Source organism: Mustela erminea, chromosome 3 (genome assembly GCF_009829155.1).
Source record: "Mustela erminea isolate mMusErm1 chromosome 3, mMusErm1.Pri, whole genome shotgun sequence".
NCBI lineage: Eukaryota > Metazoa > Chordata > Mammalia > Carnivora > Mustelidae > Mustela > Mustela erminea.
Window position 1 is genome coordinate 160,972,272 of NC_045616.1, and position 144,179 is coordinate 161,116,450.

Genomic DNA, 144,179 nt, shown 5'->3' on the forward strand with positions numbered 1-144,179 from the left:
AGCAACTTTTAAGTAAAAACAAATAATCAGAGTTATATTATAAAGAGGAAATGGTATCACTGATAGAGGGAAACAGGCAGTGGCTAGTGGTGATGAGAAATGGCAGTGGGACACAGTCCTCTGTTCTGGACCTCTAGTTCAGTCAACTACTGACTAGTCATGGCTGCTGAGCTGCTGCGGGAGGATTGTAAAGTAGACATGAACTCACATGTGTTGTGTCTCCCTTTAGGGGCTTACCTTCCTCACCTTCCAACAAAGCAAGTGTGGTCGAGCCAGTCATCATGCCACTTGCCCATGGTCCCTGTTGGTGGAGAAGACCTGGACTGCAATGTTGCATGCTGAGCCCTTGGATGATTGCAATGGACACTGACCCGAGGACGACCTCCACGGGCTGGCCCATGTCCAGTGAGGGGTCTGGAAAAGAAAGCAAGATGCACCGATCACTATATATTTTGAGAAATTGGCCAAGAAAATATTTAGACAAGGCAGAGGATAAAAATACACATCCAATGCAACCCGAGAGGGCGTTGGGTCAAGAAGAGTCATTACAAACTCAGGTTGTCACGATGCTTAGCAGGTAGAAGGTACAAATCTGTAAAATGGCATGGAACAATACCAGTCTGAAAACATGGTCACATGGAGAAATGGTTACATGTAAAGTGCCCACGACAGTGCCTCGCACATGGCAGTCTCTGCGCACACATCAACTGGTCTCTGCACACCGCCATCAGCATCTTCATTCTGGGCATTTCCTTCTTAGTCCACCTCTGAAGAAGGTGCCGTCTTCTGAATCAACTCCATGAGGCTCGTGTTGGACGGACACAAGTACTGCTCAACTGCAGCTGACCAAGGAGGATATCAGAGGTTCCCTGTGGCTGCTGCTTCCCAGAATCCCAGTGAGGATCTTCTGCTCTAAGATCTCCAGAACTATCTGGGCTTTCCCACCACCCAGCACCTCTCAAGTTTTCTGTGCTGGCTGTGGGCAAGTCAGGAATCTCTCCAGCTCTCATTCCTAAATCGCTCTCTTTCTTCTCTCTGATGTTTCTGTTTCCTGAAGAGGAACTGGTGTGAACTCAGGTCTGTTGAAATGGGACTTGCTCTGTCTTCATGTTCCCTTCTCTTTCCAACACCGTGGTTTGACTGAGAATTCCTGCACACTAACCCTCCAGGCCTGGCTCTAGTTAGATCAAGTTGATGGATAACTGCAAAATATTGCATGATAGGCAATGCATCTCTCAATTTTTCAAAATCAGACTATATATCAACCTATACATATTCATGTTTTAGGAAATATTTATATGTTCACTTAAGAGTATTTTTATTTAATTAAAAATTAATGTTAAATAACTATGCCATAAGCATCGACCACTATCATTGATTTATATTTCTTAATGTAGGGTTGATTTGTTGAGAAATATCATATTATTGAATTTTCCATAGATCTCTGAACCTTATTGATTATGTTTAATATTGTTTAAAGCTTGGCTTAATTTTCTTTGTTATATTTTATTTAGGATTTTTATATTCATTATTTGAAGTGAGTTTGTTTGTTTGGTTGGTTGGTTGTTATTGTTCTGTGTGTATGTATGTCCCTGACAAGTTTTGGTACTTATTATGTTGGTTTCAGAACCAAACAAGCAAACATCATCTTGCTTTTTCTCTGGAATAGGGTCCAGTTTAACTGGAATTTCAATTACATGATTTGTGATTCTCACACATCCCCCCAGCTCCTTTTCCTGCCACTCCTGTGACTATTATCTTACACCTTTTAGAGCTTCTAATAATTCCTTGTATAAAATGTAAATCATAGTGCAGAGACACCACATGTTGATTTTTTTATAGCTACGTAGAGGAGGCTGAATCTCCTTTGACTTTATTAGAATGTAATTTTTACTCTACACCTGGTTTTTAATGCTTCATTTCCCCCTTGTTTTTCCAAATATTGGTGAGTTTGTGCATTGTGTGTCTCCTCAAACATTGGCCAAAATCATAAATATTCCCTTTGGCTCTTCTTTTCCTGTTTCTACTGTGACTTCCTATCCAGAAATGGCTTTCTGTTTCCCTTCTAATTCTTTTCAGCTATGCTTACTCAATTTTCACTTTTTAAAAATAACTTTGCAAGAACATCTACATATTTTATAAGAATATTTTCTCCGGGGCACCTGGGTGGCTCAGTGGGTTAAAGCCTCTGCCTTCGGCTCAGGTCATGATCCCAGGGTCCTGGGATCCAGCTCCACATCGGGCTCTCTGCTCAGTGGGGAGCCTACTTCCCCTTCTCTCTGCCTGCCTCTCTGCCTACTTGTGATCTGTCTGTCAAATAAATAAATAAAAATCTTAAAAAAAAGAAAGAATATTTTCTCCAAGGGAAAGACAGTCAGACCTGACCTGGGCCAGTGTAAGTTTAATTCAGCTGTGTTGACTCAGAATGATTTGCAGGTACTTGCTGCCTTCCCTGGTCTGGGATCTCCACTTACTGCTCCATGTCACAAACCACTCGGTGAATCAGAGATAGACTTGTAACTTACAAAGAGCTGACTTTCTGTAGGGTCACTTGGCATCTATCTCTCTTTTATTGCTTTTGGTCAAGACATTGACCATGTTTACTTCTTTGGCTATCATTCATTCTATTGGCCTAAAAAATATATAGCATATACGGGGTGCCTGCGTGGTTCAGTTGGTTGAACATCTGGTCGAAGGTCTCAGTGTCCTGGAATCAAGCCCCCTGTCAGGCTCTCCACTCCATGGAGAGTCTGCTTCTCCCACTCCCTCTTCCTCTTCCCCTCCCCCATGCTCATGCTCTGTCTCTCCTTCTCTCTCTCTCTCTCATGTTCTCTCTCTCTCTCAAATCAGTAAACAAATAATCTTTAAAATAAAATAAAATAATATATGTGTTTGTTTGCTTCTTCCTTACGCAGTTTCATCTGCCAGTCAGAAGTGTGATATGGCATTAGTGTTATTCCTGAAGCCCATATTTGCTGTCCCAAGCAAATAGGATAAAACTTTCTGGGTCCAGCTACTTGGATGACTCCTCATTCTGCTTGACACTGTTAGAGAACTGTGTCTATGGTTAGAGGTCTGTGTCTTTGTATTTTATTTTATTTTATTCAATTTGATTTGATTTGATTTGATTTTCATTTGTCATTCAGGTATGTAGAGATACTTAACCTTTCCATCTTCATTCTGAAGCTCTGAAATTTCTATTCTCTGTGTGAGAAGATATTACTCTCTTAGACTAATGGGGGAAGATAACCAGGTGCAGAGTTGTTTTTTTTTTTTTTTAAAGAAGTTTTGCATTAGCCATTGGGAATAGGATTTGTCTAGGGAAATAAACAAATGTCAACAGGTAGTTTGAAGTGCTCTATTTAAATTAGAATTCAAGAGTTTTAGATTGACCAATCTGACAGTTATGTGATTCTTTTAGAAGTCTTGGTGCTGGCACAAAGAAAACAAGAACACAGAATAATCACAAGTTGGTATTTGATGGATAGGTACAATGGGACGGCAGCACGGCAAAAGAGTTGCCTTTCTTCTCAGCTGACCGATTAACAAGAAACAGTGTTGTTTGCTGGAGGAGGGCTGACAGGGGGCAGTGACATGAAAATAGACTTTTATGTGAGAGGTGACACAGCCTCAGTGAGGTCCAACAAGTGTCACAGAAGAGAGAAGATCTGAGGATGACCAGACAGGAGGCTGCGGTGAATGAGTGGATAGTTCAGAGGGGGGTGGAAGTGGTCGCAGAATTCTAAGTGTTGAGAGGAAACTGCTAGATGTGGCTTGACTCCCTGTGGTTGGCTAGGAACGTGCCGAGTGGGGACAGTCCAGGTGAACTCTGACACTTCCTGGGGCAAGAGAAAACAACGATGTGAACAGGGAGGCCAGGAGCAGAAACACCCCATGAGGGGACTGGGACCAGGTGTATGGGTCATGCATCATCAACTCCACCCAGGCAGTCCATGGTGGCGGGGTGTGGACTGGGACACGCAGGGTGCACTGCTGGGGTCACACCAGCCTGAATTCACTTCACTTGTGAGGGACTCGTGTTCTAGCTGAACAGACTCTGATAGAGTTCACTGGTTTCCAGAACTGTGTCCACAGATTGAAAAATTGGCAGCCTGGGGTGGGATGTCGGCATTTCTTCTGTTTCTTCCTCCTACCAGTGTGTCTGACTTCTGACACTTCTGTATCATTGGGTTTTTAAGCCAGAGACAGAAGAACTAAAATGGATTTTTCATAGAAAAAAATTTCATAGATCACAGGATTTAAACCTATAATTTCAAATTTTCCACCTTTCAAGTCTGCTCATCAGACCTTCAGTGGGTGGTTATCCCTCGTGGAGGAACATATCATATTTGGAATGTATCACTTAAAAAGTCTTTATGAGTAAGTATTGGCCATCATTTTAATTAGTAGTTTCATCCTACCCTTCTACCATATGGAGTCCTGATTGTGTTCCTTTATTAGGGAGATTTAACTTAAAAATATATTCCCACTGGAAAAATGCTCTTTTATTATTATAATTATTTATCTATATTGATTTAAATTTCCAAAAGAGAAAAACACCAAGATGCAGGATATTCATTCCACGTGTCGGTAATCAGATTTCACAGTCTAAGTATTAGCACGGACATGGCTGTGTTCTCCATATAGAATTGCCCTGTAAGCACTAATCTGGGTGTAACTTCCCTTGATGCAGAGGGCCCTGGTTTCCCAGCATGTGTGGGGAGGTTTCCTGCCTTCTTATTCTTCTATCAATGAGAATCCCCAAATCTAGTTTGAGCTGAGAACTAGGGAAGGAGGACTTGCTTTTACCCTCGGCTTCTATAGGAAATGGACTGTTTTGTTTAAGTGGTTTTTTTCCCCCTCCTGGCTCATACCTAACACACACAACTCTCACACAATCAGATAGAATGTGAGCTGCAGGTAGGCTTTCCAAACAGCAAAGAGATCAAAGCGTTCAGCTATTTATGAAATCATGCAAATTACTCTACCTACCCTCGTTCAGGTGGCTTGTGTGGCCAATCTGCCTACCACCCAAACCTGTTTTTGAAGTTGATGAATCATGTGGTCATAGAACCCGTCAAATCAGTTTATGAAGTCACCCAAAGTAATGAGATGTGACCCACTGGAGTTCATCAATTATTAGAAAGGTTTATTGTGGCAGACATTGGTCGACGGTGTGGTTTTCCCATTAGACATCTCTAATTAGTACTGAGGGGGTAAGGCTCCATGTCTACACAGACAGATTCAAGCTGGAGTAATGACAAAAAAAGGAAAAAAGAATGAAAATAAAACCCATACCAGATAAAAATGAAATATAATAATACATTTAATATCAAACACACTCTTTTCCATCTCTCTCTATATGGTTAGGATGTAGACAGCCACTGTGATAAGCCATCTTTGTACCCCAGCAGGGTAGATGACCCCACACGGGGGAAAGAATCCTATCTTCCTTATGCCACACGCATCCTGCAAAAGCACTGTGCCTCATTCTGAGATAACCCAAACCCTTCCAGGAGATGAATTTCCAGCAGATAAACTGCAGACAGAAGTAGAGATGCAAATGTTCACACTGACTGCATGTAGGCACCTAGAAAACCCCAAGGGTCAGGAGATCATTGATCTTTTCTGGCTTGGGTGTTCCTGAATCCAAAAAGAATATTTCATGAGACAGGAGGCTGATGCTCTGGTCCTCTAGTCTACCTTTATCTTTTGTAAGCTCAGAGCCTCTTTAGTCAACAACAGAAACTCTCAGCATAGCCTGGGTGTTTCTAGAAAATCTGTGGTTCATAACTGATGCTGAGGTGGAAGAGGTTATAAAAATTGGGGGGAAATCAACCTTTTGTCTGTACTGTCATTTTCAAATATCTTCTCCCATTCTGTGGGTTGCCTCTTTGTTTTGTTGACTGTTTCCTTTGCTGTGCAGAAGCTTTTGATTTTGATGAAGTCCCAAAAGTTTATTTTCGCTTTTGTTTCCTTTGCCTTTGGAGACATATCTTGAAAGAAGTTGCTGTGGCTGATATGGAAGAGATTACTGCCTATGTTCTCCTCTAGGATTCTGATGGATTCCTGTCTCATGTTGAGGTCTTTTATCCATTTTGAGTTGATCTTTGTGTACAGTGTAAGAGAATGGTCGAGTTTCATTCTTCTACATATAGTTGTCCAGTTTTCCCAGCACCATTTATTGAAGAGACTGTCTTTATTCCACTGTACATTTTTTCCTGTTTTGTCAAAGATTAATTGGCCATAGAGTTGAGGGTCCATATCTGGGCTCTTTACTCTGTTCCACTGGTCTATGTGTCTGTTTTTATGCCAGTACCATGCTGTCTTGGTGATCACAGCTTTGTAATAAAGCTTGAAATCAGGTAACGTGATGCCCCCAGCTTTATTTTTGTTTTTCAACATTTCCTTAGCGATTCGGGGTCTCTTCTGATTCCATACAAATTTTTGGATTATTTCCTCCAGCTCTTTCATATCCAGGATCTATAATGAACTCCTCAAATTCAACACACACGAAACAGGCAAACATATCAAAAGATGGGAAGAAGATATGAACAGACACTTCTGCAATCAAGACATACAAATGGCTATCAGACACATGAAAAAATGTTCATCATCACTAGCCATCAGGGAGATTCAAATTAAAACCACATTGAGATATCACCTTACACCAGTTAGAATGGCCAAAATTAACAAAACAGGAAACAACATGTGTTGGAGAGGATGTGGAGAAAGGGGAACCCTCTTCCACTGTTGGTGGGAATGCAAGTTGGTGCAGCCACTTTGGAGAACAGTGTGGAGATTCCTCAAGAAATTAAAAATAGAACTTCCCTATGACCCTGCCATTGCACTCATGGGTGTTTACCCCAAAGATACAGATGCAGTGAAAAGAAGGGCCATCTGTACCCCAATGTTTATAGCAGCAATAGCCACGGTCGCCAAACTATGGAAAGAACTAAGATGCCCTTCAACGGATGAATGGATAAGGAAGATGTGGTCCATATACACTATGGAATATGATGCCTCCATCAGAAAGGATGAATACCCAACTTTTGTAGCAACATGGACGGGACTGGAAGAGATGATGCTGAGTGAAATAAGTCAAGCAGAGAGAGTCAATTATCATATGGTTTCACTTATTTGTGGAGCATAACAAATATCATGGAGGACAAGGGGTGTTAGGAGAAGGGAGTTGGGGTAAATTGGAAGGGGAGGTGAATCATGAGAGACTATAGACTCTGAAAAACAATCTGAGGGGTTTGAAGTGGCGGGGGTTGGGAGGTTGGGGGAACCAGGTGGTGGGTATTATAGAAGGCATGGATTGCATGGAGCACAAAATAATGAATACTGTTTTTCTGAAAATAAATTAATTAATTTTAAAAAATTGGGGGGAAAAAGACTGAAGCTGTTTTTGAGGGTGACCCAGAGAAAACCTCCTCAAAGCCTACAACATTCCCGTATCCTGCTTCCTAACCCAAAGTAGCCTCCCCACCCCGCCACTACTCCACTGCCTCCATGTCTGGAATACCCTCCACGTGGGCAGAGTGAGAATGGCAGATTTTTGTGTCCAAAAAGTAGAGCTTGCATATGGGTTTCAACTCCTTTTGGTTGAGTGACTTGGGTCAAGGTATTTATCTGTCTCATTCTCTTCCTTTGCAAAATGAACATTATGAAAAATAAACAAAATAATACACTTAGGAATGAACCTAAACATGTGTAAGGTGTCAGATGCTAAAAATTAGGAAACACTTATGAGTAAAGCTAAAACCCCAAAATAATGCAGAGACATACTGTTCTCATGAGTTGGAAGAGTTGGCTTCTCCCAGATGTCAGTTTCCCTGAATTTCTCTGTGGGTTCAATGTAATTCTTATCACGCCAAGCAAGGATTTTTTTTTTTTAAACAGATCAATAAGCTTATTCTAAAAATTTATATGGAAAACAAAATATCTAAAATAGCTAGGAAAATTCTGATAAAAACTTTTCAAAGTTTTGAAACGTGAGAAGTCTCGCCAGTGTTGGGTGTTCTGTGGCTATGCTAAGAAAGACGGAGTGTGCACAGAGCAATGGATCAAAATAGAAAACCCAGAAACATGGGTTTCCGTTTGGAGCTGTTACGGGCAGGAACCATGCCCAGCTGATTTTTACAGGGGTGCAAAAGCAAGTGCTTAGAGGAAGGAGCATTTCCTCAACAAATGTTACTGAAGGAATTGGGTGTAAATTAAAAAAATTAATAATAATTGAAAAAATGAAATAGTGAAGTAAAAAAGAACTTTGACGTAAACTTCACACCCTGTACAACATAATTCAAAATGGATCATGGATTGACATGTAAAGTATAAAACTATACAACTTTTAGAAGGAAATAGAAGAGAATCTTTGGACCCAAGATTAGGGAAGAATTCTTAGCCACATTACTAACAGTATGATCCATAAAGAAATGTGTGATGAACTGAACTTCATCAAAACTTAAAACAAAACAACTTTGCTATTCAAATGACCCTGATAATGAAGGGGTGAAGTGAGAAGTTATGGGCTTGAAGAAAACGCTTGCAAACCACACATCTGACCAATAACTTGTATTCCGAATTTGTTAAGAAATTGCAAAACTCAGCAGTAAAAAACAGTAATGATAAACAAGTTAGAAAGTTGGCAGCAGATATGAACAGCCATTCCACTAATGAGGAGCCATGGATGGCAAATCTGTGCATGAAGAGATGTTCAACGTCATTAACTCTTAAGGAAATGCACATTCAAATCCCAGTGAGCCTCCGCACACCAACCTGAGGGCTGACACGTCCAGTGCTGGTGAGGAAACAGAGACTATGGGTCACTCACAAATGGAAAATGGTAGAGCCATGCTGGAAAACAGCCTGGAGAACTTTTGTAAACCTAAATATAGCTCGTGGGTGGTTCACACAGAAATCTGTTCATGAGGCTTCACAGCAGCTTTATTCATGACAGCCCCAAACTGGAAAACACCCAGGTGTCTCTCAGTTAATGAATGGTTGGTTCAACAAAATGTGTATAGCAGCACCTTGGGATTCCACTCAGAAATAAAAAGGCACAAACCACTGATAAACGTAACAACCTGGATGGATATCCAGGGGGTTATGCTGAGGGACAAAGTCAACTCAACAGTTTACGTCTTGTGTGGTCCTGATTTTAGAACCTTGTTGAGATGACAAAAAACTGCAGGTTAGGAACACATCAGTCTTTGCTACGGAACAGGGATGGAACCATCAAAGGGTAGCCTTGAAGGGATGAAACAGTTCTGGGTAATGACAGTGTTGGTTCTTACACACTGAGACACTGAGTCAAGTTGCATAAAACCGCACGCACACACACACACACACACACACACACACACACACACACACACGAGTGCATACAAAAACTGGCCGTAGTCCAGATCACTACATTGTACTAATGTTGAGGTCTTGGTTCTGATACTGTATTACATCTATATAAGACGCCATCATTAGTGAAAAGAGAGTGAAGGGCTCCATGGTCTCCACAGAGAATTTCTGAGCCTTCCTGTGAGCTTATGATTTATTTTGAAATAAGATAAAGAAACAAAGACAGCAAAGAGCATTAAGGAGAAATTTAAGAATTTCCTATTATCATACATTACACTAAAAATATCTATTTCAGCTTCTTTTTTTTTTCCCCACAAAAGCACTGGATGCATAATGGGGAAAGTAAGAAGCTCGTGTGAGAATTCAGTCTTCTAAAGAAGGAGATATCTGGAGTCCTCTAATGCACGTGCACGAGGTCTGCCAATGGCATTGAAATTGGGTGAGCATTAGAGGGGCCCTGGAAAAGTGCACTATTGTAGTGGCCTCATCACATCTGTGCACAAGGTGGTGCCTAAAGTAGGAGGCCTGTTCTGAGGAGCAAATCCAGGGTCTGTTAGTTTGGAATGACTCAGGGCAGAGCAGGGCCTGAGTGTGGGCAGCAGCCATGCTCTGGTTAATCTTTATCACTTGAAGAGAGGGAGAAGCCAACCACTGGGAGTCACACCAGGTGATGCTCAGAACATCTCATGGCATAAGGGATGCCTTCTCGCATCTGCAGACCTGCTCTTACATGAACATTCACCTTGTCAACAGATGGCCTATCAAGAGTTCACTTCATTCTAAGATTTAAAAAAAATAAAAATAAGAAAACAGTTTTTCTAAATACTGTAAAAAGAAAACAGACACACACACACACACACACACAAAGGATGGAGAAGATAATTTTTTTTTTGCCAAAAGATGTAAAAAATTTATTCATGATTTCCCCAAGAAACAAAATGTCTTAAAAATATCTGGTTTCTGTGAAATAAAAATTAAAACCATGATGCAAGAGCTCAAGAAAGAAATTATGAGGGAAGGTATAGACTGAGGACTTGAAGTCAAGGAACAAAATGCAAGCAATAAATGAGAGAACTCCAAAAAGTAAGCATGCCTTGGAGATATCTCAGAGGAAGATGGAAGCTGGTAGATTTAAGTCATGGAAACAGGGTTTGAGAAATACATACAAAAAACTGAATGAAGATTTTAAAAAGGCTAGAGAGAAAATGATGCATAGGAAAGACAAAGAAAAATCAACATGAGTGTAACTGATATTCTCAATGAAGAGAATCATAAGGGAAACAGAAAGAAGCTTCCAAGGTACAACTAAGGAACACTGTCTTAAGATTAAATGTGTGCTCATGGATTGGAAGAATGGTATGATCTTGACTCTTCAGAGCTCAGAGCTCCTAGGGAAGATGGTAGGCTAGATAATCAAAAGAACCAAATTACCTATGCCACCTCTAGGGGGAGGTCAATCTGATTTCATGCTTCATCACCATAGTTTTCAGTTGAAGAAGACAGTGTAATGGTACTAAGTAATTCCACAGGAAAACGTAAATTGTTTTGAGAATAACACATGGCTAAATGGTTACTCAAATACATGGAGAACAGATGCATAGTGTAACATTTGAGAACTCAGGGGTATAGTTTTCAAGGACCCTTTTAAATCAAGGACATAATGGAAAGCCAATTTCCACCAGCCAATAAATAAATGGAAAATTTGAAGCAAAAATGTAATTTTATTTAAACATAGAACATAGAAAGAATACAATAGAAATTATAAATACAGCACACAAAGAGTTTTTATTAGATATGACAATGGAGAAATATGAGTAGACATAATAAAGGTGGAGAAATGTAGTGTGCAGAGAGAGTTCTGTTAATGTTAATTAAAAAGGTTCTGGTTATTTAATATTTGAATCAAATAAATTACGGATTAATTATAAATAAATTTAATATCAATCTTTCCAAAGAGTGCTTCTAAACTTAGCAAAAAATGTATATATGATTTAATAATATATGCATTTTCATCTTTTAAAGTAAACGTTCCCTAAAAAGATTGTGCATATTTTTTCTCCCAGACACTAAGTGTATGAAAGAATTTGATACTAGCTGATGTGATTGTCACTGAAGGATTATGTGAGAACCTTTAAAAAGACTTGGACCTTAGGATACGTTCTACTTCACATTTTACTACCCTTCCCTACCACCATGCTGAGAAGTCTTGGCTTTGCTGTTATCTTTATGACTAATTCACATCTACTGGGGGCATATATCTTGTTGTCTGGAATGGAATTTGGGCTTAGCAGTAAGTGCTGGCACGAATCTCCCACAGGTATGAGGGAGGAGCAAATGTGGCCTCTATGCTATCTATTTGCCCACATAGGGCAAGCCAGATTCTCAGGTAATTATAAGGAGGATTCCAGACTCATTTGGCTAAGTGATGGAGAGTGTATGCTAGAGCTCAAACCCTTGACTCCAAGAGTAATGCTACTCCCACGTTTTGATATTTGCAGAATACCTTGTTTTTCTATTGGTTTATTTCAGTGTCATCATATGTTGACTTTGCAAGACTCATTACCATCATCACTTTAATCATCACTATCGTCATCTCCTCTATGATCACCATCATCACCATTACATGACAACCACCATCACCATTGTCACCACCACCATCAACTCCACCAAAACCACCACCATCACAATGATCACCTCCACCATCACCACTACTTGCAATGGTGCCATCACCACCGTCACAACTACCATCACCCGCACCCCCACTATCACCACCACCATCATCATCATCAACTTCATCATCACCACCACCACCATCACCACCACCATTGTCACAGTAGTGTCATCACCACCATTGCCAGCACCACCATGTCACTACCACTGCCATAGTCATCACTGACATCATCTGTCAGCACGTCTCAAAATCATGTCATCCGATGTCTTGTCTCCACTAAAAAAATCCCACTTCAACATCTCCAACTACTCTCACCAAAAATGTATAATTCCCTCCAAATCTGCCTGTAAAAATATTCCTTCAGGAAGATAAGAAATGGAATGGCAAGGAGGAAAATCAGTCATGTGTGGATCATGTTGCCATGGTCATGTCAACTAGGAAGACACTCTGGCAAATAGAGTCAAGCCTAAAAATGGAGAAAGTGAGACACACAGAATATTACTTCATTATTTGTCTATTGACACAAAAATTAGGGAGTAAAAGAATCCCCATATTTGAAACTGAGCTACTATCTCTTAAAATCTGGTGCTTCTAGTGATTTCTCCCATTTAAAAAATCATGTTTTATTTTGTTGATCATTTTTGCCCATAAGCACTAGTGATGGTCTTATTTAAAAAGTCACCTTTCATCACTTTTCTTTGCTTTGTTCATCACTGACATGATTGTGTCTGCATAATGTATCCTTGCCTGTCTTTCTAGTAAAGCAAGGCCTGACAAAAGGGGCTTATGTTACTCATGTTGGTCTTACAAAGATGCATGTTAGACACCAGATCCAGTCTTCACTTCTGCTTTTGTGTTCTGTCTTCCAACGTTTGCCGTTAAACAACAGCAACAACTTTTACCTCAAAAACTATTCTCACCTCAAAGCTTCCCCTTGGGGTACAGCCCAAGGAAAAAGACGCAGACCCCCAGTCCAAGACACAAAATGATGAACAGCTGAGGGTCTGGAAAGGTGTCTGAAGCATCTCTATCAACCAATGATGCTTTCTGAAGTCACTTCTAGTTCCACAGTGAAGCCATATGAAATAGCTCCAGAACAAAATAACAAGCTAACATGGAATTATATCTGAAATAATTCACCGGAGAACATTTTTATTCAGCGCTTGGACACATTATCCATTGTTCCACAAGACCCACTGGTAGGACATAAAACGTGACTTTCTTGGTCCTCAGCGTGACCTTTCTCAGTACTCTGTTCTTTCCTAGTTAGTGAAAAAATTCTCCAGAGAGACTGGAAATCTCCCATTCATAATTTTCACAGAAATGTTGAAAATGAAAACATCCAGAACAGATTATTTGGGGAAAAGTGATAAACCAAACTGTTCATTCTGTCATTACATCTTTGCCAAACATTAATTGAGCAAACTTTAGGGCAACTTATCATAAATGTGACCTAAAACAGAAACTGACTCAAACCCAAAATTTTGTCACAGAATATCTCTAGAGGTAGCATGCATTTCAGTAAGAGGGAAAGCTTTGCAAGAGACATAGTGAGAGTTGGTGGTGAATGTCCAGATGAAGATTGATTTTACTCTTTAATAGGATATAAAGATTTCAAGTGTAACATTCAAAAGAAACAGTTCCACCAGACGATGGATATCTAATGTGGTCAATTCTCTATTTAATTTTCTTAAAAATGTTTCATTTTCAAAGATGTTAAAAAGTGTTCCTCAAGCAACTCAAGCAACCGATAATGATGGGTGGGGAACTAGAGGCAGGTAACATAGCTTTGTGAGTTTTGATGCATAGCCTATGGGATAATTTTACATTCCTTTTAATAAATCTATAAGATTTAGTATTTATATTTTATCTTGAGGTTTTATGCTTTAATCTGCCTCAAGACCCAGATGAGGTGCTTTAAATATTATCCCATGGATAAAAATCAAATAAGTAGTGACACTTTTTGTTCAGAAGGAGGCTGGCTTAGAATGATGGGCTGGATCCCGCCACTGAAAGAGAGTTGGGCTTGCACACAGGTGTGCAGTTTTGGGAAGGATGGCCCTCTACCATGTTCAGTAACAGGTTTACATGGTTTTAAGATGAGGAACAAATCATGGTGAAGGAGAACATGAAGACGAGGCTCAGGTCACAATGGTGATTTCATGGAGAGGGTGATAAACTCAAAGGCATGTCAGAAGTCCCTCATTTATCAGGTGTTATGTCATTTAAATTAAAGTCATAGCTAATTCATTGGGTGTCCTCCGAGTCTCCTGGTAGACTGTCCTGGTAAACCCACACAAGACTTCTGCCACAAGGTCATTAAAAAGATGCATGGGCCCCTGAGTTCTCTGCTAACTTTCCACGTCGAAGCCCAGTGACTTACAATTTTCATTCTGGTGGGTGGCGGAGATGTTTGTCAGCGATTATGAGTGGGCTTCCGGAGGTACTCAATTTACAGTATCTAGAGTGGGGTGGAAATGAATGAACATCTGTACGTTTGCTCAGATACTATGTCAGGCGATACGAAATTAGCTGTCATAACAAGTCCATAAAGCCTTAACACACTATTTGTCTTGCTCAGTTTATAAAGTACATAAACTATGGAAAGCTGATCGAAGCTGGCTCTCTCTGGAGGACAGCTTGATCCAGCGGTAATGAGAATCTCCTACAGATTTGACCCTGCTGAGAATTTTCCTTCTCTTACGTGCTCTTCTTCTATTTGCATGTTTAACTGTAGATACCAACCCGTCAGGGCAGTTTTTCTCTTGGTTCTTTTATCTTTTACTAAAATTTCATTAAAAAGTCAAAGGTTTAGAAGCATCCCTCTTTTTCTTTACACCTCAAACCTGGTAATAATAACTTGTAGTTCAGTTTCAGGAATGTTTTAGTGGGAGAATGTGAGAATAAGTAGAACCTGGTTTTCCAAAGTAGTTTATAAAGAAAGAAAGGCTGACAGATCAATAATTTAAAAGGTCACTTCTTTGATGGGACGTTAGAATTCACAAAACACTTGAAAACTACCCCAATCTTCTTCAAGTCGTATGCCTCCCATGCTTGGGTTACTTAATATTAGATACTTAATATTAGAATAAGCTCCTGCTGATTTCTGTTGATTCCAGAATTTCCAGACAGACCTCATGGATATAGGTTTTTAATGATGAGAATTAAAAACCTAAGACTTTGGGTTTGATATGGAAAGCTTTATATCAGCATTTTCAAAGTAAGATATGAACATCCCTGGGACCAAATAATCCACCAGGATGCTAGAAGAAACTACTAGAACTTCTATCCACATTTATTTTCATCAGGAAGATGGATACAATTTAAGCCTTACTGATATTTATTACATGGACTGATACTTGAGTCCATCCTTCATTAAGGTTAGATGATGAGTGTGATCAGCTACTTTAGTTCTCAGTTTCTGGTGTGGGACAGAAGGCAACTCAGGTATGCCCACTTAGGAGAAAAATGATTTTCAGTAGTTCTGCAAAAATTGAAATTAAAGATACTTCTTATAGAGTATTTATGGGAAAACCACACACACATAAATGTCCTTTGTCTACCACATTACTACAAAATGATGACCTAATTGTACTGTCAGGAAAATGACCCAAAAAGGACGAGATTATCAAGTAGATTATTTGAAATATGGTTATTAAGGCCAGTACTTTTGTCAAGACTTTATTTATTCATTTGAGTCAGAGAGATACAGAGAGCCAGAGAGCAAGAGCAAGGTGAGGTGTGGAGGGAGGAGCGGACTCCCTGCTGAGCCGGGTGCTCCACAGAAAGACAATTGTTAAACTTTGCTAATAGTTTCTGAATGTGAGGACCCTGCTGATGTGGATGCTAGCCAGATATTTTTAAGTACGCTCAATGCCTCCTTTTAAAACAAAATTTTAGTGAGCAAGTCTGTGGCTAATTTTAAGAAGTTTTTCCAGTGAAGATATAAAAATGCTGAAACCAGAGATATCATGTTAGTCTTCATTATTGTATAATTTTGTTACAATAAACAACATAAATGAATCACCTTCTAAAACTTAAACAACCAAACAATTCACTTCGATTCAATGATCATATGGTTTCACTTATTTGTGGAGCATAACAAATAGCATGGCGGACAAGGGGAGATGGAGAGGAGAAGGGAGTTGAGGGAAATTGGAAGGGGAGGTGAACCATGAGAGACTATGGACTCTGAAAAACAATCTGAGGGTTTTGAAGGGGTGGGGGGTGGGAGGTTGGGGGTACCAGGTGGTGGGTATTATAGAGGGCACGGATTGCATGGAGCACTGGGTGTGGGGAAAAAATAATGAATACTGTTATGCTGAAAATAAATAAAAAAATAAATTAAAAAATATATCAAATCTGTTTGAAAATGACTTGGGATAATTGGGGACCTTTTGGTAATATTTAATTTTATAAGGATTTCTATTTCTTGGCACTAATAACAATGAGGCAGGGAAATAAGAAAAATTACTCACCAAATTCAGCAAAACCCAGAATAATTAGTAAGTGGGATTGAACAAATTTGTTTTTGTTTTCTTTTAGCAAACATAGCCATAAGTAGGCCTTTTTTCATGTAAACATACTCAGCTCTAAAAGCAACGTTTACCAACAACAAGGAGACCTTGCAGTCAAAGAAGATGTGGTATATATACACAATGGAATACTATGCAGCCATCAAAAGAAATGAAATCTTGCCATTTGCGACAACATGGATGGAACTAGAGCGTATCATGCTTAGTGAAATAAGTCAAGCAGAGAAAGACAACTATCATATGATCTCCCTGATATGAGGAAGTGGTGATGCAACATGGGGGCTTAAGTGGGTAGGAGAAAAATAAATGAAACAAGATGGGATTGGGAGGGAGACAAACCATAAGTGACTCTTAATCTCACAAAACAAACTGAGGGTTGCTGGGGGGAGGGGGGTTGGGAGAAGGGGGGTGGGGTTATGGACATTGGGGAGGGTATGTGCTTTGGTGAGTGCTGTGAAGTGTGTAAACCTGGCGATTCACAGACCAGAACCCCGGGGATAAAAATATATTATATGTTTATAAAAATTAAAAATTAAAAAAAAAAGATTGTATGCTAACATAAAAAAAAAAAATCCAAACAAAGTGATCCTAGAAACCAACTTCCAAGTTACTTCAGAGCAAGATGCCATGTCGAGTTAAAACCAGAAACAAACAAACAAGCAAACAAAAAAACTAAGTGCCATTGCTCATCTGAAAATGAGCCCAGCATATAGTATATGTTGTAGTGAGAACAGAATTATTTCTGCTGCTGACAAAACAAACAAACAAACAAACAAAAACAAAAAACAAAAACAAATAAACAAAAAAAACAAGCAAATATGTCACTTGTTTCATTTTTATGAAATGAATGTAGTGCAAATGTTTTTACAATACTGCATGTTTATGTCAGAGACCTGTTTTTATGTATAAGGAAGATCTAGATCATCAGTGTGAATTTTATTAATTCCTCTAGGTAAGAACCTAGTTAAATCCTATCTTCTTACAAGTTCAATGTACAAAGATGGGTCTGTACAGTCAAAGTGCATTTGTACAGATGCTCAAATGTCATATTTTTCTTCTCAGCCAAAATAGTCATTAGATGGAGATGACTGGTTTAAGTGATTCGGTGTTTGAACTTTCATTTTGTGATTCTAAATATACACACCATCAAATAATGGTTTTCCTTCTTCCAGAACGTGGGACGTTTACTCATGTCCTCTGCGTGGCTGAGGGGTCTCTCTCCTTCCCCTGACTTTCCTCATTATTACTCCACAGTGTGTTCCTAGGAAATACCATTTTATCGAAAACCAATTATAAAAACAATGATTTTAAAGTAAAGAAGGTAGTTCTAGGAAAAAGAGTTTGAAAGAGTTGAGTTTCAGTGTAACTAACAGATCGCTATCTTTATGGGATGTGGGTGCTAGTACGTCGTCCTCCTCTTAGGACCTTGGTTTCCTCTGCTGGAAACTGAACCTGGTCGAACGTAAGGGAAATAATACATGTAAAGCGTCTAGCACAGTGCCTGATGCCTAGCGCAGGTGCAATGCACACCAACTTGTATTACATTTATCATTCCAAATGACATGGGAGATAGTCTTCTGTGTAATGTGTCATTAAACTCGCTAATTAATTAAGGAGAAGAGTGTGTGTGTGTGTGTGTATGTGCAACAAACATGCATACACATATGATCGTTCTCTGTGTGTGCCTACATGCACACATGGGCATTGCGGAAAGTGTCTTTCTTGAATTTTCGCAGCAAACAACTGAGAGTGGGTTAATATGTCCATTTTATGTTTGGGTCAAGTGAGGTGCAGAGAGGAGTAACTCAGGCAACGCAGGCAAGGCCACTGTCTCGGGAGGAGGAGCCCTGCGATGTAAACCCAGCTCTGTGGCCTGGAGGGGCTCTAAGCACTGACTCATCAGCTTGTAGCATCCAGACAAGGTGGGGCAAAGGGGCCGATCTGGAGCCAGTGAGCCTGCTCTCACGCTCCTGGACATACCTTAAAAGCTGAGGAGGAAAGTGTCTGTCTTCATTGTTTTTTGAAATACTGCTCCCTCCTTGGAAACCGACAGACATGCTGGAGATGGCCGGGTCTGCGCCTAGACGCTTCAGTTTGTCCTTCCAAGCTTGATTTATTCGTGCTATGCAGATTCTCATAGGGAAGGAGCAGTAAATCGACAAGTAAACGCCCAGCAATCACCAAGTAATCAATGCCTCTCTGAGGGACAGGTGACTGTTTTCCCTCGGATTCCTCCTTGGCGTTGGTGTTGTCTTAGTGGGGCTGAGTTTCTAAATCGCCTTCTCATGCAAATGTAGAAAAAGTCAAAATACAGCCTGAAGATGCAGTTAGAGCAACCTGAAGCTGACTGCATGGTTCATCTCTTTGACGTTTTGAGAGATTTCTTCTAGGTCTTTTTTCTACCCATATTTTTATATATCTTTTTAATTTTTTTTAAAGATTTTATTTGTTTATTTGACAGAGATCACAAGTAGGCAGAGAGGCAGGTGGATGGGGGGGGCGGGGAAGCAGGCTCTCTGCTGAGCAGAGAGCCTGACTCGGGGCTCAATCCAGGACCCTGAGATCATGACCTGAGCTGAAGGCAGAGGCTTTAACCCACTGAGCCACCCAGGTGCCTCTATATTTTTATATATCTTGAGATCATATTACATGTGATTTTCTTCCATTATTTTTAAGAATTATTAAAGAAAGATTTTATTTATTTGTTTGAGAGAGAGAGAGCCTGCGTGCGCATGAGTTGGGGGAGGGGCAGAGGGAGAAGCCCACTCCTGCTGAGCAGAAAGCCCTATATGATGCCGGGAGTGAGCAGGACGCCAAGATCATGATTTGAGCCAAAGGCAAATGCTTAATCAATGGACCCACCCAGATGTCCCTTCCATTAATTTTACTTAAAATTGTAACATGATGCTCTTTCATTTTATTGCTGGTTTTAGTCACGGGGGTCCAACCTAAGAGCCTGTCTCTAAATGCCCACCCTGAGAGCATACGCTCTGCCTGACTAAAATAAGGCTTCAATAAACATTATTGTGCCTACCACTGTGCTTAGTTGGTATATTTCTGACTATTTCTGATTACTTATATATTTTTTAAAGATTTTCTTTATTTATTGGAGAAAGTGAGAGAGAGCATGAGAGGGGAGAAGGTCAGAGAGAGAAGCAGACTCCCCATGGCGCTGAGAGCCCGATGTGGGACTCGATCCAGGGACTCTGGGATCACGACCTGAGCTGAAGGCAGTCGCTTAACCAACTGAGCTACCCAGGCGCCCTCTGATCACTCCTGAGAGCAATAAACAGAAGAAAAGAAGGCTGACAACAGCCTCAAAAGACCTGAGCCAGCTAGAATGCGTTTAATGCACCTCAGTGAATTACTTTTTACAGGAATGCTGTCTCCTTCCCCTGATCCTGCTCTCCTTTTAAATCTTTCTTAACTTTGATAGGAATTCAGATACTTCGTCACTGATTTGGTTTCACTTGATTTGCGATCAGAGGCTAACACATCTAGGGCTGGCCAGCATTGAGAGGCTTTGGTCTTAAAGCAAACATTTGAGTAAACCATGAAAAACAGACCCAGGTCTCATCTTCCACCGCCCACATGTGCTGCACGTGCGAATTCCGGGGCCTCTCACCCTGGCCTGTTTACAGATGTACAAGATGTACCGATGGTACAAAATGGACCACAGCCAACCACCTTCCACCTGACCTCCAGAAGGGAGCTTTCGCCAAGTCAGGTCCTGCTCAGCTGAAATTTCTGTCCCCCAGGAAGGAGTTCTAATTTTACTAATTTTCTCCCTTGTTTTCTGTTATCAATTTAGTTGACTCTTACATTTATCATTATTTTCTCATTATTTGAGCTTGTTTGGGATTTAACTTGTTCTTCTTTTTTCTACTTTCTAAAATAAAGGTGTACATAATTGATTGGGAATACTTACTGTTTTTGAAGAAAGAATTTGAACACTATAAATTTTCCTCTTAATACTGCTTTAGCTGTGTGCCACACATTTTGATATGTGAGTACTTTTTTTTTTTTAACGCTGTCATTCAATCAAAAATATTTCCTAATTTTGCTTGTGTTTGATCCTTTGATCAGTGAGATGGAAAGAAGTGTGGCTTATTTAATTTCCAAGTTTTGGGAGATTTTACACGCATTATTCTGCAACTTACTCCAAATTTAATTCCATTATGATCTAAGTTACTTTGATTTCAAGTCTTTTCAGCTTTTTGGGATTTACCTTATCACCTGGGACACAGTCTAAAATTTCACAGCTTTTTGAGCAGACTGTGTTTTTTGCTATTGTGTTGGAACATCCTTAGTTTCCTGTAAATACCAGCTGGACTAAGTTGTTGTGTTTAATGTGTCTTCTGTATCCTAATAACTTCCTGTCTACTTGAGGTCTGCATTAGTAAGGCAGAATACTGACGTCTGCAACTATAATTATAGAGTTTTCTACTTCTTTCAGGTCTATCCATTTTTCTTTTATCATTTTGAAGCTCTGATACTCCTACATGTTTAGGATTGTTCTGCTATCTTTATCAATATACTCTCCTATAATTATAAAATGCCTTCTTTTATCCTTAACAATAATCCTTATTTCGAAATATACTTTGTTTGATACAAGAGGCACTCTGGCTGTCTTTTCTTAGTGTTTGTGGATTGTAGATTATCTCATCTCCCTTTAGCTATCTTTTTTTTTTTCCTTTTATTTAAAGTGGGTTCCTTTTTACACCTACCTCTGACTTCTATTTGTCATTTAGATCATTTACATTTAATGTGCTTATAATTAATTCTATTTAACTGGGTGATGGACATTGAGGAGGGTGCGTAATGTAATGAACCCTGGAGATTGTGTAAGACTGATGAATCACTGAACTTTACCTCTAAAACCAATAATATTATATGTTAATTAATTTAATTTAAATAAAAATTTAAAAAAGAAAAAACACTATAGTTTTATTTAAATACAAAATTTTGCAAATTTGTTTTTTATCGGTCCTTTTCTTTTCTTTTCCTTTCTTTCTACCCTTTTGTTGGAATAATTGAGTGGTCTTGCTTTAGTCTCTACTCTCCACTTATTAGTTACACCTCCAATGGGCTGCTGTCCCTAATTTCCTTACTTCGGGGTCATTCTACTTGCACCATTCCCCTATCCACCCAGCCTATCCCCAGCCATAGCTTTTTTCATCCTTATATTCCCAGGGGCCCTGTTTGTAATCTCTCAAAGAAGAGGGTTCATGCTCACCCCTAAGAGGAGGAGGTGGGCTTCCTCAGGTGTGCTCTCAGCCTCTCTGGGTAAGTAGACTCTGTCAGGTTCTAATAACACTATCCAACACATGATTTAGTTAGAAAAAGGGACCTGGAATGAAAAAAGGATTAAGCCTAAGGAGAGATCATTTCTGTGAATTAAATTTTCATTGATAATTTACTTTGTATTTTGAAAAATTGGGGCCAAACCTGGAAATCATTCTGAGGTAAGGATCTTCAATTTCAGTTCAATATAAATGACAGCTACACTTGTGGAGAGCATAACTGGGCATGTAAAGTTGTCCAGTCACTGTGTTGTGCTATAACTCATGTAGCATTTTGTGTCAATTATACTTCAATTAAAAATATAAATATATTAACAAAATTTCAATTCAACTTAATTTTCTTTGGTCTTGATAATTCTACATTTAGTAGATGTAACCTCAAATTCATATTGGTTTAATGATATTAAGTTTGTGATTATTGTTTGTTGGTTGGCTGTTTTTTGTTTTGCTTTTTAAATGAAAACATCTGTTTTGGCCACCAGAATCACGTTTTGTTCCTTTTGCAAAGATGGGCTGGACTTTTGTCCAGCTGTGGGTCAGGATGACATTCTGCCAATCTCTCAAGTATTAACACAATCTCTCTTGTGTTTGAGATACGCGGGAGTCTGGCCAACACGGACAAACACAGAAGTATTTAATGTTCTTTAAAAATGAGAATTTCTCTTTAAGGGTATTCTGATGAAGGTTGAATTTTTATTCCTTCAATTTACTGGTATGTATAATACTTTAATTTTCCTCGACAATGTTTCTGGCCATAAAGATATATTAGAAGCCCATGTTTCTGGATCCTGGCTCCAGAATGATAAGGTGAAGGACATCCAAATGTTATTTATGTTTCACATGGAAATGATTCTTTCTTACCCTTCCAACCCAAAAAGGAAACCAATCAAATAAGTAAATAACAAAATAAGTGTATCTCGAACTTCACATTGTTCCTAATGACCTCAGTTGATATGGACAAATTGTCAAAAATGCAATTTGCATCATTTTTAAAAAGATTTTTATTTAAAAGATTTTTCTAAAGATTTTATCTTTAGATATCTTTAGACTTAGATTTTATCTAAAAGATTTAAAAGATTCTTTATTTTAGAGAAAGAGAGAGAGAGAAAGAGAGTATCTGAGCAAGAGGGGGTCTAGGAGCAGAGGAAGAGGGAGAGACAGAGAAGCTGGAGCAGATTCCCCACTGAGTGCTGAGTCCCACGTGGGTTTGCTCTCCAACTCTGAGATCACGACCTGAGTCCAAATCAAGAGTGGAATGCTTAACTGACTTGAGCCACCTAGGTGCCCCTGCATCATGTTTTAAAACAATAAATATTGTACATGTCTTGGCTTGGCCTGCTCTAGAAAAATACCCTAAACCAAATGTCTTGAGTAGAAGTTTGTTTTCTCACAGGACTGGAGCCTGGAAAGAGAAGACCAAGGGGCTGAGTGACTTGGGCTTGGTGAAGACTCTCTTCCTGGCTTGTAGACGGGTGCCATCTTGCTGTGTCCTTATCTTGGGATCTCTTGTTTGTGCTTATGTGGAGAGAGATAATTTGATGTCCTCTTTTTATAAGGACTCTAATCCAATTACAGAGCCCCAAGCCTCATTACCTCATGTAGGCCTAATTACTTCCCAAAGGGCCATTTCCCAGTATGATTGCTTTGGGGATTGGGAGTTTAATATCCTTCCCATAATAATATGTAAGCATCATTCATTCTTTGAAACTTGCAAGGGTGGGTTTCAAATTAAAATAAGGTGTGAAAAGTTATTCCTTATGCAAAATTACTTAATTTCATTTTCATTGGTATGTTATTGTTTCAGAAACAGAAAATGATTGCATCTAGAACCAAAACTGAACTAAAAAAATCTCCAAGAAATGTAACTGAAATTCCATGAGGGAAAACTTGCAGTTTAAAAAACACTGTTTCTCTCTCTCTCTCTCAAATAAATAGATAAAATCTTCTAAAAACATTTAAAAAGACACTGCTACTATTACAAATAAAAACAGAAAAATCTCCAGCATCAGCATGGAGGGCAGGCAGGAGGCTATTAAGTCAACCCGGTTAAAAGTCATAAAATCCTGTTAGCTGGGTGATTGGCCAATGGTGCTTCCTCATGAGACCTGGAGAAGCAGAGTGATTCCTGGGGTGGGGGGGGGGGGTCGGAGAACCTCAGAGAACCCACCGTCTACCTGCTCTCTCTCACTGTCTCTTTCCTTGGGCCAGTTTGTGCCCGATTCTGAGCATCATGAAAAGGAAGCTGTTGAGTCTTCTGAGTGCACCTAGCTCTATTCATGGGGAGAATGGCTTCTCCCATTATCCAGGCTCTGCTCAGAGCCTGAGGGCTGGGTTCCTTAGAGGGAGGCTGTTTTTTTAACTAAACGGACCAGCAATCAAGGAGGAGGGACAGGTCTGTGCAGAGGAGCGTCTGCTGTACTGACCTCACTGCCTGGCACAACAAGAACCCCACTTTCTCCAGCATGGGCTTTGCGCCATTGTTCCCATGCTCCAGCATCCCCTCTGCGGCGGTGATACCCCAAGAATAAATGGGAGCTCCATCCTGTTTGAGACCCTGGAAATGAACCATGTGGCGAAAAGCGGTTGACAAGCAGAAACTTTCAGACCTTTTTCTGTCTGGTACTATCACTGGAAACATTTCTTACCTCTCACTAATTCATCAAAGCTTCCCACGAGGCATCTTAGGGCTCACAGGTCTGGGCCAGAGCTGTTTCCTTTCTTTGCACTGGGAGAGATTAACTTTTCTCATATCTCTGCTCTCCGAGGGCCGTGGGATCTTGATCATTTTGTTAGGACACCGAGATCCCCCTAAAAGCCCTTTCTCCCATGGGACTGAGATCCAGGGCAAGGGGCTACCATGGTCAGAGTGATTTTGGTTGCAAGTCAGAAAATCAACTCAAACCGGTGGAAGCATAAAAGTCACAGTATTGCGTCGTGATGCCCATCCAGGACCCGGACACCATGGGGACTCTTCTCTCTCTGCCTCTGGGCTGCTGACTCCCAAGCAGCATCTTCACCCTCAGAGGCAAACGGTGGATCCCATGTCCCGGTCTTACCTTTCATCCTGCGGGCCACCCCACGTACAAGAGTACACCCCTTTCCTGAAGGAACTTCCACCGATCCAGTGCTCCTAAGCACCCCATCTGGCAGTCACGTGGCCAGATGAGGGAGGGACGCCGTTGCCTAAGACTCAGGCCTGGGCCTGGCCTGGAGACGCCGGCTGGCTTCGCCATTCCCAAATCAGAGCCTGAGAGGAGGGCAGTGTGGTGTCGAGGAGACTGGACCCGAGCATGAAACAAAGACACATGAATCCACTAGACGGTCCTCTCTCATCTAGCCCCCACTGACCTTCTTTGGCTGGGGGGCCTTTCCCTCATGGGCAAGTCCTCTTTGTTGGCCACGTGGTGGCGTCGTAGTGGCCGGGGCTGGCATTCCGGTAAAAGAATGAGGAAAACTGTAAAACAGTTACTTCACCAACCTCGGGCACACTGTAGTTCCACAACGTGGCCAACAACACGGAAAGCACTGCTGTCCCAACACTGAGCTAGGTTTTCTGAATCCCATGCTAAGCACTGTGCCGCCAGAACAGAGCACCCCTGGAGTTTTAAAGGACTCTTAATCACTAACCCAGCAAATATACGCGTGCAGGTCTGGATAGCGTTTCATGTCTTCAGAAAATGATTCATGCAAAATATCTCAAATGACAAGAAATCACTGAAGGCCGACGCCCTAATTTTAGATGTACTGATGGGAGATATCATTTAAAGTAAAACACTAAGTTTCTGATGTCATGGGCACCGATCATTGTGTTATTTACAGTTAAATAAGGGGGACTAAGCACAGATGATAACATGCCAAGCGGCAATTTCGTCTGATGAAACCGTGATTATAAATTGGCCATCAGTACCCTTCCTCTCACTTCACGTTCATTTACGGTGACAGATCAGTGCCTTTCCCCCAATGCAAAGTGGCCAGTAATGTTATGTGAGACAATCGCTAGCAGGGAAAGGAGGGGAGGGAAAAAAAAAAAAGAAAGAAAAAACCTGATAAGTCGGGGCATTAAAGTTACGGGCCGAGCAGATCTACACCAACCACTTAAGCACACTCATTATTATGGCTACTGCTCCCCCAGGCCACTGGAGACTTGATAATTTAGTCAGCATTATGCAGTTTGAAGTGTTTCATGTTCTGCATGGGAGCCGGCTGCAATTCAAGTATCAGTAGCCATGAAAAATATGCACATACGTTTAGTAGGAAAATCTCCAAGGGGACAACAGAGGAGATGGGCATATGTCGTCGCTGTGTGATGGCGAGTTTCCGTGAATTAATCATCTGGACATAGTTTATCACCATTTTTCATTTTGCCAGAAACATCCCCCCTTCATTTGTTGGAGAAGCTTTATTATACATGCGCATCCTGGAAAGATAATAGGACCAAGACCTCTGATGCTTCAGTGCAACAGGGTTTTGTGGATTCTGTCTGGCACCCACGGCTTCCCCACCGACGGAGCTCTCTGATAGAAAGCGTGATTGCTTACTTCATCTAGTTTAGGGCCCTGGCTCTCTTTCGAGCTGCTACTTTGTTACATCAATTACCGCAAACCATCGCCTTGTATAATTTATGGGGAAGAATCCAATTGCATTCAAGTCGTCTTTTAAATGTAAGACATCCTTTGTTCACTTGCTTCCAAATATTAAAATTTTTATCACATGTCCTAGGAACCAGCAGTGTTTCATTTTCCGTGTGGATTTAAACATCTGGCTAGACATGTCACCTGTGCAATTTGTTTGTTTAATTCGAGGGTTGGAATGGGGGTTGTTTTGCCTCCCAGATAAGATATTTCTGAGTGAAATACCTAATCTTTAAAGTGCAGTTAACATAAATGGCAATTTTTAGAAATGAATCCCTAATGCCTTTAAAGCTGGGGGTGAACGTGCCTGTCAGAATTCTGGCCCGCAGTTACGCCATTTGGTTGTTGTTTTGCTTTAGAAGTCCCGAAATGTGCTGCTATGGTTAGCAGTGTAAGTGTAAACCACAGCAATTGCTTTTGACACTTAAAAAGGATTTTATTGACAGTTGGAAACACGTTGGGGATTTGAAAAGAGTACTTTTCCATCTGTAATACTTGGTGTGATCAAAGATCACTCAGCAGCCCCAGATTAGTAGAAATGAGGCTGCCGTGAGTGTTTGCCACTCCACACGGGATGAGGGCTTGGGTTTTGATTCACACTAATCCCCATCACGATCTAAGTGGAATTTACGGTAACGTGGATATACTACTCAGGGCTCCTGCCAACGTAATTTTAAAGAGCCCTAAAGTAGATAATAATATAGCCAGATTTAAATTCCCTTTTAAAGTTAAATCTTACTTTCCCACTCTCCATTCATACACTGGTTTAATGTTTCTGACATATTATATTTAACTCTCTGCATTTTCTATATGCATTTACCAGATAGGCGGTGGTACTTTAGCTCATAGGGACCAGTCGGCCTTGATTCTCAGGGAGCAGTGGCTAGCAAGGTGAAGTAGGGGGTCATTTGGCTGCAGAACAACTGAACAACGGTAGATATATATATGTACACACACACACACACACACACACACACACACACACACACATTTATTTATAAAATGGCGACGGAGTTCCCTCTACCTGCTCTAAGACCCTGGCTTATCGAAGCTGCGGTTTTTACTTCTATTAAGGGAGGAAAATAATCACAACTCGCTCACAGCATTTAAGCAAGAATCAAATAGTGCACTATAGGCCAAATCACAAGCCAATGCCCTTGCTACCGGGGGTCAGGCAGAGACCACAGAGACATGGAACAAGACGGACCCTCCTATGAGCACGAGATGCGGTGACCACCCGGAAGTCGGGGGAAAGGGACTTTTTTTTTTTTTTTTAATAGCAGAAAAAGAGACACATGAGCCATGAGACAGAACCAACTGCCTGGTCTGAGGAGTCCCTGGCCCTGTCTAGGGAATTCGCAAGAGAGGGGCATTTTGAGGAAGTTGGGAAGGAAGCAGTATAACACCACCCTCCAAACCCTAACTCCAGATTGAAACCTTCGTACCAACTTTACCTACAAACTCTGGTCCCAACAACATCCTGTGTCCTACCACAAAGATAACACCATCAATATCAGCATTATTCAAGACCATATATGTGTCTTTTTTATCTTCAAGAAATATATCCATGTATATATACATGGATTTGTTTCATATATATATATATATATATATATATACATACATTTATTTTGGTTTATATATATTTATTATATACATATATATGAAGATTATCTATTTGTATTTATGTTGTTAGCTTTGTTAGAAAGAATAATTCCTTAAAATGTTTCTGAAAACCTACGAGGAAAAAGAGTAGAAAAAAAAAGTGATTTGAAAACAAACAAAACCAGAAATGGAGTCATGATCGTACATGGTTTCCTACTGTACTTCTTCCAAGCAGACTTGCTCAGGAGAGCTGAGGTATCCAGGGGAATGTAGCAAGGCCCTCCCACTTCCTCAGTCTAACATGTGGTCCCCTTGTTCAATGAGGCAGGTGCCCACAAGACTACCAGCTATAGCAGAGATTTTGGAAATCCCAACAGAGTTCATGAGTCACTAGATCCTTGAGAATTTGAAGAACAGTGAGCAGTTGCCAGGTATGGATTTCAGAACTAGGGCCCCTGGGCACAGCTTGGCCTCCTAGGGATTTTTTGTTTTGTTTTGTTTTGTCTTGTTTTTGTTTGTTTGTTTTTGGTTTTGGTTTTGGTTTTTTTTTTTTTTGTTTGTTTGTTTGTTTTTTGTTTGTTTTTTCCCCGAGATGACATTCTGCAAAAGACATAGAAAGGTGTAAGACTCTTGGTTGTAACCATCAATTCACATAAGATAAGATCCCTTGGCTGACCCTGGGACCCTAGCAACAGGCTTAGATGGTTGTATTATGTGTATAGTGATAGAGAGCCTGGTGATCTGGCCCCATGGCACACCACTTTGGGCACATTCCAGGTCACAATTTGGGGCTATTATAGGTGGAATCACTTATTTTGAAGGTAAGTTCAGGCTAACAGAGGGGGGCAAATGGCATAAAAGGCTGTGTAAGCACTTGGCAGACTCTAATTCCTATGTGGCCAGTGGCCCTAGCTGCAGATCTCAGATGTCTCCAAGAACACATGGACAGTTACTGGGCCAAGGCATGATTTCCAGCTGGTCAGGGGACCCAGAGAATTTTTCACAGAAGAAGCCATTCTTTTTTTTTTTTTTTTTTTAAGATTTTATTTATTTATTTGACAGAGATCACAAGCAGGCAGAGAGGCAGGCAGAGAGAGAGAAGGGGAAGCAGGCTCTCCACTGAGCAGACAGCTCGATGAGGGGCTTGATCCCAGGACCCTGAGACCATGACCTGAGCTGAAGGCAGAGGCTTAACCCACTGAGCCACCCAGGCACCCCCGAGAAGCCACTCTTATTTCAAAGCAACATCACGGTTTCTGAGGTGATAGAAGATTGCTAGGAAGATGATGTCCCATTGTTAGGGAAGTAGGGAATGGTTAATTTCTGGGGGTGCTGGTGCTCCACTTTAATACTACGATATGACCGGCATTGTCACGGTGTCAAAAATATTTTAGCATTTCCCACGGCTAATGTTATATGTGACTATTGCTTTGAGATATAAAGAGGAATTCCTCAGTATATTTTACTGTATTTGCCAAGTATATTTTGTGACAGTTTTCTATCATAAAGGAAATAGCTCAGGTTTCATAATCGTTTTACTACACCAATGCTAGACTTACACAAATCTGTTCTTGTGTGAGTTTTTAAAATTCAGTTTCTCCTTTCAAAAAAATACACAAGATGAGGGATCTCTGGAATGGCAATGAGAGAAACTCAGTGGAGCCTCTTATTAGGTGAAATACCCATACAACCAGTGACAATTATGAAAACGAAAATTAAAGAAGGGAGGGGAGTGGAGAGATGGGTGACCCCAGTGATGGTTATTAAGGAGGGCAGGGATTACATGGAGCACTGGACGTTACACACAAACGATGAATCATGGAACACTACATCCAAAACTAATGAGGTACTCAATGGTGACTAACATAATATAACTAAAAAAAATAAAAATATAAAGTATCTGGAAATTGTCCTGAGGATATACAGCAAATGGGGAAACATTTATTTAAGAAAATCTACTATGAGGGCGCCTGGCTGGCTCAGTGGGTTAAGAAAATCTACTATGGCCCAGTAAGAGCAATGAGAGTCTGTGGCATGCAAGTCACGGCCCCCTTCCAATATCCTTTCCCAGTTTGGTGTCATGAGAGATGTACACCAGCTGCTTGTGACCAAGAAACCAGGTCTGATTTCTCCCCTACATCTCTGGCTGGAGCTATAGTTTCATTCTGAAAGGGGAAGACCACTGTCCTGTCTCATTCTGTGCAGCATCATGATGCAGAAGCTGTATTTCAGGAAAGTGCTGGCAGCTGAATTGGAGAGCTTTCCCTCCAACCAGCCTCAACTTGTGGGACAGAAGCTCTAACTTGGATGTGGTATAATAAGCGTTCAGGAACTTGATAACCACAAGCCTGGGGTTACCATTCATGTTCAGCGCTCAAGTTGTAGAGCAGGGTGCCTGCTTCAGAAGATACCCCATCCCCAAGGCCGTGATGCAGAGATTCTGTGCAGGGGGTGATGAAGCCATGAGAAAAGAGTAGTGTTTATGGTCTCCTCAAGTCAAATGACCATCTGGAACAGGTTGTGGGGAGTTTCATGCCTAAAGGTTTTGTTGAAAACAATGGAGATTTTGGTGCTGTGGTATTGAGACACCAGTAGCAACAATAGAAACAGTGGACTGGCTAGAAGTTTGACAGAGAGATCAAGAAAAGCAATGGCAAAAAAAAAAAAAAAAAAAAAAAAAAAAGCCCTCTGAGGGGCTAAGAAACTATCAAGAGGTCCTGCATTTTAGCAGTCTCAGATTTAATTGGTCTGATTTGTGGAGAAATTTATGTTGTGGAACATTGTTGAAAACAGCTAGCAGGTGGGCAGCAATTAGTGGAAGTTAGTGGTTTAGTGTGGTACCCATAAAGGCAGATGAGCCTGATGCTTAATGAGAAAATTACAGAAAGAGACACTCCAAAGACTTTGGCTAAAAAGTTACCCACAGTTATTCTTGGTGGTAAGAAAGACCCCACATTTGCTCAGGATGCACCCTCTGAGGAGCAATTTCAGAGGCTGAAGACTGTGGGAGAAAGATAGTACTGAATTAGGTGGTGTTTTGTTGTTGTTGTTGCCTTGCTTTTGTTTTTTGTTCGTTTGTTTGGTTGGTTTTCTTTTTCTACCAGAGAAGTAAATAAGAAAGCAAACAACAGCAAGAGCAAAAAGTCACAGGGAAGAATCCTTTCCAGAGTTGCTATAAGAGATTATATCAGATGTCCAAAAGAAATAATAGGATATGCAAAGATAGGTGAACATGTGATCTATAAACGAGGATAAGAAGAGAAGAGCAAACAGACACTGCCTTTGAGAGGGCTCTGATGTTGGACTTTGCAGACAAAGACTTCAATGAAGCCGTCATAAATATGTACAAAAAATTAAAGAAAAAAAATTTAAATAACGTAAGACAGTCCTGTTGACATGTCTCATTAAATAGAGCCATACTAAACAAAACCACACTGAAATACCATTCATACTCACTCTCATGGATGTAGTGAGAAAGCAAGTACCATATGTTGGTGAAGGCATGAGGAAACATTAGTCCTCGTAAACTGATTGTAGCAACACAAAATAGTGAAGCCATTTATCAAAACATCAATCTGAGAGTTAACACATGACCCAGGAATTCTGCTTCTAAGTGTTTATTTCTGAGGGATGAGAACCTATGTATAAAACAAAACAAAACAAAACAAAACAAAGCACCTGTACTCAAATATCCATAGAAGCATTAATTATAGTGTTCAAAAAGTAGAAACAACCTGAGTGTCTATCAACAGGTGAATGGATAAAAACGAGGGTATAGGGGTGCCTGGGTGGCTCAGTGGGTTAAAGCCTCTGCCTTCAACTCAGGTCATGATCCCAGAGTCCTGGAATCGAGCCCCACATCGGGCTCTCTGCTCAGCAGGGAGCCTGCTTCCTCCTCTCTCTCTGCCTGTCTCTGCCTCCTTGTGATCTCTGTCAAATAAATAAATAAAATCTTTAAAAAAAAAAAAACAAGGGACGGGGGGTGGGAGGTTGGGGGAACCAGGTGGTGGGTATTAAAGAGGGCACGGATGGCATGGAGCACTGGGTGTGGTGCAAAAACAAGGAATACTGTTATGCTGAAAATAAATTAAAAAAAAACGAGGGTATGAACATTTCATCTAATTTTGGTATGCATGCTACAAAATGAAGTATGTGAACGTATAATCAGGTGGATGAAGTCATATTCTGGTGATGGTTACACAACTCTGTGAACACACTAAAAAACACTGGACTGTACACTTTATGGGAATGATTTGTATGGTATAGGACTTGTATCTCAATGCAGTTATTTTTAAAAAAGTCCTGGGGTTTTGTGAGATGTGGAGAGAATCAGGCCAGGGCACAACTGGGGTGCCAAATTCCTGCCTGTGCCCCGTGACTGAGTGTTTTACTGATGTGGGTTCTTGTCCACCCTGCATGGTTCAGTCCCTTCAACTTCTCATGGGTATTTTGCTCCTTATATATTCTATGGCTCTGGAGTCAATCTCCACTTAAACCTTTTGGTTATGAAATGTGTCAACATTGTTCCAGGCCACTTCCATTTCCCTGGCCATGGTGCTGAAGTGTGGCCTATTAACAAACTCGACAAAAGTTGATGCACCTGCTCCTGATTTTTCCCTTTGGGCTGTGAGTCATCTCAACATAGACATGGTGTCTGTCGACCAGCTGGTACTCTGTCCATTTATGTATAAGCTCCATGAGTCCAAGATGCTTCCTGTCCAGAGATAAGTTTGTCTCATTGACTGCCATACCTGGGGATTTTCTAGTGGCCATCTCTGTTGTTTTATGGTAGTGCTATTTGTCAACAGGTTTGATTGACACCTCCCTGTGCTGCAGGCTCCAGCCAACCGTTGCTCTTCATATTGACCAAGCGTAATGCTCAATTCACTTGTGCATCTCATCTTTCGTAGTTTCTGACTAGACACCTTGATGATGTAATCTGTGAATCAGTGTGTCTTGGTCCAGAGATGCATTTCAGGGCAAGGGATCTGGGGTACAAAGTATTGAATTTCCAATACCCCATTTCTCTAGAAATCCAGAACCAATATCACTGGATATAGTAGGCAAAGTGTTGGGCAAACTGGGTGCCAAGATGTTGCCAAGCCCTGCAATGTAAAAGTGTTGTCTCTGTTATTCTCCTCAGTCTGGGAACATTGAGTATCAAATACTTCATCTGATTTAAAAAATTTTTCAGGTCAGTCCCATGATTTTTTTCTAGAGTTATGTTATTATCAGTGGTTATTTTTCTATTTTTTAATTTAAATCCTAACACTGACTTAAACATATTTTTCTTGATTCTCTCAGGTGAAAAATTCCACTGCTCATTTTCTTATCAAAGTGACATCACTCACAGCCCCTAACGACCACCTGGTGTTTGTATCCGTCACTCTTGTTATTATTATAATTTATATAAAAATTACACTACTATTACATAAGTAATTTATATAATTTTATAATTATTCATTTTATTTTATGAATAACTCCTTCAGCATATATCCCTGTAATCCTTCACTAAATCAGGTTTCCACCACACACATTCTTCAGAACTTTTATGAACTCACCATGGTGGCAGAGGCTTAAACAGATTTCCATGTCGCTGACAGAGTGGTAATAACCACTGATAAAATCCTGAAGAATGTTGATGTATTGAAATGTGTTTTGAGAACCACATTTTAGATTTTGAATATTATTAAAGATCTTTTCAGACTCTGGATTAACTATAAAATTGGTGACAGTATGACGAATGGGATGCCCTTATACGAGTTTCTTTATGGAGTTGTCAGACACCTCCTCCTCTCCATCCCTCTTGAATGAGTGTAGCTCCCACTCTTATGCAAAGATTTGAGAGTGCGGGTAACTTCATGACCACGTTAGGACCAAGTAGGAACTTCATATCAATCAATAGCTGTGAAAGTACAAATTTGTTTCTTGCTCCTTTAAGTACTAGCTCAGGTGCTGTACAACTGCCTGCCTTTGTGATATCACTTTTGGCAGGTTTTGGGGAACATGAGCTATTTTTGAGGGGAGCCATCAATGTTTTCCACACTGAATGTTGAGCTCTAGTTTCTGCTCACTCTACCTTTCCCCCTTAAGCTTGAATAGGGAAGTGAGGCCCTGTGACAACTGTCATATGTCCTTATAGAATTATAAATCTCCTCCAAGGAGTTCTGAATGTCTCTTAACTGTGGAAGCTTAGCAAGGCATAGAGAAGGAAAAAATAACAAGAAAAAGTGTTAGAAGCTACACATTTCCCACCATGCTGGCCTCCAACATGTGGTTGGAGGTTCCTCCAACATGACCAACATGGGCCTGTCTTGCTGCCTTTGCATTTAGTCTTGTTTGTAGTTAGAATATTCTTTTTCATATAACTTTTCATGCACATTTCTGCTGAAATGCCACCTTCTTGGGTAAATTAATGTAATGACTTATTTGACTTAAACCATATGTTAAACCTACTATCCAATGTCTCTATTGCTCTTTGCTGAGGTTATGCAGAGAAAGGGGACCACCTGAGCTATAGTTATGTGTACTTAGATGGGTTGAGGGATTAACCTGACTTTTCTCTAGCAAGGATGTGTGGATGTTTTGCAGAGAAGGCCCCTGCTTGCTGGAGTATGATGCACCCAGTCCTTCCTGAACATACTTGCGGGATTGCTCTGCTCGTCAGGCTGAAAGTAATGTCCAACTAGCTTTCCATATCCTGTGCTGTGAGGGTGACAGTATCAGAATGGCAGGCTGGCCATCTAGAGATGCAAATTTCTCCAATAACAAAAACACCTGGGAACTTTCCCTGAAGGAAGAGTTAGGAGCATTCAGACCTCCCTGTGCTAAAGTCCTCTCCCCTGTCCTCCCCACCCAGGCCAAGCATCAGCACTAAATGCCTTGGACATCAGAGAACTTTATCATGGTTCTGGTCAACAGCCAAAGAAGCTGTGCATTAGGGGAGAAGTTCAAGGCTTGCTTCAGTTCCTAGACAAATACAAGAATTCCATAGTGTTGATCATTTGCCCAAGTTGGATATTGTGATTCATGCATTCATTCAGCAAACATTTATGTTGAGGCAGTTTGTGTAGGGCAAGAGACACAATGCCAGATGCACACATTACTCCTGGTTCCAAGGAGCCTGCCATCAACTGGGGAGATAGTCCACAAAAAATCACAAAATAATGTTGTGATAGCAGTTATGGTAAGTGCTACAGAGGAATATACACTCTATTGTGAAGTTTAACAATGTCTCTGAGAGATTATGGAGGCTCAAGATGGCCTGTTTGAAGAAATGCCCTTGTGAGGAGATCTGAGAGCTATGCTAAGCCTGCCTTACTTTTTGATTATAACAAAGTGGACTGACACTTTATTATTATTATTTTTATTATTACTACTATCATTATTTTACATCTGTCACCTGCCATTAACACTGACTCCTATATCGGGTGCCATATGTGGATACTATCCTTGTCCCAATATCAGCCCAAACTGCTTTTTAAATCTGTGAGGCAGACACACAATTTTTTAGAAATAACCAAATTAAGATTTTGTGGTAGTAAACAGAAAATATTTATCAGTGGAAAAAAAGCAAACATGAAAAAGAATTAGAATCACTAATATAAAGTTGAAATATTGGTGGGGAAACTGATGAAAATTTAAAATATACTTGGAGTTCTAGAGTAAGAAAGAGAAAAAACAAAAGGAGAAAAAATAATAATATAAAATGCTTGATTTGACAAAAATGTTTTGTTCTTTGGTCAAGAACTCATTCTGATTACAGTGAAATACGAATGAAGAAATACAATAATTATAATACTCTAGAGATATTCCTACACTCCAGTGAGGAGGATAAAATATCAAAGTTTTCTTATTGTTATTTTTAAATAAATATTTTCAAAACATAGGTAATCCATATATTGTAGACATTTCATGTGCTATGATGGAAGCCTGAGATGTTTGGATTGTATTCATTTATTGTGAGGAAATTAATGTTTTTCACCAATATTTTAATAAATGATGGCATCATTCAGTCTTCTGATCAGAAGCAAAATAATTTTTGACATTTTAGCATGTGAAAATATTCAGAAAGTAGTAAGCTCATGTCCTCTGTATGAACGATTCTTGTCTAGAAAGTATCCAAAAGGGTTGAACCAGGAGAAAAATGAAAACAGGGCAAGATTGGATTGGAAAGATACAATAATGAGAAAACCTATGCACTGTAAAAATAGAAATCTTCAAGATCAAAAGTTTCTGCACAGCAAAAGAGTCAACAAAACAAAGAGGCAACTCACACAATGGGAGAAGATATTGGCAAATGACATTACAGACAAAGGGCTGATATCCAAGATCTATAAAGAGCTCCTCAAACTCAACACTCAAAAAACAGACAGTCACATTAGAAAATGGGCAGAAGACATGAACAGACACTTCTCCAATGAAGACATACAAATGGCTAACAGACACATGAAAAATGTTCATCAGGGAGATTCAAACCAAAACCACATTGTCATTACACCAGTTAGAATGGCCAAAATTAACAAGACAGTAAATGACATGTGTTGGAGAGGGTTTGGAGAAAGGGGAAGCCTCTTACACTGTTGGTGGGAATGCAAGTTGGTACAGCCACTTTGGAAAACAGTGTGGAGATTCCTTAAGAAATTAAAAATAAAGCTACCCTATGATCCTGCAATTGCACTACTGGGTATTTACCCCAAAGGTTCAGATGTAGTGAAAAGAAGGGCCATCTGTACCCTAATGTTCATAGCAGCAATGGTCACCATAGCTAAACTATGGAAAGAGCCAAGATGCCCTTCAACGGATGAATGGATAAAGAAGATATGGTCTATATATACAATGGAATATTATGCCTCCATAATAGATGGAGAATGGATGAATACCCATCTTTTATACCAACATGGATGGGACTGGAGGAGATTATACTGAATGAAATAAGTCAAGCAGAGAGAGTCAATTATCACATGGAATCACTTATTTGTGGAGCATAAGGAATAACACGGAGGACATTAGGAGGAGAAAAGGAAAAGTGAATTGGGGGAAATCAGAGGGAGAGATGAATCATGAGAGTCGGTGGACTCTGAGAAACAAACTGAGGGTTTTGGAAGAGGGAGTGGAGGGTTGGGTGAGGCTGCTGGGGGGTATGAAGGAGGGCATGGATTGCATGGAGCACTGGGTATAGGGCATAAACAATGAATCTTGGAACACAACAAATAAAATTAAATTAAAAAAATAGAAATCTTAATTAATTATGAGGATACAACTGGGAATGGTAATTTCAGTAATCAGTAAATTTTCCTAAAAACAAAGGATACAGAACTCTGATTCTGAAACCATCAGAAAACCAGAGGTGGTGGATCCATGACTCGAGAAGGAGAGTCATTGTGGATACTCTCAAGGTTCCACCTCAGGAAAAAGAGTACAGGTGAGAGAAACATCTCAGTGCAAGGGCACAATTATGATTGTGTATACTTTATGAAGGAAATATCACTTGAATGATTTATCTTAGAGAAGCATAAAGGAGAAAACCATGGCTGGATTTCCCAATTAATGTAGGGGAAGGAGAAGTGTGGAATGGAGGAGAACCTAAAATATACTAGAATAAAAGGGAAAGGGAAGATGGGGAACATTTTTTTAAAAGATTTTATTTTTATTTATTTGACAGAGATCACAAGTAGGCAGAGAGGCAGACAGAGAGAGAGGAAGGGAAGCAGGCTCCCTGCTGAAAGCCTGATGTGGGGCTCGATCCCAGGACCTCGAGATCATGACCTGAGCTGAAGGCAGAGACTTAACCCACTGAGCCACCCAGGCGCCCCGATGGGGAACATTTTAAGGAGACAGAAGTAGTATTTATAAAAGAGGTGTTAGAAATTAAACTAAATAAACCATAAATGTGCAGATGATACATCCTTATACAATTATATAGAATGTCATCTTGGACCTTAAAAATCGAGGCAAATTAGCAGAAATAAGCAGAACCATTGCTCCTAAAAAGGAAGGAGAGGAAGATTAAAATAAACAAAGCTTGAAATAAGTTGACCCCCAAAATGTGAAACAGAAGGAAGTATAGTATTAATAACAATTAAATCACATTGAGGGAAATTGGAAGGGGAGGTGAACCATGAGAGGCTATGGACTCTGAAAAACAATCTGAGGGTTTTGAAGGGGCGGGGGGTGGGAGGTTGGGGGATCCTGGTGGTGGGTATTAGAGAGGGCACAGATTCCATGAGCACTGGGTGTTGTGCAAAAACAATGAATACTGTTACGCTGAAAAGAAATTAAAAAAAATTTTTTAAAAAGCCCAAATTTTTAAATGAGAAAAAAATGGTTATGTAATTAAAAATATATAATAAAAACTCAATATAAAATCCTGTACACACTATCCTTATCACATACAAAAAGACAATTGCAAGAAATGCAAATATGAATTAATGAAAATGAAATTCTTTGAAGAATTTAATGACATATCCAGTAATCAAAAATAAAAACATATATATTTATTTAGTTTAATAATAATTATATTAATTATATACATATGTGTATAATTAGATACAATTTAACAATAGATATAATTTAGCAATAATAAGAATGTATAAAAATTTAACAAACATTGTTATAGTGCAAGATAATATTAATAATTCATTGAAGAATGGAAAGTTCACTGAACTCAGTAAAACAGATTAGTATACTTTGAGACAGTTCAATAGAAAAGATTCAAATCAAATCATAGAGATTAAATTGAATTTAAAAAGTAGAGAACGTAAGAGAAATGTGGGGTATCAACATCAGACCTGGCAAATGTGTAGTCATGTTCCCAGAATGAGAGAAGAAAGAGAATGGAAAAAGAAACATTTGAAAACAAAGGCAACTAAAGTATAAGCTTGTAAAGTCACTAATCCATACAGTCAAAACTAACTCTCCTCAAAAAAAAAAAAAAAAAGAAAAGAAAAAGAAAAAAAAAGAACGGATGAAAACAAAACAAGGAAAGCTAAAACAGTTTTGAGCTGTCTTACAGATGTCAACCCACAGGGTCCAGCTGCTCTGGGAACACCACGCTGAGTGAATAGGAAGGAAGTGCCATGTAGAACTCATCGCTACAGATGGGCACCTGGGGGTCTCCGTTGGTCAAGCGACTACCTTCGGCTCATGTCATAAACCTGGAGCCCAGGATTTAGTCCTGCCTCAGGCTCCCTGGTCAGTGAGGAGTCTGCTTCTCCCTCTGACATTAGCCCCTCTGGTGCATTCTCTGTCCCTCTCTCAAATAAATAAAATCTAAAACAACAACAACAACAACAAACCCCCCACAAAAAACTTGTAACTAAAGAGACAGCTTGAAAGCAGGTAGAAAAGGATTAAACAGTGATTCTACACCCACCGGATTTCCTTCATGATGGAGTGTGAGGCAAGTGTCTCAGACAGACCTGCCTGCACTCCTGCTTTATTTGATTTTGGGATCATTTAAATGATCCCAGATTGAAGGGCAGAGGCGGCAGGGGTGTCACCAGATAGGACATGGATCATTGGCCCAAAGGATCCTGACTGGGAAGGCGGATGGCAGGGCAGGAGAGCATGGCATGGTTTCCTGTGGTTTATACAGTGTTTCCACCTGTAGCCCAACTCCTTGGTCTCTCATTAAAACCAATGACATTTTGGGGCTCCTGGGTGGCTCAGTTGGTTAAGCATCTGCCTTCGGCTCAGGTCATGAGTTCAAGATCCTGGGATTGAGTCCCACATAATGTTCCCTGCTTAGTGGGAAGCCTGCTTCTCTTTCTGCCGGCTGCTCTTCCTGCTTGTGCTCTCTCTCGCTGACAAATAAATAAATAAAATCTTTGAGAAAAATAAAATAAAAAATACAACCAATGATTTTTATTTTATTTTACTTTACTTTTTCAGTATTCCAAGATTCATTGTTTAGGCACCACACCCAGTGCTCCAGGCGGTACGTGTCCTGCTTAATACCCACCGCCCACAACCAATGGTATTTTAAAAGTGAAGGGTTCTTTAAAAATGTCCAGTGAAAAAATATGAAAATAATGACAGAATTTAAAAATATTTTAGAAGTACTAATTTAGCTACTGATTGGAGACAATTGTTATGAATTGTTAATTCTTCATAATTGTTAATAAAATGTTTAAGTGAATGGATGATGGTAACTTGGTGTTATGGACTAAATTCTGTCTCCCCCCCACCACACACACAAAAATCCATGTGTTGGAACCCTAAGCTCCAGTGTAGATCTACCAAGAGATCTTCCTTCAAGGAAGTCACTGATGTCAAATGAGGTCATAAGGATGAGGCCCTGACCTGATAAGCTTTCTGTCCTGGTAAGAAGAGACATCGGTCAGAAGTTTGATCCTGGACTCCCAATCTCCAGAACTATCAGAAAGTAAATTTATGCCATGTAGGCTGCCCAGTCTGTAGTATTTGCTATGGCTGCCCGAGTGGACTAAGACACTGGGCATTTGTGCGGTGCCCCCCCACCCCCCACCCCGTGAAGGAAGAACAAATGTTGTCCCCGCCCCAACGCGGTGGCTCACATGAGTAGTGTGCGTCTCCTCAGGCGATCTGACATCAGCAATGCAACACCACCTATGTTTTTTCCTACAAAAACAGTATCTAATGTGAAACCTTTAAACTGCATTTTCAGTTCAGGAAAATATGGGAATGAAGAACAAATTAAATGATCCCAGGAGGAAGCAGAAATAAATTAAAATAGTGGCTCTTTCTACAGAACATTGGCTAAGTTTCTTTAATAATCAGAATATTTATGTTATACACACACACACACACACACACACACGTATACACACACATATATGTATATACGTATATATACATGTATATGCATGTATACATGTATATATGTGTGTGTATATATACACACATATACATGAAATAACAATGCAAAGTGTGTACTAGATTCTGACAGATTGAAAGAGTATTTTAAAACACAATTAGGAAAAATTACATATAAAACACTAGCTTTGAAAAAATATACCAAAAGTTTAACAAGAGTATGCACCGTTAGCTGTAAGATCCCATTTTGATCCAGACACCTGTGTGTGTGTGGGTGGGTGTGTGCACACACACCTGTGTGTTGGAAAGGCCAAGATGGAAGAAAGTGTCAAAGGTTACTGGTGACCTCTGGATGGTCTGGGAATAACTTTTTTTTTTAGGATTTTATTTATTTGAGAGAGAGAGAGAGTGTGCATGAGTGGGGGTAGGGGAGGAGGGAGAAGCAGGCTCTCCACTGAGCAGAAAGCCCTCCATCCCAAGACCCTTCAGATCACAACCAGAGCCAAAGACAACTGCTTAACCAACTGAGTCACCCAGGCACCTGGGAACTGTTTTTTAATGTGTTTAACTCATTTATTTTTGGTCTGTACTTTTTTAGTTTTCTGAGGACATGCATATACAACTGCTATAATAATAAGTGTTTTTAGAAAATCCACTCCTATAAGGAACATGTCCTTTCATGGGCTGCCAATAATGGACCTTCCTTCATTTTGTTAATGAGTGCAATTCCTACATCGTGAAGCTGTTTCTCTTGACCCTTGCATCTGACCTACTCCTCCAGGAACTCACATGAATGCCCACAGAAAATGGGCCTCCACACTGGGTCATGTCTTCTTTCCAAACATCTCACCTTAACCATGCCTCTCAGGGCTGCATTCATGTCTTTGCCATCCTGGCAACAATGCCACTCTGAAATGTTGATTCAAATCTTCCACGTTGATCTAGACATCTTCCCATGCAAGTTGCCACCCTAAATTCTTGTCTGTGACGGATGCCCTTTCTTTGAGTAAACTGCTGCTCACCTCTCCCCCAGCACATCCTCAACTCTCTTCATTTGTTTACATACCTTATGATTTCATTATCACATCCTCTTAAAAATACATTTGCTACCTCGTGATTTCAGTCACCTGTAGAGTACTTAAGCCTGGAAAACCCATTTGGTAGCCCACTGTTCATGTTCTCTATGTTCCGAGAAAAACATTTAACCCTGCTTACAGGGAGTACTTTCCACACTTCTCACATTGACCCTCAAAGCTCTTCCAGTCTTGAGTATGCATTAGCATGTTTCTCCCCAACTGTCCTGAGCAACCACCTTCCATTCCTCAGCATGGTCAAACATCCCACTCTGGGGTTGATGACCTTTCCTCATCTGTATTTAAGAACACTGTTTCAAGTAGAGTGACTTGTCTTGGTATTCTGCCATCAAATATGTAAGCCAACCTGCATCTGGTCACTGAACTTCCTACACTTTCTACAATGGAGGAAGTGTCTCTGTGCCCATTCAAGTCCAGTCTCTTCACTGGCTTCTCCTTGCCTTTAGAATGAAGTCCAAATCCCTCGCTGTGGCTTCCATATCCTCCTGGCACCTGCATGCCTTTCATATCATTCTGCATAAGTCTTTCCCAAGAAGGTCCCATCACATTCCACTTTTCTCACTCCTGCCACAGGGCCCTTGTGCTTGCTGTTACTCCAGCTGGAAAGCTCTAGCGCAGGTCCTTGCAAGGTTGTTTCCTTTTACAATCATGTAAGACATAGCTCCTGTCACCACTTCAGACAGTGCTTCTCTAATAGCCCAATGTAAGTACCTGACCCTGGGTTTTCTCTCATGCTAGGTGTTCTCACCTCCTCTCTCCCCTTCCTCCTTCCTCATTTCCTCCTCCTCCTCCTTCTGTTTCTTCTTTGCTTCATAGCAGTTATCAATATGAGAAATAGTTTATTGTTTATTCCTTTATTGTCTTTTCTCCCCTTTATAATATAAACCCATGACTGTTCTGTTCATTGGTATGTCTTCCTCACCTACACCTTTGCCTGCCTGATACCTACTATCCTCTCAATGATATTGAGTGAATATTTGAATACAGCTATACTGAATCTGAGGTGGACCCCAGGTTCTTTATCTCCTGGTATTTCTGCCTTTGTGTAATTCCCTTCCCTTGAGTCTTGGTAGAGCCTGGGAATTACACTTAACTCACAGAATAATGGCAAAGATGTGGAGATATGCATGGCTCCGGGCACATAATTACATGATGAGATCACCCAGTATATTGGGGCCTCCCTGCTTGAGTCTGACTGTCCTTGCTCTCTCAGAAGAAGACAGCTGCCACAGGGGAGGCACCTGGCAAGGAGCTGTGGGTGGCCTAGAAGAACTCAGGTTGACCTCCAAGCAGCAAATAGCCTTTAGCTCTTTGTTTTACAGATGCCAAAAGACCTTATACTAAAATACTCTGAGGGATCTTGGATGTGGTTCCTTCCCCAGTTGAGTCTTTGATGAGATCTAAACATGGCCTGCATCTGGACTGCAGGTTCTAGAGACCCTGAGGTGAGACTCCCACCTCACCAGACTCCAGATCCACAGAACCTGAAAGGTGAGAAAGCAACGTTTCTATGCTCGTTGGCATTTCTGTATGCAGCGGTAGGTGGTTAATACACTGACGTACTGGAGACCATTCAGAGATGTCTGCAGCATCCTCTGGAGGCCATGAGTGGCTGTTCCTGGCTGACAATGATGCTTGCTTCTAGCTTAATCCTCTAGACCCTTCAGAGCTTCGATGAGGGTTTACTTTAATAACACACTAACAGAGCCCACATAGCTTTATAGGAACTAAATGTGATGGCTGTGGAAGATGGGAGGGAGAATTTGATGTATGTCTCCATGATTGCTCTCCCAAAGACTACATCCTAACAATGATGTGAGGAAGTTTGGTTCATGTACTTTCTCTGCAAAAGAAAACCAATTTTTGACTTCCTTTGACAATATTTTTTTTTTTTGGAGGAACAACTTTTGCTATTAGAGTACCATTTATTCACTTTTATTAGTGTTGAAAAACAAATTAAAAACATAAATAAAAAATGCATATTTAAAATTAAATTATAAATTCTGTCTTAAAAGTTTTGTGAAAAAAATAAACAAAATGTACGCTGACCCTATTCATGGTCTCTATGTTTCCATGACTCTGAGAGTGATAGGAAGGCTTCTTAGCCATATGCTTATCTGCTTCCTCCTTTGGATCAGGAGTCTGCATTCAGTACATGTTTTAGTCCATGTCTCAGAACAAACATGGTGCCTTGGAGCTTGTGGTTGCTATTGATGGGAAGTGCGGCATTGGCTGGTGGTGGAATGTCAATGCCGGTACCTGATGCTCCCCCTAGTACAAGAACCCACAGAGCCCACAGCTGCTGTGGTGACTTCTGCTCTAGTCTCTTCCGGTGCTTTCCAGAAGATGAAAGCAGGGAGGAAGTAAGAGATTAGCACAGCACTGACCAACCAATGATAACCAGTCAGGCACAGAATCACATGTGAGAACACACACATCTCTGAAAACTTGAAGGAAAATAGCCCATTCGTAGAAATCAAATTGACAGCTACATTTTTTAACTTTGATCTCAAGGAGCTGGTTTAACCTCCTGATAATAAGAACATTTTTTTAAAGCAAAGCTTTTTTCTTTTCTTTTTATTTTTTTTCAACTATACTCGCTTAGTCACTCCCTATTATAAGATTCTTATATTCAGAGACTCCGTCTTATTCATTTTTGTAAACTTCCCAAGATCCAAATTGTGATGGACATAAATAGATAGGGTAGATGCTCAAAAATATAATAGGTGCTCAGAAATGTAAAAAAGAAAACAAAAAGGAAGGAAAAAGAAAGGAGAACAGATAGGAGGGTGAAGGGAGCGAGAGAGGAAGAGAGAAAAAGAGAAAAATGTGTCTATTCCATAATTACCAAGAGGATTTTCTGGAATATTCTTGATCCTTACAAATCTCAACTACTGCTTATTATATGATATCTTTTAATACATTTAACCACAAGAGAGACTAAGTACAATAGAGCATTTCAAAATGTATGAAGAAATACCATTGTAGTGAAGTGAATGATTATTAAATAAACATATAAAGATAGGCAAGTAATAAACAGTCTTTTTTTTCTTTTTGCAAACATTATAGAGTGGAAGGACATTTAAAAATACCTACATTAATGTTGATGGACATAATAAAATTTGCAAATACTGATATTTTATCATTATTAGGATTAGGTGCTCATTTTAATAGTTCGAAAATCTGTTTCATATTGTTACTATTATTATTTACTATTTACTTCTTTTTTTCTCACTTTTATTAAATCATACCCTAGTTTTGGCCTATAGCTTAGGACAATACAGTATATTGTTTAATTTGCTTCAAAAGCCACAGAAATCTTTAATAAGGAGGGTTTCTCAGAGACCCAACAGCTAGGGCATTTGGTGGTGTGGAACTACTCAGTAAATTTAGAGACACTGTATCAGTAGGTCTAGCAATCAAGATGCTTCCTGCATAATCATGTATTTCAGTGTTTGAGAAGTCAACACCGCCATGAAATTGGTTAATAGTACACTAACTGATAAGCTGAGTATAAAAACGTCCATGTAATATATAATGGGCTCTTTTTTTCTCTCCCATTGGTATATATATATAAAAACCTTTAAAAATATTCTAGAAAAAAAAGTGGATGTTACATTCTTTACCATTTGCTTTAAAAGGGATTTTCCACTCGTTCATCTCTAGAAGGTCATCTTTGAGATGTACGAGCCCGCCCTTCATTAAGCCCCCTCTTGCAGTCATATTTAACTTTCTTTCATTCAGTGGCCTTTATTAGCTGAGCTCCTGCAGCTTGTAGCACACTTTAAACAGCAACACTAGGAGGATGTAAATGCAGAATAATGTATCAGGACTCAAATTTGCATGGTCAAATGTCAAAAAAATTAGGCCTTCCCCAGAACCATGTCAAGAGAAATAACATAAGTGGGCAAACTCAACAGCAGGCACGCCATTATCATTTAGCGCAAGCTGTCATCAGTGCCAGCGAGTGGAAACAGTGGTCATTAGCTGGAACTCTGCCGGGGGACGTTGCAATTCTTCCCTTTCTTTTTTTTTCTTTTTTTTTTTTTAGATTTTTATTTCTTCCCCATCATCTGACAGTATTTCACAGACCACCGCAATGCAATGTTGCCTCCCTGACAGGAAAGTCAAGAGATGGGGGATGGAGACTCTGGAGGAGGGAATCCAAGAAGAGAGGGACCCAGGCTCGTCCACTGTCAGCTGGAGGGTGCAGGAACTGCATTACCTATTGGATAAATACTCATTAAAAGTAATCACTTTATTTCAGCTCTGTAATGACATTAACAAGCTTGGAATACAGGGAATTACATGAGTCAGAACAAATAATTGAATATTCTACTGCAGAGGGAACAGAGCCCAAGTCTGCCTTCATGTCATGCCGTTTCTGAAGCTAGCACAAGCATGCAATTAGATAATAAGCTTAAACAGCATTAAATTGGCACTGCTCGTACCACCACTGAGAAAAAAGAAGTATTAATTGTTCAACTCTCACCTGCTTGTAATTTCATGCCATGCAAATACTTGTCAGGCTGCCCTATTTTTATTTAAATGGACTCATACACTGGATTTAAACAAACCAATAAAAATGGAATGTAGAGAAAATTTGAAGAAGAATGTAAGAAAGATAAAGGACGTGGCAACAGATGCGGGTGAGAAACCATGTTGGGGGAGTACCTCTTTGAAAAAAATAAAGAGGGATGCAAATTTGGCTGAATTTTTAATGGAGTAATATGACTAAGGATCCGATGTGGCAATTTTCTTTCAAAGCTACTATCAAATTTGAGTATGTGCACTGAGGAAGGATCCCTGCAGTTCGTTAAAATTAACGCAGCTAAATTCATGGGTGTGGATGAGAATATAGATGCAGATGTGGATACAGAGACAGATACTGTGGATACACATGGATACAAATGTGGTCACAGGTATGGATACACATAAGGTTACAACTGTAGAAGCTGATGTAGACACATGTATGGATGCATATGTGACAAACACATAGACACACATATGGATACAGACAGAGACTCAAATATAGGTACACATGGATACAGACAAAGATGCAGATGGATTCAGATACAGCTATAGACTTAGGCATTCACGTAGATACAAGACTTAGGCATACACAATGATGTACAGTGTTGGCACATCATTAATTATAGAAAATGTTATACATAAGTAAAGCTTTCAAACAGAACATATGCTTCTGTGTTGTGGCAGACAGGAAAAGATGGTAGAAAACTGGTAACAGCATGAGTCACTTTCTTAACTTGTTTAATTTATTAGAAAATCAGAATTCCAAAGGAAGAGAGAGCTGTGTTTTTGACACCCCATTCCATTTGCCACACAAAGGCAAAGGTGTCATTTGGTTTCCTTGAGACGGCCTCAAGTGTGAGTTAAGCTGATGGGATGCATCGAATTACATGAGCTGTTAGGGAAAACTGAGGAGAGAGCTCTAATCGCCCGCTGCCTGCTCTGGCCTCCACACAGCGAGGACGGTGTCTTCCCTTCCAGGGTGTGCTGCCAAGATCGGCGCAGACTGAGATGAGATGTGAGAGTTGGGGGCTCTGGGGATGACAGATTTGGGAACCATCAGTTTATAGCTGGTTCCGACCATAACTCCAAATCTGTGTGGTTATTCAGACGAGCCAATCAGCACTGGATATTTGATAGGCAAACTCAATAATCATTTATAATCCTGACAGGTTAAGGGTCTCCAAGGCAAACCTTAATATACACAATGGATTTGAAAATAAGAGAAAACAAATAAAGAAATCGCTATATTCCTGAGCAAATGTCTTTTCTTTCTCTGGTCCTACAATCTTCCAATCAGAGGTTTGCTTTATCATCCCGTCCTCACAGGACACACAAAACCATTTTCAATCTATTTTTCTAAGTAGACCACCATCTAGCCTTCATCTCTGTGTCTGTCTGTAGCTCACGTGGCTGCTTGGAAGTTATTCTTTAATAAAGACGGGGAGAAAGGGAAACCAGAGCTGACCTGAGGACACTTTAGAATGTGTCAATAAATTTAAGATTGAGAACTGAACTAGAAAATCGAGTGTTTATCACATCTGTCCTATAAAATAACTTGAAATTGTGAGAAGAAAGATTATCCACTAGCCCAATCTTTTTGAAGGATTAACACCTAGCATATTGCATTGCTCATGGTAGGTACCCAATTTAGCCTAGAAAAAAAAAAAAATCCAGGAAAAGGACATTCTTCAAGTAGTAAACTGAAGTTAAAATTAGCAGCAGCAAGAATTCTCTCTCTCTCTCTCTCTCTCTCTCACCCTCATTCCTTGGGTTCCTTTGCTTTCCCTTCATTTTGCTTTTTCTCATGCTTTCCTTCTCTCTCTCATTATAAAGCAATTCTAGTTTCAGTGTAGTTACAATGAGACTCCATTATATGGGACCTTAGCTTACACAAAAAGTATACTAACCGTATGAAGAACTGTGCCAATCACCACTCAGTCAAAATGAACGTGTGTGTTTATTGATTATTTAGTAGGAGAAACCTTTAAGTATTTACATTTCCATTGGGTCTACAAGTTGCATGAGACAATTGTAAAAGAATAAACACAAGATCAAGGGTACATTACATCAAAGAATAATCCAAAAATTAATTCCCCAGAAAGGAGAGATTTATGTATTCAACCAATACATGTTGACTGATCACCTTCCGTGGACCTATACCAGCCACCACACTTTGCGGAAAGCATAAAACACACCGAACTTCCTTGAGGAATTCTAGTCCCTTGGAGGGGCCAGGTATGCACCACGCGATGCAAAGCATGGTATTCATTGTGATGTTTCGTTTTCAAATGGATTCTTTGAAAGAAGCATTCTTGTCAAGATGCAATCCAGAGAGACATGACTTTTGGCAGCAAAGTCCTGTGGGAAAGGCAGCCAACAAATGACATGAAATAATAAGACAAAAAGGATGGGGCGTGAGAAAAGCAAAGGCCAAGGTTCCTCCAAGTGAGGACCCATGATTATCCCCATGACCATCCCACTTAGTACTCAGACTCTGGATCTTCAGTAGAGTTATTAGGGTCCACATGTACCAGAGCCACAGAGGCTGGAGAATCACTGTTGTTACTTTTTTTTCTTTTTTGTCAAGGCAGAGGGAACAACATCCCATATAGATACAAAGCTTGAGAGAAAAATGGTGCCTTGTTTGCCGGGGACTTTTGAGAAGATCCAGAAGGCTTGTCTGACTGCAGAGAAATTGTAGCTCAACTCAAGTGCAGGATGACCCACAGTAAAACTTTTCTAAGTCCTGAGCCTTTGAAACAGGTATACTGGAATTGATTATTTCATGCAGAAAAAGAAGTTTGTGCAAAACCATGGAGGCATCAGAGAATGTGTCTTTCAGCTCAATATTACTGTCAATTGTGGTTCCTTAGGGAGTATAGTGGGTGAAGATGATTTTTATATCGTGGAAGTAGGATAGTAATTTTTCCTGAAGGCTATGGAAATCCATGATGAGTTCAGAGTGAGGTGTGGGGGCGAAGCAGTCATCTTGGTTATATTACCACTCCACTCCAACACTGGAGGCAAAACCTTTGCATTTCCAGAGGGCTGCTTGAGTTCTGGCCACTGTGTCTGATTAAATACATTGGTTTGGGAGCCAAGCCCTATGTAGCTGGATCTCATTGTAGGTCATGATGTAAGCTTTGCTCTAGGAGCAAAGTCGTAGGCAACCTTTTCAAAGGTCACACTGTGCATTCTTTAAACATCTACAATGGGGAATAAAAAGTGAAGCTTATAAACGGAAATGGACCATGGAAAGACAGCCATGGCCATTGAGGGCCTGCCAGTGGCACCTCGGGGTTATGTTGGGTAAGCTGCTAGGACTCTAGTCCAAAGGACATTTTCCCAATTCTGTGGAATGGATCTTGCCTTAATTTATATTCAAATATCGGTGTGTTTCTATGACTCACTAGCTATGCCTTTGGGCAAGATGGCATGATAGGACTTAAATTCTTTGTCCACCTATCTGTCCTAACAGGAAATTTGTTTGCAGACATGATCACTGTGTCTGAGGTCCTTCCTCACAACTACCAAGTGCCCATTGTAACTGCCAAGATTTGCAATCCAGGGAGCCTCAAGGGTTGATGAAAGTGTTTTGTTTTGTTTTGCATATATTGAAGGATTTTCCTATTAAAGTGAATCTTGTTACTAGATCCTCTAATTTTAAATGTGAGGCAAAGCAATTGAAGGTGAAATGTAAAGCAGCCCTTATTCTCAAAAGACACAATTGTCTCCATGCAAGCATAGGAAAATCTGGAGGTAACTGTAAGAATGGGAGAGCTCAGGAAATTGTTATATAAAATATCAATATACAAAAAATCAGTTACACTCTTAAATATAAGCAGTAACCAAATATAAAATGTAATTTTAAAAATCTCGCTCAGAATAGCAACAAATAAATTATATGTATAACAAATTTAATTTAAATACATAAAAGCTTCATTATAGAGACTATGAAACTTTACTGAAAGACAGAAAGGAAAGCAAGTAAATAAACATCCCATATTAGTGGACAGGACCAGTGCATCATTTTTTTCTCCAATTTATTTAATACATGCAAAGCTATTTACATCATCTGTTTCATATTTTTCTACAAAACTGGATGATTGCCTCCTAAAACTTAGTAATAGTCCAACAGTGGTTAAGATAACTCTGAGGAATCATAAAGGGAGGATCTCACCTCATCAAACAGCAAGAACAGTTGTAATGTTGTGCTATTTAATGTCATGTAGGACTTGAGATGAACAAATGAACTGACTGGACAGTATGGAAGGTGCAGGAACAGAAACACAAGCACACATTTATATATTCATGTATGAAATGGACAGAGGCAGATAGGTCCCTGCAAATCGTGGGAGAATTGGCTACCCATATCGAAAATTGAAATTAATTGAAGTACAGATATATTAAAGACCTAAATGAGCAAAACAACACAAGTTGTATGTAGGGAGATACAGTCTGTCCACCAGTAGGGTTTTTCTATAAGTCATTAAAAAAAAAAAGGAACATGGGGAAAAATAACTATAGCTTTCCTTTATTAAAATAAGATGAAAATTTCTGTATGGCAAACATTCCCTAAACTGAGTGCACTCGCAACCCACAGATTAGCCACAGACTAGGGAAAGACAACGCCAGGGCATATGATAGGCAAAAGTAAGCTTCCATGATAGGTGGCATTCCTACCGTGGAATGTCTATATAACCCAATGGAAACACAATGGCTGTGACCTGGAAATGTACAGGAAGAGAAACCTGGAAGGACCAGGGCAGATGGACTCATCATCAGAGTATCATTCAGAAGAGTTTCATTGCTCTAAACAGCCTCTGTGCTTCACCTATTCACCCCTACCCACAATCCAACTCTGTGGCAACTGTGACCTTCTTAAAGATCAATTATAGGGGCACCAGGGTGGCTCAGTTGAGCCAGCTGAGTTTGACTCTCAATTTTCATTCAGGTCAAACTCAGTTGAGTTTGATTCTCAATTTTCGTTTGGGTCATGATCTCCAGGTCAAGGGATAGAGCCGCACCTTCAGCTTCATGTCAGGCTCCACATGAAGTCTGCATGGTCCTCTCCCTCTGCTCCTCCCCTGGATCATGCTCTCTCTCTCTCTCTCTTTATAAAATAAATAAATAAATTAAATCTTTAAAAAAAATCAGTTATAGTTTTACCCTTTCCAGAATGTCACATGGTTGGAGTCACACAGTCTGGCTTCTTCTACTTAGCAACATGTACTGAAGGTGCCTATTTGATTCTTCATGGCTTGATAGCTCATTTCACCTGAATGATACTGAATCATATCAGATTACATGGGTGCATCACACTTGGTCTCTCCGTTCACTGACAGAAGGCTACCTTGGCTGCTTTCAAGTTTGGGAGATGATGAGTAAAGTTGCTACAAAACTCCTTTAAAAGGTATTTTGTGTCTGTAAATTTTTAGCTCCATTGGGTAAATATCCAGGAGCAGAATTGCTGAAATACATAGTAGAATGATGTTTAGCTTTAGAAGAAAGTGTAAAACTGTTTCCAAGGTGGCTATCCGATTGTGCATTATTTTATAAATGGTGAGTGAGAGATCCTATCACTCTGTGTTCTTATTGGCAGTTAGTATTATAATTTTTGTTTTTTTTTAGCCATTTTAATACATATACAATGATAGCTCCTCTTTGTTTCAATTTTCACTTCCTTAATGACATATGTCTTTTCATATGCTTATCTGTCTTGTGTGTATCTTCTTAGGCAAGGTATCCCTTCAGATCTTTTGTACATTTTTAACTGGGTTGTGTGTCATTGCCATCTTCTTCTTTTTCTTCTTCTTCTTCTTCTTCTTTTTTAAGATTTATTTACTTATTTGAGAGTAAGAGTGAGAGCATGTGCATGGGCTGGGGAAGGGGCTGAAGGAGAGGGTGAGAGAGAATCTCCAATGGACTCCCTGCTGAGCATGGCGTCCAATGCAAGGCTTGATCTCATGATCCTGAGATCACGACCTGAGCCAAAATCAAAAGTTTGATGTTTAACTGACTGAGTCATTCTGGTGCTTCTGTGTTGTGTGTCTTCTTATTATATTTAAGAGTCTTTGTATATTTTGGATAGAATTATTTATCAAATAATAGATTTTTCAAAATATTTTCTCTCAGTCTATGTATATTTTTTCAATCTCTCTTTTAAAAAAATATTTGTTTGACAGACAGAGATCACAAGTAGGCAGAGAGGCAGACAGAGAGAGAGGAGGAAGCAGGCTCCCCGCGGAGCAGAGAGCCTGATGTGGGGCTCGATTCCAGGACCCTGAGATCATGACCTGAACAGAAGGCAGAGGCTTAACCCACTGAGCCACCCAGGTGCCCCTCTTTTTTCAATCTCTTAACAGTTAAGTTTCATGGAGCAAAGCTTCTTAATTTTTGTAAAAACCAACTTTCCTATTTTATCTTTCACAGATCCATGCTTTTGATCCTGTATCTAAACACTTAGCACCAAACTGAAGGCCACCTTGATTTTCTGCTATGTTTGCTTTTGGAAGTTTTAGAGGTTTTCATCTTATATTTAAGTCTATGATTAATCTAGTTAAATTTTATGAAAGGTATAAGTTCTGTGTCTTGCCTCTTCTTTCTCTCTCTTTTTTTCTTTCTTATCTTTCCTTTTCCTCATTCTTCCCTTCTTTCTTCCTTTCTTTCTTTCTTTCTTTCTTTCTTTCTTTCTTTCTTTCTTTCTTTCTTTCTTTCTTTCCTTCTTTCCTTCCTTCTCTCCCTCCCTCCTTTCTTGTCTTCCCTTTCCTTCCTCCCTTCCTCTTCTTTTTTCCTACCTTCCCTTCCCTGACCATTCCTTCTTCCCTCTCTCCCTCTCTTCCTTCCTTCCTTGCATATGGACATCCAATTTTTCTGACTTTTTTTTTTTTTTTTTTTGGAAACACTATTGTTTCCTTGATTGAATTGCCTTCATTTCTTTTTGAAAATTAGACCATTGTTGTGAATCTATTTCTGAGCTCACTATCTCTGGGGTTCACTGATCTATGTGTCTCAACATTTATGAACACCAAACCTTCTTGGTTACTGAGATTTTTGGTAAGTCCTGAAGCCGGGTAGTGTCAGTCCCTCAACTCTATTTGTCTTCATTATTGTGCTGATTCTTCTAGATGTTTTGCTTTTTGATATAAACTTTAGAATTGTTTAAAAAAATACCATGAACTAGATTGCCAGGATTTTATATGGAATTTGTGATCTATATATCATATTGAGAAGAATTGAGTATGAAGCAATGTCTAGTCTCCCTATCTATGAATATAGAATATTTCCTTATTGATTTATTTTATCAACTGTAATTAACATACAGTGTTATATTAGTTTCAGGGGCACAAAATAATGATTTAACAATTCTATATACTTCTCAGTGCTCATGAGGATAACTGTGCTCTTACTCACCATTCCGTATTTCACTCATCTTCCCACCCCCTCCCTCTGGTGACCACCTGTTTGTTCTCTGTATTCAAGAGTCTGTGTTTTGCCTGTTTTCTTTGTGTTGTTTCTTAAATTCCACATATGAGTATAATCATATGGTATTCGTCTTTCTGTGACTTATTTCAGTTAGCATAATATTCTCTAGGTCCATCCATATTGTTGTGAAAGGCAAGATTTCATTTTTTGTTATGGCTGAGTAATATTACATCATGTGTGTGTATATATATATATATATACACACATATATATATATATACACATATACATATATATGATTATATATATATATATATATCTCACATCTTCTTTATCTGATCACCTATTGATGGGTATATGGATAATTTCTATATTTGGCTACTTTAAATAACGCTGCAATAAACATAGGGGTTTATATATCTCTTCAAATTAGTGTTTTTGTATTCTTTAGGCAAATACCCCATAGTGGAATTATTACTGGATCATATGATAATTCCATTTTTAATTTTAGGGAAGTCTCCACACTGGTTTCCATGGTGGCAATGTTTTTAACTTTAGTCATTGTGACAGGTGTAAAGTGACATCTCATTAGGGTTTTAATGTGCATTTCCCTCTTGATTAGTAATATAGAGCATTTTCATTTTGCCCATATGGATATCTTCTTTAGAAAAATACCTATCCAGATCCTCTGCCCATTTTTAATTTTTTATTATGTGTGTATATATATATATATATATATATATATGTATATGTATTGTTTAGTGTTGAGTCATATAAGTTCTTTATATAGTTTGGATATTAACCCCTTATGGGATATGTCATTTGCAAATATCTTTTCCCTGCTCAGTGGGTTGCATTTTAATTTTTTTTTTTTTTTTTTTAGGATTTTATTTATTTATCAGAGAGAGAGAGGGAGAGAGAGCGAGCACAGGCAGACAGAATGGCAGGCAGAGGCAGAGGGAGAAGCAGGCTCCCTGCTGAGCAAGGAGCCCGATGTGGGACTCGATCCCAGGACGCTGGGATCTTGACCTGAACCGAAGGCAGCTGCTTAACCAACTGAGCCACCCAGGCGTCCCTGCATTTTAATTTTGTTGATAATTTCCTTCACTGTGCAATTTAGATCATTGACTTCATTCGATTTCACTAATCAAAGTTTTGTCATTTTCTAAATATAAATTGTGTAGACATTTTATTAGATGTATATGTATGTATTACATATTTGCGGTGATAAAGTAAGTAAAAATTGATTTTGGATTCAACTTTCAATTGTTTATTGTTGATATACAGCAAAGCAATTGAGTTTTGCATATGGAACTGGTATCCTACAGCTCATCTAATAATTACTTATTAGTAACAGGAGTTTTATTTTTGTTGCAAATGTTGACTTTCTGGGATTCTGTTCATGACAATACAAAGGACAAAAAGCTTTATTCCTTCCCAAACTGTATGTCTTTTATTTCCCTTTCTTTATTGAATTAATTAAGGGTTCTACTACAATGCTGAGCAGAAATGGTTAAAGGAGACAACCTTGGCTTGTTCCTGATCTTAAGAGAAAAACATCTAGTTGCTTCTCATTAAGAATGATGTAAGCTACATTTTAAATTTGTTTGTTTTAAAATGTTTATTTATTTGAGAGAGAGAGAGTGGGAGCAAGACAGGAGGCAGAGGGAGAGGGAAAAGCAGACTCCCCACTCAGCCCAGAGCTTGGATCTTGACCTGAGCTGAAAGCAGATGGTTAACCCACTGAGCCACATACCCCTTGTTTGTTTTTGAACGTTCTTTACCATGTTAAGGAAATCTACCTCATTTTCTCTTTTCCTGAGAGTTTTTATCAAGAGTGGGTGTTGGATTTTGTCAGTTGCTTTTTCCATATCAATTAATATGATGATAGAATTTTTCTTTCTCACCCTCTTGCTATATTATAATGATTGACTTTGAAATGTTGAGCCGGCCTTGGATACCTGAAATAAGTCCTTCTTTGTCATACTGCACTTTTTCTTTCTTTCTTCTTTTTTTTTTTTAACAAATTTGCTAGTATTTTGTATCTATTAGAAGTATTGGTCTGCAGTTTTCTTTTTATAACTCTTTACATGGTTTTGGTGTTAGAGTAATGGTGCCCTCATATAATGAGCTGTGAATTGTCTTCTTTGTCCTTGTTTTTGGATGGAATTTTGAGAATTTGTACGATTTCTACCTTAAATTTAATGGTACTCACAAGTGAAATTTTCAAGGTTTGGTGCTTTCTTTTTTTTATTGTTTTTTAGGAGTGTTATTAAGTATTGATCACTTTCTTTAATAGAGAAAGGACTTTTGATGTTATCAGTTTCTCCTGTGTGAGTTTTTGTGATTTATGTCTTGTAATTAATTACCTAAATTATCTATATTATTAAACTTGTGGTATAGACTTTTCTAATATTAATTTACTATTACTTTACCATCCATTGGATCAGTAGTGATGATCCCTCTTTAATTTTGATGTTAATGAAGTATTGTTTCTTTTGTTATCCTGGCTAGAATGTCATCAGTTCATTTCAAAACCAGTTTTGGTTCCATTGAATTGCCCTATTTTCCTATTTACAATTTCATTTATCTCAAATTTTTTTTAATTTTTTCTTTCTTCTGCTTGCTTTAGATTTAAATTATTCTTCTTCCTTGGGTTTACTAAGATGGAAGACTGCATTCCTTATTTTATGCATTTTCCCCTAATATAATCATGTAATGCTATAAATTGTCCTCTAAATAATGCTTTCACTACATCTCATACATTTTGGTGAGTTGCCTTTTATTTTCTATTTAGATCAGATATGCTGAAAGTCTTGAGACTTATTATTTGACCCACATGTTACTAAGATGTTCATTGTTTAACCACCAGAACTTTTGGTGATTGCTTCAGATTTTACAATACCCATTTATATCTAAGTCTCCTTTCAAACAACACTTTGGTTCACAGGTAACTTATAAATGAATATTCAAAATTCCTCCTTCTCCACGTTATAAGGAACTAATGTTGTCATGTATTACACTTATCCATGTGCTATTGTTACCCGTACACTTTCAGTTATTGCTTTGAACAAATATGTGTTATATTAAGAATACAAAAATAAAGTATTTTATTTTGCCTTCATTTATTACTTTCTTGGTGAACATCCTTTCTTTATGGAGATATGAATTACTGGCCTAAAGACCTTCTCTCTGAAGAAGTTTTAACATTTCTTACAAAATATGTCTATTGGCTCCACAATCCCTTTTCTGCATATTTGAGAAAGTGTTTATTTCTCCTTTAGTTTTGAATGGTCATTTTACTGAATGCAGAATTCTAGATGGTTGGATTTTTTATTTAACATTTTTTTTTAAAGATTTTATTTATTTATTTGACAGAGAGAAATCACAAGTAGACGGAGAGGCAGGCAGAGAGAGAGAGAGGGAAGCAGGCTCTCTGCCAAGCAGAGAGCCCGATGCGGGACTCGATCCCAGGACCCTGAGATCATGACCTGAGCCGAAGGCAGCGGCTTAACCCACTGAGCCACCCAGGCGCCCCTCATTTAACATTTTAAACACTTCGAACATTTCACTGTACTATCTTATTCCTTGCATGACTTCCAAGAGGTCTCGAGTAATCTTATTTTTGTTCCCTAAGGCATTTCTTTCCTCTGGCTTCTTTCAAGATTTTCTCTTTATTTATTTATTTCTTTTTTCCCCCCCATTTTGAATATACCTAACCGTAGTTTTTTTGAGTGTTTATTCTGTTTGGTGTTCTCTGAATTTCCTGGGCCTGTGACCTTGTGTCTGTCGTTAATTTTGGATACTCTTCACTATTATTAGTGCCGACATTACTTCTGCACTGTCTCTCTTTTTCTCTGTCTGGTATTGTCATTAGGCATGTCATATTCTTTTCATAATTGCCACAATATTCTTGGATATTCTTTCCTATTTGTCTCATTATTTTTTCTCTTTGCATTTCAGTTTGGGAAGTTTCTGTTGACATATGTTCAAACTCCCTGGCCATGTTGCCCCACTAGTGTCACTGCTCTATGTGCCTATTTTTATATTTCTGTGAGCTTTACTTGTAATGATATTTACCTGGGATTCTCTTGGGAGATCTAACTAGGGTCACTGGGCAAATTCACCTTTAATTTCAGGAGCCAAAATGCTGACTGTTAAATATGGGCTTTGTTAAATATGTTAAATATGGCTGTTAAATATCGACCCTGGTGAGGGAGTATAAGAGCACATGTACTTGGTTCAAGAATAGATAAACTCAGAGGCATAAGCTGCACCTTAGAGCTCCCTGAAAGTTTAGGCTGAAGTCCAAAAGGACCCTCTCATTTGGCTCTCCTCGTTCTGTCTCTGACTTCCATGCTCTCTCACTGTTGTTTCAGACAGAAATTCCTTAATAAAGCCCTTACACATGATTCCTTATTTTAGGATCTGTCCCTGAAGAACACCACCCAACATTGGCCCAATGATATATTATTACTTTATTAGATATTTGCTCATTTTAAAGGGAGTTTTCTTTGTTATGTTGTATAGCTTTTCATTTATCTTCAGCAGAAAGTTTGGGGCCAAATTACCCAGTACATTATTGGTAAGTAGAAGTCCACATGCAACTTTTCTCAACTTGATGGCATTATCTTTTTTTTTTTTTTTAAGTACACCCTACACTCAATGTGGGGACTGAACTCACATCCCCAAGATAAAGAGTCACATGCCCTAGTGACTGAGCCAGCCACGTGTTCCAGATGGCATTACCTTAATATCAATGCCATGAGTATTGTGAGTGACTCTCTTGATTTACTTTCCTCTCCTGGTTTTACCACGGAGTGTCCAGTGTTCAGAGAAACCCATCAGTTCTGGGAGAAAGGGGGCAGTTGGTGTCCCTAACCAATATATGAAACAAAATCTCTAAGTAAGGCAGTGGTGAGTAGGACCTGATCAGTACAGGTTCAGTCTTTTTCTCTCCTTTCTATATATTAGTTGCAACTGTGTTCTTTATTCTGCCTCCCTTTTGGTTGTGAGAACGTGGTCATTGTCTCATTGTCTATCTTCTCAATGTCTGTGCTAAATAATCTCAGTTCCATTCCTATTACTGAAGACTGAACATTTCTGTTTTGCAATAAAGTGAATTTTACGTGTGGCCAGTTCTATTCAACAAAAACACCTAGACTTGGAATAGAACCAGGGTAGATCTGGGATCTCTGCAGCTGAAGTTTGGGGTCCTGTCATTAGAGCACTTGATATCACTGTGTTTCTTTTAGACAACTCCCAGTCTTGCCCCTCTTCCTTTTTAAATTAACATTCCTGGGAGAACAACCGATCAGACAGCATGTGCCAGATGTGCACCCTGGATGGCTCTCCTCTGGGATGGGAGGGGAGTTAGATGACACAGACATAGGTGACACTGGGAGGGTCTATTCCCATGCATTAAGGTGAGCCAGGCAGATATCTCTACAACACCTCTCAGAACAGTGGTTCTCAAAGGGTGGTCTCCAGATTACATCAGCAGCAGCAGTGCCACCTGGGCATGTGTTATAAATGCAAATTATTGAACCCTACCCCAGACTTACTAGATAAGGAACTCAGGGTTGGATCCAAACAAGTCCTCCTGATGATCTTGGTGCATGGTCAGTTTCAGAACCCATCTTCCAGAGGACACATTTGACTTCATCACCCTGCCTCTACCATATTATATTTTATTTTCCCATAGACCAAGAAGAGAAGATGATTGAATAATTTTTCTCAATAATGAAGAACAAAGAAGTGTATACCCATTCTTTGATATAGTGATCACCCTCTTGTCCAGCAAGTGGCCTTCCATAGCATAGTATGTAACGATAGCAAGGGGCAAGAAACAGACAGCGCTATTCCAGAACGTCCCAAGGCGGGTTGCCCATAAGAGGTTCAGAGCATGAAACAACCACTAGGTTCTGTGGTCCATGGCCCTTCTCCATACCTCCATGCTATGAAGTGTTTTTTGTTTGTTTGTTTGTTTGTTTTTGTTTTTTTAAATAAGATTCTGTGTGTATGGGATTAGACAATCCATAATTCCTTGGAGATTGGGGCTAATCTCTAGCCAGAGGATTTTCTGGCTAGAAAGACAAACATTTACACCTTTATTTTTGTCAAGATAAACCACTGGCCATTATAGAATGGAAGAGGTCTGGTGGAGTCTCTTTGCCAGACCGTATCATGGCTGGTTGCTCTCCTCAAGGAACAGTGCCATACTGGGGGAGGAGGGTCACTGCTGGTCTTTGTGCCTTGCATGTTGAATAGTCAGTAGGTAAAGCAGCTTTGGTAAGTGCTTAACCTCCATCTCTATAATCATGAAGTCTATTCTTATGCTATTTTGCAAATTCTGTGTTGGCTAATGATGATGGCTGATAAATATTGACTGCTGAGTTATTTTGTCTACTTGTATGTTCAATGCTTCTTCCATAATAGATGCCTTCTGCTGGGCATTAGCATGTAATGCAAATATCTTCGCATATCATGCTCACTCCTGTATATGGATACATCCATTTGCCTTAATCAGAGCTCTTTGCTTATTATATTCCAATACTCCCCAATCCCAGGTCCTCAACCAAGTGCCAGGCTACTGCTAACAGTTCAGAAGTAAGTATACACTCTCAAATTGCTCTAATATCCTTCCACACAAAGTCAGTTCTGCCCATTGGAAAGATTTTTTTTTTCCTCTGCTGTCTATTTTGGGCACCCCAGTGTGTCAGTGTTGTGGCTGCCATTCATCTTCAGCTTGCATACATATCCTAAGCTACCCCATCCTTCAGCTGGTCATACAGGACCACTATAGAGTTATAGGAAGACACTAGGGTAAGGGTGTTCCGGCAACTATGGCAGTAGGTGGCCACTGGTTCTAAATCACCTGGTCATGAAACACACACATGCCTTCTGGTCCTGCTTGCTTCATCCTTGGTGTTATATTCACATTTTACAACAAACTGTTAGGATATCCATATAGATTTGTGATGTGGTAGGGGTAACAAAGTCCTGCTTGTAAGGCATAATCTGGATTCACAGTCTATATTTGCCACGTGGTCAGGTATTCCATCTACCAGAGCCCACTAATATACTAAGAACTCTCTCAAGATGCATTTAATTCTCTGGTGCAGATGTTATGGCTCCAGAATCTGAGGGTCATATGTTGTCATTCTCCCACTGGGGCTTTCCATAAAAATCACCTGCACCTTTCCCCACTGCCGATGCCTCCAACCCATAGTGTCTAATGTATCATAAGATCTAAATGGAAGGGCTGTTTGGACTAGAGCCTGACCTTCTAAAGACACCAGTTTTGATCTGGCATCATTCAGAGCAATCAACCTTCTATGTCACCCACCATATGGCTCACATCAGCACTCCTGCGTATGGAACACATTGTCTTCAGAACCCACAGCAGTTTGACATACATGGTGCTTCTTTTTTGTAATAAGAAGCTCCTGCTCACTGTCCAGTCTGTATGATGTCCCCCATGCAATGGACCAGTGTGAGGACTGAATCTTGTGAAGCTGGAGACAGTAAAGGGCAATAAACTTGAGTCTGCAGTGGTGGCCCCCATTTCTTTCCTGACCGTATGAGCAACCTTGTCTGGCTGCTCAGAGGTTTTCCTTGGAGGCATTGTTGGAATGAGAGGTCTCAGAAAAGGGTCACCCCAGCCCTGCAAGCTCCACCTATTCTGAGCATTGGGTGTTTTTATCTGATTCTGTTGGAGATACAAAGTTCCTGTTGTGATCCACAGTCCCAGGGCTTACGGATGCTCTCTCTTGGATCAGCTGACCTGTCTCTTAGGGTGTGCTCTATATGGACCCACTCAGGGTGTGCCTTGATCTTATGTGTCTTGCATTCACCTCCTCCTATGCCGCTGGGGCTCATCTCTTTGGATTCTCCAGTGGCGTGTCTGAAAGAAGAAAAATAAAACAGCATCACCTGTGTGACCTCTCCACTTATGTCCTAATAGTCTGATTATATTCTGGAGGCCATAGGAATGCTTCTGGATAAATTGAGGAAGGGTCAGAGATTATTGAAAAGACTGGAAGATTACTATTATAAACACTTAAGGGGTCACAAAAACTCCTATATGGTGACAATGAATATATACATTTTTAAATATATTTTTTAACCCTCTGTGCCCAAATCAGGCTTCCCCTAGGTGACTCTCTTCTGGAAGCTTGTTCAGCAGAAGGTGCCCTTGGAGCCAGTCTGGCCCTGACATCTGGTGCCCATCACGCTTCCCGCAGTCTGTGGTAAGCTGCTGGGGGGCTCCTGTTACCCCCGTTTCTTATAGTCAGTCCTCCTTTCTATCTTATTTTCCACTTTATTATTTTTAATTATTTTTATTTTTTTAATTTTTTTTTAATTTTTTATTTTTTATAAACATATATTTTTATCCCCAGGGGTACAGGTCTGTGAATCACCAGGTTTACACACTTCACAGCACTCACCAAAGCACATACCCTCCCCAATGTCCATGATCCCACCCCTTTCTCCCAAACCCCCTCCCCCCAGCAACCCTCAGTTTGTGTGCACCCGAATGTTTATAATTATTTTTATTTTTATTTCTATTTATTTTTTATTTATTTTCAGTATAACAGTATTCATTATTTTTGCACAACACCCAGTGCTCCATGCAATCTGTGCCCTCTATAATACCTACCACCTGGTTCCCCAACCTCCCACCACCCCCCCGCCACTTCAAACCCCTCAGATTGTTTTTCAGGGTCCATAGTCTCTCATGGTTTACCTCCCCTTCCAATTTACCCCAACTCCTTTCTCCTCTCCATCTCCCCTTGTCCTCCATGCTATTTGTTATGCTCCACAAATTAGTGAAACCATATGATAATTGACTCTCTCTGCTTGACTTATTTCACTCAGCATAATCTCTTCCAGTCCCGTCCATGTTGCTACAAAAGTTGGGTATTCATCCTTTCTGATGGAGGCATAATACTCCATAGTGTATATGGGCCACATCTTCCTTGTCCATTCATCCGTTGAAGGGCATTTGAATCTCCCTGATGGCTAGAGATGATGAACATTTTTTCATGTGTCTGATAGCCATTTGTACGTCTTCATTGGAGAACTGTCTGTTCATATCTTCTGCCCATTTTTTGATATGATTGTCTGTTTTGTGTGTGTTGAGTTTGAGGAGTTCATTTTAGATCCTGGATATCAACCTTCCAAGCCTCCCTCAAAAAAACTGAAAAACAATCTGAGAGGTTTGAAGGGGCGGGGGGTGGGAGGTTGGGGTATCAGGTGGTGGGTATTATAGAGGGCACGAATTGCATGGAGCACTGGGTGTGGTGAAAAAATAATGAATACTGTTTTTCTGAAAATAAATAAATCAATTTAATAATAAAAAAAAATTAAAAGGGGCAAAAAAAAAAAGAAAAATCCAGAACACAGCAGCTGTCTCTACACCTTAAAGAACTAGAGAATCAACAACAAATAAACCCACTCCACACATAAGGGAAATCATCAAGATTAGAGCTGAGATCAATGAGGCAGAAACCAGAGACACAGTAGAACGTATCAATGAAACTAAAAGCTGGTTTTTAAATTAATTTTAAAAAGATCTTATTTATTGGAACACCTGGGTGGCTCAGTCAGTTAATTATCCGCCTTTGGCTCAGGTCAGGATCCACAGAGTCCCTGGACGAGCCCCGCATCGGGCTCCCCGCTTCTCACTCTCCCTTCACTGCCCCCTGCTCACGCTCTTTCTTCCACCCACTCTCTCTCTCAAATAAATAAAATCTTAAAGATCTTTTTTATGCATTTAGTTATGATTTATTTATTTGCCTAGAACACAAACAGGAAGAGGGCCAAAGGGACAGGGAGAATCTCAAGCAGACGCTCTGCTGAATGCAGAGCCGCACCGGGGGCTTGACCCCACGACCCTGAGATCATGACCTGAGCCAAAAGCAAGTTAGAAACTTAACTGACTGGACCACCCAGGTGCCCCTTACCTTCCAGTTTAATAAAGACCACATCCTAGGAGCCCATGGGCTTGATGAGCAAAAAATCCTCAAGAAGAATAAAGACTCAGATTCGACTGTTACACACAGAGGAGCCTAACTCCTCCCCACTTCTGAATAGATTTCTCCTCTGCTAATGGATTTGAAGGGGCCAATCGACTTGTATTTTGTGTTCATTAGCAGTCACTGGATCAATGTGGTCAAACTACATTTTCTTTGCTCAAAGGCCTTTATTTGACACTTCCTGGCCCTCTGATGATTGGCTCCATTAACGTGAATCTGTTTGGTCACATATTAGCATCGTAACCCTCGCCACCAGCTCACTCTGTATTTTATAGCTGTTTGAAATAAAATGCACTGCATGCTACCTTTTCCATATCCACAAGATGCTTCAGGCTGTTCCCCTCACAGCAAAGCCACATCAGGTCCTGGGTGAGGGCTGGCATTTTCATGTAAATGGCAAGTTTTATATCAATGTCAGATTAGCTGCGAGGTTGTTTAAACACTGAAACCTTCTGACCAGTTGACAAGACAGGGTTTCCATGAAGGAGGTGACATTTCTGAAGCATCCGTATCTTGGAGGTTTTGATGTATTAGTTGATCTTTCCCCTGATGGCTGGTGATACAGACAGTCTTATTAGTATTTTAAAAGTAATTTTTTTAAAGTTATCTTTTTTCTTACTCTCTCCTTCTCACTTTAGAATTATTCTGTTACCAAATTACCTATTCCAATATTAGCATTCACTGGCTGGGCTAATGGAAGCAGAAACGCCCACACTGGTCTTCTCGGGGCAGAGAACTGGCCAGGCTATGTGAGCTTGGTGCCCTCTGTACAGACGGAAAATTCTCTGAGGTAAACAGAGACTTCTCTGTTCACTTATCTTCACTCTCCATGTGCAAGAAGAGGTGACCCAGGATGTATAGGTTTTCAGTTTATTCTTTTTTTTTAATTAAATTATTTATTTTCAGCATAACAGTATCATTATTTTTGCACCACACCCAGTGCTCCATGCAGTCCGTGCCCTCTATAATACCCACCACCTGGTACCCGGACCTCCCACCACCCCGCCACTTCGAACCCCTCACTTGTTTTTCAGAGTCCATAGTCTCTCATGATTCACCTCCCCTTCCAATTTACCCCAACTCTCTTCTCCTCTCTAAGACCCTTGTCCTCCATGATATTTGTTATGCTCCAGTTTATTCTTGAGACGATGGGTTTCTGTAAAGAGAGGCAATGACGAAGGCAGACAGAGTAACATTCTCACACTTCTACAAAAAGCCATGGGGTCTTGCTTACCACCTCCCACAAAGAAGAAGAAGCATGCTTCTCCTTGGGTAGTTAGGATTGTGGATGTTGTGCCAGAATGTGTACGCACTCGGCATAGACACACAGGAAATGTGTCCAAAGCCAGAAGCTCTGGCTTCTGACCTCTTTTGTCCTCTGAAGTCCAGCCCCTATGTCCATGGCCTGAAGGCTCTGTCTCTCTGTTGACTTATTTTCCCATTTTGGCATTTTCCCCAGAGTGCAGGAAATACTGACTCCATTGATAATAAAGGTAGTCTTGGGGCCCCTGTGTGGCTCGGTTGGTTGAGCATTTGACTCATGATTTCAGCTCATGTCCTGATCTCAGGGTTGTGGGACTGAGCCCCACAGCTGGCTCCACGCTCCGAATAGATCCTGCCTCTCTCCCTCTCCCTCAGCCCCTCCCCTGCTCATGTTCTCTCTCTCTAAAATAAATAAATAAATAGTATTTACAAAATTAGTGAAGATAGCTTGGATAATATGACTGTTTCCATGTCGTCCGGGTTCCTTCTGTGCTTCATCTTACAGCCCAGGCAATTAGTGGGCGATGAGAACTTACTGCCCACCAGAGGGTTCTAAAACCCTTATCCTGGTCATCAATACTCTTCATGTTATTGCTCAACTTAAATTTCCCAAAATAACACCCACTCACCTTTACTAATTCCATTTTTAGTTTGGGCCATATTATCTGAGATGCCCCAAATACGGCCTGCAGGCTCCTGTCCCCGATGCACCTTGAGTCCTTCCCATCTAAACCCTGCATGTTGGGCAGAGTGAGATCCAATGCCATCTTCAAGAAGCACTTGAGCTCTTATCAGAGAGTAGACATCCCTTTCCTTGTAATTGTTATCATTTCAGTGTGCATATGGGCCACTTGGGTGCAGAAATGAGGCTTCTCTGTGCCTTTGCACTCCCATGACCACAGCCCTCCCCCGCTCATATGCTGCACATGGAAGGAAAAGTAAATTAGAACAATTGGTATTTTTAAGAAATTGAAAATTGAGAGGGGAATATATCTCAACTGCATGCTCCAGTCTATACTTTTATTAAATGTAACCTAACATAACTGAGGAATCAGATAAATTGTTTCATTTGTAGTTTCCCGTCCTGGCTTCAGAGGGTTAAACGGAATGTGAGTGTTTACAGCGAGTGCCTTTGAACAGCTCCAATATGGAAAGCAGCTGAAAGGTGCTGTGAGGCTGACTATCAGGGCCAGACGGGTGGGGACGATGCTTTACAACCTAAAAAGGCTACGTTTTAAATAAGCTATATAATGCACAAGAATCTAGATGAGCAACTAAAACATAGCAGATACAATCTTAGTTAAAATGTACATTCAAATACCAGCACTGAATTAGTAATCAGTGGAGAAAAAAATTGAGCTCCCCCATATTTTCGCTCGAGTGATTATTCAGGCAAATATTCTGAACCTGCATTTGAAAGCTGTTCTGAATAAATTGTGTTTTGATAAGTATTTGCCTTGAATACCAAGTTTCCTCCCTTAAATCAACACCAAGTGAAGATCGCAAACTGAGACGAGGGGAGAAAACTGATTAACAGGGACTTCCACCCCTAAGCCATTGTTGCTTGTGATGTTTTCCCTACATTTCTGTCAGTGTGGGGTGGAAAGGAAAAACCTGCTTAGCTGAATGGTGGGTAAGTCTCCACAAATGTCAAATGCAGCTTGTAAGAGACGTAGGGATTGGATCGCCTAATGCATTCAAAGTTGCTATTAGAGACCAGATTAGGATTTTCATCCAAGAAAAATTTAAAACATACTTCAGGTTTAGTTTTTGCAATTTCTGTAAGGTTGCAAGACTTGACTTTGCCAGCATAGAATGTATTTTGCAATGTCTGGTAAAACAAAGACACGCACCATCACGACGTTCAGTCTCCCGTGTGTTAGGGACCTATGCCTCAGTGAGCGTCGGTGGAAGCAAGCAATGGTACCCAGAAGGAGGCACTAGGCCTTGACTCGAGTATGTCTGCACACACACAGATTCTTTTGTGTATTATAGTGCACTTCTCAGCCATCAGCTGATGTCTTTTCTGGGACACCAGAGACAAAATGAGGCCAATGAAAGATGATTCAATTAGGTTCTAAAGTGATTCCTGATCGTGGACCGGTTCTTTAATTTCCTTCTTCTCATTGAAATGCCAGACCTTCTTCCTAGATATGTTAGCATTGACAGCTGATGTCTCCAATTTATTATGGATTTTCAAATCAGAAGTGATATTTGCTTCTCTCAGTCAAATTAAAAAGAGAAGACTTTCCCAGTGGGAACGTGTGTAATCGAACAGTCATAACATAATAGTCACAGAATTGATTCCCTATAATTGTGGTACTTTTGTTCCATCCTGAGAAGTCTGCAAAGAATACTTAGCTCCAGTGGCCCCCTTGTCCGTGTCGTCGTTGGCCAAGTTTAAAGTTGAGTGTAAAACTCTTGCTAATCAATGGCGACTCACTTTGACTCACTTATTGATCACCTGCTACAGCCAAATGCTCTGAGCTAACACACTCTAGTCCTGGATATCTAGGACTCTTCTGTTCTCACCAGAAGCTAGGGACTGCGGGTGACCCAAAGACACAACAAAGCGCGGGAGCTGGCATGCCTGGTCCCATGCAGGTGGGGAGCAAAGTCATGGAAACTGGGCAGCAAGAAGGTCATTGTGAGGAGGAACGTCCTTGTCGGGAAACTGGGCAGCAAGAAGGTCACTGTGTGGAGGAACGTCCTTGTCGGGCTGGTGAGGAAGCCATGGGAAGGAAGGATCAAAATAAATCCTTAAAATTCCAAAGCTCTTTTTTAAATGTCTGCTTTTTAAATGATGCTGCCTCCAAACTGTCCTGGGAGGTGCCTCTCATTGGCCCTTCTGCGATGGTCTGCATGCACCACCTGGCAGGAGTCGCCGTTGTAGTCCGCCTGCATCACACACCCTTTAATGCATCGCTTTGCCTTCTTGTCTCCGTTTAGAAACGTCACCGTTTTCACTTCGTGGGCCTGTGTGGCCGAGACCAGCTAGCTGGTCACTGGCCTCCTGGACCGGCATAGACGCTTTATTTCTCTGATATCTTTTCAGTTTAGGGCCATGGGACCCTGTGCCAGTGGGCTGTGGGAGGTTTGTGCCGTCTTGGGGCCTAGGTCTGAGCAGCTGATGAGATGTCCTACGCTATAGCGGTTACCCAGGAAGCGCGCTCAAGCTGCCCAGGTTCTGAACGAGAAACAAGGTTTTATTCTATTAAGCTCATTCATCAAGTTATTGACATTACCTGACTCACCCAGAAACTGGCATATCCTGTAGTAAGGTGCTAAACTATGCGGTACTCAGTTGTCGGGGGCGAGGCAGCCACTGGGGGCTAGGAGGCTGGGCCACTCTTCTCCTGGGGCAGGGGGACACATGGAGACGTCAGGTGTGTTCTGGGTCGCCTTTGTGCCTGGTTTGTTTGTTCATGATTCAGCTGGTGTAGTTTCCCAATTGTTGGCCTAGAATTCCAAGGAAGAAGGGTCTCTCCCATAGTTCAGTCACTGGGTTACAAGGAACATACTGGAGAGAATTTACAAACACCACTATTTGGAAACATGGTTTCTCTTCCAGCCTCAGCAGCTCTGCTGAGCTGTGATGGGTGGTGAGCCCCACAGGAAGGGAGTCTCCTCAGCATTTCAACACACAAATCCTTCATTCTGAGTGGCTCAAGAAAAAAACAAAAAAAACAAAAACCTGAGAGCTTAAATGTATCAAGGTCCAAAGCAGGTGGGACTGGGGTCGGGTGGGGAGTAATGTCTGAGCTCTCTGACACACAACACCATCTTCCATCAGAGTTCAGGGGCAAAAGGCACTGATGCTGTAACGACATTGAAATAGATGAAAGTTTGGGATTTTTATGCAACACTTATTTATTTGTCCTAACCCACTTGTTACAGGTATTTCCACTTTATAAGATATCAAGTCCTATTCCCACACACCCTTCCAAGTTTACTGATGAACCCCGTTAGGCAGACACAGAGCCATATGACTGTGCTGGAGAAATCCATGCTAGTGAATGGTGAGCTAATAACACTGGCTCTGTTCTCTTGCTAAGTTCACTTACTTGGCCAAGTCTCTCTTTTTCCAGAAACACTGGCTTTAATACTTTTGTTTTCGATGCCAATATTCTTTTGTAAATTCTATCTTTAAATAAATTACTGCGTGGAGGTCAGAAAAAAATAAACGAGATAGAAGCAGAGCTGTTCTGATGAAGCTGTGTGTGTGGCGGGGGTGGGGGTGGGTAGGTTATGGTGAGGACTTTCCTGAGCCGAGTCCATTCAGTGCACACAGATGATAGGGCCCCCAGCAGGGCTGGCAGAAGGTAGATTTTCAATCGGAATTTTATTTTAATAGCTTCTTGATTTCAAATTAACGTGACTGTCTCCTTGTAGCACCAAGCCTACACACAGAAGAGGTCACTTCTAGTTTTTATACCAATCATTGTAATCACAAGTGAAGTGTTAATCTGTGGGGACCCCATCATCTGGTCAAACAAGCTCCTGCTTGCAGAAATGCACTGATGAACTCTCGGGCATCGGAATTTCTCTGTCTTGATCTCATGTATAATTCTCTAAATGTGTTTTGCTCTCAAGAAGTTAAAGCTATTATTCTATCAGTCTGTGTGCTAAAATCGAGCCAAAGGCAAGTATTTGCATCTTCAGCAAGGGAGGACCCAGCCTTCACACACTTCTTAACCCAAACATTGCAGGTTACATGAGGTGAATGACGCTGTACACGGTCCACACTTGCATATGTATATTGTCTGAGAACACTCGTAATTGCATCAACAAAGCAGTACGGCCCCTATCAGCCCTCAGACTTGCGCCATGGTGAGGCATTCACACCACGGCTCCCTGTCAATCTCCTGGTCCGCTTCCCCTAAATGCGGTGTATCTGTATTCCATATGCAAATTCTCCAGTGAATGATTTCCTGTTTTGTAAGCTAGGCTGCACCTGTAACATGTGGGATTGAGTTAGAAATGACACGCAGACAAGCACAGGCACATTATCTTGACAAACCCAGCCTCCGAAAATTACCCTGGGCCTGAATTATTAAAATAACAAGGAATATTTCACTCAGCTGTGCAGAAATGATCCTAATTGTCCACTTTAGCCAAATCCTTTCAGTCTCTGAGATCGGTCAATTTACATCGGTGGCTTGCAAATTCCTCAACTCCCATTAGAGGCAAGCACAGCGGCAGCCCAGTGCACCCTCATTTATTTTAATAACCTGCCAAGCAGACATGAAAATGTTAACGTTGGGAGGCTATAACATGACAGGATCCTGACTTGTCAGAGCCACATTATAATCTAGTTAAAATACTTTCTTTCTCCCTTTCATGTCTTCTCAGGTAAGTGGGGAACTAATTGTCAAATTACTAATTTTGTTGGCATTAATATCAATACCAAGACAAGAGGAGCATGGACTGTTGAGCGAGAGGTTTTCTTTCTACACCTTCTGCTGCTGATGGGGAAATTACCCTGGAATCAAGTAAAGAATTAAATTTGTATGATCCACTCGCTCTGTGGCACTAACCCATGCTTGCAAGCAATGTTTGCCGATGCTGTCAGGGGAGCCATTTCACATCCTCTGGCCTGTTTGTGGTTCTTTGTGGGCCAGGCATCCTGGTAATGAGTCGATGTGAGGCATTAACTGTGTGCTACATTGCATACAAGCATGCAACATGGCACGGACCTGTATGTGCTCAAGGACTTGCTACTTAAAGACCTTCTATGTGAAGAACTTGCAGCCTGGTCGCAAACTCTGGGATTCTAACATCTAGATCAGGCTCATAGTCCTGGAGAAATTACTAATACCCTCCTGTTTCCTCTCAAAGGTGAGACCCAGATTACACTGGGAACGGTGATGCCATTTGAGACAGAACATCAAAGACATAACCCATGAAAGAAATAATGGATAAACTGGGCTTAACTAAAATTAAAACAAAAACAAAAACACAACAACATTCTGCTCTGTGAAAGAGAATGTCGAGAGAATGAAAAACATGCCAGCAACAGGGACATGGTATCTGTGAAAGACACTTCTGATAAAGGATTGTTCTCTGGAATGTACAAAGAACTCTGAAAATTCAATAGTAGGAACACAAATAGCCCAGTCAGAAAATGAGCTAAAGGTCTTAGCAGCTACGTCACCAAAGGAGAAAGATAGACGGCAAGTGAGCATGAGAAAAGATGCCCCCTCGCACGTGTCACCAGGAAAAGTGAAGCGGAGCCATGAGATACCACGCACACTCACCAGCATGGCTCTAACCTTACGGCCCAGCAGCCGCATGTCCTGGTATTTGCCCAAATGAATCAAAACCACAGAACTGTGCACATAGATATTTACAGCAAGTTTTTTTCACAGATTCTAAAACTTGGAAGCCACCAAAATATCTTCTGTAGGTGAATGGATAAAAAAACTGGTCCCTCCAGGCAGTGGAATCCTATTCAGCACTAAAAAGAAATGACCTGTGAAGCCATGAAAAGGCATGGAAGAAGCTTGCATGCATGTCGCTAAGGGGAAGAAGCCAATCTAGAGAAGGCTGCATCCTTTGTGATTCCAACTCTATGATGTTCTGGAAAAGGCAAAACTCTGGAGACAGCAGGAAGATCCGCAGTTGCCCAGGTCGGGGAGTGGGGACGAGATGATAGGCAGAGTACAGGATGTTCGAGGCAGGGAACGTCCTCCGCATCATACGATATGATCAATACCTCTCATTACACAGTTGTCCACACCCGTGTAATGCGCAATCGCAAGAAGAAGGAGTCATGGAAACGACACGCTGTGGGTGGTAATGATGTCTTGCTTTTGGTTCAACAACTGTAACAAATGCCCTGCTCTGGTGGGGCTGCCGATCGCGGGGGAAGTTGTGTGCGTGTGGCCGCAGGAAGCACCTGGAAAATCTCTCTGTGCCTTCCTCTTAATTTTGCTGTCAGCCTAAAAGTGCTCTAAACAAATAAAAATAAAATCTTTTTAAAAGGGCCCTACTTTTTAACCAAAAAGAAAACAAAAAAGAATGTTTGGAAACCCAATGAACCACTAAATAGAATCCAGTTTAATGGTCACGGGTTCTGTAAGCTCTCTCTTCACACTCATTTACTGTCAGTGTCCCAAAAAGAGTCTAGGTCTGATCGATCACACCTCTCCGTCGGGGTTGTTTCGGACCTTGGTTCTCCTGTACCTGCTCCTCCCTCTGCCTGGGAGCCCCGCAAGCTTCTTCTCCATCTGGAGCATCTACTAGGACCTTGCCCAAATCTCCTCTTCTGAATGCTTTCCTGCCCTGCCCTCCCCTCTGCTGCATAGTTATTGAGCAGCAGTCGGACCACATCGCTGGTCTAACACTTTGGGTGATTTGATTCCATCTGTCTACTTACACACATAAAATTAATGCCATCAAGGTAGAGAACATGTTTTAATCATGCCTGTATCTCAGTGGGGGCATCACAGAGACGTTGTCAGAATGCTAAAAACTGTATAAGAAAAGAGGATGTGCATGCAGGCCCAGAAACTCAGCAGTTGTAGCTCCTCTGTCACCGAGCCTGCCCAGGCACCTCGATGGCTGCGTTAGCACCAGAGGCTTCGGAACTCCCTCAGGGGGGCGACTTGTTGGGATAGTAATGTGGGCTTTGTTTGCTGTGGAATTCTTCCTAAAAAACCCTTCCTTCCCACTCCACACACACAGGCAAAGGCTACATAGCTACAGTCGCTTCACGCCACTTCCGTCACACAGAGGAGACTCGGGTCTTGTGTCCAGATCCAGCCTTGGGTCTCAGACTGGGGAGGGGCACTGTTCATGGCTAGATTCCTTTCTCCCTGAAAGTGAAGATGTTTATTTGCTGTTCCGTTGCTGTTGTTGTTGTCCTTGATAAGGGGCTTTGTGGGCAAAAGTGCTTTCAAAAATTCCTATACTGGCAGGGACATTTTCTCAGTCAAGTAAATGAATCCATAGTTAACAGCATCTGTAGAAGGAGTATTTGTCCATGATCATGTTGGAGAGCCTATAACCTGGAAATTAAAGACACCACAGCTGTGAATTTTTTGAAGAGCCTTTAACCTTTCATGGGAGGTAGGTATGGGGAAGAAGAGAAAACTGTAGACATTTTTAGAAAATCAAGAGTGGCCTTGAGAGAAAGGAGAACAGAAAGGCATGTGAGACTCGGTGGACAGCACGTCTGTGCTCCCAGGTGTAGGAAGTGCGAGAGGAAGGAGCTGATGGGACCCAAGAACCCTGCGGTTTCAAGGTCGCGGCTGTCCACGGAGACAAGGTTCACTACGGCGCCGAGGAGGACTCCAGCTGCTCCTGCACCTGCATTCACACTTCATCCTCTCAAATCACCTGTGCTGCTGGAGATGGGATTAAGGAGCAGAGACTCACCCCGCCTGCCCCAGCTCAGCTCGTGTGTGCACACAGCGCACGGTGCCATCCTGCACCCTCCGGGGTTGAAAGACGGGTTCTTCTTCGCACCAACATTCCCCTCTGAAGCACTCTGCCCAGAGAACGCCACGCAGAGGCTACTCCTAGGAGTGTGGAAATTCTCTGTTCCTGCTGCTCCTTCCCTTAACCTGGCAGAAGGTTGTATCCACTGGCAGAATGCAGATGACCTGAGCCATCTTATTGTTTTACGCTAGCAGCACAATGTACGGTGTTGTGAAAATAAAGTATGTTAGTCGGTTCAGGCTGTCATAACCAAGCACTGTAGACAGTGCAAATGAAACAACCGAAATTTATTCCATCACAGCTGTGGAAGCCTGGAACTGAGACCAGAATGCCAGCATGGTCACATTGTGGTGAGAGCCTCCTCCTAGCTCCCAGCCACCGGCTTCCAGTGCCCTCACAGAGCGGAGAGAGAGGAAGGAAGTCTCCAGGGTCTCCTCTGAGAAGGGCGCTAATCCCATCATGAGGTCTCACCCTCTGACCTCAAGGAGACTTAGTTAACTTCCACAGACCCCACCCTCTAACATCACCACAAGGGGGAATAGGCTCCAACCTCTGAATCTGTAGGGGACACAATTCAGTCCATGGCATCAAATAGCTTTGATTCTAACACTGGTAAGTGCCGAGCAGGTATCCCGATAGCAGATCACATTTAAAGATAAAGTAAGTGAAAAGGCCGGTTGTGAAATTGTGCCTATGTCATGACTCAGCCTCTTAAAAATTACATATGTAGTAACAGTAATCCTCTTATTATGAAGCTAGATGTATAAAGTTGATTATTTCATGTAATGACCTTAAAGAGAAATCCTGAGACATCACTAAGCCCTCTCAACCTCAAATACCAAATTTATTCAGCAAATCTTCCTGAATGCCACTGTCCCAGGTGCTAAGAATATGGAAGAAAACAGACAAGAATTCCTTCTCCCATTCGGGGGGTGGGAGGTCGGGGTACCAGGTGGTGGGTATTAGAGAGGGCACGGATTGCATGGAGCACTGGGTGTGGTGCAAAAATAATGAATACTGTTATGCTGAAAATAAAAAATAAATTAAAAAAAAAGAATTCTTTCTCCCTTAGCATTTATTCTTAAGTTACAAGGGGAATTTTGTGTAATAGTCAAAATTAGATTAAAAATGCATACAAATGGGGATGCATGCTTCCACCCCAGAAGGAGTAACTCGATTTAACCTCTCCAGAAACAAGTGGACAAAGTATATAAAGCAACCATTTTTAAGGCACTGGACAATAGGCAACAAAGGCGGTGATTCCTGAGGGCTGGAAATAAAGGGTCGTGGTAAGAGTTTCCAGAACACGGTGCAGGGAAGGGAGACCCAGAAGAACCTGGTGGATCCTGAGTTGAACAGATGGACCTGAACACCTAGGAAAAACAAGACACTAGGATCTGTAATCAGAGTTCAGAGAGGAGAGAGCATCCGGGGGGGGGGGCGGTCTGGTGACCTCCAGGCGGCACCTCACATATTGAGAAGGGACTTACCTATGCCTGCATGTGAAGAAGCTACAAGAGAGAGGGAAAGAACCACACGGCAGGTTTGGAAGGAAGAATACTAGATAGCCAAACAGGGCGAGGACTACTACCTGTTTCCACATCACTCAAAGGGCATCAGGAAGAGCTTCAAAGGGATGTTGCTTTCATAGTAGAGAAAAAATAGCCCTACATTCAGTACTGTTCTGGGCTGTCACAGCAAATCTTATAAGTAAGACTTCGAAAAATTCCAAGGATTTACAAGAAATTTGAAAAAAAAGGATTTTTTAAAATTTGAGACAGGGGGCAGGGGGAGGGGCAGAGGTAGAGGGAGAGAAAGTCTCCAGCAGACTTTGCACCAAGTGTGGAGTTTGAAGCGGGGCTGGTCTCAGGACCCTAAGATCATGATCTGAGCCAAAATCAAGAGTCGGTTGCCGGACGAACTAAGTCATCTAATTCCTCCTGGAAAAAGGAAATTAAAAAAAAAAAATAGAAGAACATAAAAATATCCAGTACCTGAAAAGGTGAAATATACATGAATGAGGGGTAGCTGGGTTTGTTAAGTGACTAGCTTTTGGGTTTGGCTCAGGTCATGATCTCCGGGGTTGTGAGGTCAAGCCCCGTGTTGGACTCCATGCTTAGGAGGGATTCTGCTAGAGATTCTCTCCCTCTCCCTGGACCCTTCCCCTGCTTGCATGTTCTCTCTATCTTTCTCTAATAAATAAAATAAATAAATCTTTAAAAGATATATACATGAATGGTATCAGTATGCAAGGAAGGAAGAAACAATCCATTCAATCAATTGAAACTAATCCAGACTAAGACAGATGGAATTGTCAGAAAATAAATTTAGAAAGTTATTATAGATTTGTGGTTTTAGCTATAAAACATAGAGTTTGGAAGTTGTCACAGTGGCCCTTATACCAACAAAAAAAATGTTGAAAAAATGTCAATACAGCTACTTTTCTTGGGCCCATAATAGAACAAATAATTCTGGGCAAACCACCACTGTGAAATCTGGAGAGGAAGAAGAATCCAAGAGTCAGAGCCGGGATCCACTGACCTGCCGTGTCCGGTGCTGAAGCTGCAAACTGGTAGGAAAACTTCCACAGAGATGTCGACAAATTGGTAAGACAGAGGGCAAGCTAGTCTTTGGAGGGGCACCCTCGCCCTCTCTGCCATCTTGAGTTTTGCCTTCAAGGTCTCTTTCAGGAATTTCTAGTTTCTTTCTCAGATCCTCACTTGACATTGGCAGGAAAGAAAGGAATAATCCCCAGGGTTTCTGCATTAAAAAAAAAAAAGTCCTTTCCATGGAAAAAGACTTACTAGAATCTATCTATCCTATCCTGGATTAAGGATATTTCAAAAGAAAGTTTAGGGAGTTTCGTTGACTTCAAGTGGATTAGGTCTCAAATCAGGGCAAATGACCAGGGATAAAGAGTGTGTTAGGCAATAATGAAAGGGCAAGCTTTCAAAAAGGTATAACAACACTTACGTATACAGATCTAACAATCTCAAGATATGTGAGACAAAAACAGATCACACTGAGCAGACAAATAGTAACTTTACTGTTAGTTGAAGACTTTAATATCTCTCTTTCAGTAATTGATAAAGTGGGAAAAAAAAAAGACAGTGAGGACACATAGTTGACCTGAACAGCAGTATCGATAACCTAGTATAATTGACATTTTTGGACTACCTCATCCCAAATAGCAGGATACATATTTTTCTCAAGCTTTCAAGGACACTTCACAAAATAGGTCACATTTGGCCAATAAATTATACTTTAGCAAATTCAAGACAACATAAATCAGACAAATTATGACCCCAGAATGCAATGATATTAGGCTAGAAGTCAATAATAGAAAGATAGATGGAAAATTCCTGAATACTTGGAAATTAAACAACACACTACTAAGGAATACATGAATTAAAGAAAACATCTTTAAATGGATTTTAGAATAGATAGATTGAATGGATATGGAAGACAAGCAGAATCTGTGGGATGCAGTAAAAGCAGTGCTCGGAGGGAAATTTATAACATCAAATGCATAAATTATAAGTCATAGTGATTGAAAATCAATAATCTAAGCTTCCACTTTGAGAAACTAGAGAAAGAAGATTAGTTTAAGCCTTAAAAATGGCATAAAATGAATAATAAGAGAAGAAGAAATCATTGAAATGGAAAACTGGAAAATAATAGGAAAAAATAAATGACATTAAAACTTTGTTCTTAGAATAAAAAATGATAAAAATGTATAAACCTCAATCCTGGCCTGGCCAGCCACACACAATCTAAAGGTAATGCAATTACAAATATCACAAATGAAAGGGTAGTTACCACAGCTTCACATTTCACAAAAAATAACTCCTAATAGATCACAGACCTACACGGAAAATGCAAAACTATAAAGCTTCCAAAACAAAACATCTTAGGAGAAAATGTTTTGACCTTAGTTTGGTAATGGGATTTTAGATAAAACATAAAAAGCATAATCCATGAAATAAAATATTGATAAATTATAATTTATTAAATTCTGTTTACTCTTAGACAAACAACCCTGTAAAAATAAGAAAAAAACAAGCCATGGATTTAGAAAATGTTTGTGAAACAAACTTCTGATAAAGAATTTGTGTCCAAAATATTTAGAGAACTCTCAAAGTCAATAAAAGGCAAAACATTTAAAGTGAGCAAAATATCTGAACAGATACTTCACCAAAGAAGTCCCAGAGATGGAAAATACACATAGGAGAAGATGTTAAACATGATTTCTTATTAAAAAATAATAGCAGAGGCACCACTGCACACCTATTTAGAAAGGTCGTAAATCAAACAAAGCAAACAAGACTTGACAATGTCAGCTGCTGGCAAGAATGTGGAGCCACTGGAACCCTCATTCTTGACTGGTGGCGGAACAAAAACCATACAGCGACTTTGGAAGACAGTTTGGCAGTTTCTTACAAAATTAGACATAGTATTCCCATATGATCCAGTAATTACACTCCTAGGTATTTACCCAATTTGTCTGGGATCTACACCAACACAATGACTCCCACGTGACTGCTTGTAGCATCTTTATTCATAATCACCAAAACTAGAAGCAACCAAGATGACTTTCCATAAGGTGGATAACCAAATTGTGAAATGTTATTCAGTAATAAAAAGAAATGAGTTATTGAACCATGAAAATACACAGGAGGCACTTTAATGTGTGAAAGAAAGAAAGAAAGAAAGAAACCAGTCTGAAAAGTCTCTAACCTGTGATTCCAGTTACATACATTCTGGGAAAGGCAAACATACCAAGATAGTAAAAAGATTAATTGTCACTGGGAAGAAAAGAGTGAAGACTGAATAAATGAAATACAGGAGAGATATTGTAGGGCACTGAAACTATTCTGTATGGCATTGCGGTGGCACATGCATGATGCTCTATATGTGTCAAGCATCATATCTTCACAAAGAGTGAACACCAATTTATGTAAGTGTATAACCAATCACTTGGATTGAAGAATCCTAGAAAACAGAATGTGACAAAATAATCCGACTGTATGACAAATGTACAAAAAAACTTCACTGAGTTGGGTCAGGGAGATAGCACTGACCTAGTTGATTTGGAAATGAGTAGATCCTGCCAAAGGCAAAAGAAACTACATGAGCACTGCAGTCTGGCTGACAGAATTGTTCCCCGTGGGTGGGTGAGGTTTAGCACTTCTGATATTACTCTGGATACACTGTAATTGCCCAATTAAATAAATAAGCAATGGATGGTGAATGCCTGGATGTTCACTGGTGGAGGTGGACTCAGAGGCGAGCAAGGGAGGTGGCTAAAAGGGATTAGTGCTGCAGACTTCAGTAGGAGGTAAGACATAGCCGATTTTTATGGAAAAAGGAGAGAAGACATGAATTACTATTATTAGGAGAGGACATCACTTTAGATTTTTACAGATATTAAAAGCATATTTGCGATCTATAGAGGGGGTGCCTGTGTTGTGCAGTCAGTTAAACATCTAACTCTGGATTTCGACTGAGGCTATGATCTCAGGGGCATGAGATCAAGCCCCTCACTGGGCTCCATGCTCATTGGGGAGCCTGCTTCAGATTTTCTCTCTCTCCCTCAGCCCCTCACCCCTGCTTGCTCTCTCTTTCTCTTTCTCTAAATTAAAAAAAACTGTATATATTAAAAATATCTGCAGATAATAAATCAATATAATAAACATCTATAGAGGATAAATGTTTAGCATGAATCAATTTATACCATTAATAATTTCAAAACTTACATAAAATGGAAACATTTATTGAAAGACACAAACCACCAAACTTGCGATGAAATTTTCAGAGTCACATGACTTCTTTGGCAGATATCAGTTTTCCTTAAATATGTGGTATTTCTAATACTAATCTAAAGCAAGTCTTCCCCAAAAATGAAGACAAGGAAGTATTTCCCGATTCATTTTGAGAAGTCAGTACTACTCTGATTATAAAAGTGGTCGAAAACAATGTAAACATGGAAAACTACATATTGATATCTCTCATGAAATTTGATACATAAAGCAATGCATTATTGGTAAATCAAATGAACACTATTTAAAATGATAATTCATCATGACCCCGTGGGATTTGTTGCAGGAATGCAAGGGTGCTTCAACATTTAAAATCAATTAGTGCAATCACCATATTAAAAAAGTTAGATTAGGTGCGCCTGAGTGGCTCAGTCATTAAGCCTCTGCCTTAGGCTCAGGTCATCATCCCAGGGTCCTTGGATCCAGCCCCACATCAGGCTGCCTGCTCAGTGGGAAGCTTCTCCCTCTCCCACTTCCCCTGCTCGTGTTCCCTCTCTTGCTATGTCTCTCTCAAATAAATAAATAAAACCTTAAAAAAAAAAAAGTTAAAGGAGAGAAAACATATCATCTCAACAGAAACAGAAATACCATTTGACGATATTCAATATTCCTTACAGATAAATACTCCCCACAACTAGAAAGAGAAGGCAATATCCTGACCTTGAAATGCCATCTACAGAAGTGTGAGAGTGAGCACTACACTTCATGTTGGGAAAGTTAATGCTAGAAATAATTAATTATAGAAATAATCAGAAATAAGAAAAGAATGCCTATTCTCACCACTTCTGTTCATGCTTGTACTGAAAGTTTCAGCTACTGCAGTAATAACAAGAAAAGAATAAATAAATAAATAAATAAATAAATAAATAAATGACATCTGAATTGACAAAGCAAAAGTAAATCATCTATATTCTCAGGTATCAGAATTGTCAATGTAGAAATCTGATAGATTCTACAAAGAAGTAATACACATGGTAAGTATTTTAGCAAGGTAATTGCCTACAAGGACAATATATAAAAAGCATTTGTATTTCTACATTCTAGCCACAAACCATTAGAAATTAAACAAATTAAAAATAGTATTCATGGGGCACCCGGGTGGCTCAGTCATTAGTGTCTGCCTTTGGCTCAGGTCATGATCCCAGGGTCCTGGGATTGAGCCCCACATTGGGCTCCCTGATCAGTGGGGATCCTGCTTCTCCCTTTCCCACTCCCCCTGCTTTTGTTCCCTCTCTTGCTGTGTATCTCTCGTAAATAAAGAATAAATTCTTAAAAACATAGTATTCATGGCATAGTAAAATATGAAATATTTAGGGGTAAAATTTGTACATTTGCAAGTCCTATATACCAAAAACTATCAAACCATAATGAGAGAAATTTAAGGAAGACCTAACTAGATAAAAGATATACCTTACTCATGGACAGGGGAGTCCTATGGATTTTAATATTGCCCAAATGTCATTGGTCTTATTAAAATGTCAGTTCTCTCCACAAGAATCTTTAGATTCAGTGTGATTGCAATAAAGAATCCAGCACACTTGACGGTCTCAAAGATTTCTTTTTTACTTTTTCTTTTCTTTTTTTTTCTTTTCTTCTCTTTTCCAGTGTTCCAAGATTCATTGTTTATGCACCACACCCAGTGCTCAAAAACTAATGATGTATTGTACAGTGACTAACATAACAGAATTAAAAAAATAAAATAAACACGCCAAAAAATAATTCAACACACTATTTTGTGCAAATTGCAAGTGAATTCTGAAATTTACAAATCAGCCACAGCAATATTTAAAAGGAAAGGAAAGTTGGAGAACAGATACTATCTAATTTGTGGGTGTAAATATAGCCTGGTAGTTCAAGGGAACAGAACAGAAAATTCAGAAATAAGAACACATGTACGTGGGCACTGATTTTCAGGAAAGGTGTACAGGGATTTAACGGAGAAAGGTAGCCTTTCAACCAATATTGCTGATGCTAGTGGATATTGTTCTGGGCTGAATTGTGTCCCCTGCAATTTCTATGTCAAAGTCCTAATACCAGCAACTCAGAATGTAACTGCATTTGGAGAGAAGGTCTTTAAAGAGGTAATTAAGATGGTGGCACTTGGGTGGCTCAGTTGGTTAAGCATCTGCCTTCTTCAGCTCAGGTAATGATCTTAGAGTCCTGGGATCGAGTCTCCCTTTCCCTGAGTGGGGCACCTTGTGCAGCAAGGAATATGTTTCTTTTTCTCCCTCTGTGCCCTCTTCAACTCATTCTTTCTCTCTCTCTCAAATAAATAGATAAACACATTGTTTTTATGAAAAAAAGAGGTAATTAGATAAAGTGAGGTCATGTGAGGGGGCCCTGAGCCTGAGACCAGAGTCGTTATAAGAAGAGGTGATCAAGATACAGACAACACAGACCAAGGGCTGAACATGTGAAGACCCAGCAAGGATACAGCTGTTTGCATGCCAAGGACAGAGATCCTGGAAGAAACAAAACCTGTGGACACTTGATCATGGACTTCCAGCCTCCAGAACCGTGAGAACATAAATTTCTGTGTGTGAGCTCCTCAGCCTGTTATTTTCTATGGCAGCACCAGCCAATGAATGCAGATATTAATAAGGCAAAACAAACAAACAAAATAAAAACAAAAACCAAACAAAAGTCTCTCGACCCACCTTATATCATCCACAAAAAGTAATTCTAAATGGGCCACTGATTCAAATGTAACAATGTATATTCACAAAAACAGAAGAAAAACCTTTGCGATCTTGAATTAACAAAGACTTTTTTTAAAGATATGCCCCCAATTGTACTGGATCTCAAAGCCTTCATATAGGATGATATTCTTGTATTATACTGAAATATTCTGAATTTAGACCTAACAGTCTGGGTGAAGAAATTGGTTTTGTTTAAAATGATACAGTTAAAAAAGAAATCCCAAATGTATAGGCGTTTTGCTTATATGCTAATGTTGAGGGAGTGATAATACAGCGAGGATACATTGTTATTAGTTTAAAGTTATTTTGCACTTTATAATGATTACAATTATCACCGTTACTATATTATTCAAATAACTGACACATTTTAAAAAACCTCTCCAAAGGGAGCCAATGACAGGAGCCCCAGAGGTGACAAAGTTATATAGCCTCAAGTTCTGCAGAAGAGATTCGAAGAGAACCTAAGCTGTTCCTGAAGGTTTACTGTTTTTGGAGAATTTTAGCTTCAAATTCTACTGCTAAATGTATTTAGACTTATTCAAGACATGATATTTTCAAAACAGGCAATCATTTCAGCAGATTCTCTAATATCAAATATCGCTGTGCTACACTGTATCTAGTACATATAGTACATATATTTTGCAGACACATGGTATATGCGTGTATGTCCTGTAGCATACTGTATATACACATTATGTGGCAATAAGTAAGCGATGGCACAGTGTTAAAGAATGTGGGATTTTAAATATTTATACTCTAAATAGACAGGAATAATTTTCATTCATCCCAACACGTAGGAAGAGACTTTTGCTACAACCACTTACCTTTCAGTTACAACCAGCTGATGGGTTGTTTTGAATGAAAATAAACATCTCTTCAAGCAGCATCATTGTTTGCTACAGAAAATAAAATTAGTAAGCATCAGAGTGCTTAATAGATTTTAAAAATTGGATATGGCAAACTAAATGGATCTTAATCTCTCTATAACTTGAGTAAATAAAGGCTTGCTTTAATTCAGGGCAGCTCGCCTGTGAGCAAGCTCAGTTCTTCCTTCTGTTAACCTCACCTGTCAGGCAGGGCCATGCAAATGAGCAAGGCTCAGCTTTCCTCTTGCATCTTTGCTAATCCGCTCCCATTCTTCTAATCAGGCTACACAGAAGCCAATATCTATTTTCATCAGGCAGATAGGATCTCTTAAGGAATTAAAGAGGTTTTCCACTTAGGTCTGTGGTGGGCAAGGACATGGCTGTGATCTGGGGTTTTAGGGATTTCTCATTATGCACTGGCACTTGCTGGATCGAAGAACTGAGTTCTGGCTACTGGATTTTTAATCCTCTTGTGGTTAGGGTTAGAACTTCCAGTGATTTAAGATCTTTGATTACTCAGCACTCGGCTTTTGATTGAGTGAACTTCAGAAGACAGCACAGGACTGTGATTTCAAGTTAGCAGTCTGAAAATAACTACTGGAAAAATAGATAGGAAGGAGCTATGATTAAGCTAACACTATCCCTTTTTAATTGACTTCCTGAAGGTAACTGGGGCTTAACTCCTCATGTGCCAAAGAAAAAGGAAATAAACAGAGGGGTGAATTTTATGTTTTCTCCTGAGAGGGGAATTTCAATGAAATTTATAGGGCTGTTGGCCGTGGGGACACCGAGAGAGATCTGGCTTTAGCCAGGGCAGTTACTGATGCAGGGAGGGTTTAATATGGAAAAGCTGAGGCAGATTTTTACTGATAGGCCCAACGTCCCTCTGTTGATGATTTACATCTTCAGAATAAAAACAGAAAGCAATGATAATGAATAATAATGTCTAGAGAGATAATCCAGATGTGTGTAGTACAAAATATATCATGAATGGAAATATTTTGCACTGGCTAATATAATCAGACAAAATAAAGTTACATATCTCTCCCTATGACTTGAAGAAGTAATGAGTTCTGGCTTCTTTTGTCCAATACTAGAGGGAAATTACTTGTAAAGTCTTCTTTACCCCCAGACTGGCAGGATAGACAACCCCAAGGAACAGAATCAATGAAAACCACAACTCCCCACTCCTGGGCACAGATTGTGGACATGCTGTCTGGTCTCAGGGCGAGTCTGTGGTTCTTGTCGCATCCCGTGACTCTCCTCCGTGCCCCTCCACTCCTGGCTCTTTCCTGGTGGGGAATTGTGGACCATGTGCATCTGCGATGGGGCAGACCCACACACAGTTCCTTTGCTCCGAGCTGCCCACCCTGCCAAGGAGGTGAACAAGGGGTGGGATAGGATGTGTGAGACAATTTTATCCTTTCCTTTTTGACATGCTCTTAGGAACACATTTCTTTTTTTTTCTCTTATTTTTCCCCACTTCAGGTGAAGACCTGGGGTAAACAATGTACTGTTGTTTAAAAGCTGTCTAGTGAACTAGGAGAGTGGACACAGCTTGCCTTTCAATTCTCGACGTCATCCCACAATAACCATCTATCACAGGAAAGAAGACAGGCGAAGCCCTGGGGACGGTCAGGGAGGATGGAGCTGAGGAGGGACGTGGGTGCGGATAAAACATAGACACCTGGACACCAAACATTAATGTCCTCTAAGTGGTTCCTCTTGCTTCCATTGGATATAAACCCCACATCCCAAACTGATAAATTGTTTGCACTATAAAATAAACCTAGCACTGGATTTCCCATTTCACTTCCGAAATGATCCTCAAGAAACATGTTGAGTGAAGGACGTTCCACTGTCAGAAGGGTAGGTCATCTCAGGTGGGACAACCCTTTCACACAGAAAATAAACTATAAGAAAAAATACAAAAAAACAATGTTGTCTGAAGTCACTGGCGAGTGATCACAATCAGGAAGAAATGGAATGGAGTGACACATGAAAGAAGTAAATGACTGTGAGTGATATTGTCACTTTTTTTTTTAAACAGTTTTTCACCTAAGGATCTCCTCCCCCTCCCTGTCCACCATTAGTGCCACCTTATGGAAACATCTAGAAACTGGATACAAAATGACAAAACTACCAGTTTAAAAAATCAGATGAAAGATTTCAGAGCTCTCATGTCCAGAGGAAAATTAAGAGGGACGTCCCTGAGCAGAAAGAGCTACAGAGGGTGTGGTCGAGATCTGCATAGAAAATGCAGCCCAAACTATGGAACTACTACCCGGCATACCTGTGAGGCACAATGCGAGTAGCTCAGCCAAGTTTACAAGAGAGATAATGGATGCTACCTGTGCAGGAGAGGCAGAATTGTGAATCTGTTTTCTGCTGGGAAAACTGTCTGTTAATACAAGAAAATTAATGCTCTCTGGAGGAATATAACAGAATCCATAGTCTCTATGATGTAATTTTACAATTTACAATGTCTATGATGAAAATAAAAAATCAGTAGACATGTAAAATAAAAATACATAGGGAAACATCCATCAATGTATACATAACTCCAAGATGACTCAGATGTTGGGATTAGCAGAGAATTTTATAGAAGATATTATAACTATTCTCAAAGATAGGGAATCAAATAAAGTACGAAGACTAGATTCATAAAACGCCAGCAGAAAAATAGAAGCTACAAAACATAATCAAGTGAAAATACCTGACTAAACAAGTATTTGAAATTAAAAAAAAAAAAATCAGTAGATGAGTCCTCCAGCAGAATAAAGATACCAGAAGAAAACAGTAAAACAGAAGTTAGGTAAATATAAATTTTCCAATCTGAAGAACAAAGAATAAACAAATTGAAAAAAAATAATAATAGTAAAGCTCATGTACTCTTGGGGACAATGTCAAGAGGTCTAACACACATGCAGCAGGAATCCCAGAGAAAAAGAAAGACGGGATGGAGAAAAACATATTTGAAGATGTAACAGTCAAGCATTTTCAATTATGAGAAAGTGCAGTAAGCCTTTGAAATGAGAAATCCCAAAGTTCAGGGGAGTTGCTTTAGAACCAGAAAAGACAGGCATGCCATTGGCCTTTTAACAGAGATAGAAACACTTCACTGTTCCTGGGCCTCTCCTAGTTGAGCCGGGCTTTCCCAGGTACCCGAACAGAGTCAAGTCTCTCCTGGGCTCTGGTGACCGGAACAGGCTTACTGTATGTGTGTGGACGGTTGTGTGTGTTTGTGTGTGTGTGAGTAGGTGAGTGTGAGGTTGAGTGTGCATGCTGATGAGGTTCTGGAGCTGAGGATGCCCATGCAGGTGGGACGGACTAGGATATAGGTTTAGAAAGGTGATTTCGGTAACCGGGGCAGACTGGAATCCTGACACTAGGTTTCCGTATGTTCCTGACGACGATGTGGGACATTAGAAAACCTTGTGACTATGCTGCTAAACAAGCATGGATTCTCAGCAAACGGATTCCTAGAACCGTTGTGGAAGAGGAATTAAGTGGGCGGATCTTTAGACGGATGGTCAGTAGAGGGGCATTGAATCTTCTTGATAAGATATTTTCATCAATGCAAATGAAAAGGAGAAGGAGCTTTTCTGGTGGGTTTTGAATTAAAATGAACTACAAGCCAGATTCTTGTTGGGCGGTACCAAAATCCAAGGCATCTAGAAATCCCACGTGTCAGGTGTGGCGTCACGTGTCTGGCAGAGCAGAAGTGTATTTGATTGACAGGCAGGGGAGGCTGAGGAGCACGTTGGGGACACAGTGGTCTTTGGGAGTCTGGGAGACAAATGAAAAGAAGTGTGTAACAGGAATGTGGCTTGTGGGCCTGGACTCCGCTGAGGTCCAGAGGTCTGCATTAGATGGAAAGATACTGATTTTACTTGGATAGAGATCTCCAGGAGAATAGATGTGACCATTGAAATGGACCTGTTCCCAGAGAGAATCACTGAAGGCAGGTTCGAGTTTAAAGAAAGGAGCTTGAAGGAATTTCAAGGGTATCTCAAGAAAAAACAGAATAATAGAAACCCCAAAGTTTCTACGTGAGAAACTGAAAGGATGGGAGGACCCTCAGGAAAATTAGAGGCCTCGGCACGTGGGTCATGGGTGGATGCCACGTTGAGGGTAGGAGGCTGTGGATTCAGCCTTTGGAAATCAGGGGCCTATGGTGTTGCATCAAAGTCATAAACCCCTTTGACAGAGTAGGGGTCTTAACAAACCAGAAGGAACCAGACGTCAGGGGGTGAGGAACCGGATGAAGAAGGCGTGAGGACTATTGGCAGCTACCATGAGAGTGACTTCAGAGTCATGTCTTTGAACTCTTCTACTGAATAGTTTACTGTGGGTGTGGCAAGATGGGATCCCTTTTTGTGAGTGTCTTTGGAGGAATGTCACCCAGTGTGGTGGGCAACCTACCAGACGGCCCAAGGATCCTCTCCTCCTGGTGCCCCTAGCCCACTGCAGCCCACCCATAATGCATAGGACTGACCTCTGTATTCAGTGATATATCGAAGACATGATGAGGGAACCCTATATGCCATACCAGACATTGCAGTGTCCAACTTGCTTTCTCTTTAATTAGTCACCTTGAAGAAACTCTGCTGTTGTGTCATTCCACACTAGAGGAATTTGTGTGCCTCCTGCACACAGTCAGTGGCATTTTGCTAGCCTTGTGGGGGAGCAGCATTGAAAGTGCGTCCTTAGCCCCCTCGGGGCTGCAGATGCCTGGACCCTGGCCAGCCTTGAGACTACAGCATCACAAGTGACCGCTGTCTGAGCCACTGACATCTTGATACATAGCAGGTGTGTGATATAATAAATGGTGACCCCTGATTTAAGTTCTTACATGTTGGTGTCATGTCTTATGCAGCCATAAATAACTACAATGTCCAGTCCCTCTGTTATCATGCTATCATTTTGTGTTATTTCAGTCTTGTGGAATCCTTGATTAAAGATCATACTCAATAAATCATTTTTTAAAATTTCTTTTCAGTGTAACAGAACTCATTGTTTTTGAACCATACCCAGTGCTCCATGCAATACGTGCCCTCTGTAATACCCACCACCTGGCTCCCCCAACCTCCCACCCCCACCCTTTCAAAACCCTCAAGTTGTTTTTCAGAGTCCATAGTCTCTCATGGTTCACTTCCCTTTCCAATTTCCCCCAACTCCCTTCTCCTCTCTAACTCCCCTTGTCCTCCATGCTATTTGTTATGCTTCACAAATAAGTGAAACCATATGATAATTGACTCTCTCTGCTTGACTTATTTCACTCAGCATAATCTCTTCCAGTCCCGTCCATGTTGCTACAAAAGTTGGGAATTCGTCCTTTCTGATGGAGGCATAATACTCCATCAGTGTATATGGACCACATCTTCCTTATCCATTCGTCCGTTGAAGGGCATTTGAATCTCCCTGATGGCTAGAGATGATGAACATTTTTTCATGTGTCTGATAGCCATTTGTACGTCTTCATTGGAGAAGTGTCTGTTCATATCTTCTGCCCATTTTTTGATATGATTATCTGTTTTGTGTGTGTTGAGTTTGAGAAGTTCTTTATAGATCCTGGATATCAGCCTTTTGTCTGTACTGTCATTTGCAAATATCTTCTCCCATTCTGAGGGTTGCCTCTTTGTTTTCATGACTGTTTCCTTAAATTTGTATGGAATCAGAAGAGATCCCGAATCGCTAAGGAAATGTTGAAAAACAAAAATAAAACTGGCAGCATCACGTTACCTGATTTCAAGCTTTACTACAAAGTTGTGATCACCAAGACAGCATGGTACTGGCATAAAAACAGACACATAGATCAGTGGAACAGAGTAGAGAGCCCAGATATGGACCCTCAACTCTATGGTCAAATAATCTTTGACAAAGCAGGAAAAAACATACAGTGGAAAAAAGACAGTCTCTTCAATAAATGGAGCTGGGAAAATTGGACAGCTATATGTAGAAGAATGAAACTTGACCATTCTCTTACACCATACATAAAGATAAACTCAAAATGGATAAAAGACTCAGTGTGAGACAGGAATCCATCAGAATCCTAGAGAAGAACATAGGCAGTAACCTCTTCGATATCAGCCACGGCAACTTCTTTCAAAATATGTCTCCAACGGCAAAAGAAACAAAAACGAAAATGAACTTTTGGGACTTCGTCAAGACCAAAAGCTTCAATAAATCATTTTAACTTTCCCCAAATCACCTTGCTACAGGGATAGGAGTCTCAGGGTACAACCTGCAGAGTTAGAGAAAGGTCAGACTGTGGTTTCATGCTTGTCATGAATCCCTCTGTTTTTTCCTGCAGGCTTCCATCTAAACAATAACGATTCTACTCAGTGATGCAGATAGATGTTCTCCAGCGAGAATTTCAGGCCTGAGCCAGGTGGTTCTTTCAGACTCCGGTTTTCAAGTGATAGAAACCTCATCTTCTGTAGAATATAGCCTTGCATAGAAGTGGCCAAAACCACTTTGTCTTTATCTCTATGTTTCTAGGGACTAGTAAAATTGCCATTTTGCTTATGTTGTTAAAGTCATTTTTAACCTAAATTCATTCTAAAAAATATCATTACAACATTGTGTCTTTAAATTCACTACAGTGTTCAATGTGGTAGAGTTTCCATATGCAATATTCTTCATGCTAAAAATAGTGTTACTGTTTCTCCTCATGTGGAAAGCAGGTACTTTGAGGGTGCGGTTGATCGATGTGTGTAACCTGATCTAGACTTTCTCTGCTTCTATAAGCGGGTTCTACTCCTTCTCCAGTCCCACAGTGTGGGCACCTGGGTGCCTTCCTTTCTCAAGATCCCATAGTTACCCAGCTGATTTTAATCCTCAAATGGTTTTCTTTTTGTTATTCACCTTTATTATTTCTGGACATCAATCTTCTGTCTTAAACGTAACCTCATTTCTCTCTTCTGCAAATGTTATTTTGGAGGCTCATTTTTGTATTGTCACGCATATTTCTGTACCAACTTCTTTTATTGCAGATAACCATCTTGGTAATTTTGTATTTCCATAGATCCTGATCCTGTAGCACTGTAGCTGAAATTTTTTTTAAAAATTAAAAAGGATAATGAATATAATCAAGGAAGTATGTATTTATCACACTTATTCCTTACCTCATGGGCAGTTTTCTTGTTGGTTGTGTGAAGAAGAAAATATGTAAGCAATACCAAATCTATGACCAAGGTTGCAGTTTTAACTTCAACTATTTTATAACCTTAATCTCTGCATGCCACAGGGATGTTGTAGAGTTTAATAGTTATTTTGTTTTGCTTTGCATCATATTTTTGACAAAGGACAACATTTACTCACTCAGAAGTTGTTTTTTTAAATGTCAACAAAATGAAAATAAAGTCAGCAGTGATGGACTTGCTATTACAACAGTCTCTTAGTTTATCTGGTTTCTGTAATACAGGCATCCATGACCCTAGATACACGCTCCCTTTTATAGCTTTGTAACAATGTTCTCCAGGACAGTGGGGTTGTTGTTGAACTTTTCCTTGGATTCTCTGTCTGAGATATTGAACCCCTATCTTCCTCATCATCACAGATTTCAGGGCTTCAGTCATCCTCATGACACAGCAAGGACAATAGATCGGTAATTCCTTCTTCCCTTCGTGCTACTGGTACCTCAGAACTCTTCACACAAATCATGTGAATAGCTACCCTACACCAAGAAAGTGCCTGTTTACCCGCAAAAGTCTATATTGGGTGGCAAGCTGAGGGGAGCACATTCCATCCCTGCCCCAGTCTACAGGGTCGCTACCATCCATTTCAAAACCTTGACTCATTCATTCCATGCAAGGCATTATTAGAAGAGCATTGTTTCAAAGTTTTTCTGCTTTGATTCATAGATGGTTTGATTCCATCAATGAGCAAACATCTTTTTGTGTCTTTTGAGATCTACTGGCATGTTTTCTCTCATTGTTTAATCCAGTGACATCTAGGGCCAGTTCAAGAATGAACTTGAAACTTTTCAACCTAAAGATGGATATCCTGTGTGCAGGCTGACATGGGATGTATTGGGATGTGGTGGACTTCTAGGTAGGGTACCAGTGAAGGAGGTGGTTGAAATCACCTTGTTGAGATGCTGTGATCAATGAAAATGAAAAGGGAAATATTTCATCAATTCAGATCTGTAAAGCTCTTTTTTGTGCTTAAAGCATAAGTGGCCAATGATGGGAATGTCTGCATGGAAGAAGAGGTGGGCAGAAATGTCTCACACTTGGTAACTAGAGGTCTCCTTTACTCATAGGGATTTGGCAGAGGGTAGACCACAGAGCAGGAACAAATGAGCCTCTCTTATTTTCATACCTTCCAGGATATTAACGACATATATGCAACTTTGGTGATATTCACCTATGCTTTGCTCAGTGGATTTGGTTATAGAGAGAGTATCTCAGAATCTGCAGCATTAGGCCTACTATAAATATCATCCTCAGTAGACACCTGCTTCTGAGCCCTCACTGTTAGCTGATTAAGAAATAACTTTCTAAGTGCATCTGCACTTTTCTTTATTTAAAAAGGATACCGAACTGTTTTTATTTTGGTGTTCTGTATTTTTCCCCCACAATAAATGAAGACTCAATATCTCTGTCCTAGAAAAAAAAATCACTAATTGGATCACCTTTGATTTACTTGCTTGTACTTTCCATTCTTTGTGTACTAGAAACATTTTTGCAAGGGCTGCTCTATTCTTAGGGACAAATTGATTCACAAATAGAATTTGGTGGAAAAATGCAATGGGAGAAAATGAGCCAGAGGGAAATCAGAGTAGGAGATAAGAGAATCAGCAAATTAGAAGAAAGTCAAAAATAACTCTGGAATAGATACACCTTAATTAAGGGAATCAATGTCTCCTAGGTAGGTATTCTACAGTGCTTTGCAATTTGCATTATAAAAACAAAGATGCATCTGGAAAAATGGGGTCCCTGTAATGTGTAATGAGGGGCTTAGTTAGAAATTTTTCATGAAAATGTTAACCTCTTTCATTGGCCAATCTATTTTCCTCTCCATGCTACCACCCTCTTGCTCGTTCCCACCTGCCAGGACCACTGCACTCATCTGCAACTTCCCTCCGTCTCTTTCAGAGTTCTCCCCTGCAACTCCCAGCCCATTTCTCTCCCCACCCCATTATCAGAGTAATTTCCTTCATAAAAGATTGAATTATGGCATTGCCCTGGGTTTTAAAAACTAAGTAAATTTAATTATTAACATCAGCAAGAATTCTGTGATTGAGGATGAAGTCCATAATCTCCTTTATAATCTGGTAATTTCCCTGGAGGCAAGTAATGTGACTTTTCTTTCTTTGCAGAACCGTGCTCAGAAAATATGTATTTACTGAGTGCCTCCCACCCGAGTCCGTTCACCACCTGTGCCTAATCTACTCCAACTGCCCTACCTTCTGCCTTCCTTATTGTTTCATTCAGCGCATCATCCATCCTTCCTGGAGCATTTTGCCATGGATGGTGCAGCTTTCTAGTCCAAATGAAATCGACAGTCAGTCCTCCAACCTCCAGAAAATGGTGGTGAAGGGGCTCACTGAGGCTGTCGTGGAATGCCCCCACAGATGAAGTGCTGGCCTCATTGCGGAGAACAGAAAAGGTGCCTGGTGCGAGGCTGGGGTGGAGCTGAGGGTCAGGGCACATGGGCATTCTCAAGAGGAAGACTGACTTGAGAGCTGGGGATGAAGATGGGTATGGATAGGGTCCGTTCATGGAAGGTCACATTTAGGAACCCTTTGGGGGGCAAGGAAAGCACCTAATGTTCTCTTGGATGATACAACTAAATTCAGCAAACTGTCTCAGGTGGGATTGCAAATGGTTGAAGGTTGTGAGGACCATTGTGGTGCTGACAGCTTCCGGGAGCCGACTTCTCAGACAGCTCACGCTGCAGTTACTATAATTCAAGGAGTCAGCGACTTGACTCAGATAACCTGTTGGCCCCATTTCCAGAAGAAATTGTTCTTAATTGGTCTTCATCAGCCTCTCCTTGCACCAGTCCAGAGACAAGCCCCTCCCCTCACCCCCTTCATGGCAGCTGGTTCAACTCAACATCCTCCCCCACCCCACTCCAAGCCCACACCTTACCCAGTATACGTCCTTCTCAGTCTGTCCCCACTTGTCCCACAGCAAATGTGGAAAGAGGAGGAGAGAGCATATGACGCACGTATGGGAAATGCAAATTACACCCAGGTCTAGGAAAATAGCTATGCTGTCTTGGGAAAAGACCAAGTGATTATGGTTTTTAAAAGTCAGTGATGAAACTTTAAGGTCAATGTGAATTCTGCAGGGATACAATGCCAAGGGTAGACAAAACAAATGATTTATTGTGGTCACTTAGGGAGGTTGCAAGTTCACCATGGTTTTTATAATTGTCGAGAACAGAAATAATTTTACCAGGTACTATACAGGGTGACTACTAGGAATCATTCACTTTCCAGGTGACTTGAGATTTGAGTGTAGACTGACACCCAGTATTATAGGTCCATGGAGGTTTTCTTGTGCTATTATTTATCATACCAAATTATCACTATCCCCCCAAATATTGTGATGAACCTCAAGCAGGGCCATTTAACAAGCATATGTTAAGCAGATTTCTAACATCCTAATGTATGCTGTGCCTTTTGCAAAAGTCCTTTCCTAACTGCACACTTTGCTTTCTTTGCAAGCATTGCATATAACAAGCTAATAAAAGCACTCTTTGCAAAATGAATGAATTAATAAACACAATAGATTTCTTATGTTGAGTTTAACCTGATTAGTGATTAAAACCTCCCAGAAATTAATCCAGAGATTCACTGGATTATAAATATGTTTAGTAGGGTAAAAGCAGGGATATCTATCTACCCAATCTTACACAGTACATGACCCAAAAATGCCAGATTTAAGAGAATGATCCATTCTACTTTTGATGAGACATTAATGAGGCAATGTCTGGTTTTATTAAATATTATACATTATTCATAGACCATCCATTCTGGAAACTAAAATATAGACATTTTCATATTATAAGCATCAATACTACATGAGATTAGCCTGGGGGTCACCCAGAGGGACCTCAGGGACCAACACACATCCCAGAACAATTTGTGAACAGTTGCACTAAATGACACCCACTGGTGGATTTGGAATAGTTTCTTTTTGGGGGAAAATACCATTTTTAAAAGTTTATTTTTACAATATTTCTTTGTTCTTCTAGCCTATAAAATAGACTCTTTCCTATCATGAACATGTTAAGTAAAAATAGTGATTTTAAGTTATCTAAAATAAACATGATTTTACTCAGAACCTTACAGTGAAGAGCTATGCAAAATTACTTTGACATAAGAATAAACCGTTATTCCTTCAACTTCCAACTAACGTGAAAGCATTTCAGATATGACTTTATTTCTTGTGTACATTGAGAGTGTCACATCAAAAATCTATTCACTACCCCATGAAGGAAAAGACCCTACAAAAGGACACAGAATATTGTAGGTATACTCTGAATGATGAAGACAGGTTTAAGGGCTATTATTCTTTGATTAATATAAAGAAATTACTTAGAAGATATTTATAACAACCTTTAAGAGAGAAATAATATTCAAAAGAACGTAACTGTTTGAAGTTTGAACTCACCTGAGACTTTTTTGCATATAACGTTCACATAGGCTTTAAATATAAAAAAATAAGAATTATTTTACTGGTCTAATTGATAATTAATATGTGACCTTAACTACTCTTGCTGTTATGGGTTGAATTGTCTCCCCAAATTCATATGTTATTGTCCTAAGCAACAGCACTCCAGTATGTGACCCCAATGGAGATGGAGTCTTTATGGAGGTGATGAAGTTACACTGAAGTCATCAGGGTGAACCCTAATCCAATACAACTGGCGTCCTCATAAATGAGGGACACTTGCAGACAGACATGCACATGAGGAGAATGACTTTGTGAACATGAAGGCAGAGAAGCGGCGATGTGTCTACAGGTTAAGGAATGTCAGGGGTTTCCAGCAGTGTCCAGAAGCCAAGGGAAGGCCTGCATCAGAATCTCCCTCAGGACGTCAGAAGGAACCAGTCTTGATGGCCCTCAATCTTGGGCTCCAGCCTCCAGAACTGGCAGAACATAACATTTGGATAGTTAAGCCACCCAGACTGTGGTATTCGGCTGCAGAAACTCTAACCAACGTAGATCACTCTTAGCATCTCCTATCAAATGCCCATTCTCACCTCCTCAGAGGGCATCCGTACTATTCATCTTTTGTGATCTTTTCATGTTTTTCAGAAACAAAACAAAGCAAGTAGCTGCTTAGTCCTTTACCAGTGAGACCTTCCTCTCGACCCCTCGAGTCCTCAGGAGAACCCTGATTTACAGCACCTGGTCAGTTTGCTTTTGCCTCAAAGAGTATATTTGATAAAATGTACACAGATTCTTTAATGTTAATAACTAGCCACGGCTTGTTTACTTCAGGCCCATAGGTCCCAAAAGGAGCCCTCAAAGACAGCTCCCCTCCAGAGAGGTCTCTGATGTGGGGACCATGGGTGTTCTAGGGGCAACTGTGTCCTGATTGTCCTTCTGCCTTCTTTGACGGACCCCAACTCCTCCCACAACTACAACTCTTTCTTATGCTTCCAAGAGCCGTGTTTCCACATGCAGCACAAGCATGGGATCAGGGCCAGCCCCTGGCTTCTCATTTCAGCAGTCCCACTGAAGGAGTGTTGATCCAGGCCAGGGACGGCCTTTTTCCTGCCCAAGTTCTGCCCACTAAGGAGGCAACTTTACCCTTTCATGCTGAGAACAACCAGGAAAGTATTGTGACCAATTCCTTGTCCAAGTCAAATGGACAGTGCTGAAGGACACAACACCTTTTCTTAGCACCAGAGCCCCACATGCACGCCCTGTTTGAGCCCCTCGCTGCACGGCGCCTCAGCCTTCTCTGCTCTTGTCCGCTTTGTCCACTCTCCAAACCTTTATTGATGCACACAGAGTTCAGTTGGCTACAGCTAATTACTGCGTGTTCCTTACAAACGTTCCCTACAAGTAATCCTTACTCTTTAATCCTTGCCAAATAAAGTCAGCATTTGACTTCCCTTTAGATGGATGAGTAAACGAGACTGCGAGAGATTAAGAATTACCCTGGGGCATGATGTTTGTAATGACCCCAACATCTGCATATGTTTAATTTACAGACATGCTAAGAGAATAGCTGAGCCGAGCAAAACACAGCCAAGCTGGCCATCCTGTAGTCAAGGCCAACCACGGTGCCGAGGTGCCAGGGACAGGGAGCGCTTCACACAGCGGCATGTCCTCTTCCTACTTGTCAAGGGCTCACCCCAGCCCTATATCTCAGGTCTAGTAAAGCCCTTGCCCAGTTAACCTAAGGGTTATTCAAAAGGTCAGTTAGAGCATGGACAGTCCATCATGTGCACCAGGACATCGTTCGGGCATTATATACTAAAACACTCCTGTGCCCTTTGGTAACTAGCCACCGCTCGAGGCCCCTTGATACTCAATCCCCTCTGTACTGCCCTTCCCTGCGGATCCCTGGAGTTGTCCCAATTCCGGCAACTTGAAAGTTAATGCCCGACCCAGCACCGTAAGTGTGTGTAATGTCCCCAGGGTTCTCTTTTGTCCGCACAGCACTTTCACACTGTCCAACTTTGGGCAGAACCCATCTGCCTGGTTACGGCCATTCCTTACCTGCCCGTCATGAAGCAGCTGAAATACCAACCCTGGGAGGCCACATGTTTTAAAATTAAAACTATAAATGGCCATTATTTTCTAGCCTTGAGAGGGGAAGAAATCATTTCTTTGAACATGATCTGTGTACTGAAATTCCAAGTCCTCCTCGGAATTTACATAGAAGGCTGAATATATGATTTCTAGGAGTGTGTGTTTTGTAAGGGAGTGACACCTTGACGACAATTTGTAAAGTACTTTGAATATGGAATTCTTTGAGTTTGCTTAATCTGCCTTCTAAATGTGAGTTCCTTGGATCCTTCATTTTATAGGATTTTTAAAAGTGACATGCTTTAATCACATTTTCCATTGGTGTGGTTCAGTCAGATGGTTTAAAGGAGGAATGGGGACTGGGGGTTATTTTGGACAGTTTGACGTCGAAACTGGTTAGCAGAGGGGTGGCTGGTCCGTTCAGCAGGTACAGCGTGCATCTCTGGAGCTCAGGGTCATTGAGTTCAGGCTGCAGGCTGGCTGCAGAGCTGACTTTAAATAACTGGTTAAGAGAGCTATTTTAAAAGCAGTAGGACCTTCATTTTAAAGAGAAAGAAAACAGAGCTCAGGAAGGGTAAGTAGCGGACGCTCAAAGGTAAACAGTGTGGTAAAAAGCAAAATCCTGCCCCAGCCCACGCCCACCCAGGATTCAGATCTTTGTTTCTGATTCCCACTCTGCACTGGAAGGAACCCGGGCTTCTTGGAGAAAGGCCTGGCCGGCCCCAGACCTGGAGGCAGAACCACGCCGACAAGCCTGGAAAACGGCGAAGCGCCGGGAGAGAGGAGGTGTCAGGAAGCGCCCGCACAGGAAGGCCCGCTGCCCGCGCCCGGCCTGCAAGGTTCGCCGACTGAACGAGAGTGGAGAGCTGGTTCTGGTGCAAAGTATAAATTAAATACGGGTGAGTCCACACTGATGGGATTGAATAACCGAGGTGGTAAATCATGGAGTTTCCTTTATTTATTTATTTATTTATTTATTTTTTGCCTCTTGAACGTAAACCCTCAGGACAGAACTGATCTCTTCTTTTAAAGGACTTTCGATCCAGCGGGGGATCCAAAGTTTGAACCATTTCGTGCGTGAAGCAAGGCAGAATAGATCTCCTGTCATTTTGCACTAAAATCTGTGTTTCAGGGGCACAGTGAAGCCAGGGTTCATGCTAACTACAGCTGCCAGGGAGAGAGGCATTCAGCAAGGCAGGAAGGACGTAGACGAGCAATCAGGAGCAGGTGAGGGGTGACAGGTAACGTCCCCTTGGAAGTATGGGAGGATGCCGAGGGGCAGGCGAGGAGGGACCAGGTCAGGAGGAAGCCAGATACGTGCTGTGCATTGATTTACCTACGGAGCAGGGAGCGCTTACCGATGACACCGTATGCTTACACCTTAATCTGACAGACGCGGGATGAGCAGGTCCCTCTTTCAGCTCGGCTTGCTTTTGAAGAAGAGGTTCAGGTGCGGGAGCATCTCTGATCCAGAGAACACGACACGGCTCAGGCCAACGGCCACGGAGAGGAGGCTCTGCACACCCGTCCTCACGTAAACAGAAAAGGCCATGAATCTCTTTACTGGCACCCAAAGGGGCTGGTCTGATTGGCAAATCAGGCTTTTATCACATCAGCAGTAATTAAAAAAAAAATAATTTAATTGCTTATCTAGTATCATTATGGCTAAAATGACCTTGATTCCCTATTCCCTGTATATGTTCACAATTTTAATTAGTCATAATAGGTCTTAGGTATTAAAGGCAGCAATCTTTCTCCTTGGATTCCTGATTCACACTTGAAAAATGAAATGAAGCTCTGTTTACCTTATTATTGAGCCATCTACCAGATGTGGAGGATGGGGATGTGTGGAGGAAGCTGAATTACTTCCGCACGTCGGGGCAGACTCACCGGAGTCCCCACGAAAATGCTTAGGGAGAGCCCACAACGTGGTGATCACAGCCGCACTCCGCACCTGGTGAGCCGGGACCACTGGCCTGCTCCCCCGTTCTCCCTGACGCTCTGCTGTTTCGACGCGGGGCTATGAAACACGCGACAGCCCCGCGGACGTGTTTCTCATCCTACCTCTTCAACTTAGTTGACCATCTGATGCCGATCAGTGGGGCTGGGCTAAGTCTACAGTGGTGGGGACCCTACCTCATTGAGTTCAGTAGATCCACATATGGAAAGTGTCACCAAAATTAATCAATGGGATTAAGGTTATTCATTTGGGTGTTGTGCCTCTGTCCGAAATGCATTGTTCGGCCTGGCCGGGCTGAGTCCAGCTGTGCAAAGAAAGGGGGGCACACTGGGCCATATGGTAACAAAATTTTGTTTTGATATTTAAGTCATCACACAGATTTAAGGTCATAACTCTTAGTGTTTCCTTTCTTTAACTCTCTGAAGGGAAAAATGCAGGATGAAAATTCGGAAGGTTGTCGCTCTAAAATTCATTGGCATGTACAAATATTTGACATTCCTAAGAAAGAGAGTGAATCCTAGAGATTATGCCGTTAAGCTACAGCTGGATTGTTATTTGTCTGCAATTTTAAATCCTGGCTGTTAAAATTAATTACATTCAAGGAGAGTTTATCAGAATAAAAGACTCAGACGTGATATTTTTAGTCTCTGGAATTAAAGCAGCACCCATGAGCCAATAGATCACACTGAAAACAGCCAGGCTTGCCGTTTCGAGGTCTTTAAACAGACTTATTCTGATTGTGACAAAAAGACCCATAAATCTATGCACATATATATTGATCTTGGCTTCCTCTTAAAAATGACTCTGTCCTAGTAAGTTGGCATATTTCATAAACAAACCAACAAATTATTGATCTATCATATACTCTAAAAGTCCTATGAAGAATCTAGGTTGCTTTTAAGTTCATACTGCACCTAAGGGAATGAGAAACTCTGAAATGAAAAATAGATATTTAAAGAGAAGCATGGAAGATATATAGCTGTCCCTTTCTGCTTCTTTCTGACCTCCTATTGTGATTCAATCTGTGGGCACCGCATCCCACATTGTATCTACTGGTACGGCAGTTAGTACATTGGGTCTGTTTTTTCCAAGAGTCTGCAGTAATTAAGTTACTACACTTAATAATTGCTTTCTGAAAAAGCCTGTCTAGCTATTTCTTTGCTTAAACAAAAAAGGTGTAGATTAATGTATTTGTGGGGTATGTTCTATTAGAGTCTCACGGGGGAAATATATTTAAAAACACATTGTTTTTATTAACTAAGTCTAAAAAGACATTACTGTGATATATTTTATTAACAAAATTTAAATGGTAGCTGGTAGGTGAATTCTGGTACTGAGTGAAAGCAGGACGCCTATATGTCTTTTCCTCAGACAGGTTTATCATAGGAGTGAGGCAGGTTGTTGCAGAGGCTCAAGACACTAGACACCACCGACTATGGGTTGAGGAGGAAAGTAACTTGGTATTCACTAAAAGCTGCAGTAATTGTCTAAGGTCTAGACCTGTATTGGAGAATCATAGATATGTTTTTTTTTTTTTAAACTAAGCACTGTCTAATGATGAGGAACATTTTTTCATGTGTCTGTTACCATTTATATGTCTTCCCAGAGATACAGATGTAGTGAAAAGAAGGGCCATCTGTACCCCAAAGTTCATAGCAGCGATGTCCACAATCGCCACACTGAGCCCAGATGCCCTTCCACAGAGGAATGAATAAAGAAGATATGGTCCATCTCAACAATGAAATGTTACTCAGCCATCAGAAAGGATGAACACCCAGCTTTTGCATCAACATGGATTGGACTGGAGGAGATGATGCTGAGTGAAATAATCCAGCAGAGAGAGTCATTATCATATGGTTTCACTTATTCGTGGAGCACAAGGAATATGTTTGGGAGAAGGAAGGGGAAAATGAAGTGGGGAGAATCACAGGAGGAGACGAGCCATGAGAGACTGTGGGCTCCGAGAAACAAACTGAGGGTTTTGGAGGGGGAGAGGGTGGGGGACGGGTGAGCCTGTGATGGGCACGAAGGAGGGCACGGACCGCAGGGAGCGCCGGCTGTTACGCGCAAACAATGACTCTTGGAACCCTGCATCAAAAGCTAATGATGTGCTGTCTGGTGACAGACCTAACATAAAAGGAACAACAACAAAATGATCGGGGGTAAAGACTAAACACTCTTCCCTCTTTGGGGAAGGGGAGGCAGAAAGTCAAGTGCAGACAGATGATTGACTAGATCTAAACACATGCTAGAGCACAGTGAGTGACGGGAAGCAAAAGGGTGCCTGGAACCCAGTCGGGGAGCCAGGGAGCCTCGGGTGGGGGAGGGCAGGGGGCAGCACGGTTTGGTGTGGTCAAGGGGAGGGAGACATTGGAGCAAAGCCTTCAAGCAGTAAAATGTTAGCCATGATTCAGGAAAAGGTGATCCTGGCAAGGACCTGGGGCAGCAGCATGTGAGGTTCGGTCAAGTCCTTCAGGGTCTGAACAGGTGCTGACTGCATGCAGGAAAGCGGAAGGAAGGAAATCTGAGCTCTAGGCTGAGCCCAAGGCAAGTTGGAGGCACCCGGAGGGCCAGTGCAAGGGCTTCAACATCCACGGAGCGAGATGCACTGCTTTGGCCGCTAAGGGTCCAGCAGAGAACCAGGGAGGCCGCTTGGGAGCTGCTGCAGACACCCTGATGCCGGTAGTCAGGCCCACGCCTGAGTCCCATGTGGGTGAGCGCTCTGGGTGGTGACAATGGGTCGAATTCTGAGGATAATGGGTGGTTGAGTCCAAGAGGCTGCCTCACCTCCCGGTTGTGCAGTGCAAGGACAGAAGGTTGGGATGCCATTGGGTTTCTTGTGGGAGCGGCCTCAAGGTCAGCAGTGCCATCTGCTGAAAGGAGGGCCACAGCGTAGGTCTGGCCCCAGGGAGCGGGGTGGGGACTTGGAAGCTTGGTTTTGGTCCTGTACATGTTGAATAAATGTCTGTCAGACGCCAGGACGGGAGTGAGGAGTGGGCACTGGGCCGTGTGGGGTCCGGGACAGACTTCTGCGGACAGCAGTTGGGTGTCCTGGGCGTAGAGACACATTTAAAGCCAACAGAAAGGATGAGGTTGCCATGGTAAGAAGAGCAGAAGTGTGTGGATCCTGCGAAATGTCTTTGCAATCTCAAGTCTAACCGCATTCATGCAAAATCAGTCCTATCTGTATGTAATAGAGAATCTGCCAAGCAGTATTATTTATTTGGGATGGCGACTGCTCTTTGTCACACGTAGTAACCATAAAGCAACCCTATCTCCAGTCCTAGCACTTCCCCTTCTGCAAGGCAAACATGAACACAGACCCTCAGGAGCTCGAAGGGGAGAGGAGTTCAGTTATTTTAGGCTGGCATATCGAGGCTAGGCCGAATCTCAGGGTATTTCACATAGTTATACACCGATCTCAAGAATGTGCTTCATTAGATGCAAAAGAGTGATTTTATGGCTTATAGTGACTTCGAAAGGAATAGTTTCTCATATCAGAAGATCAGACTTCATTTTCTGGGATGAGTGTTTCCTTGGGCAAAATGTTTCCGTGGGCAAAATACAGAAGTGTGCCTCTAATTGTCAACCGCTTTGGCTATGAAATGGAATCATAATATTTACATCAACTAAATTGCAGTGGAAATGCCATTTTTCAACTTTCACTAGTACATTATCGGCTTGTCTTCGATAAATGTTTAGAAATTTTTTTCATATTCACAAAATATAGGATGTTTTGGCTTTTATCTCACTATTGATTTGTAATTATTTTAAAGGCTCTAGGTCAGGGAATATGGTGGGTAGATTATAAATATCTTGATAACTGAGACAGTTTCCACAAGCTCCACTGGGCTCCCCTGCGTACATTCGCTATGCTTACTATAAAAACAAGCTTGTTCTCTGAAGATTGAGCACAAAATATTCCATATTCAATAGAACATAAATGCTCAATATGTTACTCAGAATTTCTATATCTATTTTGTCAGTTGATTCAGTGTATCAATTCCTGAGGAAATTATGTTAAAATCTACACTCTATGAATTTAATCTATTTCTTGTAACTTTTTTACTGTTCTGTTTTTTTATAGTTTCCATTAGGTGTGTACAGATCCAGTTAAGCTGTATGTTTTACCTGGAATGAATCTTTTATCACGACGGAATGATGTCCTGCTCTGTTGCTTACAGGTCTGTTTCGTCTAGCATAGATTTACCGACTTCTGTTCGGTCACCTCTTGCCTGATACGAGATCAAGGCTTTGGGAGGGATTGTGTTATGGTTTATTTTATCTATTCCTAATTTTGGGGGTTTTATTGGGAAGTCCCCATGTTTTAACAGGAAACGTCATCCATTAAATGTATTGTTCTCACTAACTGTCTGAGGTTGGATACTCAGTAGCAGCCCCTGGAGGGAAGGAGGCTGAGCGGGGCAGGGTAGGGGATGGGGGTGGGTGGTGGGCATGAACTGGACGGAAGGTCAGTTGCCTCAGCTCTTTAGGGGAATCTGGGGAGCAGAGGAACCCAGCTCAGAGCTGTCCGATCCGGAGCCCAGAGCTGGCCACTGTGTAGGCACAAACCTATTCTTCACTAGCGAAGGGCTGCCTTTTATGACCGGAGGCTGGGATGGAGGTCACCCAAAAACGCATCCTGGTCTCTGCACAAGGGCAGCTCTGAGTGGGAGAGGCAGGGGTGCAGGCGGCAATGGCAGGGCTACAAGTCACAGAAGGATCTGTGAGACTCTGGACGGAGATCCTACGTTTTCAGTCACACTGATACATTCTTCCACTGTCTTACGTAGACTCGGTTTCCTATCATTTTCCCTTTTTTCTCTCTGCATTTCCGTTTTGGTAGGATGCATTTCTCTTTCTCTCATCCTGCCTATCTGTTTATTTTTCCAGATGCACAGTTGAAACTATAAATCGTATGTTAAATAATCTTAAGTGACTAACATACTCATGTGACTATGGCTACAGCTAATCAATGTAATAAATAAACATGGCAAATCTCCCGCTAACTGGTAATTGGTGAGAGGCACATAGGATGACGCCATTCTGAATTACTTCTCCACTTCGGGCGTCATTGTTGTGTAGTACTCTATTTTTGCCTTTTAAAAAAATATTGGAAATAACTTCCTGTTATTTTTGTGTTTTTTTCCCCTAAGATAATGGTTTATTTGGATTTATTGGGGGGGAGGTCTTTGTTTGTATGATTATTTTCGTTTCTCATGTTCTTAGTCTTCTATCTTTATTCAATTTCCTCAAAATTTATCCTTTAGAAATTCCTACAGAAAAAAATGTATGGCCTGGATGCTTTCTTTGTTTAAAAAATGCCTTTGGGCGCCTGGGTGGCTCAGTGGGTTAAAGCCGCTGCCTTCGGCTCAGGTCATGGTCTCAGGGTCCTGGGATCGAGTCCCGCATCGGGCTCTCTGCTCAGCAGGGAGCCTGCTTCTCCTCCCTCCCTCTCTCTCTCTCTCTCTCTCTCTGCCTCTCCATCTACTTGTGATCTCTCTCTGTCAAATAAATAAATAAAATCTTTAAAAAAAAAATAAAAAATGCCTTTATTTGGCTCAAATTCACCGAGTACACAATTTTATGTTGCAAGATGTTTCCTATCAACTCTTTTGCATCACCATCGGATGGACTACGGACCCCAACAACTGCTGCTGTTGTCCTGTATGTGTTCAATGTCACAGCTTAAATATTTTAGTTTATATTTTATAAATTTAATGTATTGGCTTTTTCTCACCCCAGTACTCCAATTCCAATAATCCCCCATCTGTTTGCTTAGTTTGCTAACACTTTAAAACTCAGAAGAATAAGTTCACTTTGCTCAACGCACTTTGCTTCATGGGGGGACGGCTGTGAGGGGACAGCCGTCTCTGCCCCAACCCCACTGGGTCACAAGGTTTTGTACCTCCAGAGCGTGGGTCCTTCGTGTTCTGTCAGAAGACAACGTTTTCCCCTCTCCTTGACTCCCAAGACAGCCGTGCCTGAGTTCACCCACCGGGGTAAGTGCCTGTGAGCTCAGACAGAGAGCTCCGTGGTACTGATGAGAGAATTCTAACCGCTTCACCCGACGGTTGGAAATCAGCAGCACCAGACTTTCAACTGCACAACCTATGTGAGAAGATAAACACTCTTCAAGGTACTGGTTTGAGATGAAATCGGGGATAAGGAAACAGGAAAATAAAACAGCATAAATAAATACATTAAAAAAAAAAACCCACACACAGAGACAAACACACACGAAAACCTTGGGCGTGTTGGTGAAGTGGCTTGTAAAAGGAAGTGACTGCCCCCCCAATTTAAATACAATTAAGATACATATTTTAAAACATCTTAAGAGAAGTTGTGGGTGGCCATTCCTAGATTCAGCTATACACATAAATAACAAAAGTAATTAATGGAGCGTAATGTCCCCAGAAGTAAGCCTGCAAAGATGCGTGTGGATCTCGGGTATGTATCAGGATCTCAGATATATTCTTTCCTCACCTTTTTGTAAATGGAACTCGACTATCTGAAGTCCTGGAGCTCCCAGGTGTCTTTCTGATAGGACCTTATGGATATTCCCTCTTGCAAGGTCTTTGTTTAAAGGCTTACACCGAATAAAATCCTCAGACGAGAATTTCAGCTTTCAGAATTATTCCAGTTAGCTCCAAATGTGATTTATTTGTATCATGAACTTACACGCTTATTGCTCCTATGATCACTAATAATATGATCACAATGGTGAGGTTTGGGTTTTTATTCAATTTCATTGAGGGAGGAAAAAAAAAAAAAGGACAAAGAAAAAATCCTGACCTTTCTTCCTGTCAAGCCTACCAACTTGTTAAATAATAATTTATTTAAGCTTTCTGGACTTTTTCTCCATGGCAACTACAAAGACGAGTTTCCTATGTGATTATTTTGCATGAGAAAGATGCGGATTTCAAGCACACATATTCTATTATTCAGTCCATTCACATGTTTTGTTACATTTGGAGAAATGTGTTAGCAATTTGGCAACTGTTTAAGCTTTATTCAGTTTTTGAATTTTTGACTAAAAGCTCAGAGTCTTGTGCTGCAGACAGCACCATGGGAGCGAAAAGTGCCCCGAAGCACGTCCCATCACTCTGAGCGTGTGGCTGTCTCCCACCCGCACTCGGTCCTAATTCCCCGCTCCCTTTCCTTGGAAACCTCGCAAGCAGCTAGTCATGAGACACACCACCGTTATTGAATGATGTCAGGTACAGGGGATTTGAAAGCCTTGAAAACAGAAGAAAAGTGGATCATGTCAGTGCTCTAAACTCTAATTTTACTACTAGAGGAAATCCGTGGCAAACAAACCACCAGTGACCAGTGAAGGGATTGTGCATTTGCAAAATGAAAGATTATCTTTATGAGTAGAAGCATAGAAAAATATAATTCACTTCTTTTTATTTTATTAATGTTGGATGAAACAGTCAAGAGCCTTTGCAGAATTCTTCTGTTTCCTGCGGCTACAAACCCTGAGAATCCCCAACACCTGACATTGTGCGGCACATTTGATACCTTGAAGGTCACTGTTTGTGGAAAGCATTGGTGCAGAGAAAGGCTACAAAGCCCAGCAAAAATTTCCCTTGTGGTTTGCTATTGTCAAAGGTCAGTACCAAGACTCCTGTGCGTCTTTATTTTAAATTTGTTTCTGCCAGTTTCGCAGGCATGTGGTAGCCTTTTGAACTTGTTTACATTTTCATTTTTGATTGCTAATGAGCATTGCACTTTCTTTTTAAATGTTGCTATTTATTATTATTGAATCCATCTCTTCAGGCCCTTATGGGGGGATTTTTATCTTCGTATTTTTTTAAGTAGTCCTTATTTTTTTCAGTACTCTTTGTTCTGTGGCTTTCCTTTTCATATTTGGGTTTAAAAAATATTTGTTTATTGTTGTGGAATTGTAACTGACATGCAGTGTTATATTAGTTACAGGGGAACAACAGTGTGTTCCCACAGTTGTGTACCCTTCAAAATGCTCACCCTGATGAGTGCAGTTACTCTGTGTCTTTTAACCAATGCCCTTGCCCCTAGTGGTCAAAGTCCAGAGAAAGATAAGTTTTCTGGGATATCGTGAGGTGCTGATTATGACTTCTAAGGCCAGTGGTGCTTGGAATTGTCTATATTTTAACCATCCTCAAGCTTGTTATTCTTTTCCTAGATGATAGAGAATTCGCTGGACATCTTTCTTTTTGGTAAGTTCTCTTAAGTAAGAAACATCTCACCCAGCCCTGTGGATTGGCTGTGAATGCTCTTTTAGTCACTGTAATTTATGTTCCCTGATCTCACTCAACCTATTTTCTTCTGTAACATGTTGCAAGGTCTTACTATATTAGCTTAGGTTTCAAAGCCAAAAAAGAAGGTTTAATCTTGCAATTTGTGTGCCGTATTCTCCAAGGAAAAAGTTCCTCACAGCAAGAAAGAATGAGACTGTTTAAGCTCTCTCTCTGCTTCTGGACAAGGGCAGATTAATTGAGTATAATGTTGAGTTAGAGGGAGAAATATTAAGCCTGAAACAACCTCAGAAGTCCCTCAAGACTGACCTAAATGTGTAATTTGTGTTTTCCCTGCTGAGCGCAGCCTTAAAAGAAACTCATTTTTTTCTGTGATGAATATCATCCAGTCTCCGCTGCCTCTAGCCTCTGACTCATCCGTGCTTACAGTCAGGTACCTAAACACACACATGCTGTCCTCTCTGTACTTGAAGCACATTTTTATCCCTGGTATTTGCACCTGTTTTCTTTATATTTTTAAATGGGTCCTTTATATCTTTTTTCAGTATTTTAATATATATTTTTTTTCATTAAGCACAACTGCTTTGTATGGCTCAGAAGCAGAACTGATGTCTCGTGGTGCAAAAGCCAAAGATTGCTTGTGCTTTGAATCCTCAGCGTGGATTTTAAACTAAAAAGAACCAAGAAATGAGAAAATGCTTAAGTGGGAAAAAACAATCACAATGACCTTCCTCTGTTGCTGTCTGCCCGGTTCTGCACGTGGCTGCAGGACTGCTGCAAATGCGACGGGAAAGCCCAGATCTCAGTGAGGATTGTACACCGAGATTCTGAAACAGCGGAAGTAAACCAACGCTTGGAACAGTATTTACTTAGTGAGTGTATCTGATTCATTAAACTGTGGTCCCAAGCTTCACTGTACACGGGATGGTGCATATAAATTAGAAGAGCATTTTTCACTGAATCTTGCCTCACTGTAGCCAGCAGATGCAACATTGGCATGAAGATTTTCACTAGTTGACCATTCACTAAATTCCTCTGGGTCACAGACCTTTTCTCAACAATATGTGAAAAAGGACCTTTATACTTTGTTCTTTGTAGAAATAATAAAACAAATTCCTGAACAGAATTGAGCTCAGATTTTATAATAAGCTATGATAAATGTGTTATATATACATATGTATAAAAACTGTGGGAAAATACAGAATATTTCTATTCTCAACTCACTTGAACACTATTAGTCGAAGTCCTTAAGTGAAAAAATATATATATAATTATATAAATTTGTTGCCACTTTTTCACGAGAAAATGTGATGTAGTCTTCCTTAATTAAAAACAAAACAAAACAAAACAGAAAACTAAAAACAAATTGTGCCAAAACATGAAATTTACTTCTGCATAAAGTTGTGTCCAAATAAAGAAGAAAAATGATGATATTTGGATTAAATAAGAAATTAAAATTAGAAAGATCTCTGAGCATTCTCTTTGTCATCCAATGAATTTCGAATTTTCTTTCTGATGGTAACACTCAGGCAAATTCCTAAAGGCACATTTGATGAAGCTATAGACAATGTGAGTTCCTTGGCCGGAAAGCGGTAGGCTAACTCAAGCAATATCTGCATATTCTACGACTCTGAATTCAGCCATGTCCTGTCGTGTCCTTTGTCCTCAGCTTCATTTGTTTACGTTTGGTGATGGTTTGCCTTTAATGCAGATTCACATTACAGTCAAAACCAAGTCTTCTACACGGAGACACATCTAGAAAATAATTCTCTATAGTTTCAAAGAGGCTGAAGATTTCCAGCAACCGAAAAATGATCAAATATTTCCTTTTTTCAAGCAGGGCTGCCCGGGGTTCAAAGAGCCCACATGGCATCTGCTTCCAAATGTCTCCTAAACCATCACCTAGGACAAAGTCTGTACATGATCGGGCCGCAGGACTTTGGATCTAAGTGTTTACTGCATTCACACACCCAGAAATGCTTTAAGTATCTCAGTTTGGGAATGGTCTCTTGCCTGTTCAATCATTCATAATTTTTTTCTTATTCTTTTTATTACTTAGAATTTCAGTCAAACATTTGAAGACATTCTCTGGGATGTTCTAGTCTCAGTAAGTGTCTTCAAAAAAAGTGATGGCTTGAAGTCCTCACTTTGATGAAGTTCACTATTTTTGTACAACATTAAAAGCACCGCTTTGGAGATTTCTGTCTGTGCCTTTGTCAACCCCCCCGTGTGGATGTAGCAGGCCAAGATCTGCTGTAGGGGGTGAAGCATGTTTCCTCACCAAAGAGGAAAACCGAGGTGTCTGTGGCAGGCACTCTAATCTCCTCATTGAGGCTTCAAGCCCCATGACCTTTCACAAACCTGATATCTTGCCTCACAAAAGGACGTTTCTTAGTTTATAAGATGTTCCCTTATATGAACTTTTGAAAATAAAGGAATTTGTCTTTGATGCCGCTTGAATTTCTTTAATAAATGAAAAGCAGGAGTCGGTCCACTAAACTATAGTCTTCTCTCAGTCATAACCTGAAGGACAGTGATGTTGCTGTCACCTGTTCTGTAACTTGCTACCAGGGATTAGTACGGATGTCGACGGTGTTACAGCTCACTTCATCGTCCAGCAGCGCCCTGTCCTCTTGACTCGCTTCTTTATTGAAGAAACATTTGCTGAGTGTTTACGAGGTTCTAGATACTGAAGTTAAAATGATGAAAAAGAAAATGACTGCTTTGAGTAGCTTCATGGACCATATGTTCTGACATGGGAAGAAAGAATGGAAAACCAAACTTTAACATGATTTCATGCAAAAATGCCACGGAAAAGAATCTCACAGAGTCCAGAGACAGGAGGTGAAAGGGGCGGGGCTGGCTGTCCCACTCGGTACCCCCGTTTCTCTTCTTCGCTCTCAGACACAAAACAAGGCATTCCTCCCAGAACAAACAATTCTCTAACTCTGAATGTTTTGTTTTGTTTAGTGGCGGCAGGAAGAGCTTCAAAGATGCTTCATAAAATAATTTGGGATTGGAGAAAAACTTAGGTTTTGGTAGCATCTCCATCACTTTAACCTCGTTGTATTGCTCACAAAACGATGCAAGCCGTTCAATCGCTATGCGGGATGTTGGCGAAACGTGGCCATCGTGACCAGTTCCCCAGCACCCCAGCACAAAGAACCATGGCACTGTGACAGACACATCACCTTGATCACGTTTTCCTTGATGCCTTGGGCGTGGTGTAGCCTCAAATAACGGGCATAACCTGATGACAGTGACCCTACCAGCACAGGGACAAGATGATCACTGCGCAGTCAGTGGTGAGTGTGGCTGGGATGATTTGTGGTTCTCATTCCGGTTTAGTATTCTGGCTCTACCTCGCTGCTCTTTGTTCAGGGAAGGAGTTGATGGTGTCCTTCCCAAACTGGAACCAGGATCTTGTTCTCAAGGATTTATCTTTGCTATTTCAGAAATCTTTACCATTGCAAATATCAAACTTATGTTTCTCTTACCAAATAAACTTGCTAGAATGATGCCTTTGGCTATAATACTCTCTGCCTTTGTGGAGTGCCTGGGTGGCTCAGTGGAAGTGGGTTAAAGCCTCTGCCTTCGGCTCAGATCATGATCTGAGGGTCCTGGGATCGAGCCCCACATCGGGCTCTCTGCTCAGTGGGGAGCCTGCTTCTCTCTCTCTCTCTCTGCCTGCCTCTCTGCCTACTTGTGATCTCTGTCTGTCAAATAAATAAATTAATTTTTTAAAAAAAATACTATCTGCCTTTGTGCCCCCATAAGTGCACAGTTATAAAGATGTAATGTGTCCTAGCACTACACTAGGCAGTAAAAGCATAATGAAAAGTAAAACATAATATATGAAAAATAAATAAAACACGGTGCTATTTTTATAAAATGGCAATGACACAAAAATATCTTCATGTGGATGTAAGTATCACATTCATACATGTACGCACACAACACGTGAGCACGGGGAAAAGTGAAGAAGAAAATCCTTAGTGGTCGGGTTTTCAGCCCACACCTCCTGGGCTCGCCTGCCACAGGATCATTTTGTGGAGAGACTACAGAAACGGTGTCGCCGGCAGTTCTTAAATCAGAACTGCATCCAGATTAGTGGCCTTTGGGACTCTGCTCTGGAAAAAACTAAACTGAAATAAATCTGATCAGTTTGGCTTTAGTTAAAAGAAAACTAAAGACTAAACTAAATCACAAATATCCCTCAAATCATCCCCAAAGAGTGTCATAACAGCCATGTATTACTCTCACGGATTCATGGACTGAGGAACATAGACATGGCAAAGCTGGACGTCTCAGCTGGAGACCTGAAGTCTGTCTTCTAGAATCATCTAAAGTCTCATTTGTTCCCATGTCTAGAAGTTCACGCTGGCTTCTGGCTATTTCCTGGGGGCTTACTTTTCACTTTTTTGTGTGTGTGGGGTGTATTCCAATGGACGACACACACGCACACACACACACACACACACACACACACACACACAAAGAACGTTATGTGGGAATCATATTCCTCCATGAACTAAACCTGGAAGTCAAGTTGCATTCCTTCTACCATAGTCTAGGAATCAAAGCAATCACAAACACCTGCCACATTATAAATAAATAAATAAATAAATAAAAAGGCTTAAAATGGAAGCCATCTCCTGTGGAGCTCAACAAGATTCCGTAAGGGCATATAGGACCACATATATTGCTGTGCCTGCTGAGGGGAAAATCCAGTCTGCTACACACACAGCCCGGGTTGTTCACCTGACCTCCCTGAAATGAGCATGACAAAGAACGTCAGTTTTCCCTTCAGAGTTATTTGTACGAGCTCACCTGTACAACAAACAGGCACTACTTCTTAAATCTAAAAACTTCAAATGAAGAATTTTTTAAAGAACAAAAACACAACTGGAAAGACCGAGAACTAGAAAATATGTGAAACTAGAAAATATGTGGAAATATGGGCTCAGTGAATAACACGATAGAAGACCAAGAGTAAAGCGACCAGCTGGAGAGAACTCAAAAATCCCAGAGAACATGGGAGATCTGAAAAGAGATTAAAGCGTACCGATGGACTAGGAGTGACTGAACTGTTGTAGGGAAGAGCCCAGGACAGACGGCTGATCACTGAGGCGGTGACGCACACCTTCCGCAGTAAACCGTAGGAAACCATCACGAATGCGAGGTTTGCAGCTGGAAGGTTCGGATGCAGATCCGTGAATGACCGACTGGATTTTGTTTGTTTGTTTGTTTATGAATGACGTTCAAAAAGAGTTAAAATATAAAGTTACACATATTAACTTCTCCACTTGAAGACAGAGCTAACCTGAAGGTGGAAAGAGCTTATTAAATGCCCAGAAGGAAGGAGGATTTTAAAATTCTAACGCAGGGGCTCCTGGGTGGCTCAGTCGGTGAAGCAACTGCCTTCAGCTCAGGTCATGATCCTGAAGTCCCGGGTTCGAGTCCCGCTTCGGGCTCCCTCCTTAGGAGGAAGTCTGCTTCTCCCTCTGACCATGTCCCCTCTCATGTGCTCTCCCTCTCAAATAAATAAATAAAATATTAAAAACAATAAAATTCCAATATATATGGATATGTTGCTGTACTGTTAGCAGCAGAGGTTTACATTATGATTTCAAGGATAACAAGAAATTTACTCAGACGGGGCTCCTGGGTGGCTCAGTCAGTTAAGCATCTGCTTTTAGCTCAGTTCATGATCTCAGAGTGCTGGGATCAAGCTCCACATCAGGCTCCCTTCTCACTGGGGAGTCTGCTTCTCCCTCTCCTCCTGTCCCTCCCCTTCTCTCTCTCTCCTTCTCTTGCTTGTTCTCAAATAAATAAATAAGATAAAATAAAATAAAAAAAAATCAGCTCAGACTTATATGTTGGGTTGATAATATAGACCAGACAATCTATTCTATGATGGGCAGGAAAGAAATCAAGTAAGTTGTTAATTCATGAGATCTATATTGTGGAATCAGAGAACTGGGGAAAAACAAAACAAAATAAAACAAAACAAAGCAAGAGTGTAAAAGCATTTGCCTTATTTCAACCATGAAAGAAAGGGAATCCCCAAATTCTACAAAGTAAAAATAAGTGTAAGCGAAACGGCAATGCAGTCCTCTCTCTGAACAAAGCAGTCTTCTAAAAACTTGAGCTCATTAAATCCTTAGCCTCGGTTCAATGGATGGCAGGAGAATCTTTTGTCAGCCACCTGGGAACATAGGACACTATTCACTCTTTTCTATTCTGACCACGGGCCTGTTCTACCCTAAAAAACCAGGCAAAGTTGTGCAAATTAAAGCCAAAAGCAGCTAAAGCAAAGAAATAATAAAGATGAGAGCTCAGTTAAGTTGCAAAAAGAAAAGCAATAGAGACATTCGAGGAAGCAAACGCGTGGTTCTTGAATTCTCCAGGCAGACTGATGAGGGCGCGGAGAGAAGAACCACGGGCTCCTGAGACAGGAACGAAGGCCGCGCGGACGGTACCGGCCCTGAGATGCTGGCAAGGAAGCGTCACAGGCAACTTGATGCCTAAGAACGGGCCAGCTGAGATTAAATGGACAAATCATCTTCAGGAAAGAAATCACCATGCTCATTAAAAATGAAACAGATAAACTGTAGTCACAGGTTTTCTAAAGAAACAGAACTTGCAAATTCATAAACCTCCAACACAAGGACTCTAGGGCCAGGTGCCTTCATGGGAAAATTCTACAGTTGAATGAAAAATAATATCAATGCTCCACAAACTCTCTCTCTCTCTCTCTCTCACACACACACACACACACAAAGAAAAAGAAGAAGGGAAAACATTTCCTAAATGATTTATGAGAATATCACTCTAATATGTAAACCAGACAAAGACATTGCAAAAGAAATTACTACAAACCAATATCTCTCATGAACATAGAAGCAAAATCATCAACAAAGTACTGACAAATCAAAGCCAGAATTGTCTAAAAGAATAAAATAGCACATACACGCTGCTTCACCCCAAGAACACCCAGCCCCACCGGCATCTGGAAATCAGTCTCTGCAGTTTACCCCATCATCAAACTAAAGAATTTAAACAACATAAACATCTTAATAAATGCAAAAACAAAAAAATAAACCAATGAGCAAATAACAACAAAAAACAAGCAAACCCATCCCGACCAAATTAGAATCTCTTCATTTCTTTTAGAAACCTGGACATATAAAGGAATTCCCTTAAGCTGATAACAAGCATTCATACAAAACCAACAATTAAAATTTTATTTAAAGTACAGACAAAATGTTTTCCTGTAAGACAGGACAAAACAATGGTGTCTATTCTCACCCTCTTGTTCAATATCCTAATTAAGGTCCAAGACAGCAGAGTAAAATAAGGGAGAAAAAGGTACAAACACTGTAAAATGAGTAATTAACCTACAACTATTAATAATTAACCTACATCTATTCACAGGTGATTTGATCGTCTATGTAGACAATTCCAAAGAATATAAAACACTAATGAAATTAATAATTTCATTTAGTGGGGCGCCTGGGTGGCTCAGTGGGTTTAAGCCTCTGCCTTCCACTCAGGTCATGATCCCAGGGTCCTGGGATCGAGCCTCGCATCAGTCTTTCCGCTCAGCAGGGAGCCTGCTTCCTCCTCTCTGCCTGCTTGTGATTCTGCCTGTCAAATAAATAAATAAAAATCTTCAAAAAAATAATAATTTCACTTAGTAAAGTCAGAGAACATAAGGTCAATATAGTAAAAAAGGTCAAATTTAAATTTAAAAGTAACATTTACATCATTTACAAAAATTCTTAAATACATGGGTCTAAACCTAAGAAATTATGTGCAAGATCTTTATTTTGAAAGTGAAAATGGAGTGTTCATATAAATCAGAGAAGACATATGTAGACAGACATGCTGTATCCGCGTACTGAATAATATTAGGATTTCCATTCTTACCAAATTCACAGATGGGTTCAATCAAACCCCATCCAAAACTCCAGGAGACTTCTTTTTGTTGAAATGACCAAGCAATTCTCAAATTTATATAGGAATGTGAAAGATAGGAAAGGCCAAACAATTTTGAAAAAGAAATACAGAATTGGATGATTCGTACGACTTGGTTTCAAGATCTACTATAAAACTTCAGTAACTAACAGTGTGATACTGATTAAGAGACAGACTAGAGCACTGGGTGTGGTGCATAAACAACGAATCTCGGAACACTGAAAAAATTAAATTAAATTAAAAGAAAAGATAGACTAGAGATCAACTAAATTAATCTCTAAATAACTATACTGAGTGAAAGACACAAGCCCTTCCCACGAATCCACTAATACAAAAACTATAGAAAATGTAAATTAATCGATAACAACATAAAGATCAGTGGTTCTGGGTAGGGGTGATAGAAGGTGAAAATGTTGGGGTTTAGACTCTTGGTTGTGATTACAGTTTCATTGTTGGGTTCTCATGCCACTGCTCATTAGAACATGTACTTTTTGTGTAGTTTACCGTGTACCAAGTATGCTGAAAAAATATATATACTATAAACTGAGAAGGTATAGAAAACATTGTGTCCCTTCTGTGTACATGATTGGATTAGCAATTTTACCTTTAACTGCTTTATCTATTTTTCTCCCCAAAGCAGAGTCTAAAAGAAGAACTTGTATGCTGGGTCACCAAGAAGCAAGAGACATGGAGGCAAGGGAATTTAAATCAGAATGTGTTAGGGAGTGGACCACCATTAGAGTGAGGAGGAGGTTAATCCCAACATCTGAGTACCGAGAACTGTGCGAAATGGAGACATTGGGAGCTCCGCATTCATCTGCTGGCTCCCATCCTCTTTTGGCCCAGAGATGGTCTAGAAGGTGCTGACCCCATAAGCTCTTTGAGGTCATGCATGCACTCAGAATGGCTGAAAGAGTGGGGAGAGTGAGTGGACAGAGTCCCATGGAGAAGGGCAGAGACGCACCTGTGGACAGCGATGGGTGAATGTGTGCACCTGGCTGTTGCAGGTGCAGCTGCCGTGGAAATTTGGCTGGAGAGTGTGTGAAGGGGAGCCTGGCAGGCATCCAATAAGGGGGCACAGAGTCTTCCTCGGCATATGATTCATGAGTCTCTTTGAAATTAATTAAGTAATTAATTGATTTAATAGTATCATAATCCCGCTGCTCAATTCAAGCAGTAGAATGTCACCAATAATTGTAGCAGCTCTGAAGGGGCTCCCGATCTATCCCACTCAAGCTCCCCAGCTGGTCAGTCAGCCCGTCCTGATTACCCTTTGCTCTTCATTCCCTTACTTTAAGAGGGTTTTATTACATATCACTACATACCTCATAGTCGGACTTACTGGAAATACATTAAACCTTATGTTCTGGGACTTGTTTTTCACTCAAATTAGATTCCTAAGATTTATGCACATTTTTGCCTGTAATTGTCATTCGTACACTGCACTGTTACTTGATTTTCTATCATGAGAAAATACTGAAATATATTCTCTTTAACTGGGCACTTAAGTTCTTACTGGGTGTACCTGTCAGATATTGTGCTGATAAACATCTTTGTGCATATTACCTGGTCCTCATGTGAAATGTTTCTCTAGAAACAAGAAGCGATACTGTATTGTAACCGGGAGAGTAAACATGTAAGGCAGTGCCAAGTAGTTCTCTTGATGTCTCTGACCCCAGCCAACGTTCCATGAAGCAGAAAACCATCCAGTCGAGTTCAATCAATTCAGAAAACAAGCATATTATACTCATTAAGTAACTAACTTTCTTATGTACCATCAGACACCCCAAATGTAAATAATTTTATTGCTGGGACTCTTTGGTAAAACACATGCTGGAATGACCCAAATTATCTATTTTCTAAAACTTATGGATTATCTATTAATTACATTTAAAACAAGAAAAATGTTATCTACAAAAAAAAAATGTGGTTATATAGTACTCAGAGGCAATTTTTTTTCCACACACAAATGTCTTACAAAAACCAAATCCATATTTGTTTTGCATCAGAGGCAATCTTAAAGTTTTTATTAGTTTTGTGATTAAACAAGAAACAATTAAATGAAACGTACCAAGAATTTCTATTGGAGAAGACAAACCTAAGGAAGTAATGAGATAAATTTAATGATGTCAGCTTCAGGAAAAGGGGAAATAAAATATAAATGAAAATAGATCTACAATATTGATCTAAAATGCTCAATGAAAACACTTACACAGTAAAGTCAAGAGGTTAAAACATATGTATAGAAATAGAAGGAAGGCATTCTGATCCTGCAGACACATTACCAGCCACAGGATGAGGCAAGAGTCAAAAAACCCCTCACGTGACCGAATCCATGCCTGGCACTATCTCAACAGAGCTCAAGAAGACACTTAACGATGTTCAATATTCCTTCATGATTAAAACAAGTAAATCAGAGGGGGAGACGAAAGACGAGAGACTGTGGACTCTGAGAAACAAACTGAGGGTTTGGAGAGGTGTGAGTGGGGAGATGTGTGAGCCTGGCGGTGGGTATCATGGAGGACACGGATTGCATGGAGTACTGGGTGTGGTGCATAAACAATGAATCTTGGAACATGAAAATAATAAAATAAATTAAGATGTTAAAAAAAATAAAGCAAACAGATAAATGAAACTTTCTTAGGAAGCTGGGAGTAGAAGTTCCTTAAAATTATAAACCATTTCCATTTATGCAAATAACCAACATTTTACTTGAGAATTCAGTTTCTCTCTATTAAAACACTGATCACTTTCCCCATTTTTTAAGATAACAATATAAATTCAGAAAAACAAATAAAGCACAACTTTCCATAAAGATGAAAATAGCATGTCAGTGTATGCAGGTGCCTTGAGATTCTACAAATTTACAAAACAAAACAAAACAAAACCCAAAAAGCAAACAAACAAAAAACCCACACATACAACACACACAAAATGTAAAATAATGGAAAATTCAGATGATCTATTATGCCAAATAATTTGACAAAATTGAGCATTCTTTAATACTGGATACCACAATTTACACAAATAAAGCAGTGACTATAATCCCATTTATAATAGCCATGAACGTAGAAAATACCCATAATTAAAAAAAATATTTATCAATATATCCCACCAAAAAATGCATAAGGTCTGCCTGAAGACAATTTCAAAAGACAATCTTATCTGAAGGCTACGGCTACCTATGGTTTAAATCCACAGACCTGCCATGCTTCAACATATTAAAATTATGCCTCAAAATGTTATATAAGTTTATATACAGGTATGATCTTTAAATTTTTAAGGTTTAATTCCTATCAAAACCTTTTTTACTGATGTCCATTCAGATGTGACTATATAAGACATCTATAAAATAGACTGTCAGAAAGCAGTTTAAAAATCTGTAAAATAGACTGTTAGAAAGCAGATTGTTATTTTAAAAGATAACAATCAACCATCTGGTATGCCTGAAACTAATGTGGCATTGTGTACCAACTACACTCAAAAATATATATAAATAAATTAAAAATAACCATCAAGAGCTCTTGACAGTATAGTGGTTATCAAACTGTATGTAACTGCTTTAAGCAACAACGTGGATGGAACAGAAGAAATTAGTGGAAGAAAACAAACAAAAAAAATTTCTTACCATTTTAATACTTTTAAATGAATGTTTATGCTGGCTTACAGTTTTCTAACCAACCAGTACAAAATTTGCATTAAAAAACAGGTTAACTATCCAGAAAAAATAAGTTTGGATTATTTGTTTTTTATAGTTCTCACATGTAAGTTTCAGCTGGAATATATGTTTGATGCAACTATTAATGAACCACAAGGGCAGATGCATGAATACACACAGAAACCAGGGTGAGGAGAAATTTGTTAATCCAAAAGCCAAAGAAAAAAAAGATGAAAATATTCTGATTTGTCAATGCAGCTCTTAATTTCTGAACCTTAAAAAAGACATAATAGTAAAAAAATCTGCATCAATATTTACACAAAAGTATAAATCAAAGATTAAGAAAATCAGTATTATATAAAATATTATGTGAACTGAAAAAGTAAAATGCAAAGTTTCTATTGTTAAAGACTTTAGTAAATCCTGAGTCCCAGAGTCTGAGACCCCCCCCACCACAAGCTTGCACACTCGTGCACGCGTGCACACACACACATTCCCGTAAAGATCTCTCTTGCTCTTGAGATTACTGATCTCAAGTGAAGAGAGTCTGAGAATCCCACTCCCTTCAAATCCACAGTCTGTGCTTGACCCAGAGTTGTGTGAAACTGTCCCTTCTCACAGCCCTTTTGTTTGGAAATTGTATCTATTAGCTTTTGATGGTCCTATGTGAAGCTCGGAGAAACTCTGTGATAAGAAGGTTTTTAGGAACGGAACCGTCACCATAAGCTTATTTTATTTCCTATGAGGAAAGCAACATGAGGATATGGAAACTGAGCTATCTATTGAGACCTCTCTCATCTTATCATCTGTCTGTCTGTCCGTCTGTGTATCTATCATTCCATGCATCTCTCTAGAGACAGAGGGAAGTAGTTCAAAATTGGAATTACGGTTCGTGTAGGTATGCTCACGGAATTACAGATTGCCTTTGTTATACTTTTTTACACTTTTTACTATTTTTGCCTGCTAAGAAAATTTCAGTGAACAGGTATTGCTATCATCGTGAGAACAGGAATCGATTAATTGCTTGTCTCAGTGTACTTTATTCTAGTACCCTGTGCTTACCTGTAATTCCTTACATGAACAATAGTGCTAACCTCTGAGTGCCAGTTTGAAATCCATCAGTCGGAGACAAGAAGTCCACGGCATTATAAAAGATTTTAGAAATAAAAAATCACTTAGAGACTGATGTAAACAGAAGGACCATCATAAATCCAGAACTAAATTTTATAGACCCAATTATTTTATTTGCCTTTGATTTCATCAGAACATTAATATTCTCCAAAAATTCTTATAAAGAGTGTTTTACTTTGTACAAATTACAACACGCTGTGCAAACGAGCACCTCAATATTAGTATCTGTTTGAGAGGAGTTTGGTGAAGGGCACGGCCGCGGGACCAGGGACCGGGGGCTCCTCTCTCCCTCTTCTGTACAACAGCCTGCGCCTGCATTAGCTCGCTGAGCCCCAGCGGCCATTCCGGCTTCAACCCGGAATCCGGAGAGGAGGCGGAGGGTTTTCTGAGCTCCTGTTTCGGAATGAGGCACACACGGCTTGTGCTGAAGTCAGACTTCCGCTGGTGCAGTTACGGGAGGCGGCCGAATCACGGAAAAATACCCCCCCTTCAATTCAAGCATTAAGCTGGATTGTTTCCCTTCCGTATTGCTAGGGAATGGAAATGAAACTCTACAGTTAAAATGTAACTTGAAAGAATTTATGTGGTTCACTGGGTAATAATTGCAACATTTTCCATGGCCTATTAAAGAGCAATTTCTTTGGTTTTATTAGGTGTTTCAGAATATTTAGAAGGGTTTTCCTAGTGTATCTTTACTTTTCTTCTTTTTTTTATTTTAAATTTTCCTTTGAGTGGCATGCTATTCCTGTATTTCAATGGAGAAAGTGGAACTAACACGATAAAATGAGAATTTCCAATGCAGTTCTCTCACTGCTTATTTTAGCTGTTGTAATTGAAGAAAAACTAACCCTCCAATATTCTCGTGATTTACTATTTCCTTGACACATATTGCTTTGTATCTAACTTTTTTTGATGCATAGAGAAAAAAAAGAAAAACAAAACACAAAACAAAAAGAACCCGCGCGCCCCTGCTCAGGGGCTTAATTACAATGTATCTTCTCAAGTGTGTCTGATCCGATGCACACGTGGACGCAGGAAAGATCCGCCGCCTTCGCTTGCCCATTTCGCCACTGTCCACCCAACGGGGCCGGGGGCCCGAGACTTCCAGGACCGCCGCGTCGGTCAGAGGAGCCGTCGTCCCGGAGCCGCGTGAACTCCGCGGTCACGCACCGCGGGGCCGAAGGACGTGGGGTCCGCCGAGGGCCGCGCGGCCGCACTTCCCCGGACGGCCAGCGGGCGGCGCGAGAGGACAGCACTTGGCGGCCCCCGAGCAGCCCGCGGCGGGCGTGACTCCAGCTCCCCGAGCAGGGCCCGCGGCAGCGGTCGGCTCCCCCGGGTGCCCGCGAAGCGAGGGCCTTCGGGCGGGGCCGTCGGCGGGAAGGCGGGCGGCCGAGCCGGCGCTCAGGCTGCCGGAGAGCCGGACGTTCCCGGGGCGCCGCCCCGACCGGCGCGTCCGCGCGGGAGGCCGCGAAGGACACCGCGGCGGTGAAGGTGCGGACCCGCAGCCCCAGCCGCCCCGCAGCGCGCTCCGAGCCGCGCGTGGACGCTCAGGCCAGTCTCCGCCCGGGGCCAGGCCCGCGGAAGCACCCACGCCCCCGGGGCCGCAGCCCCGCTCTGCCCCGCCGACGGCGACCCCGGGACCTCCCCGCAGGGTCGCGAAGCCGCGAGGCGCCCGAACGCGCGAGGCCCGGCCAGCGGGAAGGTTCCGGGGCGCGGCCCAGGGCAGTCGGCGGGGCTGCGCGGGGAACAAGGTCCTGCCGCAGAGGACCGGCCGGACGCAGCGACCGGAGGCTGAGGTCTTCCCAAGCGGGAAACATGCAAAACATGTGCGCGTAGAGGTATTCGATGTTTAAAAGACGCTGGAAACACTAGGAAAAAAACAAAAACACAGACACAAACAGAAATATAAGTATTTTGTCTTTTTTGGCGGGGGATGGGGCATATTACTGAAGTACACTTGCTTTGCAGCCACACGTCCTGTCTGAGAAACGCTGCCTCGGTTCCTTTTGGAGACTGAAACTGCGATGCCATTACCAGCCTCCTGCTCTTTGCTATCCAAAGGAACACACACGCGCACGTGTGCACGCACACAGACACACATAGGCGCGCGTACACGCACACAGACACACGCGCGCGCGCACACAGACACACACGCGCTCACGCACGCAGACACACAGACACACACGTGTGTGCACACGCGCGCGTGCGCTGCACGCACACACAGAGACACGTGCGCGCACACACACACACGCACGTGTGCACACACACAGAGACACACGCACACACACAGACGTACGATTATAAGCAATGGGCTCATTCCCACGTAACATGTGCAGCCGCCCCGGATCGGGTTCCGCGCTCCCATCAAGTGTGTCAGCAGCGCTCGCCGGGCCCGGAAAGACTCGGTCGTGGGCTCCCGTGCCTCACTGGAAACAAAGAACACGCTCAGTTCCCAACCACGGCCTCCGTGGCCTCCTGCAGAAGGGCGCGCCAGAGAACTGAGAGAGAACTCTGCGGCTCGTGTCGGTGTACGTGCACCGGTACCGAGACCGGGGCGAGCGCACCGCCGGCATCGTCTTCAGAAGAGGTTTCTGACAACCAGTGTGCTGAGGTCTGTGTGACCCACAGCGCGCTCTGCACATGGACACGCTTCCATTTTACACGCTCTGATGTGTAAGTTCTTCGCCGGGAAACCATCCCCGCAGTGAAGCCGATGAACGGATCCTCCACTCCGGAGTTTTGTCACGACTCGGCCCCCACGCCGCGTCTCCCTCCGCCAACCGCGGGGCCCTCGCCATCGCCGGGCAGGAGGGCGCGTTGTCCAGAGCGACGAGCCACACGGACCTCGTCCGCCCCTGCCGCTCCGGGCGCGCGGCAGTCGGGTGAGGCCGTCGGGGTGGCGCCCGTCGCGGCGGTGGCCTGCGCAGAGTCCGTCCGTTCCTTGCGCAGGGGTTTCCGCCGCCCGGTCACCGCTGGTGAACTTCCCAGCTGCTTCCCTCGCGGCTCGTAGCGGTAAAGCGGCTTCCGACACGCCAGTGTGCGCGGAGCGCGGGGCGCGGGCCCCGCCGTGGTTTCTGCGGACCCACAACGGCAGCAGGCGGGCCGCTCGCGGGGAGGCGCGGACGGAGCGTCCGGAGAAACCCGCACTGATCGCCAGTCACTGCGCTGTTTTACAATAGGAATCTGTCTGTCTAGGAGTCTATGGGCAGTCTTGAATGTCTGACTTGGCCAGATCTTCTCGGACACCTTGACAATGTGTAAGGTTAGCCTTTTTCTGCTCTTTCTTCCTTTCTTCCTCCCTCGCTCCCTCTCTTTTTCTTTCTTTCTTTCTTTCTCTTTCCTTCCTTCCTTCCATCATTCCACCAGGCACATGGTGGTATCTTACTCTGGTTTCATTTTGCATTTACCTAACGACACATGATGCGGAGTATTTTTCATGTGTTTATTTGCCATCTGTGTGTTTTCTTTGGTACTGTGTTTGCTCGCATCATTTGCTCATTTTTCTTTTCTTTTCTTTTCTTTTTTAAATTTTATTTGCTCATTTTAAACTGGGCCTTTTGTTTTTCCTATTATTACATTTCTGGGTTTATATTCTTGGTAAAAATTCTTACTGATATAGTATTTGCAAGCATTTTATTCAGACTATTTTTGTGTTTTGATTCTCTTTAGGAACATCTTTTGAAGAACAAAAGTTTTTAATCTTTATGAAGCACAATTTGCTCTATTATTTATTTATTTATTTATTTATTTATTTATTTTATGGGCTGGGCTTCTGGTGTCGTATCTAAAACATCCTTATCCAAATCAAAGTCCAAGATCTTTTTTTATTATTATTATTACAAACAATGCTGCCATAAGTATTCTTTTTTTAAAGCATTTTTAAAGATTTTATTTATTTATTTGACAGAGATCACAAGTAGGCAACGGGGCAGGCAGAGAGAGAGAGAGGGAAGCAGGCTCCCTGCAGAGCTGATCTCAGGACCCCGGGATCATGACCTGAGCTGAAGGCAGAGGCTTTAACCCACTGAGCCACCCAGGGACCTCTGCTGTAAGTATTCTTATAAGTATTCTTACATGAACTTGTGAGTCTATAATATATATATATATATTTTTTCAATATTTTTCCAGATTTATTGAGATATAATTGACATATAATATGGTATAAGTTAATGGTGTATGATAAGTCAATGATGTTGATTTGCTACACTTCAGTACTGGAATACGATCCCACTATAATGTTAGCTAATGCATCATATCACAGAATTATCATTTCCTTTTTCTGGTGAGACCCTCTAAGACCTAGCCTCCCAGCAACTTTCAACCCTATAGTATAGTATTATTGTCTATAATCCTGATGCTATGCCTTAGATCCCCAGAACATATTCATCCTCTAACGAGAAATTTGCATTCTTGGGCCAACATCTTCCCATTTTCCCCATCTTCCCCGTTTCTCCCAGCCCCTGGCAACCATCACGCTGCTCCGTTTCAATGAGATGACCTGTTCGGATTCCACAGGTGAGGCCAACCTCTGTATTTAGAATAAGCCACGCACTTAGGGGCGAGCGTCTTCACACTCCCTAGGCATTGCCCAGGTGCCTTCCAAAGTGCTTGGGTCCCTAAGTACTCCCAGCAGGAGCCCAGATTTCCCATAACCCCATCCCAAGGATGCCCTTATTGGACTCCTTATTATTATTATTTTTTTTTATCAATGCCATCTCATTGTAGTTATAATTTACAGTTCCCTTATAAGACAGAGTCGAGCATGTTCCTATGTTCATTGAGGACCCAAGTTTCTTCTTGTGTGGATTACCTGCTCTCCGGTGCAGGAAGGGACTGGAGCAGACCTGGGGTCTGGCTGTGCTGGGGGTGAGGCGAAGGAAATTTGCCGATCATCTGTTCTTTGGGAAACATGTAGGAACATACTGTCATTGATTTTTCTCTTTTGTTTTTCCAATTGCTTAACCCCATGAGCCAGCAGACATGTAGCCAAGGTCTCCAAAGCACGCAGGGAGAGTGAAAAGTCTCCATGAGAACCCAGAGTCCTGAAACCAGCTGAATTGTCAGCTGGGCCCAGTGACGTTATCAGCAGTTGCGCGTCCCTAGAGGAGGCTTGGCTGCCTTGAGCACAAGCGTGCTGCCTTCCCTCCTTCTGCTCTGCTTCCAGTGGAAGTTTCTAGTCTTTTCCTAATGAGACAACACACCCTCTGTTTGCAATGCAATTTTATACGCCATACGATGATAAAAGCATATGTCTGCCTCTTTCCCTAGTGTTTCAATTTTTAAATGTCTCTTATTAATTTGGAGGAATTTTAATATATTCTGAAAACTATCCTCTCAGTTTCCACTGCTTGTTCTCTGTTCCCTTGAGTAACCGTTCCGCGTCTTCGGTGCATTTTTCATGCTGCTAGCTTTCTGATCTCGAAGAAGTTACATAATACACTATGGCTCAAATCGTCATGAGAAAATTCATGATGACGATATTATCTACCTAATACATAACTTGAGGATTGAAGGGGTTAATGTATACACAGTGGTGAGAACAAGGGCAGATGCATAATAAACACTATGTAAATGTTTGTCATTATCATTACTGGACTCTTCTGTAAAAAGGTGTTTCAGTGTTAATGTAGTCAAAATGAACAATGACTTAAGAGGATGATGTTGGTCTTTTAAGGCTTAAGCAGCACCACCCTACACGGATGTGGGGTAGACATCTTTTCGTCATCCTCTGAAATTCTGTACCTTTGCATTTTAATTCATGTTGGACTTATTTACTATTTGATGTGATCTAAGGACAAATTTTATATTTTCTCACATGTGCAACGTTGTTTTTTAAAAATATTCTGCTCTTCTCATTTTTATTTCATCTTTCACACACTTGTTCACCTATACATGGACTGTTCAGCATCTCTACTTTGACACGCTCTGTTTCTGAATCCACACACACGTGTGTGTGCTTGAATGCTACAATTTACCCTTTAATTCTGATTAGACAGAAACACTTCTTCACTTCTCCTGCCTGACTTCGTTGCTTCATTTTTCTACGGGACTATAATAATCAACTTGTCAATTTCCATGTAACTTTATTGAATTCTATAAAATATATAGATTAGGAATGTGTTACATTGGTAGACTAATTAGGGAAGAATTAACAGCTTTTCTTCTTCCACACGAGCATGATGAGATCCTCATTTTATTTGGGCTTTCTTGTATGTCCTTTGTTAAAACGTTTTGTTGGCCATTTTCTTAGGTAGCTCAATAGTTTTGATTTATACTATAAATGAGATCTTGCTTTTTAAAAAATCACATTTAACAACCATTATTATTATACAGCAATTCTTTTAATATTCATAATAGAAAATATTATATAGTAGAATATCACATATGCAATATATACCATAATGCATGTCTATGCACACGCATATGAGTATGCTATATGCATAGTCTGATACATGGACAGCTGTGTTTCTTTCTTCATAGTTCTGATAAGTTATTTCCCGACTTTCTCCTTGGCTAGGATCTCCAGCACAAAGCAGAACAGGACCAGTTATAATTGGTGCCCTTGTATTTTTTTCTGATATCAAGGAGAATGCATTTGACATTTCATGACTAAGTATAGGTATATAATATAGTTTTATAAAAGAAATATCTTATAATTTAACAAAAGTCCTTTCTAGTCTAAATTTGAATCATCATACAATTTTTATGAGACCTGAGAGTTTGCTAAAATTTATAAAATAATTTTTCTGAGACAATTGAGATATATTTTCTTAATCTTCATTCAGTAAATTCCACTAACTCTTGTCAGTGTATACGGTATGATTTAATAACGAGGCATGTTTTTCATACACTGAGGAACTTGCTTTGCACCTATTTTGTTTACTATCTTTTCATCTATCATGATAAGTGAGATTGTTCCAGAATTTTTTTTTCTTTTCAATATTTCCCCAGTGTACTCTAGACTATATTAACCTTATGAATGGGTTATGGAGCTCTCTGCATATTTTGCTCTCTGACAGAGTATATAACGCAAAGATAATATATTCTCTGATACTTTGTAATCTCATTTGTAAAACAGTTTGTATCTCTTTTCTGTTAGTGGAAAGGAAGAAAAGAGAAACTTACTAATGGGTTGATTTACTAATGATTCCAGGACTGTTCAGGTACACTGAGCTTCCTTGACTTAATTTTCATAATTGATATTTTTTATGGGAATTGTATATTTATCTAAGTTATCAAATTTGTCAGCATAAAATATTTTGTGGTACCATAATTTTTATTTATTGTTTGTATTATTTGATATATCATACATTTCAGATCTAATATTTGTTTATTTTTGCCTTTCCTATTTTCTTGATATATTTTGGCAGAGATTATTTATTTAACTTCTTTTAAAAATCAGATTTCAGTTTTATTGATTCCTTGATTTTTCTGCTTCAAATTTTCTTCTTTATCTATGTCTTTATGTATGAATTGGCTTTTTTATTTATTTTTATTTTTCTGGATGATATAGTTGCTTTCCGACTATAATTCTTAACTATTGATTCCTTACAGATGAGCTTTCTTCTTTATTTGGACACATTTAGGATTCCCTTGTGTTTGGAATTCTACTGTTCCAGTGAGTCATGCCTAGGGGTGGATTTCCTTTGATCTACTCTGTTTGTGACAGATTGTGCTTATTGTCCATCCTGCGTTCTTCAAAAATGCTTCTCCATGACTTTTTAAAGGCTGCCATTTTCTGTTGTTTCCTTCATTTTAGATCTGAGTTGGACTTTTTCATGTGATTCTCCTTTATTCTTTTGCTCGCTCGTCCCTCCGGCCCATTGTAATCTCTTCACCCTGGTGATTTCCTTAATTCTGTCATTCCCTTTACTAATTATCTCTTCCTTAAGCAAAAGATTGGTTATTGACTCATTATGGTATTATCCATTATCCATGTTGGTTATTCTAAACATTACCTTATTTTACTATTTTGATGTATTTTTATTTTGTTGATAAGTTTTGTTTCTTGTATGTGATTTCTTAAATTTTTAATTATTTCAAGTCTCTACCCAAGGGCACCTAGATGTCTGCCTTCAGCTTAGGTCATGGTCTCAGGGTCCTGGGATCACGCCCCACGCTGGGCTTCCCTGCTCATCAAGGAGTCTGCTTCTCCCTGTCCCTTTGCTTCCCACCCCCACTCAGGTTCTCGCTCTCTCACTCTGTCTCAAATAAATAAGTAAATAAATAAATAAAAACTTTTTAAAAAGTCTCTATACAATTATTTTGTTCTTTCAAGTATTTATAATTCTAAATCTGGAGATTTGTGTGTGTTTGTGTGTGTTTAGGTCCAAGGGAAGTCTAGAAAGTGATTATTAGTTATTTTGGTTTTATTGTAATGTATAATGTAGGAATATTAAACCTCATAACCATAGCTCCATTTAAGTATTTAAATTAAATTTATACATCTTACTGTTCTGTTGATTAATCTAGCAACTTTTTGTCATTTTAAAATTAATATTCAATTTATTTTTATGTTATTAAACTGACTGATAAACTCCTTTTACAACAATCAAATCTATGGAGTTACTTATTTGAATAAAATACCTTAAATATCCAATCTTGATTTTCAAGTTACGTATTAGATTATGTCTTTGAGAACTCAAATTCCTCCCATGGCAAGCTTGTACCCTCCAAGAGTGAAGTAATCCAAAATAGTAAGACCTGGTAAGTCTTAAAAATTAAACTCATGAATTCATACACTGATTTTAATACTGTTTAGAAGCAGACTACAGATATATTAAGATCGTTAGTAAAAAATTGCATGTTGGATGTTCCTGAATAGGAATCTGTAAAGAGAAAACCCAGGATGCTACCAGACAGGTGTTACTTTGGGTCCATGGCACGGCCTTCCGAGGCTGGGGACAAGTGTTTTCTAAACATCCCAGTCTGCACTGTTCTGAGTTAGTGCACCCAGGACGACCTGACCTGACAAGGGACGACTTGCGATGACACGCCATGCCCCATCATGCATTTCTGCTGCACACGGAAGCATGACAAACGTCTCAAGGAAAAAAGTCCTTCTGTGATTGGCCTGAAAGCCCAACTCTCTGGTTTCCTCATGTTCACCATATTTAATTGAAACAACTGCTGACAGATGAACTATAATTTTTCAGACTTTGGTAGACATTTTGTAGACCATTTCTTGAAAACAAATCAAGTGAGCCTGACACTTCAAGGAAGATGACTGACAGTACTGGTTGCTGAGGAGAAAATTTGGGTTTTTAAGCATAAGCTTGACAGCCTCTCAATGCTTAGACTTTTCTGATTAGGTTAGTGGTGTTATTAATAAAGACAAATTTTTGATATTTTAACATGAACTGTGTTAAGATTCAGAAGATCTGTAAAATTCAGTGAACCGATGCTCTCCAAGTAACCGATGAGAGGTGTAACAGCATCACAAATGTGCAAAAAATCCATTCATTCAAGGTGCAAAACTGACCAGTGGACTTTAGTGTCAAAGAACATTAGAAAAACATTATTTTGTGTTTTAATCCCACATTGCAAGAAACTATGGCTTGCCTAGTTTCAGTAATACCAGAGAAAAATAACCACAGTTACACAAAAAGTTTATTAAAGTATTTTTCATTTTTCCCACCATTTATTACTTTGAGGCCAGGATTTTATTCACATATTCTCCTCATGAGAAATTGAACCACGAAGGAGGTATGAGGATTCAGTTGTCTAATAGGAAATTTGGCATTCAAAAGACTCACAAGAAGTTCAAAATAATGCAACTCTTCTCACTGCCTTTTTAAAAAAATTTTAAAAATCTGTTTTAATACAAAACATATTAGGAAAAAATATTATGTACATAAACATGCATTAGGCTGGTTAAATGAATCAACAAATAGCATTAAATGTATCAGTTTTAATTTCTAATAAATATAAATATATGTAATTCACATAGATAACTCTTTTTTTTTTTTAAGATTTTATTTACTTATCCCAGAGAGTGAAAGAAAGAGAAAATGAGCCAGAGGAAGCGCAGAGGGAGAGGGAGAAGCAGACTCTGGGCTGAGCGCAGAGCCCAGTATGCAGCAGGATTCCAGGACCCCAAGATCACCACCTGAGCCAAAACCAAGCATTGGACGCTTAACTGACTGAGCCGACCAGGTGCCCCTTTTATTTTCAATAATTTCTACGAGTGCGGGATTCTGAAATGAAATTATCTAAGATCTGTAGTCTTAATTCATGCAAAATCTGATACCCGTTGCTGCCTCTAGGACTTTTGACTCCTCTCATTTGTTATTTTGTGTGAGCTGTATTTTTCTGGACCCGTTAGTGTTTTCTTCCCAGTTCAGAGGTTCCTGGATGCTGTGAGGGTCCACCTTGGTTTGCGTCTGCGCCCTCACTGTGCTCGGCTTTGTTTGTCCTCCAATATGGTGACTCCTCAAGACCTCCCTATCTTCTTTCATTTTTTGATACTTTATTTTATTGTTTAATTTAAATTTTATTGGTTAATACAAAACAATATTGACTTCCGGAGTAGAAATCAGTGACTCATCACTTACATACAACACCCAGTGCTTCTTTCCACCACTGCCTTCACGGTTTCTTTCCAGATGCCCTCTTTTATTTTAGACTGTTTGGCCCAATTTCATGGTGCTCTTAGCTATTTTTCATGTTCTATTTAATTGTATTTCCATTCCCCTTTTTGAAAGATATCCTTGCATTTTTTTAATGGTCTGTATTTTAAATTTTGCCTTTTATATCTTTAATTTTCATGAATTATGTCTTTTTCTTAGTCTGGTACTTCCTGTTTTTCAAACATAGTGCTTTTCTTGTCATTATTGGATATTAGTTCTATTTTGTTCCCAAGTGACCTCAGTGTTTCTACATTGCTGGGGTTTCCTTCCCATTCAGTGTTTGTCTCACATTGTTCTGTCTCATGGGGGAGGTTTCCCTCAGATGCCTGGGGGAGTTTCATTGTCTATGGACTGTACAGTTATTCTCTCCTTCATGAAACTCAGCTGAACTTCAGGAAAGGACTACAAATGTGTAAGCTCCTTCAGAAACATGGGAATCAAGCATTGCCGGACATGAACTGGTGACACATCTGTAAGCATTGCTCGGAATCGTGTGGTGGCAACGGGACATGCATGGGGGCACGGAGGAAAGAGTGGACATTCTGAAGCCTTATGACTGTTTGGATGCCCACCTGGTCCACCCACCACCTGAGATCACACTGGTCTTCTAGGACCTATGGGCTTATTCCAGACAGCAATTGAGTAGCTGGGTTCTAGGCTTGTCAGTGACCCACCCAGTGGATGGTGAGGATAAAGTGTGGATAAGAAATGGGAAAATCAAGCTTTGCCTGCCTACCGTGCTCCTTTGATGCAGGTATATGCTTTGTAATGCTATATCCTTGGTAGGGATTTGAATTCTCAAATTCTCTTAGAAAAATACAAATCAATCAATCAATCAATATGTTGATGATCCCAGGGGAAATCCCTCCATATTCCTTTGTATTTCTATGTATATCAGTGCTTGCCTTAACTGCTTTCTCTCCATTGGACCCCACTTTATCTTATGCTAGTTAAATGCTTACTATATATTTCAAAGAGAAGAATAAAAATGGAAAACTTTGGAGATGGAAATAGCACTTAGCATGTGTCCTCTTTTGGAAAGGGGTGAGTATGTCTTCTATCATAGTTACGTGTTCTTACTGTTCTACTTGGACCTTCAACAGGGAACAGGGTGTATGGATGTTGATGCACAAAATGGAAAATTACACATGATCACCCATCTTCCATTGAACATTGTCACTGTCCTTTCTAAGGGCTCTTCTGCAGCACAGGGACCATGCTTGCCAGCATGCCAGTGCAGTGAGACACCCTGCCCTGAGGTTCACCAGGTGGTGGAGAAGGCTCTGTCCGTGTTCTCTGCTGGCAGTGGCAGCTGGATGAGTGGGCAGTTGTGTGTTCATGGGGGCTCTCCAGAGCAGCTTCAGCATAGGCGGGTCTGCACTGTGAATAACAGAGCTTCCCAGAGACTCTTCAAGACCACAACAGTTTCCTTCATTCTCTCGTGGGCCAGTCTTTGGTGCTCCTGGCTGGGGGCCTAGGCACTGAGATGCATTCAAACTCTACTGCCCAGTTCCCCTACAGGAGACATCAATCTGAATTCCTTAATGGAACCATATCAAGAGGAAGGGGTTTTTGTTTCCCTGTGTCCTAGCCACCAGAACCCCATCTTGTTGTGTCTCTAAGGGCCATGCTCTCATTGCCCCCAGTGGTAGCACTCAGGCTTAGCAGACAGTGAGCACTCGTCCCTGCAAGGCTTCCTTCACTTTGGTCTTCCGCCTCCCACCTCTTGATGTGTGATCACGTTTCCTGGATCATGGCCCCGTTGGTCAGGACCTGGCAGGGTCAGCAGTAGGAGGGGCATCTGAGAGACAGAAACATTGCATTTCATTAAAAAGGACTCTGCACAAACCAAGCATGGGCTTCACGTCATGTGGGGGTACAGGCACAGGTGTAGTGCTGAGGAAGGGTAGACTCGGGCACAGGACTTAGCAAAGAGCTGGCCTTGTATGTTTGTGCCCTTCAACTATTTAGAATCTGTCACAGCGGTGCCTCTTCCTTCAGTCACATTTCACATTGCTCAACTGGCTCTAATTCTAATGTTATAAAGAGAATCTTGTTGGAAAAATTAATTGTCATTCCTTTAGACATGATTCTGGTCCTTCAGTCTTTTCCTAGAGTACGTGGTTTAACATTTGTGGTTTTGTTGGATTTCTCCCCAGAAAAATCACACACCCACATGGCTGTACATGCATGGACACATGTGCGGATTTGCTGAACCAGTTGGAACAAATTTGAAAAACTTCAGAAGGTAATGACATTTCACTCATGAGATATTTGGTCTGCTTTACCTAAACACAGCTGTACTGCCGAGCCAAAATAGCGTCATCCCATCTCAGAGAATGAGCACTAAGTCCCTACTAATGTTCAGTATCTATGTGATATCCCGATCTTGTTAAAATCTTCCCACATGTGTCTGTTAGCCATTTGTATGTCTTCACTGGAGAAGGGTCTGTCCATGTCTTCTGCCCATTTTTTTGACTTGATTTTCTGTTTTCTGGGGTGTTTTGTTTGAGAAGTTCTTTATTGATCTTGGATATCAGCCCTTTGTCTGTAGTGTCATTTGCAAGTATCTTCTCCCATTCCGTGGATTGTCTCTTTGGTACCTCCTGGGAAACCCCAAGGAACTCTGAGCTCCATCACCCTCAAGCTGTGGAAGAAGAAAAAGACATTTGGGCCTATAGAGGTCAAGACCAAGGGCTATCATTTGGATCCATAGAGGTCAAGGTCAAGGGCTGTTGAAGCACAGCCAGAGGGTATCAATAGGAAGCCCAGGCTGATGTGGTGAGGATCCAGGTGCATCTCCCACCTTCTGCTCCTTCACCTACCTGCAGCAGGCAAACTCTTGGCCTTCCTTTAGGTGCTCTCTGATGCTACCTATCCCTGGGGGAGCTGCTGCCCCACCTTCCTGAGATGGCCTGTCCATCCCACCAGGAAAGAAGCAGCCTCTTGGATGGAAACCTTTCAGAAATGTCCTTTTAACCTCGGACGGAGGAGGCCCCAAACTCTCTCGTCTGCATGGGGTCCCTCCAATGCATACTGGAAGGAATTTTCTATGTTGATTTTGTTGTTAATCCCAATCTTCACATCCCCTCTTTGTGGGCTATGTGTCTCTTATACCAGGGCCTCATTCCTCTCCTGTCCTCCTCCTGGTAGATAAAAAACACCAGCTGTAGCCAGTCAAATAAACATATAACTCAACAAATCAGTGAGTTTGAACTCTGATTCTTTAACTTCAAAATTTCATGATAGAAGAGTTCAGTTTTGCCCATACCAGCCCCTTATCCTCCCGAAAACACATAGCCTCGTGTTTTTATGGATCTGATTATTGAAATTCAATATTATCATATTTTATTACGTCATTAAGTAGTAGCACATTTACCCAGTTTCCCCATTATCCCTCCTTGTTTTCCAGCTCCGTGTAGAGTTTATCACATTAGGATCAGGGCAGTCTCAGGAGGAGGAAGACCAGGAGCCAGAGGCTGTGTCTTCTAAGCCTGAGGAACCCCAGGGACTTTTGGCCCCATTCTCTTAACTGCAACCATCTCTTTAAACTTCTCGCATGATCTCCTTTTGATATTTTTAATTAATTCTAGAATCACTAAAATCAGCTAAACTTTTTATTTTCTTACTGGCTAATGCTTTTTGAACCTGCATGAACTGATAAAATCAGAAAATATTGAGAAGTAAGAAGAAACAAACTCTGATTTATTTTATATGCATTCTACAGAGCCAAACTCATTGCCCGGTCAGGCTGAACTGGGTTACTATGTGGAAGACTGTGTTTCAGGTTGAGGACATTCTGTCAATGTGCATACTCAGTCATGGCCCCGGTGGTTTGTTCTGTGACCTAGACCATGTCCCTGGTCAGGCTTATGTGCTGGGACACGTTGCCTCCAAGACGGTTGCCCTTGGCTGAACTGGATTGAAAAAACACTGTCTCCGTCTCAGAGAAGGACCACTGTTTTGAGGTATTCCTGAAGTGTCTGACCCACTCTGCACTCTTGCCTGCAGATGGTGGCCAGACGGAGTCATGTGCCTAGTGCAAGTGCATAGACTGGGTAGACACCGAAGGGCAGTGTCTCTGACGCTCAACAGGGAACACAGGGGGAGAGCGATGTAGTACAGAGCCTTCCATCCAGAACCATAAATAACTGCTGTTTTTGACTTCTGTTGGCAGCAAGGTAATATTTATTTATTTATTCAAGAGAGCGAGTCGGCATGTGTGCAAAGTGGGAGTGGGGGAGGGACAGAGGGAGAGAGAGAGATTATTAAGCAGGATCCATGCTCAGCACAGAGCCTAACCTGGGGCTCAAATGCGCAACACTGAGATCACTTCCTCGGCAGAAATCAAGAGCGGGTCACTGAACCGAGTGTGCCCCCCGAGTGCCCCAGGGTCGTATTTGATCTGTAACTCCGCATTCGGTATGTAGCTGGTTCTGCACCTGCGCGTGTGGGTTGCTACTATGGCAAGTATCACAGCCTGTTCTTATTCTGTAAATGCCAGACACTTCTTTCGGACCCGAGAAGGAGAATGACATCATTCTCCAATTGTGGTTGAATTCTCTCAATTGCTTTTAAATCATCTATGTTTTTTTTTTTTCTTTCATAAATGTTTAAGCGCTGATAAAGGGTAGTGCTAGCAATGATCCACACGAGGGGCAGAGGACGGCATCGCGTTTCCTGAGCTGCTGTGCTGATGAGGCCGTTCTCACCGCAGCCTCTTCAGCAGGTTCCTGCGACTGTCAGGGAAGGTGGTGCCTGGTGCACGGTGGAGCCCTTCCTCTCCCTGCTGCCTCCACCTTGTTATGCGAGTTTGGACTTGTGTGCCCCCCCATCTTACCCACCTCGTCCTTTCTCTAGTCACCAGGACACCTGCTAGAAATCTCAAAGAGACTTTGTCTTACACAACTTACACACATCCATCCTTTATATTGGGCACTGAGCACAAACTTTGCATGTAGCTTTGGACGAGGTACCTAATTTTACCTGGTTATTATTATCCCTTCAAATATTTCGAGGTAATGCTCAGCTATGCTTCTGGTAGCCGCACTATTTCTGAGTTAGGCAACACAGATTTTTCCAGCCTCAGCATGATTGATACTTCGGACCAGGTGATTCTTTGTTGTGGGGGTGCTGTCCCCTCTTTGAAAGAGGTTGAGGAACATCTTTGGTTCCCGCACATTAAATGCCAATAGCATCCCTCATCCCCAACTGTGACCATCAAAAATATCTCCAGACTTTGTCAAATGTCCCCTAAGGAGAAAAATTGCCGCCATTGGAAATCGCTGATGTAGATCTATAAAGAACTTCTCAAACTCAACACCCCTACAAACAGATAAATAGGTCAAAAAATGGGGGGAGGGCATGAACAGACACTTCTCCAGTGAAGACACGAAAATGGCTAGCAGACATATGAGAAAGTGTTCATCATCGTTAGCCATCAGGGAAACACCAAATAGTTTTATACAGATCCCAAACTGTGACATGGTAAGATTAACAACCTTGATTTTCAATGTCACCCAAGTGCTATGGTTGCAAATGGTCACATTGATCATAAATCCATACCATGGATGGATGTATGATGTTTACCAACATCTATACAAATTACTTAAAAGACACATCTCAAACACTCTAAAATTTTCCTTTCTTCATTCGCATTAAGATGTGATCTTTTGCCACTCTTACAGAGTTTTGAGAGCACTTAGTGATTCTGAAGCAGTGATGAGTCATCCATTGACTCTAAGAGCTTCCTTGGCCCTGTAAGAAGACTGATGGTGTGCTCCCTAGCTGAAGCTGTGCATTCTGGGGCGTGGATGTGGGGCTGGGACCCAAGGCCAGTCTAGACACGAAGCGTCGGAAGTAAGAATGGAGAAGTAAGACCCACAGAGACGACAATAAACTCGAAATACAGCATGAATTAATTTCTGTGATTAAATTATAGCAACTTCATGTCAGATTCCTAAATAAGACTTTGCCAGATGTCCCCTGGGGACATGCTTATATAAGCATGAAGAGAATATTGTTGCCGATGTAAACTATTGGTGTCATAGTTCATACATGTTTGGTATAGATCTGTTTACACACAAATTTAAGAGTACTAGTGAATGTTCTTGACTTTGCAAGTGTGTCTGTAGCACCATGAGAGAATGTGAGAATTCGAGAGAACTTCTAGAATCGGGGATTGAAACCCAAGGAGAAGGAAGGAGTCGAAGGAAGAAGTAGATATTAGGCGTTCAGGCAGGCCGCACTTCCTTCTGAAATGGTTTGTTGTTTTTCTGCTGCCTCCGAAAGGAATAGGCGAGTTAATGGATTGGTTCCTTACCTGTTCGGGTCTCCCACTTCAATCTGCTTGTACCGGAAGGAGCATCTCTCTCTGACGCCGGCCGCGTCACCCGCATCACCGTCATGTTCTTCCCATGCTGAGACCTTTGTTTCAAGGGCGCCGAGCAGGGCGGGGCAAGAGGACTATTTCCCTGGGATCTGAGTAATGCTGGACATTACTCAGGTGCTTGAGGCCCCCAGCCGTGCTGGGTCAGCCCTGAGCACAGAGCCCAGGCCCAGAGTCTCTGCCATCTTGAACGTTCGAATCAGACAGCGCTGTTGACTCACCTTGTTGAGAAGCTATGAAACCTGGCCAAGGGAACCCCTGTTTTGAGGGAAGAGGACCAGTGCTGGCATTATAAGATCCCAGAGATGTGGAATCATAACTATGAAAACCTGAAGCAAGCCACTGGGCTGTCTGGCCAGAGGGCGCAGCTCTGCCTCCTGGTGAGAGCCGCAGGCCCAGGCCCCCTCAGATGCCCAGGCTCCCTGTGAGCGAGTTGTGAGCATTCATGCAAGCACAATGAACTCTCTTGTCCTCCATGGTGACAGTCAGAGGAGCCCCCTGGCAGGTGTGTGGTGAACAGTGACTGTGCTAATATTGAGGAGCTCAGACCAGGGCTCAGCACAGAGTGAGCACCGCATAGTTATGTAAGCAAATAATTACAAACAGGAAGAGTCTCTTTACAGATGAGGTTCCTTGTATTGGTTTACACCAGACACGGTCCCCCGACAAGCAGGGCTCTCTCTCATACTACCGCATACGGTGATGGTGCCGTGTCCACTGTGGGCAGCTGTCCGCCAGCCCGGGACACGGTCATTTACACCCTGCGCTCATTTTGTATGTCCGTCGGGACGCCGGTTCCTGTTTCTCCTTTCCTCCCTCCCTCCCTCTTTCTCTCTTTCTTTCTTTCTTTCTTTCTTTCTTTCTTTCTTTCTTTCTTTCTTCTCTTTCATTTTTTCTTTCTTAAAATTTTATTCATTTATTTCATGGAGAGAGATACAGTAAGAGGGAACACAAGCAGGAGCAGAGGGAGAAATGGGCTCCCCACGAAGCAGGAAGCCCAATGCCGGGCTCAATCCCAGGACCCTGAGATCATGATTTGAGCCAAAGACAGACGCGTAACAGACTGAGCCCCCAGGTGCCCGGAGGATCCTGTTGGTTTTATTCTCACACACCCCTCCAGTCCATCCACTACGATTGGCCTTCATTACCCACTGCCGCCACGCCGTGCTGTGGTCACCTGTAAGTGGTCACGGCAAGGTCTCTGACCCTCCCCCATCCTTCCTCTAGCCAGTGTCCAGGTTCCCGCTGGAGCCCCCACTGCAGACTACAGATATGAACATAAACTCCCCCTTTCTCTGTGATGGGGACGCAGGTGCCGCCACAGGTGACTGGTCTCGCTCCAGTCCGTTTTGCCCGCACTGCTGGTCTGGCTCTGCAAGGGTGTTGCTTTCCAGTGACCTGGACACAGGCTGTTCCCTCTTCTGGAATGTGATTCCTTCCAACGCCGGTTTAGTGACCCATCTAGATCACTCGGACAGCAGCCACAGAGCTGCTCGCTCAGGAATGCTTCTCCAGGGCCTGCACAGCTCCCATCTCCCTCTGCAAGTGCTCCAGCACCGGCCTCCCTGGGCGGCACTCCTGAGACTCCAAGTTTCCATTTATTGGTGTGACTTTTAAGTGACTTCCTCCTCCCCATGACTGCAAGTGTGAGGCCATTCCACAAGCTGGCCCAAGGCATGGCACAGAGTAGGGACGGTGTCCAGTGAATATGCATGGAGAATGTGCGAAAGCAAAGATATCATGGCGGCCAGAGCTAGAGGCTTCTGTCCCCCCTCTGTGCATGCAGTATCAATCAGTTATAATTCACTTCTATTCCAGGAAAGAAAAAATAGACAAGAAAGCAAACAAATCAGTACCTTTAATTTTAAAAAGCCCACTAAAGTGTGTTAATTGCTTATGAGATCGGGACAGGTTGTGTGTGCGTATCTCTGAAAAATAAATGTTATCCCCAAAGAGATAAATATCCGTTACTAAGAAATGATGATTTGGTCTATTTCCTCAGTCAAGCAATATTCATCAGGGACATTGATTTAACTAGAGGCTATCGGCAGATACAAATGGATGATGACAAGAAACAAAAAACCACCTTCAATCGCCATCAGGGCTTTTCATTTTAATGTGATGCTTTTTGGAATTACTGACGCTCCAGCTACACCTCGAAGATGAATGAGCAGCTCCTGCCAGGTTCAGTGCATCATGCCCTGGAGCTGGCTTCGCCTGGGCACTGTAGGCTCTGCTTCCCAGAGCTCACAAACACCTTGAGCATTTCCTGGAAGTTTCGGGGGGCGGGGACAGAAAATATCTAAAGCTGAAAAGGAAATAAAATACAATGAGCATGGTTTAAGTCTCTACAAGATGCCTCGTTTTAAAGGCTGCAGATGTGAAGAATGGTCACCTCCCGTGTCAGAGGAAGGAAGTGCAGCCCTGCTGGGGTGGGAAGAAGGCACCGCTGACAGGTTCCTGGGCATGTTGAGAGACTGGAACCAGCAGGGGATGTTCTGTCCCCTTCAGCCTGATTAACAGACATCTTAAAAGCTCTAATGAGAAAATGGCTAGAAGGGGGCAAGAGATCAGATCACAGGATAAGGCTGACACTTAACGCATTCTCTCTCTCTCTTACTCTCTATTCCCTCTAAAATGGAAGTAATAGAATTTGCACTGTATAAAGTCATTAATCCCAGTGCTTGGAAAAGCATCTGTCTCTGGGGCTTGAGGCAGGGCAAAGGGACCTCCAATGTGCATCTCGGGATTTTGAGTGTGAACCTCATCAAATGAGACCCCAGGTGAGTCACCCACGGCTTTCATCCAGCTTTCCCTCTCTATCACTGTCACCAGTGATATCTCAGTGCCCGTTGCTGGCCCACATGCTTCTGATTCCTCAGTAGAAAACCCACATAAAATTAAGGAGCGGAAAAGCCTATTTGAGGGACTCAGGTCACTCTCAAGTCCTCTCATGGACTTGAGTCAAACTGATTTCTTTTTCAATTTATTTATTTAGCGTGCTTTGCATGTTCTCCATGTGCATTCACTGGACTCCCATGGAGTGTGTGGTCCAGCTGGACTTTCCAGAGACTTTCCCAATGTTCTCAGCAGAGCATGGGAGCCCATGGAGAAGGTGAGGCAGGTATCCTCACATCACAGCTGTGCCCAGTTTGCAAAGTCTGGTTCCCTTGTGCATCCTGGATGATTACATTAAAAATCTATGGTGGTGTCAGTCCACCGACGTTGTGGGAGTTAATAATGAGCCTCAACAGGCTGACAGATGTGCCCTCAAGGCTTGTTTTGTGTTCTCCACCGCCGTGCTCTATGGGTGATACCTCCACAAGGAATGGAAGGAGCTCAGTGTTGAGTGGTTAACAACCTAGGCAGGTAGGTAACCTGACATCACCAGTTACTGCTTGTGTTAATACAAGGATATTACTTTTGCACTCTGAATTTCTCCCTTCTCCCAACAAAATGAAATCCGTAGAAATGCTTAGAGCAGAGCATATTTCAGATCATTGGATGTGATCATTCATAAAAAATACGGGACCCCAAACCTGATGCACCAGGAGATCTCAGGAAGCGTCACCGGGTGAGAGGACTGTCATCATTGTTCTACTGAACCATCATCCTGATGATCTTATCAGTGGCCCCCCTGGGAGAAGCAGAGAGATGGCTTTCTCTAAAACAAGGCAAGGTCAAGACTGGAAATAATAATTCATACCTGCTCTTTGTCCTAAAATAACACAAGACAACAGTCCTCAATGGGGTTTTTAACCTTCCTGAAGGCCAAGGCAGCAATATTCTTAACTGCCATTGCCCAGTGCCTGTGGGCAAATGCTCCCAGAGGGTTGATTTTGTGTCCTGAGTAAAGCATGGGGCCTTTGAGTGGAATTAATAGTGCACATTCTCCAAGGGCTGCCACGATGGGTTTTATCCCACCCCATGGATTTCCCTGAGGATATTGATCAGAATGCTGTAATAGTTGGTAGCTGAAGACACCATCATAGGCTACAGTAAATGAATATTTATGTGGATAAGCATGCCTAAGAGAAAACACCTAAGAAAACTCAACTTACAGAAGTAAAGGACTTCCCTCAGTATCAATGATAAGGTGATATTTAACCTCCTTGAACACGAAGGTCCTACATTTCACCCCGCAATGGCTCTTTCTTGCTCTGTCCCCACTCCTCCTCCCCACTTTCTGTTCCTCATGTGGGCTTGTGTTTTCATCGGTTTCATGGGTTACATCTCTCCAGGCTGGAGGTTTATGCCCACAGCTTCCTGAGCCGCCGTGCAACATGCGCCCTTCCCTTCTGTATCCAGCGCTGAGTTTCTGTGTCCCAATGCGAACATTTTCTATCTCACGTCTTACCCGCTGTCTCCTAAGAGAGAACGTCACGTCACTGGGGAATGTGCAGTCAACTCCGGATTGCTGTTAGTCCATTTCTGTTTGGTTGTATTTGTTGCTAAAATGCGAACACGATGTATTTCCTCCCTGTTTCCTCAAAAGGACTGTGTTCTTTCTTAAGGTGGACTCTATGGAAAGATGCATTTGAACTAATCTTAAACCTATAAATAAATGACAAAGTGTTTTACTCGCACAGTGCCTGAGACTCTCCAGAGAGGTAACAAGAGATCTCTGGAAGGAAGGCCTTCTCATGTCACCCATAACAGCAGCGGCCATGGTGTTTAGGGGATGCTTCCCCAAAAAGCATTGCTGTCTTGGTGCAAATATAGCCTTTTCCTGTCCCAACCTAGAAGGAGGGAAGCTCCAGGGTGAAGATAATTAGGAAATTTTTGACCGACCATGCACATCTTATCTGAACTTTTTTCCAAACTGACTCATTTTTTTTTCAATTCATAATTATTAGAGATATTTTGTAGGCATATACAAGGTAAGATAATTTTGGATCCCTGAGATGTGTTTGTGTGTGTATCCTCTGAAATTTGTTCCATGCCCTCTGAGAATGAGTCCAGTGGCCTTAAATACCCGCTCCTTGCTCCCCATTACCTTCTTTTCCATCTTCTCTTTCTTTTCTTCTTCCTCCTCCTCTTCCTCCTCCTCCTTCTCTTAATTGTTTAACTTCAGGGGTCAACCTTCTGCCATAAAGGGTCCAGGATGACTGGGAGGTTGGGTCACATAACCAAACAAACAACACCAGGAAGGCACGTCGGAGCCCAACAGGTTGGTTTGCCGTGTTAGAAACAGCCCCGTGTTCGTCCTTGGCCGTCACACTCCTTCGCATAAGGCTTTCACAGAACCACGTACTGCACTGTTGAATATCTTGTTCACCAGGACAAGCCTCCACCGAGGGCCGCCCGATGACTGCTTCCCTGGCTGTGTTCAGAAGTGCTGTCAGGACCCTTCCGCGTTTCTCTTAACCCTCCCAGGGTGTAATGAGCGCCATGTTTCCAAAGATCAAGCTGTTACAGTTTCCCCCATCTGCTCCTTGATGCTGCAAACCCCTTTACAGAGCACAAAGCATTTCATCAATAAGCAGAGATACTGTTTAAAATGAAATATCCTTGGAAGAGATGATACAATGACTTAAAAGTATTACTGAGGCGTAATTTACTCACACATTTCTCCAGTGTTTGGGTTTTGTGTTGGAAGATGAGAAAAGATGACCCCAAGGATCCATTTTGAGGATGAAATGAGTTAATATGTGTAAAGGGCTTCGTCCAGTGCCTGGTGCGGAGTGCCCGCCAAGTAGTGGGGTCACTCTCATCTCCAGCTTACAAAGCAGGCAGGCTGCACAGGCTAATGGCAGTGGCGCAAACCAAGGCAGCCTTGGCGACCCCCCTCCTTCTGCAAGAACAAGCCTGATCAAGTACACCTCCGGGGGAAGGGAGTCTGATGTAGTTCTTTGCAGTCGGTTGCAGGAGAAAGCAGCAGGTGCGTTGTCTCACTTTTCCTGTCCTCATGACGCCCCGGACAGCCAGGCTTTCTGCGAGGGTCTTGGCAAGGGGCACGGGCCACGTGCACCCACCCAGTGTTCGGATCCTCCACCGGACAGCCTCATGGAGGGCGAGCACCCTTCTGTACGTGGTGCACGGGCTTGGGGGAGCCACTCGCATGTCCCACATGTTGTGAAAACATTCTTGTGTTTGTTGTCTTCTTGCTTGCGAAGACCGAAGAGTGTGGATAATGATGAGGACACCTCTAATGGTGAAAAACTGGTCAAGACCCCACCAGCCTTACAGAGACAGGGCCGAGTCCCTGACGTGTGGGTGTGTGACGGCAGGAGAGCCACAGGGCTTTCGTTCCCCAATGCTTTCATTCCTTGGGGACACATCAGGGACCCCCACCCTGAGTCTGGTGCCATCCCGTTGGTCAGTTTTTAAATCATCCCTTTCATTCAGAAAATCGCCTCCCCAAAGGCACTCAGTGCTTTTTTCCATCCGAGCACAGCAGATTGATGGGGGGGGGGTACTTAGAAATTAAATCTCCCTTGAAATATAACGCCACATAATTGAGTTTCTGTATATGTTGTTTAGAGACAGTAACAAAGAAATGTAAAACAGGATCCCCAAAGCTGGGACAGCTTGTAAAATCTGGTTAAGCCATGTTGAAAAATACTTGAATGCCCCCATTAGAAAACACAGACTATTTATTACTTCCTTTTCTTTAGCCCTATGAGGCATAAGCTCTTTTTTTTTTTTTTTTAATACTCCTTTCTCCCCCTTTTCAAAGTGCACTCATTGAACTCTTGGCAATTAGTGTAATTGAAATTTATTGACAATGTGGCTGATGTGGAAGCCCATTGTCCCCGAGCGCGTGTGGCTGGGAGGGGCTCCGTGGCAGCGTGAGGCGGCCCGGCCTGGCTCCATCACATCAATGGGCCACCGGCTGCCAAGGGTTCCTTTGGGGGTATGAATGTTACTTAGTGATAAGAGCCTTTCGAAACAGGATCCCTGGACCCCATCTCTTGTGGGAGATGGAAATGAAATATGTATTTGGCTGCTGTGGAAAATTAATGTAATTGGCTCCCACATAAAGCTTTGACAAGTTGACCTGTTTGAAATCCAAGGAGGGCTTCGAGCCCCGTATCATATTATCTTCAACTAACCCAAGCGCGCTTCGTGCCCCCCACCCCAAACACACTGGGGGTGAAATGAGACGGAATTTGGGCACTGGTGTTTAACAACACTCCTGTTGAACGCAGTTATTATTTTTGCTTGTGTCGCTCCGAGATGAAGGGTGAGGATGATTGGATTTCCACATGCATGTGTCTGTGTTGATAGCTCTCGGTTTGGGTTTTCTTCTCTTTGGCAGAGGCTAGGGTTGAAATGTTTGGAAATGTACATGGGCACATCTATCTTTAGACCCGTTTTCTCTCTCTTCTATATATGATTCTAAAATGTAGATGTGTAACTTGATGAAATTTAATTGGACTCATTTAG